Source organism: Diachasmimorpha longicaudata, chromosome 13, assembly GCF_034640455.1.
Source record: "Diachasmimorpha longicaudata isolate KC_UGA_2023 chromosome 13, iyDiaLong2, whole genome shotgun sequence".
Classification (NCBI taxonomy): Eukaryota; Metazoa; Arthropoda; class Insecta; order Hymenoptera; family Braconidae; genus Diachasmimorpha; species Diachasmimorpha longicaudata.
In genome coordinates this window covers 621407-765585 of record NC_087237.1, presented here as the reverse complement: position 1 = coordinate 765585, position 144179 = coordinate 621407, and the positions used below count along the sequence as shown (strand labels likewise).

The following is a 144179-nucleotide window of genomic DNA, read 5'->3' as shown; positions in this document are numbered from 1 at the left end:
CCTCAGAATCAACGATCAAATCATACAGTTTAATCCCTCAATTCATTGAAAATCCTCAGTTATCCCGCATGCTCATGGACTTATTCCGTTTGGACTATGAAAAAGCACAGACTGAATAAATAAATAATCCCTTCGTTTCACTCCATTTTTCTCTCAGCGCAGCAAATGTAAAGTGAAAAGTCTAATTTATGCTCGACGTTATCAATGCGAATCAATTATTTGTCATTTTCACCGAGAACATCACTCTAGTTACAAAGAAAATAATGAAAGATCGAACCAACGTTTTTCGAAGCGTTCATTTGCCATTGGACACGTGATTCTATGGAATTTTCTAGCGGAACAAAAACGTAACGTCGACATCTGATCGTTGGACGGATAGCCGAACAAAAATTTTGCGTGTACGCCCATTGAATGAATTCTGAATTGATGCTTCTCTTTGTGGTCGCCAACTCATGCATGGTGAATACTCCATGATGAAAAAATTGGGTTGGTGGAGGGGGGCGGGGGGTGGAGGAGGCTGAAATAAAACCAAAAATACGATGAAAAAGAATAGGACTAGCGGGAACAATGTATTAGTGAATACAAAAAGTGATTACATTTTTTTTTCGTTATTGAGTAGTCAGTGAAAAATATTCTATTCATACGCAATCTCGCAAATCGTTCCTCCACATTAAATTTTTGTCGGCTTTTCAAGCGGGTGCATTCATTTGTTTGCTTTCAATTGCATTACCATTGTCAGTTTCTTGAAGTTGATTTTTTATTTCACGCTCAAGGAAACAAGTGGGAAATTGCTTTCGTCATAACTGGTGAATATAACACTGTTAATGAATTAGATATTTTCATCGAAACGGAATTTTTGTCCTCGTGTTTTTTTAATTGCATTCAAACATTCGTTTCCGGTAATTCAGTTCTGTTTTGCTTGTTAAGGATTTGCAGATGAAACATTGGATGAGAGACTTGATGCTGTCAAATTTGAATGACATTCTATTCCCCGGAAATTCAGTCTTTAAGTTGCAGCAATGCGATAAAAAAGCGTTGAACGACCGGTAAATGTGTATAGTGAATGCAAAAAATAATTGCTTTTTTTTATTTTTGTGGAAATAGTGAAAAATATCCTATTCATAAACAAACTCACAAACCATTCTTCCGTCATAAATTCATAATAATTTTATGTCGATAATAATTTTATAATTTCGTTTCACCCAGAGTTTTATTCCATTTCCATAATTTCCATTCCGCCATAATTTCCTTTTGCAGAGAGAGGGGCATTAATTAATTAACTGAAGAAACAATCAAATTATGATACAATAGAAATGCACGATTCGGGTTAATAAATATTTAAAAAGCCACCAATTATTAAATTCTTTTTAAATCATATTATTATTTCATTCCAGTGACTTAAACCCCTTCAAGAAATTCCTTTGTTATCATTTTAAGATAACAATAAACCAAAATTTGTCATAACCTGTCTAAAAGTAATTTTTAGTTGAGCGTCATCACCGTAATCCATAAAAAATGCAATGATTTTTTATTCGTAAGACCTACTTGATAAAACCCTTTCAGTATCGCTCTTAATGCTACAATTTTCCCGAAAAATCCACGTTCCTTCATTTTTCCCCAAACAGAGGAAAACTCATGCCATAAATCACTAGTATCAGTTATTATTGCGAGCCCCGGGAAAATCGAAATGAAGATAGACACGCGTGGAGTTTGCCAGACGTACATGGAAGGAAAGGTGGTAAGGAGGGTTGGAAAAGCATTTACCGCACAATGGTAGTCGCAGAAGGAGAAGGGGTGGAGATGGGCCATTGTAATGCAGATTCCCCTTGCCTAATATAAAGTGATCATCAGGGGCATCGCCAGACAATTCCCGGACGCACGTTGGCACCTACTACATCTCTCGCACTTACCCCAGGAACCCCTATTCACATTTTAGAATGGTAATGGGGATAGGGTTTTCAGGGATCTGTCACAATCTACTTCTATATTCACATATGGGCATGTATCAGATCCCCAGTCATTTGGGTGAGAGAGGAGGGAGGGGATGATTCATTGCCACCGACGGATGTATTTAGCGATTCAATTCATGTGTTTTCGGAGATAAATAAAATATGAAGAAGTGAATAAGGGATGGGGGCTGTTCATTTGTGAGGTAATACGGTTGAAATATCCCGACTGGAGGGGTAGTGTTAGTGGGAATGGGGAGGTGTAACGAGGGTTGAGGTAATGGGGAGTGAGGCACTCAAATTTGCAAGGGAAATTAATAATGTGGTCCTCTTAGCCACTTTAAGATCACTCACTGCTAAGAGTCGATCCTTTGTACTGCGACAAGTTTCGAGTTTAACTTTTATCTCAGCTGTTCATTCCATCACAATCGACCCTCCGGAGATTTGAATTTTTTTTATTCATCTTAAAGCGTGGTATGGATATGAACTATGACGTTCTTTGGATAAACAATTGAGATTTCGTGGGAGATATTTTATTTTTATTTTTCTCAGTTTCTTTATGGTCCATAGCTTTCCCATATAAAAAACGATGGGTCACTGGTCAAACATGCCGGATTTCGTAGAGATAATCGATCATTTGGCAATCAATACTCGCTTACTGAAAAAGTGAAGTCAAAGATATGCCATTTAAGAGCGATTAATCGAAAATGGCGGATCCAATCGAAACGGCGATATTGAAGGCAATCGAGTGAATAGGCGACCCCTGGAACTAGTTAGTGAAGAAGATGAGGTATTCTCGAATTTCGAGACTTAAGAATCGATTTTACAAGAATATTTTACTGGAAAAATTGAATAGTCCAGAGCGGAATTTAAACATTATCGAAAACTACCCAAAATTTAAAAAATACTCCATCACATTTGAAATCGTAATATTTCCCTCAATTTAATTATCGTTTCTGCCATTAAAAAAAAGGTTACAAATCACAACTTAAGAGGATGTTTTATGGAAAATCAAAAATTTTCTTGTAGTCGAAAATTGAAATCTGGATTTTTGATCATCAGACGTAGAAAAATAGAAAATTTTTCCAATATTTCGTAAAATATGACCGACGGTTTGGGAAGCAATTTCTATTATTTGTTTATAACAAGCAAATGTTTTAAAAAATATCATAACACTTTCCGAAAATTAATTCAGATCTGAGGGTAGACCTACTCTAAACACAGGCAGATATATCCTGCCAAAAATTCAATGTGTCACATATATGGCGCACATACTTATTAACAGATTAAATGTCCCCCTGATACTTAGCATTTCGCTAATTCCTCACGCATGTGAAAAATCATTAAAGGAGAGCATAGGAACCGTCACCAAACACTTTTTCAACGAATCCGATAGTTGTAATTCTTGTTCCACTGGAATGGGGCAATTCCCTGCCCCAGCGACATCTTGACGTCAGATTTAATTTCGATAGGAGATCCAGCCCGAGTTGTTATCGTTCCACCCACATTTTCTTACTTGTCTACAACTTCTATCATTCGGGCGAAATACCAGCAGTATTTTGTCCGTACTTGGGGCTCAATATATCGCTGTAGTCTCTACCGGGTTCACCTCGACGGAACCAATTTTGTTTGTGGCCGTAATGGCACCGGCATAAACATCAAATGTGTATCAATGTATTTTTTTTCCGATGGAAGACGAGTTCCGGAATACTTTGTATGCGAGTGTTATCATCAATCTTCGGTAACTTGCTTCTGAGGGAGTCAATGCAAGTATACACATTTCTCGTAAAGATATGGTTTATGGCTTAATCAATTTTAATGTTGAATTTATCAAATATTCGATAATTTTGTTGAACATTCATCGCGTTGTCTCATTTATGAGTCATCTTGGAGGGAGATATTGAGAAAAGCTTCAGCTTGTTAAATATATTCTCCTATTTTACTTTTATATTTTGCTGTTATAGAATTATTGACGTTCAATTGAATTTTAAAATCAGAATTGCCAATGTCAAACTGCTCAGATTATGACCGAAAATCATCCGAATTTTCCTAATGTTCATACGTGGAGAGAAATTCTGTCAAGATTACCTTTTCGTTTGATAAACGTGGATTTTCAGAAATCTTTGGTTTATAAAAACTGAATTTTATTTTTCGTTTAAGACATATCGACCTCAAAATCAAAATCAATTGATACATTACTTTGATACGAAAATGAAATGTTATCTTTCGTTTCAGAAATATCATCCACATGAGAATAAATAGCGAACAGTAAAAATCATCATTAAGAGAATAATTTTCAAACACAAAATACCATTAGATAGTTATGTAGAAAAAATACGAAAAATACACGATACCAGAGGAAAAGGTGATTTTTATAAATTTACAATTCGCAATTTCAAAATCGTGTATCCGTAAAAATGTATTTATTTCCGTTGCAAAAAAGCGGAGAGGTAAATAATTGTTAATCGTAAATCAACTTTTTCCGTATATACGAGCTGTTTTATTGTCCATAATCCAGAAGTAGAATATGTTTTTTCATGATGAAGTATTACGGCTGTACAATGGTGACTATTTACATAAAAAACAGATCGGTATTTTGCGATGGAAAAATATTGTCCCGAAAAATATTAGGCATTTCATGCGATTTCTATGCCCCAATTTTATTAATAAAATTTTTTAATTATATCATAACTTTATTATGATTTAACAAACTGTTATTTCCTCAATAATTTTCACATTTTCAAGATTATCTTCATTTTAATTATCACAAAATTTAAATGACCAAATATACACATATTTTATGTAATATTATATTTATTATATCGTTAGAATAGCGCAAAGGCGATACACGAGAATAATACAAATCATCTTAAGTGAGATACCTATTCTCACTAGAATAACACTTTTCAACCGAAAAATACCATTGACTATTCAATTGTTTATACATAAAATTTCTCAAAAATATACGTTGCCGTACGGAAAGATAATTTCTTATAAATTTCTTTCAAACAATACGAAATTACGCTTGCGTATAATAGGGAAGGGTTTAATTGTTTGTATATTTCCCCAAAAAATTAATCTTTGTTACTTCATTAAGACGACGATAATGTTGTCACGACTGGAAAACTTCAAAACAAAGGATTCCATTCAACGAAAAAAGCCTCAATTCTCTGTGTGCCCCCCCCCCCCATTTCCACCCGTTATTGACTGCAATGGAGTGAGATATGATGAAAATTAATGGAAACGGCTGGATAGATTATCAGAATGAGTTTCTATACCAGAAAATCCCCGGTGTATTTTTCCGAGAAAACTTACCCCAGAAAATTGTTCATAAATTATTCTCCTGCATTGGAGAGATACCTGGCAGCAGTGCTCCACGGACTTGCATGAACTAGCCAACCAGATAGCTATGAAAAATTATATATTTATGTGGCTGCATGTCTATACCTTAAAAATTTAAACCTCCTTCACTTGAAGAATATGGGTTTATCTAACCTATATTTCGCTGCACGTTTGATCTATCTGTAAATTTACTACGAACTGGGAGTATTTTTACGCCGTTCTCTCGTCGCTTCTTCAGCCACGGCAAAAGCCTCGGGAGTTAGTGGGGGTAAAATGAGGCAACCCAAAATGGGGGAGGAAAAAGGTCTACTGATTTTACAAAGGGGATACAAAAGTTACGATGAAGATCGGCAAGGGAAGACGAGATGGGTGTTACGAGTGTGAAAAGGCACCCGATAGTCATCAGTATTCTGAGCTGTTGCCACTGGCGAGGTCACGTTAGAAAAGGAAATATAGAGGGTGGTGAGGGGTTGACTCTGAACCCACAAGATTTCTTGGAGATTCTGCATGGTCCTACAGGATGTCCTGGATACTGGCAAACTGACCCTACGTGATCGGGCTCCTCCATGTAGCACTATGACTTCCGTTTCCCTTGATCAAGGGGAATTCAGGGATGATTTTGGCGTCGCGATCGCCGGAAAAGCCGAGGGACAAATTTCCATTTCCAATTTGTTGGCTGTGACTGTCCACGCGTCGCGGTAATAAACGCCTTGGGGGAGGGGGGAGTTTGTGAGGAATTTTCTGTTTTCACTGCCGCGTTTGCTTTTAACCGTAAACAAAGTCATAAATCAGCGGTATTGTTAATCGTTCTTGATGGAAATTTTGTTGAGGTGCACTCTACGTGTCTCTAGTCTCTACACCATAGAAAAAAAACTGAGGGAAAATCCAAGAGAGAAAAGAGTAGAAGCTGATTTTTTTGAAAAATCAAAATATATAATATATAATATATAATATATAGGCCGCCCAAAAATCCGATAAAAAACTAGCCAACTTTTTTTAAAAAAGGAAATCTCTAAATCCCAGGTAGGAAATCACCAATGGCCGAGGCTTCACCCAATGTATTCCCTAGACTAGGTAAGCTTGGATCAGGCTCGGCATCCAAGCCTGGATCAATAGTGGATGAGCATTGGAATGTAACGTGGGGCCAGGCCTCGTAACGAGGGTTGGCCCAAGCTAACTTATTAAGGCTGGTCCAGGCCTTCGAACCAGCGCCCTTCCAGGCTCATAAATTACAAATGAACCAGATACCATGTGACAATCGAAAAGTTACTTTACCCTTATGTGACAATATGGGGTTAACAATGAGGCATAATACCATAGGACATTGCCACCCTTTGGTTTCACGCGTAAGTAAATTTCAGCTAGTTCGTCAGTCTGGGCCCAAGACTGGTCGAGACGCTATGAACCAAGGCTGGATGAACCAGACTTTTCCCAGGCTTGGCACAGGCTTGGTACCCCGGTTTGATATCAGAGGAGGATCCAAACCTGGGCTTTCTCTGGTGCGACTAAGATACCAAGCCTGGTAGAGTCTAGGATTACCAAAGCTTGGTCAGCCGGGCCTACCCCACGGTTGGCCCGGGCGTGAAGCTGGGCGATTCCTACCTAGGATATTTTCATTTATTGAATGCAGATAAAGATATCGGGATCAATCAATAGTTTAGTACTGTGATAACTCTGCATACGATTACAATTAAGGATGGAGTTTATTCTAAACCTTAAAGCCTCAACACTTTTTTAAGGTTTTGATCCAGTCTATCTATTTTATCATTAAAATTTTCTTGTAAAATCATATGGAGAATAATCCTGGTTCCCTTAATTTCTAATCTAAAATACTATACAAGAATTTCCTGTGAAGTCTCAAGCTGTGGAGCACTATATAAATTTCCCGTCTTACACCCCGTTGAAAAATTTAAGGTCGATTTTTTGGTGGCACATTTTTGTTAACAATTACCTATTCTAATTTCAATGAAAATTTTTGGTTTCAATAATCTACTAATTCGAATGAATATTCCATCAAAATTGAATACGCGGGTTAGTTCATGTGAATAAACACACAATTATATAAAAGTGGAATGTAAAATTTAAGGAAAATCTTATTCAGTGCTATTTCAAGTACTTCATTCATTCGCTATAAATGAAGTTTATGTAAGGTAAATAAAACATTTCCCTCGGTACGCAGATTACTTCTCCGATTTTATGGTCGAATTTAATTAACCTCAGGCATAATAACGTCGGTAAACCTAGTGTTACTCATTTAGAATTTTCCGCTACTCTAAACATTCGATCTTGAAATATTTTTTTGGTCCATTCACCAATAAAAAAATTGCAAGAATTATCGGTTGACGAGTGTCTCAATTACCGATACGATTACATAAGAATAAACTCTTTAGATCTCCAGAAACGCTTCATTTTTCTTTATTCTCTTGACATTTATCCGCAATCCCCTAGTAATTTGACTAATACAAATGTGTTGATTGCAATTATTAATTAATTTCAAACGAACCCTCTGTCAGCATCAAACAAAAAGCTCACTAATGTGAATGAAGCCACAATTCTATAAGAATCCAATTTAAAGTTCAATGAGAAATTTTAAAAAATTAATGAAAATTCCGAGTTCCTTAAATAATCTCTTTCATTCGAGCCAAGTGAAGCTTATTTAAGTCAAACAAACCATTACCCTGGCTTCTCCGATTCTATAGTTGAATTTAATTAACCTGAAGTTTAATAATTCCTGCAATCGTCCAATTGCACCCAATACCACCTGATTTTTCCTCCATTTCAATTACCCCTGATGTCGCAGTAAAAAATGAGATGAGGTTGCCTACAATCACTAGATTTTCGCTCGATTGAATTTCTCATTGCAACGTAAATTTAATCACCGATACAATCAGTCTGTTGCGTAGACGGCACTCGTTGACTCCGGGGACGTACAATCTCAAGGTGAAATCCGCTCTTTTTGCACGAGAGCGCAGTGGGAAATCAAACGGCGGGGGGTTCAATTTTCCGTGTAGACGAGCCTCACTGGAGACGTTTTAAAATTGACTGGATCCGTAGAAAATTCCACGTCGAGGGGGAGTGAAAAATGAGTTCATAGATCCGTTTATTACTTTTCAATCAAATCGAGGGGACGTGGGAGGTACCGGGAAGCCTGCTAGTCGCGTTTATGGGATCCCTTATTTATTTGATTCGGTTATCAGCCAGAGCCTTCGCCGATATCCCATGGGCTTTGCAAGATTGTCAGACATTTTGGTATTAGAACAAAAATTATTTTATGTAAGTTCCAAATTTTTGGTTCAAATTTCTCTTCAAACACTTCTGGAAAATCTACCAGTCATTCACATAGAAAAATATGGAATTAATGGTGTAATTAGTCTCCCCTGACACTTTCACACTTTCATTGAAATCAATAACGGGAGAATCTTCAAATCATTGTGCCCTGAGAAGTTCAGTAGAAAATTATATCGGAATATCTCTGCACTTTTGTAAACCCTAAGCTGTTTGGATGAATATTTATAAAGTTTTTAGATTTCCCTAAGGGGTTATTGCGGATATCGAGTTTTTTAAATTGTCTTATGGTAAACAATTTTCTTGAGCCGAAAAATATGTTTCCAGTTGAACATCCTGAACAGTTTAACAGAAAAAAATTTTTCTCCCAGTTTCGAAAATTTCCAATATTAATCAAAATTTAAATGCTAAACTATTTATTAAATTACAACTTTTGAAAAAAAATTCCCTCCGGTCCTGAAGTTTCCTTCGAAGATGCTCTTACGACATCGCTCCTCTGAATGTACTTAAAGGTATAAACACAATTTGAGCCTTCGAATTTTCAACAATCCGAGGAGGCAAACTATTTGAACTCGTTGGCTACGTTACTCCCGAGGTCCCCAGTAGCGGTCAGACTGTCTGACCAATAGTAACATTATGAGTTGCAGCCATTAGCAGTGCTCCACCAAAGGTCCACTCTCCCCTTTATCCGCAATACAGGGACGTCCTGGTTGATAGTTTTGCCGAAGTAACTTAGAGTCTCCACCGCAAGTGCCCTGACGTAACAACGACAAACCCCGTTGATCTCCACAGGAGGTGACACATATCCTGCTCACCCCAGCGGGGTGTCCGATTCACAGTTGGCTTTCAGCTGGCAATTCATGTACCCGGTAAAAATGTATTTATTTCCGTTGGAAAAGAAACTGAGAGATAAATAATTGTTAATCTCAGTAAATCTACTTTTTCCACACACGAAATGTTTTATTGTCCACAATCCAGGAGAACATTTTGTTTTTCATCGTAAACTATTGCGGCTGTACAATGTTGACTATTTTCATAAAAAGAATATCAGCATTCTGGAGATGGAAAAATATTAGCCATAAAATATTTGGCATTCCATTCAAATTTATGGAACATATATTTATTTATGTAATTTTTTAATTCTATCATTATATTATTATGAATTGAAAAACATGTGCCCAGTAATTTTCATTCCATCAATTTAATTTTCAAGGATACTTTCTCTTTTAATTGTTGCAAAATATGAAAATGGTATTACGTAATATTTTGATATTTTTAGTGTCTACTTTTCCCACATATACGGGCTGTTTTATTGTCCACAATCCAGGAGTAAAATTTTTTTTTCATGGTGATGTATGATAGCTGTAGAATGTTGACTATTTTCATAAAAAAATATCAGCGTTTTGCCATGGAAAAATATTGATCATAAAATAGTTGATATCTGATTGAATGTCAATGGAACATATATTTATTTATATCATTTTTCATTTCTATCATTATATTATTATCAATTGAAAAACTGTCATATCTTCATTGATTTTCATATGTTCATTTTCTCAAGGTTATTTGATCTTTCAATAGTTGCAAAACTTAAATGATTAAATATCCAAAGATTAATGCAGGAGTGAGTATCTACTTCATTTTAATTTTATCATTTAATCTCAAAATCATCCACTCCACCGAAAAAAAATGCTTTCAAAACGTTTGTTTTCCATTCCCTTCGTTTTAATCTGAATAGCAAACAATAATCCCCGCAAACGTCCAAAAATGTAAAACATAAATAAATGTTAACCCAACAAATGCACTATTTCCATCTCCACACACCGTTCCATTGTCCACAATCCAGGAGTGAAATAAATTTTTCTATTATGAAGTATTATTGCTGTACAATGCAGATTATTTCCATAGAAAAAGTTCACCGGTTTGTGGTGGAAAAAAAAAATATTCTTACTGCAAACACTGGCTTCTGCAGCAAATGCACACACTCCCTTCAACTTTTTCACGTATACCACTAGCGTTTCTTACAATTTCTCAGTCAAGTTCCTCTTACCAGCAGTTGTACTTGGGGAGTAGCAAAGCGCATATTCATGCGTTTCCACAAATTAAACAGCCACCGAGTTTTTATCATCTTTCCTCACAACCGAGTAAAGGACGGCGAGGGGGTGAAGAGGGTGAACAGAGGGTTACGGAGGAAGGAAATGTGGAATAAAAGAATCTGCCGTGAGTTCTCGAGTAGTCGAGCAAAACATAATTTCAGGTAAACTCAAAGTTTTTCCGAGGCACTTTTCGCACTGGCGATACAGTGGGCTGGAAAAAAAAGTTTTGAATTAGCCAGAGGAAATGAAAACTTGCACATACGGAGGGAATACACAACTGGAATGAATGGGTGGAGATGGAAAATGTACACTTGTGAGCTCACAATGAGACTTGGGGACGAGTGTACTTTAAACGTTAAGGAATATTTTTTTTTCATCTTGCCCATTAACGTTGAGTCTTTGTGAAAAAAAGGATTTTCTACTCTTTAGCTCAACGTCTCGTAACATTTTAATGGCGCATAGCGGCTTTTCATCCGCGATTGGAGGTAAAATGTCGAGGGCAACAGAATCAGAATTGGAGTAATGGTAAGAAGGTTTCATGATATTTTGGGGATTTTCGATCAATGAAGAGAAATTGAATATTTTTAATGAGAGAATTAATTCGTTGAAGGTGGATTTTAGTGGTTGAAATCAAAAAGGGATATTTAGTTTCAAGGTAACTCTACCCTCTGGGTACAAAAGATTATCGAATGTATCAAATTTTAAGAAAACTCGATTGTATTTGGAACCTAAATTTTCTCAGTGACTTTTCTAATCGATAAACGAATTTGAGTTCACTATCTTTTTTTATTATTATTTAAAGCATTGAACTGCATTGTCTTAACTTACATTTCTTTAAATATTGACAAATGATTTCTCTATACTTAAAGTCTGTTCCATTTGCAAATTTGGTGTCTATATAAGGAGGGGTGGAAGCAGACCTCCTCAGCCTGGTTACCAATTGGTTTCATTGGATTTGGAAATTTGGGCAGTACCACAGGATGTGGTCCAATCTTGAGGTCCTGCTCGGCATGAGCTGCCCAGATCATTTATGATTCCAACCCGGTGTAATGATGCTCCTAGATGGTAATGGGCTGCTCTAATACGATTGACACTGACAGTAGATTCTCTGGGTAAATTACATTGCTTGTAACAATGGTGTGGAGATTGTCTATAATGTACATGAGAGTAATTAGTACGTTTTTGCTAATGGTTGGTTGCTTGTACTAGATCCCTGTTTGGTGTACTAGAGGACTCCTCTGTTTTAAAATGATTTCGATAATCTGTGTAGGGAATAGACCATCTACCTTTATTTTCCTCAATCCCACAGTGTGAAGGGAGCCAAAGGAATTTTATTTTGGTTTCACTTTTTGTCAGATCCCAATATTTTTCCTTTATTTTGGTAATGAACGAGTTGGACGTTCCGTCCTTTACTGAATATGTCTCTTCCTGCCATTTACCTCCACCGGTTCGATAATTTTTTCAAAAAATTTGTCGAATAAAGCCAATTTTTTCAAAAAAAAGCTCTTGTCCTCTCATTCTAACACAAGCACTTTTTTCCTCCATCCAATATTCTGCTACCTTGGGTGTAAAATACAAGTGCGAGGGTACGGGGGTGACGACAGTAGGGGAAAGATTACGAAATGGTCAATCGATCGTGCATGGCCTCGGGTCTCGAATATACAGTGTTGTGTGGTCCAGGTCGATGTATACGGGAAAGGATGAGAATGCGGACAAGAACGGTCAGGGCATGGAGCGTTATCGGGCGTTCGTTACGATGGTTAACGTATCGTGGTCACGTGTACGTGAATGGCCTGACGAGGAGGGGTTTTCGGTTGGGATATCCGCTGGCCCGTTCATCCGTGATGTGATTCGTGGGTTACAATCCCCACATCGTTGATACGTAAGTCGAGCGAATGCAAGAGACTACAGTGACAAGTATTGTCACATCGATACACCCCTTTTTTTATCGTCTCCACTGTTCTGTTTCGAATTTTCCAATGGAGGAGATGAGGGCTCTCATTGCAACAAATGTTTTTGTCACGCACGACCGGGCTGACTCGATCTCGGATCATTCGGAGAGAGGCACTGAGAAGTCACTAACGGAGGAGTGGTTCTTGGTTGATGGAGTTGATGACTTCGGATGGCACTTCCTCAGGGATTTAAACATATGAATCTACGGTTTCTTCAGTTCCTAGGTGAGCCTTTCATAACTTTTCTAATTGCGAGATGAAACACCTTAAGTAGAGGATTGTGATTATTATGTGATGAATGGCCTTGGGTAACGATTCAATAGTAATTTTTCGCATTTGCGATTGTCCTGAATAATTTGATCTAAGAAACGGGGAAGTTGGAAAATTTTGAAGATTATTTAAGTTTTTATTTCACATGTAAGATATTATTTCTCCTCAGCACAAATAAATTCAACACATCATTTCACTGAGAGAAAAATATAATTTTGACAATTAAATATTCTTCTAACAAAGACTTAAAGGGCATTTTCCAATGGGTTTTTCCGGCATTTGTTTGTTCAAAATAAATACGATTGGCTAAATTATATTTTTCTCTATGTTCAACACAAAGAAATTTCAATATATACTATACACATACCAGACAGACATTTTATACAATCAATCAGCGCACCCGGTGCATAATCGGAAAGCTCCGGGTTCAAATCCTGGTCTGAATGATTAGCTCGTTCAGCATAACTATACTGTTGAAAACTGAACTTAGACTACACACAAAATGTCAGTTTTACTGAATATTCTTTTCCATGCAGTGTAGAACTTTAAAACAAATCAAAATGAAATCATAAATGTAGTTTACATTTCATTCTTCTCAGTCATTCGAGCAGTATTTACTTTTCATTTTACCTACGATAAAAGAACCCTTTCATAAAACGAATTGAATTACTTTTCAGAGAATTGTGATTCTCCCGAATGAAAATTATATTTTCCATTTAATCTGATGCGAAACAACGAATAAAAGAGAAAAAAAATTCTTCGGCATTTAGTCGATTAAATGTTGTATTTTTCTAATTATTTTTCAAAAAGTCAATTTATAATTTCACAAACAGAGAAATAAAATCATACGCTTTTTTCGTTTTATACTGCATTTCTCTCGATCAATCGAACTCTATTTCCCATTTTTCCTTTCGCCTCCCACAACAGATTTTCAGAAAATGGATTCAATAACGTTTTACCGAATTGAGTCATTCTCAAATGAAAAATACATTTTCCCTCCAATCTGTTGCGAAACACTGAACAAAAAAGGGAAATAAAAAAAATCATTCGCAAATAAATCTTGCGTTTTTCCAATTACTACCCTCACCATTACTACCCTTATGACCTGCAACCCCTGACTTCTTATCCTTCAAAGCCGGTTCAGACCTTTAGAGAAATAAAATAATTTTATTTTTCATGTTTTCCTTTACTCCTCTCAATCGAATGAACAGAACTTCAATTTTTTTCGCTTCACTTCCGCACCATTTTATAAAATGGATTGCGTAACATTTTAACAAATTGTTTAATTTCCTAATGAAAAGGGGAATCTTTCCATCTAATTTGTTGTTGCGCAACCCATAAAAAAATATAAAAAATTAAACAAACTTTTCCAGTTACTTATCCAAATCAATCTCGTGTTTTTCCAATTGCTCCGTCAAGTTTCCTCCATAGAATATAGCTCGCGAAACGATTGAAAGGAACGTTGAGAAGGGGTGGGTGAAAATCGAGAAGCGACATTGAAGTGGAAAGAAACTTTGACGATCTTTTCTCATGGATTCTCCGTGAAATATTGAATCGACCGTGAGAGACTTTTCCTTTTGCCTCTGTTTTTACAGACCTTCGCCGCACTCCACGCGATGGATTCCACCTCGATTTTCCCATTTTTTTTAACTCTATCCGTTGAACTGAGTTACAAAAAGTGTCCTGAGACAAAGGCCACACAAAAAAATTGATCTCAATGGCAACCAAGTCTGACACTTGTCAAGTTCTTTTTCATCGAATACAGCTTGACACTGTACATTCCAGCAAACGTCTCTCATTCTCATAAAATGTTTCCCTTTCTCCTCCAGTCTGAAGGATTAATGGAAATGTTAGATGGTCCATGAATGATGCAATCGGATAATTCTGAACTGCGACATCATAATTTTGTGGCTCGTAAACTCTCGTAATGACGCGCAATTTCGTTCCAAACGGAAGACCTTATTTATCACTGAATTTAGCCAGGGGGAGAAAAAGCGATCGCATTTCACTGATATATTTTTTGACCTACCAATATACCATCAATATTCGATTAATCCAGGAGAGATGGGTTTTGGTATGAACCAGACTTCAAAATACCTTTGAATTTCATGGATTATTATTTTTCCATCTAAAATTCAGTCAATAGATTCGCACAATTAGATTGTTTTATTTATTTACCACGAAAATCGACGGATGATTTTTTGAGAATTTAACTGGTAATTTTTCATGTTGAAATCTTGAAAAAAACCAATAGGTTGACGGTATATACGCATCCCCTATTTTTCGCACAATACCAATTTCGATATCTTCTCTAAATTTCCAGATATTCTTCAAAAACCGGTCAAAAATCCAAAATGACTTATTTCGATGTAACATTGCTACTAAAATTGACCCAACGATTTATTACACTTATATTACTTTATTCATTGTTTCCTCTAAGGGTTACGCGACCGTCCATTACACTTTTTCTCTTTTAATCTAGTAAAAAAAATTCAGCGATTTATTAACGCATTTTCTAGATCACATTGAATTGCTTTAGACAAGATTCATCAATCTGAGAATACCGTGAACTTAAATTTGAACGACAACAGATGAGCTTGACTTCGACGAAAACGTAAAACACTGACAAGATTTTTCCGTGTAAATTCCGCGTCTCTAACTCCAACCGCATTGAATTTCCCTACGATCCCAACTCCCCCTGCCCATTCCACTTCCATTCTCGCATAGAGTGAAAAACTCAAAAGTGAAAAGAAGAATCTGAGCTTTCAAGGAATTCCCACAGGGGATAAAACAAAGTGAGAGAATAAAATGTGGAAAGACGCGGGAAAATGCGAAGGGAAAAAAAATAGTAAAGGGAGTAACAATTGCATGAATACAAAAGTACAGCTGGCTCTGCGGCTGTGAATGCGTCTAGACGACTTCCACTTGACGCAATGAAAACATCATTGAGCTCTGCTGATGCAAGTCTGTCATGTCATAGAGAGAATCCACTTGGTGAAAATTTTTTCTATCTCTGGGATGTAAACTGCATTCCACTCAGTGCAATAACATTATCATGAACAGAATTATCGGCTGGATCGTTACTACTTGTTAATTAGTATCGGAGGTAATTTATGAGTGACAATATTTGAGTACTTTCGCCATTTTTTTCGATGGAGTTTAATTGCGAGAATTACTTTTTTGGAATTTTCGATGTATGGGAATGAAGGGATTTTTTTGTTCTCTACTTGTTTATGAATTTTATTATTAAACAAATTAGGTGATGGTATGAGCTCAGTGATCTATTAAAATCTATTGAAATACACTAGTTTTTTTTCTTTTTCACTCATTTGTGGATTTTATTATAATATAAATTAGTTGATGCCCGATAGTATGACCCCAGTGATCTCTTACCAATCCATACCAGTAGATTTTGCGCTAGCCAACGTATGACTAATTTCACAATACTAAAACCACACACAGAGAGAAAGACATATTCAGTAGAAGTTCCGTATCTTTTCCCTAATTCCGAAATGACATTTCGTGGAAGACAATTTTACGGAACTGTTACGGAATTTGTTTGCAGTGTTTCGTAATTTTTATTCAAGTTATGTGTGAAAAATTGCGAAACCGTCGCGTAAATTTTCTTAGTCACTTTTGTCCGACGAATCGAATCATCGAATTCATCCCACGATTTCTTTCTCCTTTGCAACGTACCAATTGATCTTTTTCTCAATCGATAAATTTTCTCTGGGGTAAATACTTTCTGATTTTTCGGGGGCTTTATAGCTCACGTTCTTTCCACACTCAAAAGCACACCCTCCACCTTCCCCCCGATCCTCAAGTGCACAGTTATTTGATGTTTCTCATTGGCAGGGCTATACATTTACACACACATATATAGGCCGGCGCCGCAATCCGCGTTGCCCCAGGCCAGGGCCATTAGACGACGACAATGCACACGCTTTTCTCTCCAATTCCCCCCCTCAGGCCCTCAACTACTTTTATACGTATTTCCGCCATTACCGTACATTCTCTGTCGCAATAAATTCTTTAGCAGTAGCATTAAAATTCTGTTGAAGCATCTCTGAATACCATAAACTCCTAGTTTTTCTTTTTTGAACACAAAATTGTGTATCGATGCAAATGTTTGTTTTTTCTTTCCTGGACAGGGGGGGGGTGAGCAAAAAAATGGTCACCTTTATTGTGGTATATCTTGGGTTGTCCCGGTGCCAAACACGGTTAGAACGAGGGAGTATCGGAAGTTGAGATTAGATTGGTGGTGAATTTCGTCCTCTTTCTTGTCGGTGTTTTTCGTTCTTATCTTGTGAGGGGGAGTAATTAGGTTTAACGATTATGGGAGGTTTAGGACATATTTTCGGCGATTGCGTGGCGGGGGAAGGGGTGTCATAAGTAATTCGGTAATTTCTACTTTATTTTCAACGGTCAGAGATAATTTTTTTTTATGAAGAATAAACCATTATGAAATAACTCGAAACACGTGTTTTTGTCATTTTGCTTTTATGTAGGAGATTAGAATTCTCAGGGCTGCATTGAAAGAGCGGATTAGTTATTACAAACAGATGGATTTGAATTGTAGGGCAGTTCCACCGTCAAATTCCATAGCATCAATTTAATTCTCTATTTTCCAATCAGCGTCAAGAATACTGCTCTCTTTCAACGCACCCCCTCCCTTCTGAAAATAACATTAAACAAATATCGGACCATCTTTATGTTCCTTATTACTTTCCCTTAGTCTCCGATCGCAATAACTTATTCTCCGCTAAAAACTCCCAACATTAAAACAATAAAATCGATTGTCCGAATTCAATAAAATCGTCGCCTGATTCCCTCTTTATAGTTTTATCATCAAAATTCTGAATTCTCCCTAAAAAAAAAGTTTCCATAAGTTAATATTTCCATCCAATTCTGGAACTCTATTAGACACTTCTCATACCTCTAACCGCCAAATAAATGATTTTTCTCCCATAAATTCTCTCGACTTTCCGCTGAATTTTTCTACCAACTAAATTCAACAACCGCCTCCCCCCCCCCCCCTCACCCCCCTTCGTGGACTCCGTTTACAGCAATAAACGTAGCATCCGTTTGTCTGGTAGAATGCCAGCATCAATGTCAAAGGGCAAAAGGTACAAAAGCGCAAAAAAAAAGGTCAGAGGAAAGAAAAAAAGAAATGTCAGAGTAGAGGGTACGGGGGGGGGTGAGGCTGTGGCTCTGAAAAATACGCGAAACACACGAGTACTTTGATCTTGTTATACGCCTATGCACGAGTATTACCTAACTGCATTCTTGTACACGCGAGCATAAGCGAAATAAAAAAAATGTGCACTTTCAGAGCTCTAGAAAAGTACATAGAAAATAGGTTGTATCACTCTACGCTTTGACACTGATACAGCCCTTTCCCTTCATCGGAATGGATGAGGGACACAGTCATATGAGGAAGATGTGAGGCGAAAAAATACGAATGATTGAATGAAAAAGAAATATATGAAAAGACGGTTGTGATCGTGTGGAGGCATATTCTTATCGTGATTTTGTTTTTTTGTTAAATATTCTCTTTGCTTTGAAAATGTACTAGTACATTTTCTTTTCACTCGTTTGATCGACTTGAAATTTAATTCCCAAAGTGATGTGAGTATCAAACTTATGATACAAATGTATTCATGGTATGCATACTGACTGCAAAACCATTTTCCAAAATTTATAAAAGGGGCAGAGCTCAAAGACAGCTCTCTGATATTCTATCCATCACGAATGGAATTTTCTATTGAAAAAAGCAAAGACTGTTGGCAGAGTACCCGGAACATGTGCATTTTTTCACTGAATAAAATTGTCCTAATCAATATTCGAATGTTTGTTCCGTTTTATGGGGTTTCTCATTCACTTTTTTCGATAAATTTTCAAAGTAAAAATAAGCAAAGTTTAAATTATGATAGTTCGAGCTCTGGATGGTAATCAATCACTCGGTGTCAATTCATGAAGATTTGTATTTTTTGAATAGTTCGCTAGTTCATGTGTAACTCATGGGATTAATTGGAAAATTTGGCAACTGAAAGTATTTAAACGCAGCGTATCCGGTCAGTAAAATACCGACCTGAGGATGGAGCTATTTGATTTTAATGCGATTTTATGCTTTTCCCTTTAAATTCAAAGCCTACGGTTGATGAACGTCGGCGTACCATAAAAATTTCCATTTTTTTGCGACCATACCCCATCTCCAATTCAAAGACCGCTGTCAGTACCAAATTTACAGAAAAAAAATATTCTCCAATCGCATAGTTATCTCCGGAATCCAGAATATTTTATCCGCAGTTCCGGGATAATATTCGAGGACAACCTCGCGATGGAATACGTTGAGTGCAAGAGATCTGGCACGTGCTCATGGCTCTCCGAGCTTCATCAACTTAGAATTATTAGTGGAATTACAAACTGCAATTAATACACCCAAAACCCAAAATATTATTGTAGAATTGAGAGTAGAATATTTTCAATTTTATATTATCCCGAGATCAAGAAGTCACATAATTATCTCGTAATATTCAAATCGTTAATTAAATATGTCGGTTCTTGAAATTTAACGCAAAAGGTTTTCATGGTATTGGGAAACAGTTTTCAAAATTTCCGACAGACCGCAATGTTCAAACTCTGTTACCTGTCATTTCAGCCATCACCACCAGAAGTTCTTATTAAAATGAAAAAAAAATGTATTTCCAGAATCGTATGAATACTCGCATTTCCTTTCATTAAACAAAATGTCGCTATTCAATTCTCTCCTATTTCTTCCGTTATCCTCAATTGTCGTTTCATTTTTTTTACCAACCAACTGCCACCGAATTGCAAAAAAATACATTAATTTTTATTGAATGTTTATCTCCCTCCACTGAAGGTGAAGTGTCGATGTACTGCGAGTCGAGGCAAAGAGTTAACAATTGAAAAGCAGACGTCTAAAAAAGTGAGATTGACGGGTTAGTCAACCGACGTATTTCTTTTCTTGGAAGCTCATCCCAACACGAGATCGCTTTTACTCTCTTCCAGACCGATAAAAAAAAATCATGGAGCCAAACCCTGGAACCGCTTCGCGCTGATATCACTGGTGGCTTTGCACTGACACCGAGGGAGAATGAAAATAATAATAGAAAAATCGGTCTTCGAGCCTAGTGTATACAGCCCTCGGTGCCACCCCCGGAGGAGGGATGATAGAGAAACGGAGACAGAGGGATAAAAATATCACAAGAGGCGTACCGAGACGGTTTTCCTATCCTACCCTACAACACGTACGTTCCCTATTCTCATATTTTTTTTCCTCCCACCCATTTTTACTCCTAGCTTCACCCTACCCTAGTGAAATGTGAGTTACATGATTTATGAAAAGGGAGCACTTCCGTGGATAAAAGCCGAGCTGGCGTGTTAACCCGCAGTTTTGCCTTGAAATATTTTCACTGAAAAAAACAAATTTTTTCCACATGAGAACCTTTTTCGTGAGGCTTCGCCACCCCCGCCCGCCCCTCACCCACCAAATTGCACTGACATTTGGTTTATTCAGAATGTTGAGTGAAGACTATTTACTCCCGGTTTTTTTTAAAGAATAGCTGAAACGTTGATTAACTTTATATATATTTGGGGTGAAATATGCAGAGAGGCACTCTCCTTGATTTTCATTCAACCCTGAGTAAAATCCACAACCCCCCCCACTCCTCGCACATTGTTGGAATTTCTTTTTTGCAAGCGTCGAGACGACCCAGAGCTCTTTGCTGCCCATAAATTTCTTAGTGGCTATAAATCAGCTGGGGATTGCAAAAATTCATATTCCTTGGGTGGAGGTAGGATATGTCGCTGGTTGGCAAGTGAATGTGTCGTGCAATCTCTCTCATCTGGAGGATCAGCCTGCATTCGTGAGTAGTTATTTTGCGGAGTGTCAATGTTTTTTTGATCAGGAGAGGATTTCAGGGGAACGGGAACACTGATGAAAATCGAAAGAGATGAAAAATGTGGAAAATCTAAGGAATAAACACACGACCGTTCCGTAATTCACGTGGGAAAGTCGAGATCCGATAGAAACTACGATGGGTCGAATTAAAAATAGGGAAAACACTGTGAAAATGCAGTAATTTTCGTTGGCTGTCAAGAGGAACTGATAATTCATGAACCGTTGACGAGAAATTTCAAGAAGAGTCAACTTCATTGTGACTTCTACAAAATTAATTTGTTGTAGTGGAGGGGGAGAAATTACCCTCGAAGTATTAAAAATATATTCAGTTGGTGACTACTAGCAAAACAAAAAATAACTCGTAAGAATTGAATTGACGAAAATCATTTTTAAGATCGATTTAAAGACTTTAAGCACTTGGAGGGTACACAAACAGTGAACTAGTTATTTTTTACTAATTATTTGTATCGGGACATGTATAATCGATCTTCAAAGCACGAGAAATCTGCCTCCATCAACCAACCAATTTCGATTGATTCGGTATCGCTTCTTAAAACTACAATGGGAACAAAATTCCCAAAAAACGCACCCGAAATTTCTTTCCAATATGGTTAACAGCACATTTAAACAAGGTCCCAAAGTTCCCATTAATTTCAAATCCCCGAAGTCATGAGTCTCTCACGCAGGAGATATTAACAATGCCTGGAGGCAAGAATTCATTAAAAATTACGTGCTTCTTCCATAATCTGCCAGTCAAAACAATATTCAGTAAAAATTATGGAACAATTACGCATTTTTTCACTAAACGTTCTGGACTTTTTGAAAATTTACTGAAAAAGTGGGTAACTATTCCCTAATGTTCACTGATTATTCTTTTGGCGGGTACTTGATGTTTAAATAACTTTTCTCTGTGACTTTTATTACTGTCCGAATCCCTGGAAATTAGCGAATTTGAAACAGTTTTTTTACCACATTTCAAAATTTCTGGATATAGCCTGCAATCTTATCCATTCTATCGAGCCGTCTGCATTTGTGAGTAGCTATTTAGCAACGTGTCAACATTTTTTTTTTTGGAAGGCACGAACTCGATGTGTTTGCAGAGTCTGGAGACCGTGAGGGGACCACTGACGAAAATGAAGGGAGATGAGAGTGCTACTGGGGATGGGGTGAATAAAGAATTCAAAAAGAGGAAGGCAAGCAACGCTGCACAACGATATCCTGCTTAGGCCAGCAGCACCAGCAGCAGCAGCAGCACCAACCTGTGTGTACACGTGGCAATGCAGCAAACCCATAATTCTTAGTCCCGTGACCGCTGACAAAGTCACGTGTGACCGCCACTCTAGCATTCAGATGTACAGCATGTGTCTGACCATTAATAACGTAGCTGACTCATAAAAAAATCCATAACCGCGATTTTGTAAACTTATAAACTTTCGTGAAAAGTGACTTTTTCAATTTCATTACTCGAGACCGTGATGAAGGTGACACTGCTCTCATACCGATTAAATAAAGGAGCATGAGGGAGAGTATTCATTATTCATGAACACTATTAATCATTCTCAGGACAAGTGTTCACGTGTTTTCCCACACAGTGAATTAAAATCATTTGGAGAAGACGAGACTGCAAAAAATTGTTGGAATTCAGGGGTTTGAACAGAGACTTGGAAATTAACGAGTATTTCTGTCTCATGTAGATTTTTGGGAATTTAAAAATTTGATGTTTTGACGGTAGAATAACTCAGGAATTTTCGGGGGGATTTTAAAGTATTAAAAAAATATTAAATTCACGAGCCTGGTAAATATTATTTTTCAGGAGAGTGGAACTGAATACGATTTAAGAAATAAGAAGTCATAAAATTTCAATTTGCATTCAAAATTCAGAAAATATCCAGAATTTTTAGCAATATTAAGGTACATTGTATATTTATTGACTCAAACACTCAGTGTTTTTTAATAGTGCCAGTGCAATAAATCCCCCTGGACTGGGGGCTTATATCTAGTGACTTTGAATAGATTTAACGATTAAATTTTAAGATTCAATCGTGAATTCTGAGGGCTCCAAACAGGAATTCTGAGGGCTCCTCATGATTCTATCACATGGGGGTTCAAATTTGTCGTATATTACTTTGGATTCCCTGAATATTTCATCAGTGGAACCGCATGCAATCATATATTTTTAATGGAATAATGACTTATTTTTAATCGAAGATGTCATTATCGACGCCCTATTGGGAACCCACTAGTAAAATGAAGATTTAAAATGTTGAACTGTCGAATTTTCAATGCCAAAATATTCTCAAATTTCATTGGAATTGTGGCACGATAAAAATTATGCACGAAAAATTCGAAATATAATTTTATAATGGTAAGCTTTCTGGTAAAATGACAAATGATAAAAAAATATCGAATACCATTGCCCTCATTTATACTGACTATTTCTCAGTGTACATATAGCAGTTCCTATTTCTTCATCACATACAAAATCAGTGTTAACATCTGACAAAAAAAAAACGTCGAACGTGAAGATGGGCATTAATTATTTACGGCGACAATTAATTATTTGCAGCACAAGTGTCCGTCTGGATCTTCAATTAGTAGAAAAGGAGAAGTTTTGTTAATGGACGGGAGAAACTTCTTTATTGGCAAATACTCTTTCTCTCATTTTCTTCGCAACTGCTGGCAGTTGTGAGGTATATGTGCAATAGAAGAAGAAACTATATGACAACCATTGGAAACTCCGATAGTGTACTGTCTCGTTAATTGCCTTCGTTGCGAATCTGACGCGTTTCCATTGAACCCCATTGATTATTTTCACTAATTGTCGAGTGAAAAGTTGGATGATGGCAACAAACTAATGTCGAAGTTCTCGATTGATACTGTAATTAGAATTTGTAACGCGAGTTTTATTGAGTGGGAATGCACAGTTGGTTCGGTTGGTTGACTGGCTGAGTTCGTGGATATCGAACGTATTACGACTATCATGATTCAGGTTACACCCGCTGGATTTGTCTCTAATCCTATTTCAAACCCATTGCGAGGTAATGTTGACTTACTGCTTCAATTCGGAGATGGGGAAAATAACAACTGGGTGTGGTAATGTACAGGATGATTTGAATTACTGGATGGGTTAGGGAGAGTTTTTCAATGTCCTATCTACGTTTATTGAAGGATATTTAAACAGATTTGATAATTTATTGTATCTTGGAGCCATAGTTGCTGGTTTTGTTGAACTATAAGTTATTGGTCTGATCGTTGCTGCATAAATCCGAGCTTCAGGATTTTTCAAAATATCAAAACCCTATTTTTATTTAATTTTAACAAAGCTTTAAATCATTAACTTGATTTTAAATTGAAACAAACTGATGCAGTTTGAATAAACATCACTAGTTTCAAATAACTCATTTTTCCTAGTGCACTCATGCACACATCATCAAATTTATTGAAATTCCCCCCACCAAATGTTCAAAACATTCCAACAACGCAGTTATATCATGTGTCAAGTTACGCAGGCTGACCAAGTAGTTCAGTGCATAACCATACGTTTGTCGAGCTTTAATGCTTCGGGTAACAATCATAAATCTTCTCTAAATGTGTGCGCCGTAGTCCCGAAACATAGTCTTATGAGAGGTATAGTAAAGGGGAGTTGGGCTTTTTGTGAAGCAAGCAAGCCGACTTGCGCTATGAACCCTGTAAAGTAGCTTTCTGTTAACCTACCCATGAATAATCATAAAAGTGAATCCTGTTAGTCATTATTTCAGGATATTACTTACACCTGGGATGGCACAATGTCCTCTATTACATTACATACTCACCTCATTTTGTACATCAAATTCCATGAAGGAAAATAAGAGGTAAAATTTTCACGGATTTCTATGAAATGCAATTACACCCGCTAGGGGTGGAGCGAAAATATTTTGAATGTTTTTAATAGACAGAATAATGTAATAAATAGATGTATGTCCGCCATTTCAGTTTATCGTAGATGATTCTGCCCGAGAGATGTAGCGATCTACGATGGAAATATTCTTTTTTTTTGCTGGTAGAACACTCAGAAAAAAATATTAACTCAGCTGAATAGATCAATATTTTTCTGCATTCAAATTTCTTTTTTTAGAAATTGTAATTTCCCTGGGGAAAATAATTTACGACGCAAAATTGATTAATTGGATTTCAAAACCTCATTCTTACTTAATATAAAGTTTGAAAATCAGAAAATGATATATGAATACATATTTTTTTGAGTAATTAGTCACGATTAAAATGTTGTGATTAATAATGATGGAATTGACTGTCAACCAGAAGATTTTTCCCGAAAGAGAGGTTCGCGGTATTTTTTTTTCTTAAACGACGATGACGGGCCCGGAGCGCCCACTATTGCTAAAATCCACGCATTATCGGTTATAATTATAAGGTGTCCATTTGACAATTAAGATGGGATCTTGAGACTGATATATGGCATATCCCTAACGGTCGAATCGAAAATCTCAATAACTGGGAAAAACAATCATTTTTGAAGTATGACATAACGAGAAAAATGAACCTAATCTGCAATAACTCGCCGTAAATTCAATGAAATCGCATTTACCATACACCATTTTGAAGAATCATTAATACACTTCGAAATGGTTTATAGATATATGGGGAAAGTTTACATAGGCCTTCGAAAAATCATACCAAAGTGACAGTTTCAAGCGATACCTTAAAATCAATTTTCCGGTTAAACCTCTCATAAGTCACTAAAAAATAATCAGATTTGCACACTCTCGCTGTAATTTGGAAGTTCATTTAATGAACTTTTCAATCGGTACACCAGGTCTGCGTTTCATAAAATAGGGAGATGCATTTGAGCTTAGAAACCGACGAAAAAACCCTGATTACGGATACAATTCGTTATCTAGTGGAACATTTAAAGCACCAAATTATTTATTTGCATCGAACGAATAAATACATTTTCAAAAGAACTAATTTTGTACTATTTAGTCAAGGAAACAGGAAAAATGCGGAAAACTAGCTGAAAGGGTCATTGGAAAAAAAGCGCAGTAACCACCCCCTTCACTGTACGTCACTCATTCGGGTCCCTAAGAGGGTATAATCCGTTCCGCACATGTGGGCAAACCTAAAGGACGTACAACACTCCAAAGGCAGGGATAATGTCGTCAGTCGGTGGAGGGAGAATCGTATCAATGGATGATGTTAACCTGATATAGAGGGGAGAGACAATGAATCAATTTCCACATAAATTATGGTAGAACTCGAAGCAGTTGGTATTTTGATTGAATATCGAGGCAGTCAGCCATTGTGACTTTTTCCATTACTGACTTTCGGATGATTTAGGGAATGGGCTTCACTCTGCTCAAGTATTTTGATGACGTTGGAAACTCGCGGTGAGGGGAACATCTACATGTACATTGTTCGCACAGAGAAAAATATTCCAGTAGAGTTTGCTCACCGATTACGGAGTTGTCTTGGAAATTTGACGTGACAGTATCGTAATTTTTCACAGGCGATTCAGTGAAAAATTACAAAATGGTCAGGAGAAATTTCGTGAGTTTCGCAAAAGTTAGTATAACCGACCTTCGCTCCGGAATTACAGAAAAAATCGTAAACCGTGGAAATATGGAATAATTAATTCCAATATTGAAAAATAGTATTATCGATAGCCTCGACATTTGTTCTTTTTCGAAAAAGACGAGACCGGGGGCGCGATGAAAAAAATTCCCATGAGATAGACTTTCAAGATATTGCTAGTCTCGATGTTTGTAAGTCCGAATGGAATTAGAAATCAGCTGGCGATAACTCATGATAGACTTTTGTAGAACCGTAGCGTAATTTTATGACAAATATTTCTTTATAAATCGAAGTCCATTTCCAAGAAATGGGGGAGAAATGACCCCCCAGAGGGCCAGAATTACACAGGCTAGAGGAGAACTACCGACCAGTATAATCCAGTCAGCCTGAAAACAGAGTAATATAAGATAACAACAAAATCGGACATTAAATGAGAAAAATCATATTGCGGGAATTGCATCAATGGAATTATCTTTGGTCAAACCGCACACGAGAATACAATTTCACCGATTGATTTAACCAGCTATCTGTCCACTTTTCCGACTATCGCACTTCGCCCCATCATCCCATTGTCCTGTACCCTCCCCAATGCCCCGTAAAATAAATATCAATTGAATCGATTAACCAGATAAGAAATATAATCCCTTATCCCAGCCCCCCCCCCCGCATATCATATTCGTAAATAAAACCATTTGAATGGATCGTCGAGACTAACCTCAATATTTAAGAAACTCCACGATCGAGGTTGATTGTTCATGAAGAAGAAGGCAACAAATTGTGGGGATTCTATCTCTACTCCTGCAATCAACACATTCATCTTGTGTTCGTGCTAACATTTCCACCCGGTCTTATCCGGAGGTGATCGATAGATTTTATTTTACCCCTATTTTCTGGATTCACTGACGTCAAGCTTGAATGAAGCCTTGACGAGGGGTTGGTGATCAGGTTTTCGCGTGAACAGTTGAGCTAATCGTATGAGGGAATTCTTATAAAATTAAATTCCGATAAGCAATTAAAGGCTACCCCTGATTCAATGGAAAAAGGGGAAACTGATTCATATAAGGATAACAACAGTTTTGATTTCAAAAATATGAGTCCTTTATACAAATGAGCATTAAATTCTAATCATGGATGCGAAATGATGAGAAGGTGCGAGTGCAAGTGCATTTTTCTTCCCCACATTACAAATTAGGATCACAGGATGAGGATAATATCCTAACTCCGTTTTTCTATACTATTTTAATTCCGTCAGAAAATTGATTTTCAGCGCCGAAGCGCTAATTGAGGGAAAATCATCGAAATGAAAATCGAAACAAATACCAAACCCTCCTTAAATAATTTAGTAATAATTCAGGTTTCTCCTGTATATCAAAACACCATTTATTTAATATAATGGCAAAATCCTTGCTCTTTTAATAATAATGCATATTCGTCAAAAACTAATCGAAAGTAAAAATAAATTTCATTTATTATTTGCTTTGTTAGTAAATTATTTTATTTTCTAATACATATGTTTGGAATAATTAAAACAGTTTTCAGAGTCAATTATGAAAACTTATGAAAATTATGAATATTAAAAAATTCCAGTGACCAAATTTTCTATTTTCATAAATCGAAAAAATAAACGTTTGTGATGTAATTACGTTGATGATTAAATTCAACGATGTTGAGCACCAATTCATTGCACAAAACTGATTTTGGTTGTCAATGTAGTGTAATCATAATCAACGGGGAAGGTGTCTCTTTAATTAGCGAAAAAAAATTGAAGAGTTGCAATGAAATTCGAAGCTACACTACACACGTCATTAACGATATTGCAATCAATTGTGGACAAATTATCGCGACATTTCGCTTCGAAATCAGTGAATAGACATTACCCCGGAATAATGATGCATTAAGTGACCCAGTTAATGATCACCAGTGATTTCGATACTAAATTACCGTAAATATTGATATTGACGGGAGTGAACTCTGGAAAAGGCAATTTCATTTCATCTGTTCAAATTTACTCATCAATTGATAGCATTACGATTGAAAGGCAAGTTTATGCTGAATTTCGAGTAGATCGCCTGAGTGAATTATTCAAGTTTGGAGGGATTTTATTGAATTGCGCGCGGAGAGCTGGGAATGCAGAAAATTACAGAGAACATTATGAATCGGTAGAAATTAGACCGAGCGAGAGAAAGTAATGTCTAAATGGCAATAAAAAATTGTGAAGTCGAAACAGTTATTCGGCTGACAGAGAGTTTCCCATAATTAAACTCATTGTTTTGTTTTAATGACAATAATATAATGGCGATAATTATTAATAAAGATATTATGAACAGTGTTCAATTGATTTATAATTCCATTAGGCCAAGGATTGTAGTCCCAACAGAATAATGAATATTATAAATGACAGAAATTTCAGTTACATAAATATAGAAATACATTGAAGCCAGTAGTATAAACAGGTATTGATCAGACAGGTAATTCTTAATCAAAGGAAAATAATCCCGTTGCTTTATCCTATTAAAAATTATGGCATTTAATTACAAATGTCCATTGGATTTTATGAGCACAAAATTAATAGTTTAATTAAGTGATAATCTTATTAAAAATACACTGAAAGAAGAATATGATTTTCATAACCATATTTATTATAGACAAACAAATGCCTGAAATTTCCATTGAAGCATCCACTTTAAATTCTTGTCAGAAGAATATTTAATTGGTAAAATTATATTCCTCTCTCGGTTTTCTTCTTTAACGGTACACTTTGTTAATTATTTCCCTGATTTTCTGGAAAAACAAAAATACAGAAACATCCAATATAATTCAAGTATTGATAATTTTCATAACGTTTAATGCACTTCCAACGTTTTCATGCAGGTTTTGCATTGCACGCAAAACTCATCATATAACGCAAAACGATAATAATAAATGCAAATTTATTTGGGTTCCATGAAGCCCCAATTCTGGCACTTGGGCTAAGGAAAATAATTTACTCCTCTAAAGTAAATACATTTTATTTATAAAAAAAATTGCTCTTATTGCGCAAACGTTCCGCACTAATTTTCTTTCCTGCATTTTCTTCGTTCCAGTTTCCACCCATTGCCGGAGACAACTTCGCGACAATTTCTCCCGTGTCCGACATCTGTCAGCCAAGTTGCTGAGTTAAAGAGGAAAGAGAACACTTGCTAATTCACCAAGCCACGATAAAATAAAAGTCTGTAATCTACGGACGAAAATGAGAGAACCACAATGTTAAAAAGCTCCTTACAAAAGCGCATATGACGTGAATTCACGAATCTCTTTAAAATCCTCGGGAATTTGTTGGGAGAAGGAGAAAAAAAGCGTAATTCACTTCCTAACAGTCTGAAAATTTAATTACGCAATTAAGAAAATAGGTCAGATGAGAGAAATTTGTTGGGCTCTCCAGGGCGATTCGTTTAAATCTCCTGATGACTGTAGTATATCAGAAACCACTCCCATGGTAACCATTATAGTTTCCACTTTGGAAAAGTTCAGGCATTGAAGACGCATTCCAAGTGCCTCAACAATTCTCCTGTTCTTCAGCAATTTCGCTCGACCACCTTCACTTCTCTCTCCCTCTCCCACCCCTCCTCACGGTTTCCACCCCTATGTCGAAACCCACTCCAACAATTGCCAGGAGTCATTATCCCCCGGGGAGCGGAGGGACTGTCCCCACTTATCAAGTCCATCAGAAAATCACTTCAGAAACTTTCAATGTCAACGATCCTTTTCTACTGAATTTTCAATTCAGGGGTACTTTGCGTCCGATTATTATATTTATTGTGCTTTCCAGCAGTGAGACTATTTAATTTCCCACGGTGAATGAAAGTTTCTGTAAATACGATGTCTGAAGGGGGTCGGAGTGTCGCAGAATAGATAAAAATCACATTAATGAAATTTTTGCGTTCAGCTGAGGAAACAAATGATGTTTAATGACTGGAATTTTACGAAAAGAAATTCAATGAAAATTAGAGGCACAATGAAAAAAATATATTTTGACAACCTAATCCGTGGGTGACGGGAAATTCAATAAATAATATGAATCGAATCGTTGTTCAAAAATTGTTCAGGAAATTTCGGAAGACCATTCACTGCTGGAAGACATCCTATTTTCTAAAAATGAATTATAAGTCCTGGTTCCTTCATTTCTATCACGAAACTCAGTAAGAATTAATATGTACTAAGGGAATTTGACTCACTATAAATTATTAATATCTACTGAGTGCCTCAAAGTAATCTCATAAAAAACCGCTATACTATATATTATTAATATATAGTGAGTGAATTTTATTCTACAAGGATAGAAGGGATGAGTTATTCCAAACGAATGGTTTTTGGAATTAGTTTAAGCTTCATTTCGTTTCACCAAACAAAATTTTATTCATACTCAACTCTACCATTCGTCAATAGCTAATGAATGCCATTAGGAATAAATAAATGATTCCATCAATCTAGATCAGATAAATTATATCCTCATAAAAACAACATTTCCTAAACTGCCGAGTCAAATTTACTACTCAACAACATAAAATGTCTCTGATCCCTAATAAAACTAATCATCGTATACTATTTTACCCGAAATCGCCCCATCTAAATAAGACAATTTCACCCAAAAATATCTCTCCGCACATTGTTGCCAATTGCACCCCACGAATCACAAAGTTGAAAAAAATTTCTCCTCTCCATCAAACCCTTCCCTTTTTTAATTCCCCCCACCTCATCGGAATAAATTACCCCCTCCCCCTGGCTCACGAGGCCAATGGCCATTACCCCGAATGCCATCGTAGGGTGCCACCAGGGCATTCCACAGAGATTCTTCCCAGAATTCCCACCCCTTCCCTCCCCCCCACAGCGTCTTGTGCTCCCGTGGACCACCCCCAGCTGTGTTGCTCCAGGATCTCGCCATTCTCCCCAACTTTGTTCAACCAGAAATTCCCCGAAGCGCTATCTTCATATTTGATGCCGTCTCGTCCACTCCGCTAATGCCCCTCGTTGAAAACTTACCCCGCCCGCCCCCCTGCAACCCCCGCGGGCCGCTGCCTTCTCTCACCCATCCTCAGCACGTCTCGGATAATGCTATCGCAAAGGGACTTTAGCTACTCGCCTACACTCCTTCCCCTGAAACCATATCCCTACACATGAAAGCTAGTCTATGTACTGAATAAGGAGCACAACACACGGACTAGTATTGGATATATGGTTTTTGTTTCGCGGTGAATATGTGGCCAGTGCTCGGCCAAGGATCTCTAGCGAGTAATTTTATATCGTGTTTGTTTCACCTACTCACGGGGTTATCCCACACTACCCTCGAATATTACATTACCATCTAGAATAAAATTGTTGGAGAAAACTTTTTTAATAAAATGAAACGTGAAAAAGAGGAACCACGGACAGAAGGATAAGCCAGAAAAAAATAAATCATTGGAAAAATTCGCAGTCAGGGGCACTTCTTCGGGGAGGAGGGGGATGATAAGGGAGAAATAATATCCAGCTGTAAGTAATCCTAATGATACAGGTGATGAGAATTTTTTAGTCTGTGTATATGTGCCTTATATTTATTTTTATTTTTTATCGAAATTCACAAGTTCCTGGTGAAGATTTGTAACTGAGGCCGGAGGGCCTTCCGCTTTATATTTTTCATTCAATTGCCTTAAACTACTGTCAGGGTTGCGCGGTGATGTGACTCCTAATTTGTTAAGTTTGTTAAATTTCGATAAAATAGAAGCTCCAGGGATAAAACTCAACCAAAAAAAAAAAAAATCCTGAATAAGTTACAATTTTGTAAAGAACAAATGAAACAAATATTGAAACTTCAATTTGACCTGGGGGTCAAAGGAATTTTCCAGCGGTTAGGATTGTGCGGTGATGTGCTCCCTAATCAGTAAAGTCGGTTCACTCAATGAAATTTGGATAAAACAAAAGTCCCAGGAACAAGCTTCAGCTGACAAAAAGGAGGAAAACAAAAAAACACTGGACAAATTCAGAGTCAGTTGTACTTTTGCAAAGAACAATGTGCGGAAGCAGAAGTGAAGGGGAAAAATGAAGAAATGTTGAGAGTTCAATTTGACGTGAGGGTCAAGGGAATTTTACTGCTTGAGAAAGCAGGTTTTTGTGGGCAGAGGGACAAACCGTTGGGATGAAACTAAGCGTAATGCTACGTCCGAGAGAGCGATGCACAAGGGAAGGGAATGACAGAGGAAAACTGGAGATGGAATGGATGGAGGGTTTCGGGGCGGGGGAGGGGGAGGATTGTGTGTGTGCGAGCAGTTGAAGCAGAATTCGATGGGGGGAGAAACTGTAGTGCGGGCACGAAAAGAGATGCTCTCTCCTACTCCCTTTGTGAAGCAGCCCTCGTGAAGTCTCTGTCTGCGGAAAGGCCGTCGAGAGAAAGGAAAGAGCTTCTGATGTACGTCTCGTCCAGTGCCATTCCTCGACACCCCCTCCCGGCCCCACTTTCCTTTTGCAATCCCCTTCGTACTTTGCAGTGAAACGGAAAGCTGGGGCATGACGGTGGAGGACCGAGGAGGGGAGGATAAAAAAAATGGGGAGAAACGTTTGAAACGAACGAAATGCGACACGCCACCCCGCACGAACTACTTAAGGGAATGGAATTTATCAACGCTCACGGCACGTCAAATGAGATCCAAATGCAAGACGATGGGTGGAGAGGAAGTCTGAATGAGGGCTGAGGTCTAGTAGTGACATTTTGCTCAGTTCATCCGGTGATCAGCCATTGGCACGATCACTTAATGCCCATTCAATGATATGGTAAATACGATCGTACTTATTTGAAGAGAATTTTGATAAGAATGGAGGGATTGATGAATTTGTAATCGTGGAATTCAAAGACGTTGGAAATTGGATGGACTAAGACTTTTTGACGGAATTCTTCTGTGAATTTTAGTGGAACTCTATTTTGAAAAGATTTTTTTTCTCTTTGGCTCAAAGAGTTTCCATGAATTCAAAATTTCGTGGAATTTACTTGTGAAATTCGAATTCTTCAGTTGAATTCTCCTGTTTTAGAAATCTTCATCGAATAATTGGAATTAACATTGAGATTTGATTTTTTTAATGAGTTGTGAATTTTTTGTCGCAAATACTTTAAGAGCCCAGTAAATCTTTCAATTGATAAAAATGTCCCATGTGTGGGCCGAAAATATCAACCAGTATTTTGAACACACATTTACATCCAAATATTAAAATGGACATCGATGAGAGCCCACGTTCGTAGCTTTTCATCAATCGAATCGATAGCTTAATGGACGATTAACTTTCCTGTAAATACAATCGCATCTCTTCAAATCCGGGAATTTCAGTAACAACATCTAGATTGCTAAATCGGAAACCGTTAAATTCAAACTTCGAGACTGGGGGGTGGGGAGGATTGAGGGAATATTCCCGAGGTTAACTAAACTTTTATCCCGAAACAATTCCGGAATCCATGAGTATTTCCCCCAGAGAGGAAGGCATCTAGTTACTCCCGTAAATGTTCAAAAATGAAGAGATCGAAATAACCGAGGATAGAAACATCCCGAACAAGGGGAAACAATGTACCCCTCCAACCACTTCCTCCAGTTACCGAAGATCCAAAAGAGCAAAACCTTATGCAAAACTTTGTGAACTACCTCAAGAGAAACCTAGCGGTTATGTTCTCCTTCAAAACTTGCTATATTCGAATTAGAATTTAAACTTCCTGGAGAGGTAGAAGAAAAATAATAGCAATTTATTTTCAACCAACTTCAATAAAAGAACATGAATTTTCCATTTTCCCATTTTTATCACAAAACTTGACTGAACAACTGTAAACAGTATTATCATCGTCCTCCTCTTCTCAAGCCCTCCCCTTTCCTCACTAATAATCAATCTTTACCATTGAGCGCGAATTATTTTTAAACTCATTATTTCCATCAATTGCGTTACACTCATAAATAAAATCAGTTGTTATTGCTTTTGAATTAAAACAGCTGCACTGAGACCAAAAATTAATATGTCTGTCATTTTTTGTAAGTACTAGACAAAGAGAAATATTCAATAAAAATTATGTATCTGTGCCATATTACGAATGTTTTCCATTAATTCGGGAGCGACGAGCGCTTGCATGAAATTTCGCAGAACCATCTCAGAATTTTCCTAGCCATTTCAAAGTTTTTCCAGAAATTGTCTGAGAAAAATTACGAAATTGTCGTGTAAAATTTCCAGGTCAATTCCCTAATCGGTGCACGACCATCGAATTTCACAGTGTATACTGAACATTTCTCTCCGTATAACGGAATAAAATATCTCTTGTGGAACGTCTTTAATCGAATTCTGCTCAATCCACTAATATTGAAACAATTTACCTCTAAAATGGCAAAAAAATGTTATCTCAAAACTTGAAATTCCAACTGATCTACTTCTCACACCTCAGTGATAACCTCATCCCGGAAATAACTCCGGCGGCGCGCGGAGAAATCTCAAAAGTACGTGATTGTCTGATACAGAGGAAGGGGAATCCCTTTCCTAAAAGGCGGGAAATTTGAAAACGTAATCTTCGAAGTAACGGTAATGGACAAGTGTATAATGCCCCCGAATGTGTTAAGGTACGTTGAAGTGGTGTGGGTGGCTAGGTTCAGCAATAAACGATACTATCATCCCCGTACACCCCTTCTTACACCCTTACCATCGTCCCAGCGAATACTCAACCTTTACCATCAAGCAACAGTCATTTTCAAGACCATTGTTTCCACCGGCCACGTACAAGTATTAAAAGTACAAAATGTCATTTACGAAACGTCAAGTTTCCGTTTTCACCCCGATGTTACCAAGACGACGAGCGGTAACGTGGAGATGGGGGTGGGCTGAATGTGCCATCACGGTTGAGCAGAAATGATCGTGCCGTGGCAAGCCCTCAAGGGCTTGGATAGCCGGAGTGCAGTTGGTGAACGAGTGAACCGGATAAATACAAATGGCGGTTGAGTGTGAGAGGGAGCTAGAGGAAGTTTGGTTTAAGGAACAACGATGAGTGGTACCTTGACACGGAAATGTAGGGCGAAATGTCACAGATTGTGGCGAATGAGCGTGACAAGTCTGTACCTGTCAGATTCACGATCGTTTTTGGTGGAGAGGGGTGGACGGGTGTCAATTTGCTAGTCGAGAACGTCAGCAACTAGCGGAACCGATTCGGAGAAACTGAGAGACGTGCTTATACACACGGTACGATGGTTATGGGCACATCGATCCATTACACCTTGGGGCTGTCACGGTTTCTTGGGACGTATCAGGAAAACTGGCGTTTGGGGTTTGGGGAGTTGAGGGAAGAGTGGATAATTTTGGTGATTTGGGAAAGGGATGGGGAAACTTGCGGTTGGGGGAGAGATAGTTGGGATGACTAGGGTACACAGAGAGAAATTTTTCATTAAGTTGAAAAGGTCGAGTGCTTTTTTACTCGTCTCACTCGTGGTACTTAAGTGGAAGATTTTTTGAATAAAAAAATTCATATATTTTATATAATTATGTAAAATATTAAATATACAAATATATTTTCGATAAGTATATAACTATCTAACATATATTATTACATATGAATAATTGCATAATCATGTCAAAGCGAAATACAGCGGTGAAAAATTGGATTTCACTTCTGCATTGGAGGAAATTACCTTGTCGTTTTCTAAAAGTGTGCGATGACTCATCGTCACTTCATATCCATCAAAAAATTGAATAAAAAATAATCAATGATGACCAAACTTAATTCTAGATTTTTTTAGAATTCTTGTGTAGCTGTGTAATCCATTTTTGTTGGGATATTTACCCTGCCAATATCATTAATTATTATAATATTATACATCATATTGTCAATTATGAATTTGTTCCTACATTAATATTTTACATCTGAACATTTATACGGCAAAAGCCGCCCAATATTTCTTGATCTTTGAAATAAATCCGTATCGATATTCTAATTAATTTAAAGATTCTATCGCATGAATAGTCGCCTTTAATTTCCATTCAATATTTAGATAAAACGTTGCTCATTAGCAATAACTTCGCTCCATCCCTGACGGCGAGATATTTCCCCAACTAACAACACATCTTTTTTTATACCTCTCGTCGGAATGCCCATAAATTAATTTAAATCCTCAATTAATTAAGTCTCACCCCTTAATTTTCATTACTTCAATTTTTTACGACTCATCATCCTTTTTGTTTGCCACATAAAACAAAAATTCAAGGACTATTAAATTAACGATCGGAATTTATGGATATGGCAGAAAGAATTGGGTAATCCGAGAGACGGGGCGGGGGGGCTGAAGAGGATGAGGAAGATCGGAAGGAGCTAAAAGTGCTCCCTTGAATTTTACTAATTGAGTTCGATGTAGGAACAATGGGGCTAGACACTGGGGCAGGGAAAGAGAATAAAAGGAAGAAAAAATGCAGAAGGACACGACTGTGTCTCATGGAAGGTTCGTGGTTAGCGCTAATACACCTTTATAAAATGAATTACCCGTGGTGAAGGCTTCCTGGAAGTTTTCGTGATCCGACACGGTAGACTGGGGGGTAAATTTGCTCGATATGCTGAAGCTCACCCTTCTCACCTTCCCTATATATTCGTGTTTTCTTTCGTTTTAGCCTATTTCTCCTGTTTCTCGGTGTTTTCCACCCTTACGAACCCCGTCGGAGTTGTATATACGGATACAGGGTGACTGGAGGATAGGGTGAGGGCCGCCGGAAATGAGGGGAATGAAGGCAGAAAGCCGAGACGTGAGGCGATATTGCCTTCAATGCAGGTAAAAATGTTTTGTCTGAATTTTATAATATATTATTATAATCTAAATTAAACCAAATTAATATTTTAATGAGTTAAATTTTGTTTGCGGCACTTCCACTAAAGTTTCGGAGATTTACCTGCTTTATTTTTCGCGTAAATACCCCCGCGACAATAATTGGAATTGGTAAAAGCAATTTCACTCGAAAGCAAAGACAGATCGACTGGACTTGTAAAAAATTTAGTTATAAAGTCCAGTGTTTCATAAAAAAAAGCAACGGGAGTTGTTAATTTTAGTTTAATGGTTTCATTTTTAATGAATTGAAAATAGAACATAAGTCACCGGGAAGTTTTCTCGGGAAATTTATGACAAAAGAAATTTTGACTAAAAATATGACATGAAAAATGTACGGAATCGACGAAATTCCAACTAATTAAACCACAAAAATTGCTGGAATCACATCATAGCGTGAAAGTGTGATTCCAATAATCCAAAAAGACGCAAAAAGTGTAAGTGAATATCAGAAGAAGAGAGTTATGACGATTCTCCGAAATTCTCCTTTCAATTCATTTAATTAATTATTCCGTCATTATCGTTATTATCGTCATTATCGTGGCATAAAAACTAATGAAAGTTCAAAACGAGAGGATTTTGTTATTTTGGCCTTCGTGGAAACGAATATGCGCACGAAAGCCGCGCTCCATTCCCGTAACTCTAAAAACAATCACCATAAAATACCACATTCACAGATTGCTTTGAATTCGGAATTCGGCGACTGTCGCCAAAAAATCCGGTAAAAAAAGTGAGAAATTGTTGCCCCCGCGGAAAAAGGAGACGACTGAGAAAGAGAAAAAGGTGGCGATGGTGGTTGATATACATATATCCACAAAAATCGTGGAAGCATTCCCATGAGACTCGCTGAGAATCTCTGGGAGGCGCAAGGCCGCGTGCTCGACGTTCCTCAGGTCTCCGATGAATACGCGGGATGTGAGACGTCATCGTTCTTCCCTCTCCGGGGATCTCAAAGTACTGACAAAATCTTTTCGACATTCGCTGAGAAGTTTTTTCCAAAAAGAAAAGGAAAAAGGCTGAGATGCGGGTGCGGATTGAGAGAAGTTTTCTGCGATTCTTGATAAAGGTAGGGGAGAAGGGAGCGATTCACTGCCGAGTGAAAGGGAATGGAGTGAGTTAAGGTGGAGGTACTGAGGAAAAGAAGGAAAATACCTCAGAGTCGGAAATTGGGTATGGGCCGACGTAACGCCCAGTTTACAGATGATATCGTGAAGAAGGGGAAAAGGTAGACGGTGAGTCAGCCGTGCATCGAGAGAAAGAGAAACGATACTCATCGAGAAATCCTCAGGCGTATCTCTTGTTACTTACGTAATTTTCAAACAGTCTAGCTCGTAACGAGCAATGCATTCTGTACACTTGAGATTCTACAGATCCTTAACGAGACGGCAATTGCAATTTGTTTTCCTTCATTCGATTTCATTAATTACTCTGGTGATTTTTATTTGATGAGAGGAGAATAGATTCGGTGATTATTGAATTATGCGAATATAAATGAAAGAATATTTCGACGATTGGAATATGTTAGATAATTAAAATTTCAATTGCGATTTAGACAATCAAGAGGTCAGGCTCACCCTCAAAATTGGGGAGAAATTTAATTCCTTCTACCCCAACCCTTTTGAACTTGATGTCCTGATCGTCTCTGGCCAGCGAATGTATTTTGATGAAACCGGGGAGATGAAAAGAGTTCGCGGGGACTTTTTCTTTTTTGCAATATGGAGGGGGGCCTTATACAGGGGAAGAAAAAAATACTTAAATCAAACATGTTATACTTTATTTAAGGAGACGGTAAATACTTATGTCAAAGAGAGTGAATTTCAAACGGTAAGATGGCTAATCGATTGATATCCACGCCATTTTTTATTTACTATGAATAGATCAAGTGACATGAAAATATTTATCATTGTGCACTCAACGACTTATAGATGATAAAAAAAAATTCGAATAAAATATCACTATGGAGGATTTTCAGTAATATCTCCATGCGCCATAATTCCGAAAATTCAGTAGACTTTGTAGTCTTTTTGTTTGTTTACTAGTGTAGGCTTTTTTGGGGAGGGGTGAATGTAATGAGCGGTTACAATTTCGCTGGTCATCATAAAGTTAAATCGAATAGAGACACCTTGCGGCCATTTTTAAAATATTGAGAACACATATCAAAGGTGAATGTTTCTACATGATCTAATCTATGCACAGAAGACAATAGACAACAGCCTCGTGATAAAATGTACTCAAATCCCGGATAAAGTACATTTGATTAATGTATAGGTATTTTCTCCGTATAGCAGCAAAGTGATAAATCCTTTGCAAATCAGAAACTATAAAACTTGGAGAGAGTAAATGTTGAACCCGGGCAGACGGTAGCACATCTCGATGAAAAAAAAATATATCAGTAAAAATGTTGTATAAATTCAGTAATTCAATGTGTCAGATTAGAACACAGAAATAGTTTACGACACTATAAGAGGGGCACTGGGACAACAGGAAGGCGGTAACGTCCCGAAGGGGCGAGATTGCAGTTTCGTCCTTGTCTTTCTCGCCGGCGAGCACGCAAGGGGTGGCAAAAGAGGGGGAGAAAAATATGAACCGAGGGTACATACAGGGTAAGAGCTCCTTCGACCCTGGTCTTTTCTCAATCCTCCACGCAACGTAACGCGGACAAATTACACAGGCAGCGATCTTCCCCACCCCTCTAAGGCTCTGTGCCTCTAGCTGGGTCACCCCTCGTTTCTTTCATAGCCTATAATACACTTTTACGTCGCGACCGGAGTAGGGGCGCGACCCCATTGCCATATAACCCAACGCCTGCTGCTCCTCTTCACCCTTTGGAAGAGCCAAGAGAAAGAAATTCCCTCCCCCTCTGCCGCCCCTCGACGGGGAACGTTGCTTGCCACGAAAATCAGTGAGTTGTGACTTTCAAGTCCCTATAAAAAAATATATTGCAGTATCATTCCGCTGGATTTTTTTTCAGTTTATGGAGAATCAATAGTTTTGTGGCAAGGAATAGAGCCATGATGATAATATAGTCCCAAATATTAAGAGTGAATAAAGATCTTTTTGGTTAAAACATAGTTTTGAAAAAAAAAATTAATTTTCAATTTCTAAAAAATTGTAATTTTTCAATTTTTATTGTTGGTAAGTAATTAGCTGATAGTTTCCTTAGATGCTTTTAGTTGTAAATTATTTGATTCATTTGAGGATGAACATAACATGTGTATATCCATGAGATGATTCGATTGGAATATTATTTTAATCAAATGTTGTTTCATTTAGAACATTCAATGTCCTATAAAAATGTGGGACAGTATTGTTTGCAGGTTTTTAGTAATAAATCAAAAATCATGAATCATTATGAATAACGTAGATAGAGTTTCGGTCAAAACTATGCAATTCCAATGTAATACTTGTCTGGCACTCATAACAATACACCCCATTCAAATTGAATATTCATCCTCTTCTCCACGAGTCATAAAGGATCATCAACATGCACCCAAAACAATAGCCCCCAAAATTCAATAGATTAATCTGCCCCAACTTCACCGGTGAAAACTTCAATTCTGTTATTACAGAAATGATAACAAATTCTAGGGAAGATTAGACGGATGACATAGTTGATCAAGTGCTCAACTAATATCCCAACCTCATGGGCAAATCAATAAATCATTACCATTAACAAATCAAACCAATTATTATCAACAAATTGCATCAAATTTATCTAAAAACTCTGCAATTTCACTGCAATGTTTGTCCAGCAACCATAGCACTGCACGAGTGATTAACAATCATCAACCTGTATCCACAACTAGATTAATCTACCCTCCATTCACCGCTCAAAACTTTAACTTCATAACCATATAAATGATAACAATCTCTAGTGAAAAATAAAGGGATGAGATAATTGATTGGGTGTTCAATTAATATCCCTACCTCATGGGCAAATGAATAAATCATTACCATTAACTTAAATGAATCATCATAAATTACGATTAACAAACACAAACGAATGATTATCAACAAAGTATATAAACTTTATCTGACAACTCTGCAATTTCACTGCAATGTTTGTCCAATAATCATAGCAATGCACGAGTAATAAACGATCATCAACCTACATTCAAAGCAATACCCTCCCCAAATGTAATGGATTAATGTACCCCAACTTCGCCCCTCGAAACTTCAATTCCGTAATTACAGAAATGATAACAAACTCAAATGCCCATTAATCGTGAGAACACGGAGTTGGTTGCTCCCAGTGAGATGGGGTACATAGTCGGTTAGGTGCTTAACAACATTGTTCAAACAAAATTTCAACGTACCCGCTGTTAAGAGCCCCCACTTCACTCCGTCCACGACTCTGCTGACTCTGAAAACAACTGTGAGTTTATATGGCGGCCTGAATTGCCAGCCATCCCCCTTTTACCACCCGCTGTACGACATAAAGGATGCAGATTGTTCAAGTAAAGATCCATCCCCTCCAGTCATGCAATTAGCATAAAACTTGTCTTTAATAATACTCAAAGGGTCTCATGAAAATAATGATCTACAAATATCTTATCACCTCAGCATTTCACGAAATGAGGGTTGTAAAAAAAATGCCGATGTAGATAACTTCAATTATCGTGAAATCCCCGTGATATATAGCCCACCCCCACGTCATGACCTCAAATTTTCCGGTTGTAATGTTATTACTTGGAGGAGATGGTGAGTGTGAGTGAATGAGAGAGACATTTAAAGGCCCTTATCTATCATTTCCCCTTCTACTACAGACCCGTCAAGTCATGTGTGTGGCTTCCAACCTCCGATAACTCGCAAGTCTCGCGGGAGGGGTGTTGAAAAAATCAGCCCCTCACGCCCTTGGAAATCCAATTGCACAGCGATATATATGCATATCCCCCGCGGGCCAATCTCAGGGCTCAGTCGTTAAGTAACGCAATGCATTAAGTCGACAATCCGAGAGACCTACGAATAGATTTTTTTTTTTATACTCCTCCCATTTTTCATTCTCGTTTCGACAACCCCAACTCCACCACATCGTTTTTTTGAATGGCTTTCAATTTGAATAATCTTATTGAATGAGATATGAATATTTTTCGGTTGACGGTGAATTTCAGGGATTTCATGAAGCCAAAATTCGCACGATGATGGACGTTTGTAGTTTATTTTGATTTATCTTATTAGCTGTCTTTAACTTGGATTACGACCGAAGGGGTTCAGTAAATTCGAACATTTGCTGCTTTATTGGAAATTCAAATTTAGCGGATAATGTCACGATTTTTTTGTTGTGCAACAACATGAGAATTAAGTTTCAGAAAATTGAAAAATATTCAGGGCCAAACTTATGAGCCCTACTGTGGCTACAGGAAAAGTTGATTGAAATTATTCAATTCGGCCAATGGAAGTGCGAATCATTTGTGCGAAACGGACCTCAAAGTGTCACATGACCCCAAATAGAATATCTTCTGGCTTGTGAACGCCAGAATGGAAACAAAAATTACGTATGTTCCATATTTTCCGCAACATTTTGATTTAACATTTCAAATTTGATCGAAATTTTCAACGAAAAATCACCAAACAATCCCGTAAATTTCACTAGTCACTTTCGCAATCGATCAGCGAAAGCAAGTTCCGTAATTTTTACTGAACATTCCTCTCCGTCTACTTCTAAAACAATTTTATTTCTCTCGGTAACAACCACTATATCTAATTAAAGTCTAAAAATCTTCTGAAAATTCATCCGCCACACGAGAGAAAAATTCTTTAAAAATGACGTGCCGATTCCGCAATCTGCCAGTCAAAACAGTATTCAGTCAAAATGACGGAACAGTTATGCATTCTTTCACTTTTTCAGGCACGTTTAGGACTTTCTACTGAAAGTTCACTGAAAAAATGCGCAACTGTTTCGTAATTTTTACCGAATATTATTTTCACTGGCAAATTACGGAACAGGCACGTTATTTTAAAAGAATTTTTCTCTTCGTGGAGTTGTTCCCCAAAGAGCCACTCGAGAAACCGACAACAGATTCACAAAATGCAAAATAGACCGAAGACAATGGAGAGGGGAAAGTTTCAAAAATAGGTCAGGGGGTTATTGTCACACGAGTCACGGTGCACCGTAAACCCCGGGAGATTTTGCGGAAACGTAGGGGTAAAGGAGGGACATCAAAATACGCTAAAGTTGCGCATATATATGAAGTCGAGTGGCATTGATCGTCGGGCTGTCTTGTTCTACTCCACAATTTGAAAAAGTACCGATGGAAGATTTTTGATGGAGCAATCATGACTGTGGTATAACGATCGTTCCAAGGGGTGGTATGGTGGTCACGGATGAAATTGATGATCTATTATTTAGGGTACGAATCCCCAAATGGACCATTGAGTTCGATCATTTTTGTTGCGGAGGAGATCCAACGCCGAGTGACAAGTTGAAGCTGTACTATTCCTCGTAGTTGAGGGGTGAGGGGTTGGCTGGTTCAGGTAGACGAGTTTGTGTTAGTCAAGGGATTTTATTCGAGTCTTCTTTTTAGGTAGTTCGAGGTGAAAGCGATCGACTCGACATAGTTTCGCATATGTGCACCTGAATCGCAAATTTATGCATCGAAACTTGACGAGATATTTCCGAGAATCTTTCCAATTTATCGGTGCACATTTTTATTTCATGTTATCACGTATACCAGGATTTTTATGATCCTCCATTCGTCACGAAGAGTTATTACTATCGTTGGAAAAATTTATTAATCATTTTTTTGGTTTATTCATTTTTGTTGAGGGAGGATATATGAGGGGTATTGTATTCATAATTTAATAGTGAAGTGGTGATACGGGAGGAGTCAACTCTACTTCAGGGTGAGCTTTTGATGAATATCTCGGGTATCTCAGAGAGATTTTTTATTGAGACCATTTTGGGAGATTTTTTTTCTTCTCGAATCTTCGCTCTCTCGCGTGTGTTGTTGAGATTTTTTATATTGACAAGGGAGGTCGATGGGGTGCCATGAAGGGATGAAAAAATAGTCTACTGTTGTGACAGTTATAGCTCCAAATTTTGTGAATAAAGTTGAAAAAAGTCTGGGTGCTATCTATCAAATACGAATAATGTCACGCTGTCATTTCAGTGGAATTCTTCATTAACCCCTCGTGTACGGGGTCGATGTGTTGTATCGATCCATTTGAATGGGAATATTTGCATTCAAAAGCCATCTGGAATAATTTAACTGAACAAACAAAATTACAGACCACAATACTGTCGCTTCAATTAGATATCGACTTCATAATTTTCTATGCATTAGAAATAATTCAGTTGTAGTGGTATTGAGCGCACACTGTATTTTGTAACAGAAGGGCCTCGTACTCCAGGGATTAAGAGGATACGGTACTGAGAGAAATTTCAATGGTAATTTCCTCTACAAGGGAATTGTCAAAGAAATTATATTTACAGGGACAATCAGCTTTGCCGATTAAACTAGAATTTGCCGTTCAATTTATAATGTCATATGTTGTCATCAACATTGTGAGGTAATTTTCGTATCGATGGAATAGTTGAGTCTGCAACTTTTATTGTTATCGGGACGATTTCTCAACTTCCTTGCAATTTTAATTACTATTGAATTTCCAAATGATAGTTTATTCCTCCCTACATTCATGAATAAATTTTTTACCGAAACTTCTGACACTTTGATCGCGAATATTGTGAAGGTTCGTCCATCGAATGACAGAAGGGAAACTTCAAGTCGAATTTTAATGGGGTAATATTGAATACCCGCTACATCCAATGTCAGCCATTTTAGAATTGTGGGAAGTTTAATAACAAAATTCAGTAGCGAAGTGGTAAAATGAGATGCGTCACTTCCGATTATTGACCAGTTTTTGATAAATATCTCGAAATCCAGGGGAGATGGAAAAAGATTCATCGGAACCTTTTTTGTGGAGTAAATTAAGGGCTCCAATAAATGTTATGATAAAAATTTCGCTACCTCTCTTAGATGCGGATATATCGCGCAAAAACTCGACTCAGAGATTGGTCAACTTATCTCGTTCTCCCGCTTCGCTGCTGGAATTCCGGAGCGAAATATGGATGAAGGAAGTTTTATGGAATGGTCACGGAATTTATCCTGAAAGTTCCGTCATTATTATCTAAATCGTCAGGGAAAAATTACGGTAAATCATGAAAATTACGATATTCCCCCTTCAGTCATCGATTATTCAAGGAAATTCTTACAATTGTCAATCCATTTTTACAAACCGGAAATTACGTTATCGACTCGGTCATTGTTTACGCAACGATTTTACTCCATAACATATTTTCAAAACAACAAATTCATTCGATTTAACCTACAGACGTGAGAAAAAAAGATGTGAATTACGATAAATTTAACCAATTTATTTGATCGCCAATTTTCCCAAGGATTTCAATAACCCTCAACTCCCATCTCACCCCAAAACTTGGCACTTCCCGACAAGATCGCTAGTATCCCCAATTTGATAATAAGAAATTTACAATTCAAGTGCGTGGATGAAACCCATTGTAACACCGAGACACGACACTCTGTGTAATCGAATGTACATCTGAATTGGTTATGAATCTTGAAACCGAGTAACCACATCCCCTTCAACTCCACCGAGGGGTTGTTCGTTGATGCCTTGAGAGTGTAATCTCATATCCGCAACGTGCGGATGTATCATTTGTCACTCGGCATCAAGTCAAAAAACAAGGAACATGAAAAAAAATGAGATGAATAAAGAAAAAAGTCAATTTGTATTCCAAAGTGAATGCTGAAGGAGGAAAAATAAACGAGTGTTGGGGATCAAGTTTGGACAGTCTTTCCCGGGATCGCGACAAATGGTGGAATATGAATTTCAGTCGGAAATGGAGACCATATCGAAACTTGCGGATACCAAATATTCCTTGTATCTGATATCCAAAAAAAAGCAGTGACTGAAGGGTGAGACGTGCGCACGAGTTTCACTATCTCATACCTCTAATCTGTAAGTCGAGGAGAAAATTGAAAAAGTTGAGAGGGCAACTGGTGAATGCTACATTAGGTTCAATACACTCCTATCGTTATTCTTTCAAAAGCTGGTCGACATTTTTCACTTAACCTGCTGAGCCAAAATCCACGGACATTTACGAGATATACCATTGGACAATTCCGACGGCTTGGCGTTCCATGTGACTTATCGAATGTGACAATCAAGTGGCAATAAATGTCGTGCGTCGAGTTCGAAATGTACTATTTTTACGAATTGCATGAGGTGAAGGTGAACAGGATAACGTGTGTTCTCATTTTATGGGGAAATAAAAAATGGGTTCGGAAATTGTGAAGGTTTTTCCCTGATTTCCAGATTTTTTGTTGGTTCATTGTTGGAAACTGATTCTACATTACCCCTGTAATAATTAGAAATTTTATTCAAAATTTCACGTACTCGAATTGAACAATAAGACCATCCGATCGAATTAAAACGAATTTTTCAATGAAAGTTTCGGACATTTGTTTGTTCATACGAAATACGATCGCGCCCGAAGGGCTCGTCTACCTATTGAATTAAAAAATTCACGTCATCCGGAAAGTTCCGCGTGTACTGACAAGATGAACACTAGACTTCAAGGGATAAATCCCCACAATTGGAATCCTTTATTTCGCAGATGGAGTTGGCCTCTGGGTTACGTACACCCAACGGACAAACGCAAATTATTCTGCCATGAGAAACACCTTGAAATGGAAGGAACTTCGTTCATATGCCATGCTGCATCGCTTATCACACCCGTCTTATGACACGAGGGTACCGTAATGGGTGAATTGTGTCACGGTGAATGATCTTGTAGATGGAGTGAAAAATAAGGCAGCTACGAAAGTAGAGGGAAAACACTCTCATGAGATCACATGCTATTTCGAGATACCGGGGATAAAGGAAATGGTGAGATGTACCAGAATGTCGATAACAAGCAGCTGAAGATGTTGAAGATGCTTATTCGGTAATTGGGTCACCATTACTTTCGCTCGTTTACCTTCTGCAGAAATACCCTGCTCCATGTATTGCAAGTATTTTGGTAATTAATTAACTATTCTCCTCTAGGAGAGGAGTCTACAATGGAGGAAATTTTGTTAGGGCTTCGGGGCCTTCCTCAGGGAAATTTTAGGGAAGAATGAGAAGTCCAGGACGAGGGTTAACTTTATCCCAACAATTAGCCTCCCAAGCTTAATTTTTCCAACAAAACTTGACCTAAAAACTAGTTGATTGTCATTTCGTGCCACGTTTCATCCTCTAGAGTTCTAATTTTCATCCAAAATTTCATTCCCCGTTGGAATATCATTATTCATCAGCTTTTACTAGTCGATCAGAAATCAATGAGTGTAAGTTCTATTGTGCTCTGGTTTACTTTCATCAACCTTCCCGATCGATTAAGCTTTACGGATAAATTATCGGTTAACTTCATATACATATAAGACTTTTTCCTAATTGGAAATTCAAATAGAACACGTGGATTGCGCATTCGGTCTCGTTACAGCTTAAACAAAATAGTATATTTTGATACAAGTCCGACGGGGTGGCAACGAGTGTGACACCGAGGGCTGTCAATCACACGAGTTAAAATACCCCGACCCACGTGTATCCGAACTATACTTTTTGTTAGTGATGTTACGTTCAGCGAGCGGTGGGCGGTGCCATTATTCGTTTACTAGTAAACGAAAAGTCTATTCGCTGACGAGTTTTGACTTTTTGTTTAGAAGTAAACGGAGAGTATATAGCAGCAGTGACAAACATATATATTCATTAACCAATAACGAATGAACCTTCACCGATATTCAATGTACCTTCACCAAAATTAATTTGTTAAGAGCAACTAATCCTTTCCATCAGTCAAGACACACCGAAAATCCCACTGATGATTCCAACGTTAATGTTCGTGTGGCAATCTAGAAAAGAGAACATCTGGCCAAGTGAATTTCTGGGGATCTCTGTCCAATAAGATTACGTTTAGTTGAACTTCTTCAGTACAATATAACGTAGAGGCGGTAAGGTTCGTGCATTTGCATTATTACATATTCATGAATTCAATGGAGAAGTTTCTAGGAGCCAGGGTTATTCTTCTTGGAGCATGTCAATCAGTCCAAGCTCACCGTCCCAAAAGGGCTTGTTTCTTTTTTTATCCTGCCAACTCTGGGAGTGATTCACCGAGAATATTAAAGATATTAATTCGGAGATTTTTTTCCACGGCAAAAGACTGGACGAAATTTCACTAGCCGCTGGTCATTTCGGGCAAAGTGGCTTTGCATAAGAATATTTCGGGTGGGAGGCTGGAGGAGGAAGAATTACGATAATTGGTGTTCATGGACTCTGATTAGCCAGATGTTATGGTCACCACCGAATACAATCGAAACCACGTTTCTGTCTGGATGTACATTGGTGCCTTAACAACTGGTACATATATAAGTAATAAATTTACAGGGGGATTCAGTGGTGTGGCAAGCACTGGGTTCTCCCTGTCACAACTCATAATCAACAGCATTAACCGGGCGACACGTAACAACAGGATATCAACGACCCAATGCATTCCAATAATACGACCCAGACTGGACTAACGAACACGCGCACGATAACGAGGTGCGGTCGAGTTACAACACGAGTGGAGTTTCGTCATAACGGTGTATCGTTGATAAAATTATTTCAATGGCTGAACATTATCAGCTGCTTTTTTTTAGACAAAAAATGAGGTTTCGCATACAACGCCAGTTGCTGATGCTATCTTCGGCGATTTTATTTTGGATTATTTTGGAAATAGGCGACATCGTGAATGCAGCTAAATGGGGTGGATTTGGGGATTTTGTGAGGGCCAGTCACATCGCGAAATCTGAGTAACTGTTAATGTTAGCAGGAGTGGCAGTGTGTTTTACCCGTTGGTCAAATTTTATTTGATATCGGTGAGTTAGGATTAACAATTTGGTGTTAGAAAGGAAACCAATGGGAATTTTGTAGAAGAGCGTGCTCTTAAAAGCATAAATTTCGAAAATCTCTCGCGCTAAATTCTTATTGGTTCAGTTGTCTGAGGAGATTAAATTGAATTCAGAACTCATTGAATTTGGAAATTTTTGAATACTGTTTTTTATGATTGTAGCGCGTTTGGTGTCGTCTTACTCTAAAAAGAACAAACATCGATACTTTCGATAGCTGGAACTGAGGAAAATAATTTGAATTTAGGACTCATTTAATTTTGAAATTTTCAATCATCATTTTCATAATTAATACCGCACGTTTAGTCTCGTGGAGAGAAATTTTGTACAACTCAAAAAAGCGCGTCCATAACGTGAGTATCAGTTTGATCCAAATCATAAGATATAAAACATCGCAGAACATCTTCAGACGGTTTCGATACTATTCATGTTCATGTACTGCTTGAATTGAAACATTTCTACACGGAGAACGACTTTAGTGGAATTGAGTTAGGCTGCTATCTAGATAAGTTTATACACAATACGATCTGGTTGTTGGACTGTCGGCGTAATACCGACGGTAGATGCCTTACCGAAAGGCGAGCAGAAGTAGATAAAAAAACTATTATCCATTCCAATGGAATTTCCATCCTCAACGAAAAACATTGTTTTTCATTTGCCCAAAAGATATCATTAATTATTTCCAAAATTTCCTATTAATTTTACTATTTTCATGGATTAAAAATATATAAAACAAGAACTATTGTGAATCGTTGCTGTGCCAATGGTTATTCTCGATTATACTTCATCTTCTAAATTAAAAATTGATAAAAATAAAAATATGCAGTAAAATTTCCACTCACACAATTTGAATAGAAAAAATGTGGCACAAGAAATCCAAGACTTTCAGTTTTTTCAACGACGAAGATAAATAATTAAATTATAATAATTAGTCACCAGAATCGGATCACAAGAATGATCATTGAAAACATCGAATAACAATAAAAAATAACTAATCAATTAATCAAATTTTCAATGAAGCCCCCCGGAAATAGGATTGAGATTTTTGCAATAAATTTTTTCCTCCCATTTCAAAGCTTTTGATAATTGTAATTTAATTAATATAATCGGATGTCACTAGTTTTTCCGGAGTGTTCACACCCCTTACAGTTTTCACCGTAGACTAGACAGCCCCGGAACAACTCCAGTTTACAGTTAGGAATTGTTCACGCTTCGGAATGAGACACCTGATATAAATTCAATACACGGTGCCAACTCAAGTATCCATAAGTCATTTCACAAAAGGCATTATTGCACTTGATGTTGGATGAGGAAATGAGGAAACATGATCTCAGAGAACTTTTGCTCTGCATTTCCATCATGTTCGTCTTACAGAGGATACCGAGGAACGTTGGTTAAAGACTCAAGTAGTTTAGGAGGATGTTACGTAGACTTAATGTCAATATTCTGTTTGCTCATGCTAGCAGTCTGCTTCGCCAGACGTAAATGCATAACTAAGAGTAAAATAGGATGATAGTACGAGGGATGAACTACATATATGTTCATGTACTCAGTTCTTTCATCGTCACTGTCAGCAAATTTTTCCTGAACTCTAGGTATAACCGCGCGCTTTGTGAGCATCTTTTATGGTACGTGGGAAGGGAAAATGGAGTGCGGAATTGTTTTTAGCCGAAAAATTGAAAATTTATGTTTAATGAAATGCTATAGCAAAAATAGCAAACAAGCGCATGCAAGGCTGCGCAAGGAGGTCCAGGTTTCGACTTTAGAAAAACTTTTTTTGTACGCTCGTTCAATAAATTAAATTGGAGAGACATTCGAAGAAAAAATAACTGATTAATTTGGACATCATTACGTTATTGAAGGACGCGGGATAATGATTATTGCTCGAAACATTCGCAATAAAATGATTTGAATGGAAATATTTTATTATCCCGAGGGAAAACATCTCCGAATTTTAGGTATAATGAAACGATTTGAACAATGGAACTGCGATAGTTATGAAGTACATGGGTCTTTCAAAATAAGAAGTTTCCAAATTTCCAAATTGATTATGCGTTAGAAAATATTTGACAGGTTTCAATTTTTCAAGTTAATTTTCAACTGTCATGGCGTGGTTATATTATAAAAATCAAATTTCATAATGACAATTATAGAGGGCTTGTTGTCTCTGGATCTTAAAGTGGAAAAAGGCCTCAAGTTTTCTTCTCTTTCTGTTTTTTTCAATAGAGGAAATTTTTTATAATCTATCCATTATATATTATAAACTTATTGTATAGGGGATGGGACCGAAATGTAAAGACTCGAGAGGGTATACATATGGACATTAAAATAAATTATAGAGGACTTGTTGAAAAATGCGGAAATAGGAATAGGGATCAATTTATTGTTCGTGGATATCTCGAAAAAAATGTGGATACCGCAATAAAGATAACGACATTGCATTCGTCAGGCGATTTACAATTTTTTTAAGGGGGGAGCCTGCTTTAGAGGCTTCAAAAAATCGATTTTTTTTTTGCGTAAATCACTTCCTAAACTATCCAAGAATATGTCTCCAAATTTCAGAACAAAATTCGGATTATTTCCGGTGATGCAGACGAAATAGTGAGCAAGCGTTGAGCAGGTATACGAGCATCACGAAAACTTTGACACGCGATTTCCCGGATTTCCATTTTTATGATTTTTTCAAATTGCTGGACAAGATAGGAAAAAAAGTAAACGTCCTATCGAAACGAATCAAAATGCGTTCAATTTGGAATTAAATTCTCTTCCAGGTGAACCTAACATATCTTAATAAAGTTAACATTAATCCGGTTTTTAAACGATTGAAAGTAATTTTTTTTTTCTAAAAATGCAGTTTGTTTCAATCTGCAAAAAATTGTTGAATTTTTCATTTTTTGTTGAATTTTCGTGGTTCACCTAGGAATTACACTATTGAAAATTAAAAATTTCTTTTGTTTTTTTGTTTCACATGAAAATTGCGACCTACATCTTGTCCGACACACAGAGATTGCACACTCGAGGCGCCTCCGTTAATTTCTTCAAACATGAAGAATATCTAATGTATAATAATAAAAAAATTTGAGAAGACTCTTCAAATATATAAGAATAAATCCTAAGAGTTTCATTTCAATCAGACATTTTTTTCCTTTCCAAAAAAAACCTTGAAAATATAGATTTTTTGAAGCCTCTAAAGCAGGCTCCCCCCCCTCAGGCTCCGGGAATATTCTAAAATCCATTTTTAAATTCTTCGCATTTTTCTTGGCTCCTGGGCCTCCTAGAGAAAAATGGCCTGAATTTGGGATCAGCCCATTTTTCGCGGATATCTTGGAAAATAATGCAGATAGGGAAATAAATCCAATGGCATTTATTGACAGAAACATATTTGATTGATATTTCTTCCTCTGTCATTCATTCACACTATCATGGCTGTAGTGGAAGAGGACCCAGAAAATTTAGTAAAGAGACGTACACGTAGAGAATATTATTCAATTTTTGAGAACAAACTCCGTTGAAAATTCGAAAATACAATATCAGTTAAGCGCCCACCATGAATTCTTTCGATCCCATGGTGTCGGGGGACGATATACTGTCTTTTGAGACAGAGAGAGTCCCATTTAGTTCTTTCTAGATAAAAAATATTTCTCTACATACAAATTCATTTTATTTTCCTTTAATTTTGATTTTCAACGAAATTTCTCATAGACTAATACATATTTTGTACAACTGAACGGGCTACAAATCTTTCCCGTGAGTCTCCGAATTTTCGTTCTATCATCAGCTTCCCATTTACAGAAAAGGAAGATCGACTAATGATCCATTATCTCATTGAAAACAATTGCATTCATCGAGCAAAGAGTCGTCGTATTTGGAAATCCTGTTTCGCAGCACTAAAGGTAGACTTGTCCGATAGAAGTTTTTCCCTTCTTTCTTCAGCTTGTAAGAATTTAATGTTAATAAATTTTTAATTCATCTCACTACAGGCAAATTTACATCCAAACAGGACGCTGAGTAGCTTACGTGCTCGATTCTATAAGAATCTCCGTAATAATTATAGAAAGTACCCTGACAATCCACAGGCATTGAGAAAGTTTGCGGAACTCGAAACGTAAAACCTAATAGTAAGTAATAGTAAAATTGATAAGGATAAAAAAGTTGCGAACAAATAAACCTCGCACCGATCACGTATTTTTCAGAGAAAAATATTTCTCAGAAAAGTTGAAAAATCTTTATTCTATTTATCAAGTAATATCTACTTTTAATTTGTTTACCAGCTGCAATTTTCTTCTGTGCATTGCAAAGAAAAACTTTCATTTCTCGCTAGAATACAAAAATACATATGTATATCTATGTACAATATAATATACATTTTTTTACTTCAATTATTTTCTTACATTTAAAACATTTAAACATATTTAAACATTTAAAAACATTTAAAAATATGTAATATGTAGCATGTATTATATTATATATAATATTATATATAATATAGTAATATACATTTAAGTATGCAATATTCACGCTTATATTTTTATAATTGATTAATTATTTTATTTTATGCAATTTTTCATAAAAATGAAATGGACCAATGTATGAAATTATTTCCTCATTTTTCTTGAATATCCTCATCCATTCTGTCTTCATGTATTTCTACGCTGAATAGATTGATCTGATTTTCAGATAAATCATTATTTATTCAATCATATATTTTAAATTTACCTCTACTATATATTTATATGACAATACATATCAGGTCAGTTTCTGATGTGAAATTATATTTCTGTTAACGAGAATTCTACGTCTAGTCTAGGGAAAGATGAGGAGACGTCTATCACAACACAACTGAGAGTCAATAGTAGAATGACTGATATGCCAATATCTGTTCGTAGTCGATGTAAACATCGTGGGGGTTTCCTACTTCTGCCAAATGAATTTGGGAGAAAATCGAGCATTCGAAAGTGTTTACACAATTTTATTTTCTTTCTTGATCAGTCGGGACGAAAAGATTTTAGAGTCAAATATATAGTATATTTAATGTATTTGACAATTGCTTGAACATTTCCAAAAACCATTCAATATATTTCATTGTTAATTTTAACATGCATCCAGCAAATTGCTTTATTTAAAACAGGTGTTTGATCTTTAGCAGTGCGGAAAATAAATCAAGTAAAGGGTCAACATGAATAGAAATTCCAATACATTGAGCCCTTTGGGGTTCAATTGTTTAAGTTTATCATGGTTCAACTCTAAATTATTCATCGTGAATGGAGCCCCATTTAAATTTTATTTGATGGGATTTGATTCCTGTGAGACATGTGAGATTGTAAAAATTATCGAGGTGAGTTTTCAGGTCATTGAAAATAATTGTAATTAATTGTAATTAATTTCTTGGGTTTGCACTGTACTAAATTACTAGAGTTGAACGTCAACTTTTTATTGCGCCGTATAAAAAAGCCATAAAATTATTGTCGCCCAATATCCATTTATTTCAGAAAAGTATTTATTTTTTCAATTCTTCATTTCTGAAATCAAGTCATTCCCTGACAATTCTGATAAGGTTTGAATTGCGTCAATGATATTGTTGTAAAACATAATCATGTTAACGTAACCTTGAGTGGATTCTTGCAATAATTATGAGCATTGAACAAGTCATGGAAACTCTTCCCTCAAGAAAATTAGGAAAAGTAAATAATTATTAATGTAGTTCATTCATGGTGACGTGCCCAAATACTCATCCTCTAGAGCAATATGATAATCATAATTGAACCCCAACTCAATCTCCCTTGGGAATAATTAGACCGAAGAAATATATTTTTGAAAATAAAAATACTTCTCTGAAGGGAATGGATATTTGGCAAAAATAATTTTCTACACTTGTATCGAAATATGTTACTATCTATTCCTCATTAACACACAATTACTGATTTAGGCTTACGGAGGGAAATTATCGCATCCCGACTTTCCAGATACCTTTGTGTTCCGCGATCCTGGTCGCCCAATTATCACAGATAAATACGATCTATACAATATCAAGTTTTTTTATGATAGCATTGTTGCTCTACAACGTCAGAATTTAATTAACTATAGGTGAGTAGTTCTTATCTTTCATTTTCTAATATTTCAAAACATTTCCATTTAAATAAATCTGTTAATACTGAATTTCAAAATAATGTAAGAAATTTTAAGAACTTTTGGTAGCATTAATATTTTATTTACTACTTCGGGGAAAATGAAAAGCTGTCTGTCTAAACGTTCTGAGGAAAGTAAAGTTCAGTAAAATAAAAAAAAACACGTCGATTTTCTCTATTTTTCTAGGATCCCCGGAAGTCAGTAGAATTGTTTTGTTTAGGAATTGAAAAAATCTTCGGGGCTCTGAGAAAGACGAGAAGATTTTATTTTTTTGTTTTTATCCTGTTACACAAAATTTTTCTTAGCCTATTCGGTCAAAACATTCCTACAACACGTTCATTAAATATTTATTTTTTACGTAACTAGGCTCCAGGTGTCCATGAAGTCACCAATTGCCAATTTTGTGAACCGTGAATCGGCACGTTCAGCAGTTGGAGAAAATAGGAGTGATCACGATCAGGACTCAATGGATTGCGAGTAATGTCAACCAAAGTAATTCATCAATATTCCCTTGAGCATTTTGTTAAATTAAATTTGTCTTTCCAGCTGTGAGTTATCCATAAACGAAACGCCCAGAGTTTTTCCGAAAGATGACCAAAGCTCTCAGCGGGAAACCATTAAAGAAAACAATAATAAATTTCCACAACCAATGAGCTGCAAGTAAGTCAAGGCAGAATGATATTTACATATGAACGAATTGATTAATTTTTTCCATGAAGAACTTTATCAATTTTTTAAAGGTTTTTGTTCACTTATTTTATTGAATTAAAGAATTTTAGAAGCAAAGTAAAATGAATCTGTAACCATTTGTAACTATTGAAACTCTCTGGATACTGTGCATGTAAAAAGTATACGACGTAGAAATTATCATAAGGAAATTTTTTTTTAGCTTCAGAACCCTTGACGGGCTATTTAGCTTAAAGAAAATTGACAATATATCAAAATTTGTTTTACATACACTCATTATCTTGGTTTTCACTTGAATATTGGACGTTTTCAAAAACTTTTTAATCGCGTTTAGATCTTTGGACTTAAGACCATTTGACCATATTGAAATAACATGAAGAGATGGCACATTACTTCCACATATTTCAGTTATTAAATCCTTTCTTTCTCTAGAATATGTCGAGCATTGCCATAATAAATTATTTAAATCCTTCACTAGGTGACAATGAACATATTCAAATAGAAAAATCGAAAGCTGACGACTATCTGATTAACTGTAAAATGGAATCCGCGCAAAAAATTAATAGAATTCTAACGACAATATCCTAGAATTTCCATAGACGTCGTATTGAAGTTCCAGGGACTTTAGATACTTGTGGATTCAAATTTCATTTCCAAATGGATTTTAGTTATTTATACCAAGCTATATTGCCCCCCCCCCCCCAGTTGAAATTTTCTCTAAATTATTATACCACGCGCCGTCTTCCACTTCTAGACCCCTTGTTCTCATAAATAAACAAACGGCGAATTTGATAATGGGCGAAGAATTGAGGATCTACCGCGATAATGAAGAAGCTGACAATTCCAGTAAGGAAAATCCAGCTCACGAATTCCCCCCCATTATCGAAACACAGGTGGAGCTGACACTCAATACCAATTCCTCCAACGCAACAATAACCAATGTTGATTCTCGGGAAGTCAGAAATTTAGAAAATGTTCATCCCGAGGATACAACTGAAGCGACAGGCACCGAAAGTGAGGCTCACATAAATGACCAAGATGGGGATGATTTAATTGCAATTATAACAGAAAATGGTGAAAGTTCTGAAGATACTGCCAAAGTGAGGCGTGCTATAAAACCGGAGGCAAATTTCGATGTAGAAGCAGCTGCGAATGATGACCTTGTACCATCGAGATTTCGACGTCGTCCCCATTCAGTGGGTGGGCAGAACGAGAAGTATGATTTTAAAAATTTCACCGTTACCGAAGATCAGGGTTCTAGGACTTATTCTCTGGTGCAAAAAAAAACCCGAAAAGAATCAAACAAACGAAAATTGCCTCCCAAAAAATTTTCCCAAACCAAAGCCTCTTCGACAAAATCCCTTAAACCGAAATTTCTCTCAGCATCATCTCAATAGGAAATTTTCAAAATAAAGAAAAGTGATATCGTCAATGAAGAACAATGAAACCACAAAATGAAATAATTAAAAAGAGAATATTTATTATCTAACACACAAAAAACAAGTTCGAATAAATATGGATTAGTAGTACAAACAAATCACTATTACAAATGGAACAATTCACGAGAAATACTAGTTTTTCCCGTGCAGTAAATGTATTCTTATTTCAACAAAGAAAACATAATAAAAGAGTCTCTCCCTCGTACTCACATACACCGGTTGTCCCATAGACTTGCTACCGACACCGATAATACCCTTTAGAATAGCCAAAAGCACAACAAATAACACATCGAAAGAAGGAGTTAAAGAAATTAGCTAACACCATCAAAATTCACAACGAAATAACGGGTAGGTTCGACAAAAAATATTTTTAACCGGGTGATTATGTCGGGGGATTATCGTACTAGGGGACTACAGCTGGGGAGCTTTTGCCCGGGAGAATAAGTCCGATCACTGAAGATGAGTACGAAAAAATTCATAATTTGTTCCTTGATAAGCCCATGGAAAATGAGCACTTTTCATTCTACAATGGGAAATTTCAACCACGGGAAAAAAGTACTGAGTACTTATCGTCCTTGGCGTACAATATCGTATTATCGTACATTGAGAGATAGCAATTTATGCCGCATCGAACATTAACTCAACGTCATTTACACAATTTTTTTGGGGATAGACGAATCAAAACGACTTTCACGGAAGAAGACCGTGAGAAAATCATGAGCTGGGTTATAGAAAAGGAAGTAATTCCGTCAAATACCGGAAAAAATATATGGCAGGAGTTCTTAGACGAAAAGGTAATATTTATTAATTGCAAAATTGTAATATTCAATTGAAATATTCAATATAATTACATACTTTTTCCGTAATTGCTGAGCGGCATCGAATTAATTATTAATTTTTATCTAAATTTTCTGTGACACGTTATCATACCCTCACGTAAATTGTCTTATGCACTTTTGTATTTTTTCCTGAATATTTTTGTCCGTGTGAAAGCGTCATTTTTAAGACACGTTTCGTCTACCCGAAACCTTCCTTTTCAAGAGAGAGTGGTGAACAATATAATTTGGTTTAGATTCTCCCTGATCTAACTTGTGGACCAGCAAGTCTAGCCCGGTATTACTCGAGTCATTTGAAGAATCATCCAAAAATTCAAAGATTCATGAAAGAAGCAAGGGCCGAAGGAAAAAAGCTAAAACGAATGACGTAAGGAATCTCAATTTTGTGTTAGATATACATGTTTGCATTATTTATTGATTGTTTTTTTCTCCATTATCTCAGGAGTCGATATACTGAAGAAGAAGATCGAATTCTCATTCAATATCTCGTCGATAATGATGTTATTCATCGGGCAACAGGGGAAAGCGTTTGGGAGGAATGTCTAGTTGAAAACAAGGTATATCAAAATGTCATCCTCTTTTAGTTTTCTTTCATAATCTCATCTGGGTAATATGGATCATCTTATTATTTTGTGCAACTAATTCAACCTGTTGAATTACACAAAAATACTTGGGCATGAATTTTTAACGATTCTACAATACATTACTCTATTTCATTCTATTTACGGTGAAAATATGGAAAGAAGAAAATATCAAAAATTATATTGTAAAGTTTCTACCAGAAACTGACTGGGTGGGTTCAGAATTGGTAAGTTGGAAACAATTTTAATTATATTGTTTGAAATCGTATTGAACATGTCGATAAAAAATGACAGTTACAATGAAAATAATAAAGCTTCAGCAAAAATCCAAAAACCCGGACTGAAAGACAAATCTGGTAAATTCTACGGACTATCTTTCGTTGAATGTATGTTCTTTCATATAAAAATAGAATCCCATTATTTCAACATTTTAAATCTTTATTTTAGCAGTGGATTCCGTAGTGTAGATAATGACATATCCGATTGAAAATGAGTCATTCTTTGAACATATTTTATTGCTTGCCATTACGTTAACGTCATCTACAATGATTTTTCAGATCGGCGGAGTGCGATACATTCAAATAACTAATTACATGCGATTAAAGATTCAGGCCATCGAAAGAAATATACGATAAATTTGAACCCGCATATGATCGAATCATGAGGTTTCTGTTTGAAGCCCGCCGAACCAACGATTGAAGTATACAATTTAATCAGGCGATCGATTAAAACTCCCCACATTTTTCGTATCGTCACACTGGTCAAAAAAAGAGTGAATCAAAAAAATATGTTTTTAGATAGCGACAAAGGAATATTTTTTAAAAAGAAATAAATGATTTTTAATTTTAATGATATTGGGGATATTTCAAGGCAATAAATTTCTGGAAATGACTAGCAATAGATCGAAGTCAATGAATTTGCATTGATTCAGGAAGATATTATTTCGGTACTATTGGAAGAAATGTTTCTTTGATTTTCATTCATATCATTGGCACTATTGGAAACCATCGAATGATTCAATAAAAAAAATAATCCGCCCGTTTTACTAAATTTTCTCGCAGTATCAGCAAATTACTCTTGACCAATTCTGCTCGTCTTCTTCATGTATCTGAATTTCAGGATTTATTACACCCACACAGGACAGCGGCGAAGTTATGTGCCTATTTCAACTACAAACTTCGTTTTAAATATACAAAATATACTAAGGACCCACGGACGTTGAAAAAGTTCGAGGCGTTAGAACGAAAGAAACGGTCAAGGATCAGGAATAGCAAAAATAATCTTTAGCCCTGAATGAATATTATCAGAGGGAAATCAGGCATTTCACTGTGAATACTATCCCACTAAGTACGTGAACAGTTTAATTAAAAAATTGACAACATGGCATCCGCCATTATATAATTCACTTTCTTCATCGATTTCCTCATATTTTGTCAATAATGAATTTTTGTGTTCTATGTAGACCATTGAGATATCATCATTCTTTGACCCCGAAAAAAGCTTGTAGATTTATTTATTGAGATTATGTGATAAACAAGACTTTTTTATTTAATTTATAATTGGGTAATGTTCCATAATCAATGTGTAATAAAGAATGTAAAAAATCATTTTTCAAGATTATAAATAGAATGTTCTAGTATTAACAGGAAAGTAATAATAATAATTTATTCGATTTATTACTAGTGGTTTTCGGTTTTGTATGTCCTCGAGTTATTTCTCTAAATAAATTATCAATCTAAATTTCGAATTATCCCACCAACTTCAGATGATGGAAATTTCAGTAATTTAAACTTATAGCACATAATTCACGATAATTTTCTCAGTCATTTAACTGGTTTCTACACAATTCAAGGCATATCTAGAACATTTTAGTTATTATTATTTTGATTTTTATTGCTGTGACAAACTGCTATATAAAGTTCTTTTTAATGTGTCATCCTTGAGTATTCCTTATCAATAATTTTAATGTTGTGATGACGTAGAGGTTGACGAGCTTTTATAATGCTAAACCTATGATTGCCACCAATAGTCTTAATCTTGAAGTCGATATGAAAGAGTTCGTTAGACACTGGTTGACATGCTGCCTTTTAGCTACTGTATGCTGCAGTCCGACTGTTCTGGTAAGAATACCATATTTTTCCCTATTACCGGTGCTTATTCCCTGTCTAAACTGAGAAACAAAATATATTTGCCAAATAACCATTTATTTTCGGAAAATTTTAAGTGTCTCAAAATTGTATTTCTTCGGTCTCATCACTCCCAAGGGGGATCGCGTTGGGGTTCAATTATGATAATCATATTATTCTAGAGGATCAGTATTTTGTATGTAACCTTGAATGAACGTTATTAATAATTATTTCGTTTTTCGAAATTTTCGATTTTTTTAAGGCGGAAATTTCAATGAATTATTTAATGCTCATCATTATTGCAGCAGTTCACTCATGGTTATTGTATTGAATTGGTTTAGAACTGTGTTCGATTTGAACACTCTGGAGTTGTAAGATCCAGGGTTTTGTCACCTACACAGAGCAGTATTTTCAATTCTGCTACATGCCGAAGTGTTGCTTGTGTAGCGGATTTGTGCTAAGGGGATGAATCATACTCATGATTTATCTCAAATATTGAATTTATTATAAACAAATATAATTAGTCTCGAGACCTCCGATAAGGTGACTATTCAGGCTGTTGGAATGATACTGAGGAGTAGAACAAATTATGAAGACAACTTGGGAAGAAGTGTGGGAAGGATGAAAAAAATGGAAAAGAAAAATCTCTAGAAATGCCATTTGATTGACGAGGTGCAAATAGAGAAAGGGGGAGGGTAAGGTCATTTGGACACGATTCCCCAAAAAACATCTGTCTGGAAGGGTCAAATGGAATTATAAAATGATTTAGCAACTGAGAAAGTAGTCGGATTATCTCTATGAAATCACTTAAAGATCCAGAGTTGCAGAAGGATGAGAGAAAGAATTTTGGATTTTATTGTTTGTCTAAAATAGTGACATTGGGCGTCATAAAGTTTTACTAAGTCAGGTTGAAAAAAAAACTATTTCAATGAATATTAAGGATTATTTTTCCCACCCAAATTTCAGCCAATAGAATTGCACCATTTGTTGATATTTTGTATAGCCTACCTCGAATATCAGCGATTATTTTTCCCATCCAAATCTTGGCCAATAGGATTGCACCATTCGACGTTATTTTGTATAGTCAACACGGTATTTCAGCGGATATTCTTGGAAATTTCACTGGAAATTTTGCATGTTGATATATATAAAAAAAAACAAATGTTGAAGTAACCCTCAATTGTATCTGACAGATTAAATGGCAATTCGTTGAAAATTATGTCTCATGGTGCAATTCTATCGGCCAAGATTTGGATGCAAAAAATAATCCCCCGAATACCACTCGAACTTCGAAATTATCTGATATTTCCCTCAAGGTTCCCTGCAAACAAATAAGCTCGTCAAGTTTTCCAGAAAAATCACTCGCGCTTCGCGCTCGTGATTTTTAAACTGGAAAACTTGACACGTTCATTTGTTTGCAACGAACCTATCGGGAAATATCCGATAATTTCGGAGCTCTTGTGGTATTACATGCGATTATTTTTCCCATCCAAATCTTGGCCAATAGGATTGCACCATTCGACGTTATTTTGTATAGCCAACACGGTATTTTATGCGATAATTTTTTGATAATTTTGATAAACAAACGACACCTAACCAAATAAACCTCTTTTCATGTCATGGCACAATTCTCTTGGCCGAAATTTGGATAGGAAAAATAATCCCCTGAATACCACTCGAGCTTCAAAATTATAGAATATTTCCCTCTAGGTTCCCTGCATACAAATGAAGTCGTCAAGTTTTTCAGGCTAAAAAATCACGAGTGCTTCGCACTCGTGATTTTTTAGCCTGAAAAACTTGACTCCTTCATTTGTTTGCAACGAATCTATCGGGAAATATTCGATAATTTTGAACCACTTGTGGTATTACATGTGAAAATTCTTACGCATAAATTGAATAATTTCATTTCCAAAAAGAATTATGATTTCACCTGATTTGATACGCACGTTCACTTTCAATCTTGGCCTAAATTGCTTATTTTGACGTTATTAGTGCAGTCTCATGGATTTTAGATTATTCTAGAAAAGAATTTAACTGTCATTAAAATATTTTCTCAGCAATAAAATCCGATTTTGCGAGTACTTTGACGTCCGTTTATAGAGTGCCTCAAGTTTTGGGACATAAAATAAAAAAATTTGTAGCAGACGAAAGATATTGAAAATTCCTTGGCCGGGATTTGTAAACATCTGCAGAATTTTGTAATCTAAACTAGAGACAAAAATTTATTAGGATGAACCGGCGACAACTACAATTACGGTGCCAAGCAACAAAATACGAGTTGCTGTTATCGGAGCAGGACCCTGTGGGCTCATAACTGCTAGATATCTCTCATCAAAATTGGACAAATTCGATTTAACCGTTTTTGAACGGACCAATGAAGTCGGAGGGTTGTGGGTGTACACAAATGTTACAGGTAACGATGCAAATGGAGTTCCGATGCACACTGCTGCTTATGATTACCTCAAGTGAGTAACTGTTCCAGAATAAATACAACATATGCGCAAAAAAATGCGCTAGAAATATCTAGAAAATTTTCTTCGAAGTAGAACTTGATACTAATCTAATAAAAAAAATTGATACCGGTTAATTTGTCAAGCACTGGTGACTTGACTCACCATGAATCGACAATTTTGTGGCTGAAATTTTTTTTTGGCAATTTTCAGGACAAATGTACCTAAGGAGGTTATGATGCTGGAGGATTTTCCGTTCCCACAGCTGAATGAACCTTCCTTTGTTTCTCACCGTGTGATTTACAGTTATTTACAAAACTTTACACGGCATTTTAAACTCTTCCCGCACATAAAGGTAGGAACAACATTGGGATAAATGTCGTCTTCCTATTAATTAAAATTGATGTTGCAATTTTGCCCTTTCGAGTACTTCGACTTCCGGATGGCAGCATTGTACTGAGAAAAAAAATTTTTTTTTGCCAACAAAATTTCCTGACTAAAGGAAAATACATTTGGCAAAAGAAGTTTCTTTTCCTCCGAATACAATTCCATCCACTCCTGGTCTAAAAAAAAAATCTAATTTTGCTTGGAAACGATGAAGAATGGTCTACAATGGTAAATACAAATTTTTTTTAAAATGTCTGTCCGCGGGCTTTCTTCACCAGCGATCTTTTTTTTAATTAAAAAAATATATATGTAGGTAAAAAAGTTCCGAAAAATTGGGAATTCTGTCAGATAGTAGGTAAGCGTTGAGCATAACTCTTGACCCAGATTCAACGCGGTCGGTCAAGTAGTTTTTGGGAAATCGATTTATTCATAATTTGTTTTTCAGAAATATCTCCACAAACTAAACAAGGTATTCGGTTTTTCCATCTCTCATCTTTTTCGACATGATTAGGTCTATGTGAATCAATCAGAAGTTTGGAAGTGAGGGCTAGAAAAAATTGCAATTATTGTCACTTTTCTTATTGAAAAAAATGTTTTTTGCCCGCTCTCCCGTGTGAAAATCAAGCTGTTCACGTAAAAATCAGACGAGATTTTCCTTTCATCGCTACAACGGATGGTAATCGAAATGAATTTAATTGAATCGTTAGTTTTGGAAATATTCAATTTTTAGTGCAAAATGATTATGGGGAATATCTGGAAATAGACTGGACCGAATGCGTTATTTGTATATAAAAAAATTCGTCTTGTTTAGCCATTTTGTTTTTTCTGAGAGCTAATTTTATTCATTACATACTGACGCCCACAGCTGAACACTCTAGTGACAGACGTTGAACCTGAGATATCACCCAGTGGGCAAACCACCTATAGGATTACTTCCAAGGATCTCATCAATGACGAAGAATCCATCGATAGCTTTGATGCTGTTGTTGTAAGCGTTGGACACGTTTCAGTGAATTATATACCGACCATTAGGGGTAGTGACACATTCGTTGGGACTGCTATTCACAGCCATGACTACAGAGTCCCGGAGAAATATTCTGGCAGGAGAGTTTGCATAATTGGTGCCCAAGCTTCGGGGCGTGACATTGCTTTGGAACTATCAGAACATGCAGCTAAGGTACTCATAAATACGCAGAGCTAAACATTCAATAAAAATTACGAGAATTAGAGTTCACGAAAATAATGAAACTTTTAGGAGAAAATGCCTAACAGTTACATTAAATTTTCTAGAACCCCACGTCGCTCTGAAATTAAGTCAAAGATAATATATCGAATATTCGTCTCTGTGTAAAATTCAACTAATCGACGCGTTATTCTCGAGTTTCAACTTTATTAAAGACTTGAGCTCTAAAAACTTCAAGTAAATAAGAAGAAAAAATGTTTTTGTTGTATCATTCCGTGCGGTAAAGCGAAAATTACGTCCACTGGCCCGCGTCATTCATCTTTTACACACGTTAAAGTGGAAAATTCTGTAGAAAACACGTGCGGAATAGATTTCCTGTCTTGTGTGATTACAAAATTTGCCTGCTACTCGTTATCCAATGTCCACGCACATTAAAACATCGTTACCGCACTTGTTAACGCAAAGTACTATCAGAGAAATTATTTTTTCAAAATTGCAGCTATCCGCTTACATTTTTTAATTTCTAAAAATTACTCGATGGGAGAAATACGGCATGGAAAAAATAAATAGTTCTCTAAATCCAATAGGTCTTTGCACAAATTATATTCATATATTTCATGTAGAATATATTAATATATTAACATATAATATAATAAAGATTGTGGATATATTAAAAAAATAGTTTTTGTGATGGAAGAAAGCGTCTACTACTAAATGTGATTTAAAGATTTGTTCAAGTTTTAAAATTTTGATATATCAACAGGTCTATTTGAGTGACAAAGGAGGTTACGGAAGGAAGAGGTGGCTATCCGGTATCGAAATGACACCACGAATCATCGATATTACTGGGAATAACTTGACCTTTTCGGATGACACAAGTGTCCAAGTCGATGACATTATCTACTGCACTGGTAATTATCAACAATAGCTACCTACTAGGCTCATACGCAGCTTCACATTCACGAGGTCGTCGTTTTACTAAAAATTCCATGAAATTATCCCTTCAGATGAAACGAAATTTCTGTATCTGTTTGAATTTTTAAAATTACAGTTTCACCCGCAATGTTTGTTACTTATTGATAAAATTACCTCGTTGATTCAAAAGTTCAATTATCCCCTCGATTACACAGTTTTGTAGAGCAAATTTAATAACTGTGAGAGACAACGCAGTTCTAACAGACAATTAAATTTATTTTCCCCACAACAGCACTAGGATTTTTCCCAGCCGGTTGATTGTGAATTATTTTACTTCTCATTTCAGAATTTTTCTATCAAATTTCTCTTGTGACTCTACAAACGCAGAAAAATTAATTTCTCCGCATTAAATTTCCAGGTTACCAGTTTGCCTATCCATTTCTATCGAAAAAAATCGAGCTTTCGACTGCCGATAAAAACGTAGAGCCACTCTACAAGTATTTAGTCCACATAACTAGCCCGAATTTGTTTTTCATGGGAGTACCAGACAGTTTGAATTTTCTACTTGCCGAATTACACGCCCAATACATTGTGGGCCTCCTGGAGGGACGATTGCAATTACCCTCATCGGAGGCAATGCGAGAGGATATGGAAGCTCAAAAGCGAAAGCTATTGGCTGCACTAATTCCAGTAAAAAATTAATACTATTTATACATCCCCCGTTATTTTGCTTTTTTTGCTAACTATTGACAATTCTGAACAAAAAAAATTAAGTCAATTGTGGTCTAGTCATTTGACACGATCTTGTGTCTTTTTACGGTTAAAAAAACTTATTCAACTATTGAAGTTAGTTAAAAAAAAAATCAGATTTAATATTCTTTTAATGCTAATTTTCCAAGATGTTTCAGTACTGTAAGGTATCCGGTCTTTTAATTTAGTACAAGAAAAAGTAACCCTGTGAAAAAATAATATTCTGTTCTCTGGTAATCTCGAAGAATTCTTAGGTCTGGATCTATTATAGGTTTCCAGATGCTTTATTTGGAAAAGTAATTTTCTTTTCAATTTTTCCGATGAATCAATTTATAGAAATTCATGGAAAACGATATGTTTACAGCGTTTTCTCGAACAGGGAATTATTTCATTGATGATTTGAGAGCATTTATTAGAGGATGCCATGTAAATTTTTATTTTTGTCATTGATTCATCCAGAGACGAGAGCACTTGAGATATTCGTCATGGACTGAGTTCGATCAGCTAGCAACGTTAGCCAATGCGTCTAAAATTCGGCCAGTAATAAGAAGCATCTTTCAGCACTGTCTACGGGCACAGCAGCAAAACGTCCGGCAGTATAAACAATATGGATACAAAATCATCGATAACGAAAACTTCGGAGCTCGGCTCTTTCCACCTGATAAAGCAATAAATGAGCCCTGGTTCAGCTAATATATTTTCCATCAATTCAACGATTGTATAAATTATTATTGAACTTTATGTTGAAAATTAAATATTTTTTGAGCTGCTATTACCTAATTAATGAAAAATATATTGCTATAGCAAATCTCCTTCATTGTTTTTTCTTTCAAGGCCATTTTCCTTGCACTTCCTGTGCCGCTGTTTACAGACGTGAAGAAAGTGAAAAATAATTTTTTTAATGAAACGCGTGGCACAATCTTGCTTAAAAATCAATTTTCTAACGTTTGATCAAATAAATTTTAGGAAATACAAAATATCTGATTTTTTTCACAGAAAAAGAATTAAGAAATAATTTCGCAAGGTTTTTTGACCTGTTAATTCACGCGCCCGTTTCATGCTCCAAAAAATCAACCCAAAATTAGCTCACCATCTCTGCAATTAAATGAAATCTCTAATATTCAAGAATTGTGAAGTGAAGAAGTAGATGTATCTAAAACAGAAAATATAGAACAAAACATTCAAAACCATTTCTTGTAGTTCTTTCGTCCAACAATCAGGAAAATATTTTAATAAGAGTTTGAAAAATCTTATTTTCAAAGCTCCGATCTGACTAAACTGTCTATAATTTTTTTTGTTATTGAAGATCTTAACCAACTATATTAATTATGAATATAAACAATAACTCCTCTCGCTAAAAATCGACCAATGATACAATTTTTCATATTTTAGCTTGAAAATTCACTCAACGTCTTTGAATTTCGTAAGTTTTCGTAAAATCATATCACTGATGTTGATAAATAAAATCAATTAAATATCGCAAAATAACGGCTATTCCATTCCCTCTAAATTGCAGAAGACATTTCGCCACATTTAGAAAAGAGACGATTAGAAATCCGTTTTATATGCGGAAAAATGAATTATTATCGAATGTACAGACGGTCTGATAAATACAATAGTACGACACAATAATTACAAATAATGAAAATAATCCAGAAAAATATCATCGAAGAATGCTGGATTTAGGGTGAAGCCATAGTTTCGTTCCTGAAATCGCATAAATAAACGAGTACCGGACTTCGAGGGATTATCGATGAATTAGATAATCCATACCATTATTTTGAAAATTCTAAGTGTATTGCCGAAAGAATTTCCTATAAATTTAAAATAGCTGTATTGCTGTTATTGTTTTTATTTTTATTGTGGCTCTGAGTTATTTGGGGACACAGATTTCCATTGACTCGACATTCGTCGAAGTTTATTACTGCCAGGTACGGATAGATATCACCAGTCGTTAGTGGTCAGTGTTAGGGAATAAGTTCGATAATTGTAGAGGGTTACCATGAAGACAGCCAAAATGTTTGCCATACTTATCATCATTTTCACTCTTGTATTTTGCAGCATATCTTTTATGGTGAGTGATGCTGAGATGAAAATATCAAATGAAATGTAATATAAATATAATTTTGCCCTTCATATTTAATAGGTCTTGTATTATCAAATGTCCGAAATGCTAATTCAAACAAACCGTTCATAATTTTTGGTAGAAGAATATTTGATTGATAGAATTATGTGTATTTTTTCAATCAATTGACAAGTCAACTTATGACAAAATTTCAACTCCATGTTGGTAAAATCTCAACTCCAGGTAATTGCTTGAGGAATTACGTGAAGTTGGCACTTTTAGTAAAAGAATTTCGTCGTTGCGTTCTTCGAATATGTAACGAGAACTTATTGATGATAAGTCCAATCAAGGTCTTTCCACCAAAATTCATTTTTATTTATAAATGTCCAAATATTTTTCAGTCTTAGTACAACTCATACTATTAATTAAACCATTTTAAATCATTCAATCGGTCAATTAAATTGCGTTAGAAAAATTTCGAAAAATACAAAAATATTCAGCGCCTGTTAACTTAATTTCATGCAAATCATTACGTTTATAATCTCGTATTCATGAATAATTGAAGTTGTTTCCACAATCGAAACTCTCTTTCGGGTATACAATGAATTTCTGATCAATTTCCAATTATAAATAAATTCGCAGTTTGATCACTTTAATTATTAACGAAAATTAATTGCGATGAATTCAAGATAATGCTAGCGCACATGCGACCCGATAGGACCAGGGTTGCAATTATCGGCGGAGGACTCTGTGGACTTATTGCAACAAAACATCTCGGCTCAAAGCCTCAAAAATTCGATCTGACGGTTTTTGAACGTAATCGTGAAGTGGGAGGAATGTGGGTCTACACTGAACTAACTGGTCTCGATAGCTATGGACTTCCAGTTCATAGTGGTCTTTACAAAAATCTCAAGTGAGTGCCTCAAATTTCTAGCGGAATTCGGAAAATCAACAGATTAGTGGATTTGTAAAACGGGAATAATTCGAATTTCCTGGAAATATTTCCACTTAGTTTGATTATTATTCTTATGTATTTTTAATTAGACGCTAATAAATTAATTCCTACGATTCTAATTCACTAAATTTCAAAAAATTTAATCAATGCAAAATTATTTTTTAAATTTAATGCACGTTTTAATTGTCAAAATTGGCTAGTAGTCGTGGAAACATAGTTTAAATAAATTCAATCGAAGTCGGAATTCGAAGATGAAGACGATGTTATTAATCAAAAAGGTTTACCAAATAGTTAAGAAAAATTTGGTGATTGTCTCAAATAACCGGGAATCCCTGAAGGCAAATCTTCCAACAGAATTATCACATATAATACCACAAGTGGTTCAAAATTATCGAATATTTCCCGATAGATTCGTTGCAAACAAATGAAGGAGTCAAGTTTTTCAGGCTAAAAAATCACGAGTGCGAAGCACGAGTGATTTTTCCTGAAAAACTTGACGACTTCATTTGTATGCAGGGAACCTAGAGGGAAATATTCTATAATTTTGAAGCTCGAGTGGTATTCAGGGGATTATTTTTCCTATCCAAATTTCGGCCAAGAGAATTGTGCCATGACATGAAAAGAGGTTTATTTGGTTAAGTGTCGTTTGTTTACCAAAATATTCAAAAAATAATCGCTGATATTCGAGGTAGGCTATACAAAATATCAACAAATGGTGCAATTCTATTGGCTGAAATTTGGGTGGGAAAAATAATCTATGAAATTCCCTTCCACGTAGAGTTAAACGCAAATCCCTTTGGCAAGTCAATTTTTCAAACCTCAAACTTCACCAAAATTTTTCAGTCTTGAAAATTTTAAATGACATTTGTAGGACAAATGTACCTAAGGAAATCATGACGATGCCGGATTTTCCATTTCCAAAAGTAACTGGACCTTCTTATGTCCATCACAGTGTGATTAAGAAATATTTACAAAACTATACACGTCATTTTGGGCTTTACCGTCATATAAAGGTAAGAAAAAATTCATGACGAAAATATTATTTCCATGGGCAAACCCGAACCTCTGTTATTATAAGCTATGCATATAATATATAATATATTATATTTTGTCTCAGATGTTATTTTAAGCTCAAAAATAAAAAATATTTTTTAAAAATACATTAACGCCCATAGTTGAACACTCTGGTAACATATGTTGAACCGAACACATCATGGCGTGGCAAAACAACCTACAGAGTTTCTCATAAGAACCTCCTCACCGATACCGTAGAGAGTAGTGACTTTGATGCGGTTATTATAAGCAATGGCCATTTGACAATTGGTAAAATTCCGGAAATTAATGGTAGCGATACATTTCCCGGAACTGCCATTCATAGCCATGATTACAGGCACCCAGAGTATTACTCTGGCAGAACAGTATGTATACTTGGCCTCGGGGAATCAGGATTTGATATCGCTTTTGACTTATCACCACATGTGACTAAAGTAAGTTGAATAACTGAATAAATAAAATTTAAACTAATAAAAAAATAGTTATAATATAATTTAAATAGTCTTGAATGTTAAGAAAATTCTACAAATCGACGGTCATTCAGTCGGAATTTATATTTACACCTGCGCAAAATGTTCTGCGAGAATCTGGCGAAATCCCAGTGGAAAAAAAAATTTAGTTTATAGAAAAGGTTTTTGTGCTTGAGTCTAATCCGAAAACCAAGAGAATTCGCAATTTATTGATTGTTTCTCAAAGGAATTTATCACGAGAAACATTCCCTAAATATAGAAAGATAAATATCTAATCATTGGCTGAAGGCCTTGGGCCCATTGCCAGAAAACAACTTGCAGTTATCATCCAATAGCTTTCGTTAAACCTATTAAATCATTCGACAGATCTACCTGAGCCACAATAAGGGTGATGTAACCCTTCAGATGCCCAAGAACATCGAGTTGCGAGCTGGCCTCATCAGCATTAATGGCAATACCCTGACCTTCGACGATGACACAACAGCAGAAGTCGATGACATTATCTACTGCACCGGTAATTATGAAAACATTAACATTCAGTCCAGCATATGACAAAAATTTGAATTTTCCAAACTCAATTCTCAGGATACAAATTCACCTATCCATTTCTATCGGACCGCATCGAACTTTCGACTGCTGATAACCACGTGGAGCCACTCTACAAACACTTAATCCACACTGAGATGCCGAATTTGTTCTTCATGGGACTTCCAGACACCTCTTTTAATATCCCGCTGGCCTATATCCAATCGCAATACATTATGGGACTCCTGGAAGGCCGACTCGAACTTCCCTCACCCATGGAAATGCGAACCAATATGCTCGAAGAAAAACTAAAGTTGCTGGACGATGGATTTCCAGTAAGTAATGGATCTTATATCAGGTACTGCGGAAAACTGGCTTTTGATAGAAGGAGTAATACGCTGTTTGAAAGAACAGTAACGTTTTAAGTTGCCGGTCCATTTCGCCATGACATGATTATTATATGTATATAATTAATATCATACTTATTTATAATTATATATATATAGATATATATGATAATTATATAGTTTATATGAAAATGACGGAAAATATTTTTGTTTTTCGTTCGTGTAAAAAAACGATTAACATTTTCTTTTCATTTTCAACTTTTAATGATAACTTCCAGTTAAGCCACAGGAGTCAAACAGACCCATAGACCTTTTCTAGTGTTATAAAAAAATTAATTAATATTGAATATACAGGCAAATATTATTATTTAAATTATTTTATCATGTATTATAATGTAAAACGGATTTTTTCTCTCTCTAATTCGAGTTTTCTCTAATTTTTGTTATGTGTATATATATGCATAGATTTTTGAAATATTTTATATTTTAGACGTTTGTAAGGAGCGGAAAGAATTCTTTCCAGTTTTCGTATAGCACATTTATCCAAATAATTTATGATATACTATAAAACACCTATTAATCGAAATATAAAGCGCTTCAATGATAGAAACAATTGAAGATGTTTAAATTTAATATTTAACATAATGCATATTAAAGCTTAAAATGACAGAATCATGACTTAGTTTTCTACTTTAAAATTCTTATGCAGAGGGGCCATCTATTGGTATTCTAGAAAATTGTAGGCATTTCGAGATTATTCGAGTTTTGTTTTAATTGAGCAATGATAGAAAGAGTTTATCTGACTTCGCGAGCTCTTTAAAAATCAAATTAATTCCAGGAGTATCGAAGAAATCCGACGCTAAACTAAATTTGCGTTTTATAAGGTGTCCAATCGAAATATAATATTTTGTTCTTCTTGTTGATTTCTCCTAGGTACGATACATCCTCAAATTTCTTAATGATGGATGGAAATACTACGATGGACTGGCAGCATTAGCAAAGGTGCCTGCATTCCCTGTAGTGCTCAAAAAAATCTTCAACCACATGATGCTGATGGTGGCTGTGAATCTTCAGACTTTCAAAAATTATCGATACGAAATCGTCAACCCGAAAAAATTCCGAGTTCAGTATATTTCTCCAGTCAAGTCAAGACAGTAAGCTTGGATTTATCCCATAATTTTAACAGTAGTTTAATTATCGAGTGAATTATTCAATTTTCATAACTATACTAATATTTGATCTTATATTCATTATCTATTAATTCATATAGTAATCCAAAATTCACATATCAATCTTAATTCAGCCTATATAGGTCTATATTAATTTTTTAACATTGATAACTAATGATTGTATGAAAAAATTTCTTCTGCCGATTGAGAGGCCTATGACACAACGCATCGTCATATTTTTTACCCGTAATTTCGACGATTTTTACGAGCTGAATGATTGAGCGACCTAATCTTTTATGAATTTTAATATTATTCAGACATAAATAAGATGGAAAAATCTAATAATAATATTAATTATAATGACTCTGAAATATACCACGCAGGTTGATTTAATTATCGCCCACTAAATGCGTTTTTCATTTATTTAAAATGTTTCAAATTATTTTCAATCAAACCAGTCTCTAAATGGGGAGGTAATTTCATATTCACCAATTGATACATTCAAAAAATTGAAAGCACTCGGACATCAACCAAAGTGGGCTATGACATAATTTGCATATTTATGGTGGTTTTGAAAAGTTGAGAATTTTTCATCAGTTTCTCTGGACAGGATTCATTGATTTCTCCACATACTCGACACTGAGCGTAAAATATCGCACATTCTATGGAGTAATTTTGTTGGGTGCATGTTCTTTCATACGAAAATAGAATTCCGTTGTTTCAACATTTTAAATTGTCATTTTGCCAGTCGGTTATTCATAGAGCGTAAATAATGTATCACAAATGACCGTAAATGATGGTGAATAATCATCAGTCTCTCAGTGTACCAAATTTAAACTCCTTTTAATTACTAAAATGGAATTTTTTCTATTTATCGATTTGGGCTTACGGTGGTCTTCTGTCAAAGCCTGGCACCCCCAACACACTAATTTTTTGCAAAGCACATCATGTAGATAGATCAGAAACATACAATTGCTGCGATATTGACTATTCAATCACGACACCATTATAGCCTTTCACCGCAAGAACTTGAACCACTACAAGTGAGAGATTAACGTCGACTGATTCTATCATATCTTCCAGTACTGATTCCTTCTTGCTTCCCTTAGATTACAAGCAATTATAAATGAAAAAAGCCTTATGAATAATAATGAACCAAAGTGTTCAGTTCAAAACAGAGAAGGAGCCCAGAAACCAACGGACTTCAAGTACTTTACCTTCGGATTAGATCATTACCACTTGTCAGAACTTTTATTCACCTATTCCTATATTTCCAAAATTCAAAATTCCGCAGATCAAGATTCCCGAAGTTTTTTGGAAGATGATAAGACCCCATTGGCGAAAAACGAGAGATTTTACAAAAATGAACCGCAGTATTTGATAAACAAGTCATTAAAAATCGAAAATAATATTTTATCCTTCGCAGTCCTTGACTTCCCCAATTTTACAATTTCAGATATAGAATATCCATTAACCAGCAGTCGACAAACGCCAAAGACAACTATAAATCAACAACATCACATCGCAAAGTAACGCATTCTGAACAGGAACAGGATTCCAAGAGAGAATTTTTTATGAACTCGTGTTCGTTAGCGACTGACTCGATAGACACGACGGAAAAGAATAAATCATTTACGAGAACACAAGCAAAAGTTTGTCCTCATGAGAGACATAGAACTGTCGGTCTGAACCAATTATCCCATAATTTCACAGAAGTGTTATTAAGGGATACAATGATCAAAACTGCAATTATTAATTAATTGAAATTCCTTGTAACGTCCCACAGTGGTTGGAATACTGATGTTGTCTGTTTAATTGGGATATTATAGAATATTTTTTCATTGTCTGGCAACTGCATATCTCTAAAAAAATTTTAATTTTCCGATAATAGTCTTGTTGCATTATTAAATCGTTATTCATAATAATTTTGATGATTTACGTCAAAGAGGATAGACTAAATCACTTTTGAGGACAGAGATCACGGCTCCCTTCCCCATAATTCACCCAAATAAACCTCTAGTCCATGATAAACCAGCTTTTGCCCATCGCATTAGGCTTATTATACCTTTATGTATAATTATTGTAATAACTTTACCGTGATACTTCTCGAATATATGCCGGCAATATATAAATATATTGTTCAAAACGCCAAATTCTTCGTTCAGATCCCAGTCGCGCGTAGAATGCCGGGAAACTCGAGAATTTTGGCGGGTGAAATTTTTCAGCGGCTGTCCGAGACCACACATCATCAGAATAAGCATTAATTCAAACTTAAAACGACTTCTGTGTACACCTGTTACCTCACTGGACTTTTATTTATAATTATTCTAGTTAATTTACCGTCCTAATTGATGAAAATGGGAGAAGCTAACGCCAAACCTTATTTACGATGCACAAGGCTAGTCGCCATGTTAATCACGTGATCACCTGTAGAGGCGGTCAAATAGTTCAAATGCGTCCGATTCGAAAAAATGAATTTTTGAATTAGCAGTTTATTTATTATAACTTTCTTTGAATTAGATTTAAAAATATTATCGTATGAGAGGTCTAAGTCTAGCCCAATTAGATTCCATTGCAAACAGAATTGATGCGTAGCCAATAAAAGAAACAATTATTTCCCTGAAATTTCAATTTTTTCATTCTTTGATTTTTTGTTGTCGGTAAATTGCTTTGGAAAAGTTCGCATTATTTCGGAATTTATTGTTAGGTAACTAAGAAATAGATGTATTTGAAAATTAATAACGCTCGTGCAATTTTTTTTATTCAACTTATTTGAATTTATTTCTATGCAATGAAATGCGATTTAATTAGCGTTAGTTTCGCAAATTTTGGGAATTGTCGATAGAATATTTCAACACGGTGACATTGATCGGAGTCAAGGGGGTACTGTTTTACCGACATTTCAAACCCCAAAAAACCTTATAAATTATCAATTACTCATAATGAATAATGATTGATATTACATACACAAATGGAATTGTTCGAGGCTTCAAAAATTATGAACATATCAACAAAGATTATGACGCTTATGGAGAGGCTTCAATAGCAAAATTTCGTGGCAGTTCTCCACGGTAATGCCCTACCGACTGGCACGTTCACCATCGTAGTTCATGTTCCACCGCCACAAATTTTGCGGTTCAAGGACGGACACATAGTTAGAAGGTAATTAACGAATTTTGAGATGAATCTAATCTCAATCATTTGGGAATAGTTTAGGAAAGTTTAGGAATACATTCGCATAGTTTAGGAACTAATAGTTTATTTATAATTAATGACTCTTTTATTGGCGTATAGTTAGCAGGTGGAGCAGATGATAAGTTCGAATCTTAATCGGATTTGCATAGATCGATGTAACATAATTTGGGAAGTCTAAAAAACATTAATTCAGAGTTTAGGAATTAACTGTTATTATTTAATTAATGGTTTTCTAATTGTGACTGGGGGGCAGGCTGCGCATGCGCATACGCCCTTGTGGCCGAGGGTATACAGGGTCCCCTTTAGCCTCCTGCTGGTGGTGCACCGGCATGTTTTGGGGGTAATTTCGAACCGAAAAGTCCTTGTCCACTTTTCGCTCGGACGCACCCCTATCGAGACATTGGGGTGAAAAGCACGGCCAATGGGGCGCGAGAGAGAGGGGGAAAGATATTTCTCTCTCACTCATTGGCAATTTCAAGAGAATCCTTGGGGGGGGGGGGTCTAATCATCACCCCCCCCCCCGAAACCCAGAAAACGACTATCTTATGTAAAAATCGCGAAAATGTATAAGTTTATTAATAAATTGAGGATTTTGGTTAAAATTTTAAATCCAATTATTAAATAAACTAATGGATTTACCGGATGCCACCATAAGACATTTGTTGTAGAAAATTTGATTCTCTGCAAAAAATGTCTTGTGACAAAAGGCCGTAAATCCATTTGTTTACTTGATAATCAAGAAAACACGTTTATTGCTCCGGATTCCGCGAAAATCGCGAGCCATCCCCTGGGAATTTCGACATCTATTTCGACAATTTTAAACATTAATTATCTAATCTAATCACCTCCCCCCCCTCCAAAGGATTGTTTTAAAATTGCCAATGAGTGAGAGAGAAATATCTTTCCCCCTCTCTCTCGCGCCCCATTGGCCGTGCTTTTCACCCCAATATCTCGATAGGGGTGCGTCCGAGCGAAAAGTGGAAAAGGACTTTTCGGTTCAAAATTACCCCCAAAACATGCCGGTGCACCACCAGCAGGAGGCTAAAGGGGACCCTGTATACCCTCGGCCACAAGGGCGTATGCGCATGCGCAGCCTGCCCCCCAGTCACAATTAGAAAACCATTAATTAAATAATAACAGTTAATTCCTAAACTCTGAATTAATGTTTTTTAGACTTCCCAAATTATGTTACATCGATCTATGCAAATCCGATTAAGATTCGAACTTATCATCTGCTCCACCTGCTAACTATACGCCAATAAAAGAGTCATTAATTATAAATAAACTATTAGTTCCTAAACTATGCGAATGTATTCCTAAACTTTCCTAAACTATTCCCAAATGATTGAGATTAGATTCATCTCAAAATTCGTTAATTACCTTCTAACTATGTGTCCGTGGTTCAAGGCGCTCCATAAGCGTCAGCAACCTCCCGTATTAATCTCTGATATCAAATTCAAATGGAAACCTGTTTTATCGACAAGGCGTGCACCCCCTCCAGTCGGAAGGAATCATGGCGGCGTGCACGGTGCTCCGAAGTATCTTCACCAAAAATTTATCCGATATACTCTTACTGAACTCACCTGCAGTGTGTCAAGTGCATCAAACGCGAGGGACTAAGTCCTGGAGGCTCATTGAAAAACCAAAACCAGGAATCAATGGCCAAGCATACCGTAGGTTCGTCCACTTCAAGGATGAGTACACTGTTGAACCTTTGCAGGTTACCAATCTCGCGGGGCGGGATCCCATCACTGGTAAATCCACTGTTTATTTACTATCAACAACAAATCCTTAAATTTATCAAAGGAGGGAGTTTATGTTGAGCAATAAATTACTATGATCATTGGCAATTTTTTATCAATACTCTTGTGGCCCTCTTTTGTGTCGTCAATTTGTCGTCAATTATCATTAAATTGCCGATCTCCTGTTAAATTTTAGATGTCACTGGCAAAAATTGTATTCTTAGTGTTGTTTGGTAAGAACAAAAATTTAAACTGTTTCCTTGTAATAGTTCTCCACAAATCTAGATTTACAGGTTATAATGGATTTCTGTCACTCCAAAATGATAACTTTTTAATTGAAAAATCGCTAATTATTCAGCAGACTGACCTCAGCTATTTGACTCTAATCTTTTTGGCTACCGAAAGTTATGCCAAGTTTAGCCAAAAACTCTTGGTTTCAATCTGATACATAATCATCAAACAATGTATCTAAGAAAACTCTCCATTCTATTCAAATTAAGTTTGAGATTACTTTTCTTAAAAATGAGGGAGGAAATTCTTGTAATAACATTTCTTATTCAACTAAATTCGCTTGCCAAAAAAGCTCATGATCAAAATCTATCTCCCCTGCATTTCCAGATATTCATCAAAAACCGGTCACCAGTGCAAAGTGACTTATCTCGTTTTACCGTTTCGCTACTGAAGTTTTTTCTGAAAATTGCAACTATTTTACCTTTACATACATCAATCACCGATTACATTTTCATTGAAATAAATAAAATATATTCAAACAGGTAGAGTCGTGGCGAAGGGCATAGGCGGAGGAATAAAGCATAAATACCACTGGATTCAGTGGAAGCGAGACGGCCCTACAGATATAGACACTCCCCCAAAAGAGGAAAAAGTTCTCGCGGTCTTCGAGGACGGCTGCAGGACAGCGCACGTAGCTCTAGTGGGTTATGGTTCTGAGTTAAAATACTACCTGGCTTCGGAGAATATGAAGCCAGGCCAGATAATAAGGACATCCCGTGCAATTCCTCCAATGGCAGTGCGAGCTGTTGAAGGGGATGCCTATCCTCTCGGAGCTCTACCAGTCGGGACCTCTGTTTACAATATCGAAAAGTACCCCGGGCAGGGGGGAGTTTTGATCAATGCTGCTGGCACAGCAGGCACCATCATCCGGAAAGATGGACCTGATCGTATCATTGTCCAGATGCCTAGCAAGAGACTCTTCAGTCTTCACCAGTCGTGTCTGGCTTGTGTGGGACGAGTATCCAATATTCTGCATGGAGAGACGCCGATTGGTAGCGCCCAGAAGAACAGAGAGCTGGGTAATCGACCCAGGAGTGGTCTCTGGCAGAGGAAGACTGGCCGTTTTGGTAGGAAAATTAAACCACCTCGTCCGATCAAGCATTACGACCCTGATGGCGAGGAAATCCATGTCCAGCCGTTAATACTCACCCATCCTGAATTCAACACTAACCTTGACTGCATCAGGAAACCCACGGTGCCGGTTAAAATTATCAAACAGGAGCTCAGACCCTGGTAATTTAAGACCAATGGGAGAAGGGAGAGATTACATTGTCAGGTTAATGTCAGTAAAGCATATTTAATTGAAATTCTTGAAGTTTTTATTTAGATATGGAAATTCAGTTCTAGGTACAACTCTGGTTTGTTAATTACAAGGGAGATGAAATACATGAAATATTTCTGGTATAATTTATGACATATTGGGGAGGGAAGGAAAGAGTTCCTGTGTAGTGATAAAAAAGTGTTTTTGCCAAATATTCATTTAGTTCAGAGAATGATTTATTTTTACAATAGCGCATTTCTTCGGTCAAGTTATTTCTAGGCAATTCAGGTGAGGTTTGGATTATGTTAATTACATTTGTCTAGAACATGATCACGTTAGGTATGATCTTCAGTAAAGTTCTCCAGTAATTTCGAGTGTTAAAGAATTCATGGAAGTTCTTTCCTCTAGAAAATCAGAAAGTTATAAAAATGAGAAATCATTAACGGATTCCATTTACGTTTCTCTACAATATATTCATCCTCAACAGCAATGCTATGGTCATAATTGAAGCCTGATTAGGCTCCTCTGAAAATGCCACAATCCACTGAATATAACTTTGAAAAAATAAATTAAATTATCAATCGTCAGCCTTCAAACTCATCGTCATCGAATTGTTAATAGAAAACTTGTTGAAAAAATGTCGTTCGAATGAATGGAATGAAACAGAAAGTAAAATATTTACTATCCGGGGAATTGATCGGCGAAATAGTCATTTGGGACAATTTAGAACTTATTTTTCTGGCTCTCACGAGAACATAAAAAAAAACAACATTTTAAACATAGATAGTTAATTATTGCAATACAATTTTCATCCTATTATTCATATCTTATAGAATTTTGATTAAAAAATGAAATCGCCCATATCACCTGAATCTATTGAACAGTTGATCTAAATCATTATTCGGAAATTCAAAAAATCCTAGAATATTCACGAAGAATCTCCGTCGCTTTTAAAAAAAAGTATCTGACCGTAATTTATTCCCACGATTCCCACAATTTTCATAAAATTCACCAGCGAATTCAGTGGCGAAATGATAAAACCAGATACATTGACTTGCCTCAGCCGAATTTTTGAGCCATGTCTCTAAATCTAAAAGAGCTACTGGAATTTTGATTTGTTGTAGTTATCCATTCAGTCCATCAAAAAGATTATAATAAAAATTTTCCTATCTGCCCTAGATTCCGAGATATTCTTAAAAAACTGGTCAACAGCCAAAAGCCACTTATCTTGTTTTACCACTTCTTTACTGAATTGTTGGGTTTTCCATCTCCTCAACTGATTGCTTCCAAGATTAACAGTTATCCACTCTAAATAAAATAAGGATAAAGGTTCAAGCGAATAACACAATTAATCTCCACGTATATCATTGATATTTTTATTCACTTAATATTATTGTCTGTGTTTCTACCCAAGCAATGTGGGTGTTTTGTAGCGAGTCTGCGGGTCAACCGCATAAGTACATATATCATTACACTTACAATTAATCAATCCACGTTGGAGCAAAAATAGAGACCCAAAGAGATTCACAATTGAGATTAAACCGTACTCACTTAAACTTAGTAGTATCCGCTTTTACACAACAACATTCACAAATGTGATGATTCACTAAAATGCTTAGTAATCTTGTTTACGCATCCGCACCACAAAATTTTCAAAAATAATTGGAATTATCGTGGGCGGATTGATGATTCAACAGTGAGGCAGTGCCTGTTTCAGTACATCTAAATGCATTTTTTTTAACAATAAGATATATTTATAGGCCTTTGTTGTAGATGAGGGTTTTTGCATTCGGATCACGAGACATAATTTTCTCCTTCTCCTCGGGCTCTAGGCGATCTATGGATATGGGCACTTGTTGGGCGAATAAAGCACAACACAGGGGAGTTGCGAATGTCAGACAAACACCACAAACGGCCAGTTGAATTGGCATTGCCGCCCATTTTGCATTTGCCAGGAGATTTCGACGTTCCAGGGATGTCATCAATATTGGGGATAAAACTGAAAAAAGACAATATTTGTTTTTAATTTGGGTTAAATAATTTCATGGAAATTTTTGGTCAACTGTGCGGATCATGTGAGGCTTATGACTTTGGCAAGAATTGTCCCGTCGCTGAACAAAAGCTATCCATGATTTTGATTTTTTGGTGGTTTCCACGCGTGCGATAGGAACTATTTATTTTGGGATGTTTTCAAAGCCACGCTGTAGCACCACGAAATGATAGAAAGAATTCATGATAATTCTATCTGACTATGAATACATTTAGAGTGTGATAACACGGGCGATGAAATCTTAACCGTTTTCAACGCAGAATTCGTTATGCTAAGTTTTTAACGATTGTATGAGAATATGAGAATGATCATTCGAGGGGGTGGCAGCACTTCTTATTAACAAAAAAAAATTGGGAGGAAGATAAGAACGGGGAGCAGTGACTTAAGCCTTTAAAACAATCACATCTTCTCTTGTTCTAAACGCGCGCCATCACAAGTTTTTAGTTCTGTAAATAACTTTGAAGATACGTCAAATTATAACGAAATACTGGAGGAGATCTACAAAAATGTTATCAGTTCATGGACGTATTTAAAGAATGATAACAGTGTAATTTAGGAAATTTCAATTTTTTTGTCTATAGCTTTCTTGAACTGCAAAAAAATTATTTCTAAGATAGAAAGAGCTGTGAACTGGTGCCTAAATGCTTCCCAGTAGTTTCATCACTATTTTAATTTAACAAACAAAAAAATAAGCTGACGATATATCAAAATTTATATTCATCAATTTCGTTTTTTGTTTTTTTTTTCAATGATTTTAATTTTTGTTTGACAAAAAATTAATTTCATAGGAATTGAAAAAATATTAATTTTTCTCTCAGCGCAGTAATTTAAGAAATAATTTCCATTGCAGAGAGAGAATTCGTTTCCATTAAGATTGCAAACATGAAAAATGATTTGATTATACTACTTACTCATACTGGGAGATGCCATTAGAATTCTGGAGACAGTAACAGAGGCTATTGCCTCCCTGGCCGCCTTAGGACTGTTGCCAACCTTCTCTCCCTTTTCATTATAAAGATCAATTCCATCCTTCAATTCTGTAATTCTCATTAATGGAATGTTAACACAATTGGCAGCTGCCACAGCGGCAAGGGGTACCAGACGACCGGCTAACGGTGGTCCCCGTGCAGCAAGACGATTCAACGTTAATGCTGTTGTTACAGCACCCGTGACGGCACCGATGTAGCTCTTCACGAGAGTCTCCGTTGGAATTGGACTCGAGCCACTACGATTTGTATAATTGACGATTGCATTGAATGACTGGTTACACCATTGCCAAAATACCACAGCTGGCGTTGACCTAAAGTTGAAAATTACCTTTTAGCGTTGAATTTTATTTTTAGATTTCCGGGAGAAATTGAAATATTTTATTGCGCATTGGAAGTTTATTTAAACCCGGGACAGACACAACTGTATTATTGCGCTGGGAAAACACAAAGCAGATTTAGCTCCGCAAGTCTGACGTTTTCAAGTAAAAAAAAAATAGAATCGAATTTGTTCCAAACAATAATTATCTATTTTTTATTTTGAGTTTGTGAAAATATAAATGCGTTTTCAGCGAAAAATAAGGGAAATGAGTCAGAGGAAAACGAAGTGTTTTTTAACTGTAAATACTTTGTTTACCGCTGATAATTAACGTCTTGTGTCAGCAGAAAATAAAACTCGGAGTTACGCTTAATTCGACCAAAATTAAACTTCACAATGAGTTGGAAATTTTTCTTTAAAGTTGCATTTTATTTTTAGGTTTCCGGGATGAATCGGCATTTTCGATTGCGCTTCAAATATTTACTGAGACCACATCTCGATTGTTGTTTTGAAAGAGTTGGAGGGGAAGATAAAGAGGAAAAAAATAGAAATGAAACAACTTCTATCCACTATTTATCTGATCTCTATTTTTATCGTGCGAAAACATGAATGTATTCTCAGCCAAAAAAGACAGAGATATATAGGTTTCAGAAATACGGGCAGTTCTTTAATGATAAACAATTCGGTTAAGCCTTAATAATTGCATTTCCTATATAAAGACTGGATTTTCCATCCATCGCCAATAAATACATTCGGAAAATATAAAAATTTTAATCTAAGAAATCTCCCATTTAGATTTTTGGGGCAAAATTTGAATAATTACAAAGTTTCCATTTCATTCACATATTAAGTAACATGAATGCTACAGCAACTTCTTTTTCAATCGTGAAAGAATTACTTCCCCCTGTAAAGAAAATGTTTTCACCAGCAAAAAGCAACGTCGCAGACGAATTTAAAGTGGAGCAACGAAAATTTCATATATTTCAAGACCACAACAGCGACCCCGGGGTCACGAATTGCGGTCGCAGTTTATCTCCACGAGCTCATTGATTCTTTTAAAGATTACTTTAGTTCTCTGAGGGCCGTTAACCACTCATCCTTGTAATAAAATGAAAAATACATACTTGTAAAACGTCATCATCGCCCCAGTGATAATCATATTCATGGGCACCTGTGCACTCATCCGCCCGATGATGAGCATTTTCTCGCCTGTGTCCGGATGGTATGCGCTGTCATAGAGGTACTTATTCCTCCACAAGTCATTCTCGGTGATTTTCAAGTGCTCCAGGGACTCCCCTTTCCTGCCAACAAATTTCGACAAGTTCGGTGATGTCTCGTATTCAATTGAGAAAGAAAAATTGATGCGAGGGGCTTCATAAATTGTATTGGATTGTGGGATCTCGTTACTTTTCTGTGAGAAAACTGGCCCTTATCAGCTTCGAAAATTATCCATTCCTTAGTACTTATTAGTCGTTATTTTTTTAATTGATAATCGAATTAAACAGGTAACATAGAGCCCTATCGCTATATTTTCTGCGATGTATTTTCTCTTTTTATTTCGATCAATTCTATGAACAGCAAACACCCGAATGGATGTAAGTCCCATTGTGAAACTGATAAATCAATTTGTTGATATTATCAGTACATCCATTTGAAATAAAATCAATCTCCCACCATCGACGCTGTCTCCACTCCAACTATGACATTTCCGGTCACTTTTTTTGTTAGTTATGAAAAAAAAATACACACACACTGAGAAAAAATAATTTTAGCATTGAGTAAATATTTTTTTCACGATAAAATCGATTTCATGTAACGTAATTTTGGTTTGATTTCATCCTTCCAAGTTTGGCAGAAAAAAATTTTTGGGACACAATCTAACGCCTTTGAATCAAACACCAAAATGGATTGTATGAAATCGATTTTCCCCCAAAAAATAAATGATAGAATTTTTTTTTCTTCGTGTAGTGATTCCGACCTTCGATGGTTTGGAAAAACTATACAAAAAAAGAATAACAATATCGGTCTTTGACTTTTCGGTCAATTCACTATTTAGTTTTTAAATAGCAGCTGATACAGCCCATTATCATTGGATAAACATCCCGAGAAAATCATTGTTTCCTTCGTGTTTGAGAAATAACGGATAAAGCGTAGCCACGACTTACTACTTGTCATTTCTAACTTGCATCAAGAAACCCATGACGCCAAAATTTAATAGCGAAGCTGGAAACCGGGTTAAGTGATTTTTGACTACTGGTCAGTTTTTTACAATTATCTCGGAACCTAACAGCGATGGAAAAACTTTCCTGACGACCTTTTTTGTGAAGTTATTTATACATGATAAATACATTCATATAAAAAATGTTGCTATCTCTCTTAGACTGTGAGATATTCATCAAAAAATTGACTAAAAGTCGACATAATGGATATTTTGATATCTTCTCGTTTTTCGAGTATTTTAAAAAATTTCAAAAAGCGATTCATAATATTTACGATTCACGAACGTTCATCACAGTGGAAGAATTTTTCTACTTTCTAAATACAGTTTTGCCAAACTTTGCCAAAAATTTAAAAAAAGGAGACGCGTGCCTGTGAAAATTCGTGACTCATTGAGTAACAAAAAAAAACATAGAAATTGTGTATTTGGTCATGTTCATCTGATCCATGGTTTCCCAGAGTTTCACAAAAGACATGAAAAATGAAAAGACATTGACATTGAATACGTAACAAAAAACAATCTAAACTTCAGACAATCAGTATTTTTTAAGAAATTTTGGACTTGTCCAAAAGACAAGAGACAATTCTCAAAGTTTACTGACTCAATTGATCTTTGGATCAAACTATTTTGATTTAATAAAAAAAAAACTATTGAACTAATTGATTACACTAGACTCCATTTGAAAAATCTCTTCAAGTGATGATTGCTATGACACGAGTAAAGATGACATTCTCAAAAAAATTCTGTTCTGAATGTGGAAAAATTTCATTTTATTCAACCACCACCGTTACTCAATCACGCTGTAGAATTTTGTAATATTGAGGTCGTTCACTTCGCTGTATCGATCGTTGGCTTGAACTTTCAATTTGATTGAATTGTATTTTAAATAGCGCAGAATAAATTCCTGAGGTCATTTAAGGCAGTCCACCCCTACCGGATTGAGTTAATAAGCGTTGCAAGAAAAAGAAAAACTAAAAATTCGGAATCTGTTTTATGTTTTAATCATGGAACTGGCGTATAGAGGTCATGAACCTGAGAATTATCTTATTCTCGCATTTCTAATTGCAACTTTTAACGCACAGATTTTCAATTAAATAGTTTGAAATTGCACGAAAATATTTTCTACTCTCCTGAAGGGGGGCGGCACTCCCACGTCTGAATAAATTTATCCCTTTGTATTTCCTTTTACAGTCAATTTATTTTCAAAAAAACTACATTATTGACTCCATCACTGCTTTGTGGATCGTAGAAAGCAGTTTCATAAATAAAAAATAATAATTGCGAGAGAAACCACTATGCTAAAAAGTCGTCTAAGCCCTGAACTTCTGTTTCCCCCAAATTCCGACATAATGCAAGTAGAATAGGTTCGCCTCCTCTCGGCCTCAAAATTATTTCGACTTTATAAAAGAAAGAATAGGAATCACGAGAGAAAACTCAATCTTAAAAAACTTTTTAACTCCAGCGACATATTCCAAGCGTAATAGACTCACCCCCTCTCGGCTTTAAATTTATTTCGACCTTACAAATTATACAATACTAACTGCGAGAGAAACCATAATTCTAAAAAAACGTCTAAGCCCAGGAGTTCCGTTTCCCCTTAAATTCCGACATATTGCAAGTAGAATAGGTTCACCTCCTCTCGGCCTCAAAGTTATATCGATTTTATAAAATAAACAATATTGATTACACTACAAAATACCCAAAACATGAACATTTTTTCATCAATCACCTGTATTGGGAGACGATATCATGGGCTCGATCGAGGTCCTTTTCGCTTGCGAAGACATTCAAAGGGTTCGTCAGATTGAGAAAATGTTTAGCCCTTCCGATATAAGTCCCCTGATCCCACCTGGGTTTCTCAATGTCAATTCTTCCATCCTTCGAAATCGACATCGCTGTCACTCTCCACTCCACTCAGTCCCCCTTTCTCCCTTCTTTCACCGTCCAGACGACTTGTCCACCACAAATTATCACCCCTGGCTCACCTATAAACGCTCGGCCCAGTGGGATCCGCAGCATATGCTCCGAAATGATCGTAAAACGATATGAAAAGATAAATAAAACGCTGCAGTCTGGTATTTAATTTCTGTCTGACACTTGCCCGTAAACACTACGCGCTCAGTGTCTTGCCTACAATCTCCCACCCAACGGTCTGACGTTACCGCAGTAGAGGAAAGTTGTAATGACACTCCAGTGAATGTATTAATGCCTCTCAGGCGAGTCAGCTACGTACACTGATGAATACATGTAAAGATGTTGACATCGATCTCTGGGGACCGCCTTTGGTGCGTGCGCAGGGTCACATCTCTCGGCTCTGCTTCGATTCCTGGTGGCGCCGGGGCGCTCAAATATTCCATGTAATTTCCGATGCTACCACGAGATGGGGTTGCTCCAGGATTTTGAATTGCCGAATGGGATCGACAGGAGGGAAACCTTTTCCTGAGGGTCACGTATTGTAAGAAATATATCATTCTATTTAATCACACGTCTCGATTTTTGTTTAGTATTTAACATTTTTTTCTAGTTAAGGATTATTGTAAATAATCAAAGTGGGACAATTTTGCGTTGGGTCGGAGATAAGTGAAGAACCGATGCTTGACGGGAAAGACGACGCTTTGGCACCCCTTAGTGACATTTTGGACCTAAAATAAGGACCTGTCAGAGGATTGGAGTCTTGACCTTCGAACTGGGCACTCCTTCAATCACCATCGAATGTCATCGATTATTTCCCGTTTTATTTTCTATTCAACGACTCGATCATTTAAAAGTGAGTCTAGCGTTTAGGTCGTCCAGGGAGAGGGGTCTGCCCTAAAGACGAGGCCCTTTTGTCTACGGGGTTGTCCACGTGTTGGGCTGTTTAGGCCATCAACAACTCGAATATTTTCCGTTATTCTCTGAGAGGTTTACAATGGGTCGATTGGTTCAGTTTGTGTCAAAAATATTTCCGACAGATAATTGATCCAAATAAAATTCTCTTGATAAACCTACTTTTTGCTATTACTCTAGACCCTGTCGAAGATTTAACATAAACATAAACATAACTCCCGGGCGAAACAAAACCGATGATTCTTCGTCGATAGGTGACTATATTCTTTTGATTTTTGTGAGCAATATTGACTTTGCTGGAGCGGTTTGTAAGGATTAGACCTTCCTCCCTTGTCCTATATTTATCCCAACCCCTCTTTATTTAATATTTGTTGGAAAATTAGAACACAGTTCTTCTATTCTCTTCAAAAATCACTCGACAAAGTTTATCATATGTTTCCAGAAAAGGGACTGATTTATGATCTGTTGTGCTCTGGACTTGAGAGCATTGGGGTCCATACCACAAGTGGTATTAAAAGGAGACTCTGTCCTCTGGAAATATAAAGGGTCTATTGTTTCTCTCCTAGTAAAGATTTTTATATTATAAGAAGTTAGTTAGTCTCTGGACAACGGTCCACCCGTAAAGACGTGTCTTCCTCGTGTGAATAAAGTATATTAAAAACTATTTCCACTGTGTCTAAAATAATTTAATCTTTTCACCCATAATCTAATAATATTTAATAAATCCTCATCGCTTATCAGTCATGACTTTACCTCAGTGACCCCGCATGGTAGTGTGGGAGCATCATTTGTTCGATACAATAACCGTAAGAATTCTTCCTGGTTTCGAAGGAAAAAGATGCGACAAAGGTCAAAGGAATAAATTCCTCGACGAAGTATTCTCCTTACGACCCTGATGATAATCTCTCAAATGCTTCATCCCACATAAGGTCAATGAAGCCGATTCCCAGTCGATGGCAACTCTGAAGTTGTAATACTTCTTCGCAACTGAAATCGAAGACATCAATTACAGATCCAAACCATCGAACTGGACTTCCAGGTTTTCACTGAACAACAAGGAAAATGTCATTTTTTTTCTTCGTCTAGCTGAGAAAATGTGCAAGTAATTATTCACACGTTCTAAATGAATTTTTCAAAGAGAATTCAAAGTATCCGTTACTCACGATATCATTAGGGATGTAAATACATGGGTTATGGCATTTTTCCATCAACATTGCGGCTTTCACTGTCACCACTTGTTATCCAACAATCGTTCAAGTGAATCTCAACAGTTAATATTATTCCCCAGAATTTAATCAGTGAATAATACGAATATTCATCACGAGTAATGAACCCACTGATATGCTAAATAGCTGACAGAAACCGCACGTGATGATTCTCATCTCTCTCCGCACTTATCCATTTAGCATTGACCATAAATGAGGCCCTGACTGACCCACTTCTGTCGCTACACGTTGGCGTGGGCCCGGTGAAGAGGAGAACGCAGGGGACGCGGAAAAATCCAAAAGAAGAGTCACAAGTGTTACGAAAATGAGGTGAATGCTTGCATACATTGAGATCACACATCGACGACTGAATTCAATGTTTTTTTTGTTCCACTCTTGTTTGTGCAAGTTCAAGGTCGCTGACGTGCAGTCATAAACAGTGATTTTTAATTGATTTCATTATTTCGTGGAATTCGGGGGTTAAATGATATTTCCTATGTATTAGAATTAATGATTGTTCCCACAATTTTAAAAATTTATTTAAACTACGCAGACGCGACCGCTAGATCGCACGAATTTTAACCGCCTTAACTTTACACTGAGAGAAAAATATTGTAGTTTTTGGGAAATATATCGTCTTGGATGCACTCTCTTTCGTGTTAACTTAGAATTTTATTGTTTTAACATTTTAACGTTTCATTTTCACAGTGGGTTTCCAACTGGAGGCATTTCCAATTACGACGTTTGAAAAATACCAATCAATCACGTTACCGACGTCCGTGTATTGATCGTGACTGTAATAAATCATTGAAATGATTTTCAAAAATCTCCACCCTACAACTCTGTCCTAATCGAACGCAGATAATTATCTGCGTTCGATTAAAATTAAATATTCCGTTGAAAAAGGGTTATTATTTCCTTAAAAATATTTTATTGTGGGCAATTCTATTGATATCAACCACCATAAGTTTTCAGACCATGGAAATTTGATGAAATATTCAGGGAATACGAGTCAATACACGATTTCATCGAAGCATGAGGTTTGGAGCCCTCAGAATCAACGAATTACATGTTTCGTTACATGAATAAATTAGTCTGTTAACAATATTGAACAAGAACGAGTGGATTTTTGTAAATCATTTAAAGTGTTACAATCTGTACGTAAGATTTACTCGCACTATCGATCTGATACTAAATTCGTATTTTACATTCCTTTAAATATTGACAAATCATTTCGATAGAACGAAAGTCTGTTCCGTTTGCAAATTTGTTTGCTGCATAAGGAGACCTCCTCAGTCTAGTTAACAATTTGTTTCTATGGATTTGAAAATTGGGCACTACCACAAAAAATAACTGTTCTGTTTTACTAAATTTTTCTCCCAGTGTAGTTTCTGTTGAATGTCAAAAGTATCACGAATACATTGCAATTGATCTCTCAATGCAAATATTCTTTTTATTTCACTCTTATTTATTCAGGTTCAAGGTTGCTGATACGCACTGAGAGGATGCAATTTCCTTTTTATCATTCCATGCCTGTGTACTCTTCCGCCGCACCTGCTGACACAATTTCTCGATGCACGGAGCGCATATTTTTTAAACTAATGTGATAAGCCCCGTAAGCATGGCGCAATTTGCACACTTAGAAAAATTGCGGCTCAGCAGCGGAAAAGTTATGGCGTCCCTAATCATTTTGCCGGTGCTACACAATAATTTTTCTAGTGCAGTCGATTGTACTCACGCACTGACTTTCAATGAATATCTTAGAATGTAAACTAGATATCAAAATAGTTATCACTGTTTTTGATAACTTCGTCTCTGGGACTACAAAAGCACCGCTCACCTACTTCAATCAGTCTTTTAGTGGTCTTTCTTCCTGTGTTACAAATGTGCTTATTATAATTTATTTATAATTGATTTTTTAGTAATAAAATTTGACTATTTATCATTTATTATTTAAAGATTTTTAGAATAATAAATAATGGAATCAACTTATGGTTTGATGGCACATCTCGGACATGATCTGTTAGATCCAAAAATAACTCGACGTTATTTCGCTTTATAAAACGTCTAAAAGAGGGTCATTAATCGACCTTCGTAGACCTCCATCAAAGATAGTTGCTTCATCGCTTTAGGAAAAAAATCTGATTAGGTAATTGTTAACACTAGATATATTTATTAATGGTTTTACTTTAGAGTAGGATTAAGAATCGTGGGATGAAGTTCTTCCAGTGCAGCTATAAGACTTTATTGTAGACGTAGAAATAGGCGCCATTTATGGGGAACCCCCGCCAATAGACATAGATGGTACCGGGATGCGAGTGTGTACAATAGGAGTACATAAACAATCATATTTTGTGGGTTTATGAGAGGCCCACAGATGTGACAGAGGAACATCGTTTCCAGCCAGCGAGGTCCAGAGACGCTTGGATCACGTGACGCTGCTAGGATCTACTCCAGAGTAGAAGGTAGTTAGAGTTCAGGGAGAGTCGTCAGAGTATTGACGAGGTGTGCAAGGTGTCACCCTAAGCGTTTTATAAGAGTAGCATATTGTGTAAACTAGAGTCAAGTTGTAGATTTGTAATAATGCCTGAAACGTAGTATTTAGAAGTGTTTAATAGTGTATAGTGACATCAATAAATATATATGTGTTAAACGTTTGTGTCTTTGCGACAAACTCCCTTCGACCCACATATCCCACATATATATGTCCATATATATTATATATACATGCTAATAGAAAATATTTATTGAGGAAAGAGCTTTAAAACAATTTTAAAACAAAATATTTGTCTTATCTAAGTGCTTGAGCCGAGTTTATCGGGGACGAAACGCTTAACAAAATTCTTGGCAAAATGAATTGCTACCATTAGAAAAGAAAAATTTATAGTCAAGTATATTTGCAATTTTTATTCAATTGCCATCGGTATTATTATCTCCCTTCATTCATTTTCTTTTTGGCCTAAAAAGAACTCCCGTTTTTCCTATACTAAATGGCAATTATTAATAGTATCAATAAGCATTAATAATAACATTAAAAGTAGACCTTAAAGTCTAAAAAAGTGCACAATCGATTGCCTTAATCTTGCACTGACGTACGATTAGTAAATCTGAACAATAATTATTCCCTTAATACATATGGTAATGCCACATACATTTTCTGGTGATCAGTAAATATTTTTCGCAAAAGAATTTTTTCGGTGGTCTAAACCCATAATAATACTCAATAATTTATTTAGGAGTATAAATTTTGTAAGTTTATAATGCCGGTCACGAATTTTTCTTGAGATTTTGTCCCGTTTGAGTGGATTTTCCCCAAGTCTTAAATAATCTAACGTTTTCATCATACCCTCTAACGCAACCTTTGACTCAAGATTTAATTGCGTTGAGAACATGAATCATTTGTGTGAGCATGTGATTAATTGTTCACATTTTTTATTCTGCAGATTCTCGAATAACCTCTCGTTTCGAAAATAAATGCGTAAGAATTAAGAAAAATAGAGGGGCGACGCATATAAAAAACTTCCGGTTATTTAAAGTGCATTGCGCGAGGTATTGAGGTATCGGGATCACGTGTGATGGAATCATCGATTAATATCCTCGTGTTAACAAACTGTGTCACGAGTGGAGAACTTGCGGAGACGACGCGGCACAAGAAAAATAAATAAACGAGAATTAATGTACAACTGGTTACAGAGAAGTGTTCGAGTATCATCCGGGCGACATCATGGGCACAACAGTTCTCCCGTTTTTCTCATAAACAGCTTCATAAAATTTTCATTCGAGAATGGAAGGAACATTTTCTTTCTCTTAGGTTTATCAACTCGATGAAGAGCAGTTTTTTTCCAAATAACAGCACCGTCTTGATGCTCATTATCGTCGATTCTCGAGTAATTTTCATTATCGCTGTTCTTATTTCAACGAATCACAGATTTTTTTCAGGTGATTTTTGTTCATGGGTGTGGGAATTTAGGATTTGAAATTAAAAACCCTTCATGTTAGCCCTTCATGTTTGTTGATCATAACATTATCTGGCTGACATTTTTCTCATAACAAATACCGTATTCTTGATATTAAGCTGCGGTGGGAGTGGAGGAGCTCTTCATGAACGATGATGATTAGGTGGTTATTCAAATTGCAAATTTGCTTTTGCCAGGTAGGATTTTTTTATTAGCACTGAAATGTTTTGCTGTAATCTGCTATTTTTTTGTTTTGAAATGCACACATTTACGAGATTTATTATGTAAAGTGTTGGGAGTTTTCTCGGATTCTAAGTATATCCGACCAAAAGGTTGATTTGAATCATGTGACATAAAAATGGGCTAATTCCATTCCTTGAAATGATGAATTTTAAGTTGATAACGTGATTTTTGTGCACGCCAAATGGCAGAGCACAATTGTAAAAAAAAGTGATAATAACTGTAACTGTGAGCATTTCTCTATTTATATGAATTCATAATGAAAATGCGAACATATCAAGTGTCGGTAAACGCTCAACCGTCAATTAGTCGGAAGTTTAACGACACCTTTACTTTGCCGGGAAAAGTGTACTCTAAATCACACGGGAAATTACTTACGTGTAGTACTCTGAGAGGAATTAATAAAATACTTTGTATTTGATATTCAAATTGCAAATGATAAGGTAAACGCTGTAACTCAGGATGATGTTTGAATAATTAAAAATAATCGAAAAAAAACATTGATTTGAACTGAATTTTCCATTTCTGTCAAATCGAATTTTACTCTTATTATGCAATTTTTCCACAGGAATAAATAGATGTCCAGTTTTTCGAGGAGACTATGGATCAACAATCGATGTTACATAATCAGTTTCGCCCTTTGTCTGGGAGATATTTCCAAAAAATTAATTATAAACGAATGACGAGTTCTCAAAAACGATATAACCGATCGAGCTTAATCTGGGTTAAGAATTAGTCTCAATTCTTACCTGCGATGTGACAAAATTTCCAATTTTCTCGAATTTTTTTACCGATCTATATTTTTTATTAATTAAAAAAAGATAAAAAAATGTTATATTTTTACAGTTCAAACCATTCTATATCGTTTCCAAGCAAAATCAGATTTTCTTTTGGGATGGGAGTGGACGATTGCAATGCTTCCATGTGAAACCAAAACCTAGAAATAAACTATATAATTCTTTACTTTTGTTATTTTATGATCTTGAAATTAAAACCGTTATTTTTCTTTCATTTGAAATGAATTATAAAGTAAACATACCAGTCAGGGTATTCCAACTATTGATTGTTTTTACTACACCGAAAATTATTATGTTTTTGAATTACAAAAAAATTCAAGGGTTTGCCCCCTCCCCAACTTCCAACTTCCTGCCATTCTTTTCTTCGGCCCTTTCTACCCTCTCGAAAATGGGCACTCGTGAGAAAAAATAATATATGTTATTTGGTTATTTACGCAACATAATATCTATTAATGTAACATCGCCTGATTTTTGATTGCGAAAGAACAGTTTCGCAAGTAAAATATTCCCTCGAAGGGGATGACAATTTTCAGAAAGGAAAAGGTTGTGAATATTTCTCTTTTCAGTTGAATTAATTTTTTTTTAATGTCAGTGAAATAAACACGTCTAACAATTTTATGCCGGACAGTAAAAAAAAATCCGCATAAACTCCTATTTACAATGAGAATGTTAACTCGTGAAAGCGACCCTGGATGACATAAGAATCATCTGTTTACCGTACAAGTCTATCAAGAAAAAAACTCGCTCGCCAATGATCCCATAAAAATGGTATTATTACGCCTAGTTCTCGAATTTCCAGAAATACTACAATGAAGTTTATCGCTTCATTTATGCTCCTATCATCGTAGGATAATCATTTCGAGGCTCTGAAGCGTCATCGTTTGTTACACGAGACCTCGCTGATTTTACGATATTTTCGCTAAAGGTTGCAGTGTCCTCTTTACACTTAAACCATAGACACATAACCGATTGCAGTGGAATGAGGATTGGTGGTTGATTCTATTGACCCGGATATTGGACACAGGAAAAATGCGAAATTCAATTCGTAATTCAACACACGCAGCAACATTCAATTCCAGAGGAGACAGTCCTCAAGCTAATGACGGAGGAGATAAAAAATCTTTGATGTCTGGGGTTACCGTACCCATCAGATATACTTTTCATGGAATTTGAGGTATAAATCTAAGGACATTCCGTTCTATGATTGATTCACGCAAGTGTTTCAGGGGTTTATTACATGATTGATATGATAGTTAATTTCAATGATTGGATTATTCGATAAGGTTTTTCCAACTTTCCTAAAAATTCTAAGTTCCAAATTTCTAAATTTGCAAGGTATGTATAACAAAAATATATTGGATGTGTAAATTTCGTTTTGTTAATATAAATTGAGTCAGCTAAATGTATTTTTTAATATATTTTGAAGGTAATTTATATGAAGACGAGAAGGGTTCCAAAATAATGGCTAAATAAAATAAAAAATAGAAAAGCGAATGCTACTGTGACATATGGGTATTTATGTGATCAGGGAATTTTCTTCGAATGTAAAAACTATCTAGGAATCAGAAAATTTATAAACATTCTCAAATAAATCCATCCGCATCCATCTAATTTTTCTTAACCACTGCGCTTACAACTTTAAACGTTAATTTGTTTATAATTCTCGGAAAAGTTGGTTCCATATAAACGGTCATAACTCCTAAAAATCTCAGAATTTTCCTGTCACTGCGAAAAACTTCAATATTAATAAACAATGTTTGAACATTCACAAACGACTAAATCTGTGTTGAATCGATGTCCGCACCAAGCAAGAAAAACCCTAAAAATTGCAGATCTTTTACGTAATCATCGAGCGACGTTGCTTTTCGGAAAAAATTACGGAAAATTCCCTAAAAAATTATCCTAGCGACCAGCAATTTGTACCAAATTTTTGGAACAATTGTTATGAAATTTTCCGACCATTTCTTACGGTACCTTCACTACTTTCCTCCAATACCAAAAATCGCCTCCTGATTACTTAAAACTTCCCTAATTTATCAAATATATTTTTTGCCGCTCGTTAACACTTGCGTTTGACACTTCAGTATTTCCTCAAAGTTATTGAACTTTCAGAAAAACATAAAATTGAACTTTTACTACCTGTTAACGCGAATAAATGAAAATAACGACATAGATGAACGGATAGTATACATAGTAGATCCAACAAGTCTCTGCAGTTGAATGCTGCAGTGCAGCAGGCATTCTTGTTCGTGTTGGCTGCAGGACACGATCTGAGCAACGTGGACCGTTACCCCCACCGACCTATATGCCGATGGTATATATGGACAGGATATCTTCTAACAACGACTAGTGAGCTTGTGAATTTTCCGTCATCCGCATTCATCTCATCTGCATTTCCTCAACAAATTACATCAAAATCTCCACCTGTGGGACTAATTACCAGCAATTACTGTTAATCAGGCTCTTAGAATTTTGTTTCGTGCATGTGATTAGCACGAAGGGATTGATATCTCAATCAGTTTCACGCGATGGATTCGCCAGTGACAGCTGTGGATTAGAGCATCATGACACTGTCATAATCTTCATTTTGAAATCATTGAACTTGACAGTTGGCATCGTTTTATTGAAATATGGAACGCCAAAGGAGGAAGAATACTCGTGATGTTAGAAGTGATGATGTGACGCAGAATATTTTGAAGATCGTGATTTTTTTCATTCTGTGGACAAGACCAACGAATGGAAAATTCACGAATGACACAACGCCGAGGGACTTCGTCGACCGTTGCAGGCGCGATTGTGTCATCAAGCGAGATTTTGTGGTTTGCGGCAAATACCGAGTGGTCAGGTGGCTTCACGAAGTCGTTCGTGAAAAGGTAATTGACGAGGGATTTTTTATAAATTTTAGACAGTGAGAAACGTTCATTTCCCTTTTCAATGATTACTTTTGCTGCCAAATGGAATTTTCTCATTTTGGGCGGAAATTATGTAGAATGGTCTGAAATATCAAAATACGAAGTTTGAGGACCATGTGTGTGTGTAGTCAACTTGACCCACTCTTTTAAAAAATTAAAAGAATAAACGACTAAAGTCATTTCGAGGAAGGTCGAATTTGGTAAAATCACAGGTATTACTGAGCACTAAGTCTGTGCCAAAATTCAGCTCAATTGGTCCAGCCGTTTTTCAGAAATTCGCGAACTCCAAAACTAGCGAACTGATTTCAATTTTTCACCTCCCAAAATATTAGTCTCGATGTGCCTTATCTCAATCGATTAAAATATATTGCCCTTTCTCACTAAGTAATCAAGATATTTCAATTTTTTCGTCCAAAAAAAATTTGCTACCAGAGTGACGTTGCAAAAAATTCAATCATCAATTTGAACGTTGGCGTATAATTATCTCTTGGCAATGAAATGCCTAGTCTTGAAGAACGGCTGAATCAGATCATTAGTTCATGAGATAATCCACTTCAACTTGAAATCAATTTGATTGTTTTTTGTTGGCTTCGACAGGAGTTTAGTTACGGACCGTTCAAGGTGATAAGGATACCGGCGGTCACGAGAGATTCTGTGCTGCCGGATCTGCCCAGACCCAGGGATTTGAAATTTGGGATTGGGGAGACCCTAAGCTTTGTGAAGAACGTGGGGGAAGATCTCATCACGAGGAGGGCCATTCTTTACACTTATCAACCACCACCGGAGAACTCCAGGACTTTTGCGGATGGACTCCTTATTGTGGATGAGGACGAGGTCCCTAGTCTCCAAAGAGGCCAATCAGGTATTGTTGATGGTTCTCGGACGATAATTACGTTTAATGAGATCCCTATGAATGAAATTGATATAAAAAGTTCTACCAAATTTGTAAACTGCAATTGATTTTAAAGGGTTTCCGAATTGCTAGGAAAAAATATTTTTACTGAAATTTTAAGGAATTTAGTCTTTAAAAATTATAAATTCATGACGAAATTCTGGGAGAACAGTTACTTTTAGTGTACGTAGTCCAGGATATTAATTAAAAAATTCAGAAGTGGGAGGATACTGTTGTGAAATTCGCAACGGAAAAATTTGCCAGAATCTTCTGGAATATCTGGGGCTTTCCAAGAGTTTGATAGGTTCGTTTGAACATTTAAAGGAACTCGGAGATTGGACTCTTGACTAATTTGATAATTTAACGATTTTTCAAAACTCTGGATGAAATTATTTCATTAATAGTTTTATTTTAGTTGAAATTGATTATTAGGTCGATGTTTTTTTTTAGTTATCGTCCAAAGTTTTCAACCGTTCAACCTGGTGTGTCATTTCGAAATTTTTCAATTTTTCAATAACGAACAGTACATCACTAGAATTTTCAATCACAATGCAGTAGAATGTCCCACTCAATTCGATAGTTTTTTTAAAACAATAATATCTGAATAACTCCAGCTATAAAATTAATATAATGATTAACTCTAAAATTAGACGATGAGAATTTACTTAAAAAAATTTTAAACAGGTTCCAGTACATGAAATGTTTTTGAAAAGCCTTCGTTTCGTTATCAATTTAAAAATAAACAATAACTCATGATCGTGATATAATTACCTCTTATTTTTCCCCAAACAATTAATTAATTAATTAATTGCGTAATAGCCAATGAAGCATTTACCTCAGAAAAACTCTTTTCATTCGCAAGTTGACACCTCTCCACACTAGTTACAATCACCGCTTGAATAACAAACAACGACCTACATTACTGAATTCCCTTTTTTACCTATTCACACACGTTCAGCTACTGATTTTTTTTTTCTTCGTAAAATTTGTCTGCACGTATATATTCTCCGGTTTTTAAACTCTCCGGCTGTGAATGTAGGAACCACACAGCCTTTCTCCCATGGAATCTAGGAAAAAAAAATCTAAACCCGAGGTTTCGCGTTGTCCGTGTAACACGTGATGATAGTTTTCCAGTTGAGGGTCAAGTGCAATTCAAAACAGGCAATTACACCGCATTTGGTATTAATAATTCTGCTTCAGAGAGCTTCAGACTCTTCAAGAAGAAGAAGGCGATAATTCTTCCAATTTTAATTCTCCTGAATCTGATGAAATTGAAGCTGATGCTGATTCCAATAATCTTCGGTGTTCACATGATAAAGAAATTGATAGTCATTGGGGGACTCTTCGTTCCGGGATTTTTGTCCAGATTGAAGATCTGCAAAATCGCTCCTCCACCGTCTTATCAAGCTTGGGCGAATGCTGTGGCCGAACCACCAGTGGACTATCCAACAGGTAATTAATCTCACTAGTTGTTACAGAGAGATAGGGCTAATTTAGATTGGATTTTCAAGGTTTCGGACATGATGAGCCTGGTTGGTCTCACAGGAATGACCTGACACCTGGATATGGCTATCATGGCTATCCAGCAGCACCAATTTACGGTCCTGCCTACTACAGACAACGGTGATAAAGATGAGGCATAAGTCTGATTTAGTTATCAATCTTCATCGATTATATGCAGAGGAGTTTTTCACGTGAATCATACACGGAATGAAGCAGAAAATTGATGGAAATAATACGATTATGATTTATTTTTTGTGAGGAGGCGATGCAATTCGACAGGAAAATGTAGGAGAGAAACTGAGGAACATTGTTGAAGAAAAAATGTTGCAGTCTTGAAGGAATAATTACTTAGGATATCAGCCCATTTTCGGTGATTTCAGCATTTTCTTCTCTGGAGCTTGATGCGAAATATCTTGATGACAGATTTTTTTATCGTGAATGGAATAAGGTTTCAATCGTTGAATTGGTTGAAATCTGTTTCTATTCTAATTCAACTAGGACCCAAAAAATATTATCGTGTGGTGAGATTAGAAGGTCATAAAATAGGATGTGAATGGGGACTTTTGATGTATCAAAATATTAGACTCTTGAGTCACTTTCACAGCGTCAGGTTGAACCTTTGGAATGTCTCGAGTCAATACTTTCAGAAGTCGACTCACAATTTTTGGGTACATCTGGACTGCGGTCTTTGATCATTTTTTGCCAAATATCTTCTAATCCAGAGAACTTTTTTAAAAATCTTAATCAGCTTAAAAGAGTTATGGCAGAAACGAGATATTCATTAAAAACTGATCAACAGCCGAAACCGATTCAAATAGTTTTACCCTTTCGCGACTGAGTTACAGACCTTCAAAAGTCTCGGTGAATTTCTTTTTTGGGTCCCATAGATTCAATATCTGAAGGATGCGCACAAAGCTTTTGCGTCAGAACAGAATCTCTTTCTTTCTATCCCCCCAATAGTCCAAATTCCATCCTGACCTCAAATGATCCCACGCTAGGTTCGATCGACTTGAAGAATTCCAACAAATCCATTTATTTATGAACCTCATCGATGCACCGATACCTTCAGAATACTCAACAAATACAACCAAACAAGACCCAATTTCAAATTGTTGAATCACCCACTGTACCGATTATTGAATGAAAATCCGAAAACTAAAACGAAAGTCATAGTTAACATACCAGAATACCATATATGGCGACGTCATTTGACCTAGCTGGCATCTCACATCGACATCCGCCTGAACAAGGCCCCATCGAATTCCAGCCCCTCCGCTCCACAGGTTGTTTTCTCTCAGTGGCCACCTCCAAATCATTGAACCCTTGACGAGAAAAGGGTTCAACCAAGGACAACGATCGACCCAATTTTCCTGGACGATGTCGTCCCCAAGGTCGTTTGCATGGCGAGGACAGGTGAGAGTCCAATGGCCCCGTGCGACTGACCCACTGACAGATTTGGACGTGCGCCACACAATTTCGCCCGCACCTCCCCCCTTTACCCCCGCCATTCACATGTGACAAACAAAGAAAAATAAGTGGAAAATTGTTCCCGTGCCGCACATAGTATATTTTTTCTTGCGAATCATTCAGAAATGTTTTCCATTCGGTCTTTTGCAGAGCTCCTAAGATCCGGATAATTCATTGTTTATTTTATTTTATTTTATTAAACTGAATGAGATTTGTTCTTAAATAATGTCGTTTTCATTTTCATTGAATGTTGTAGCTGATATCATTGTTAATTAGGTAATATTTTGATTAAATTGATTGAAGAAAAATACAGAATAACCTTTTTTTTTAATAGATCGATCGTTCATTATTCTCTTCTGCTATAAAAGTAATTCTCTTTTTTACTGTACCATTATGACTGAGAACTGAATGTCTAAATTTCGGAGGAAGTAGTTTCGAATCGCTTTTAGCTTATGATTGACATCCACATGAATTTTAAATTTATTCAGGCGTTTTTTAGGGTCTGAACAATGTTTAGCCAAAACAAAAATATAAATTTTAGACGTCTGTTTTTCTGTTTCTACTTAGCTCTTCGAAAAAATGTTAATAAAAAATGTGCAAACGTCTGCATATATGCGAACGTCATTTAAATATTACATTTGATGAAATAATTGAAAAATTTTGCAGGAAATTAAGGAACAATTCGAAATTGTCAACAATAAAAATAAAAATCAATCAATACCCCTATTACAATCGCCTCTTAACAACGATCACAAAAATAGGGATTATAAGCTACGATTGAATAAATAAATTCTTATAAATGTTTTAATAAATTAACGTTACGACTGTCGTTATCGTTAGCATCTCCCCTTATTTTCACATCATTACCTTCGCTCATCAAAAATAAAACACCTAACAAATGGTATTTGGGGACTTTTTGGGTCCCAACAGACCAACATACCCCAACAAATTCAAGACATTTACGACAATTTGATAGATTACAATGCGTCCAATCAGAAGGAAAAACACCTCCAATTCATGAAAGGGTTGCGGGGAGGTCCAATCTCATGCATCACCGATCTAAATCGCACCAGTTCCTACCGTTATTCCTAACAAGAGCCTTGACCATCATTTCGTTGCAATTCTTCCGCTAATCACATTCCCAAATCCCTCAAATCACATGGTGAACGCCAATAAACTAGTCAAATCGAAATAATGATACAACTTCCTGAACTTGGTATCGAACGAGCCGACCGTTACGGGACAGTATGTTACAAAAAAAATGTTGAATGGTAAAAGAAAAAAAATAAGTCGCATTAACGTAACGGGTATCAGGTCTATATGACTATATCGCGATGGGTGCGATCGCCTGCGACAAGTCTGCGTCACGCGTCCATTGCTCCTCCGATCGTGTGTGTGCGGTTTTTTTTTGATGGAAAAACCTCATTCATCGGTAAAAAAAAGTCGCTGATTGTTACCGATCCCCAGGTTGTTGGCTCGCTCAGCGAGGGGGCTGACGTAATTAATGATAAATAAATAATTAATTAACTATAAATCATTGCTGGCCGATCGATTGCACTGGACGTTCCGTCTTTCGCGTACGATTCGAAGCCGATCGAGGAATAAAACCGGGCGAATCATCTCGCGGACAGTTAAATTCGGTGGATGATTTTGAATAAAAAAAATGAGAATTGTAAAGCGAGAATGTTCGGTGGTGTGTAAAAGGAATGGTGGAGAGAGGTGGCAATAATAATGATGTAGCTGGCCCTGAGCGAGGGAAAAGGAAGGAAGGCTTTGAGGAAGGTACATCGAATGAACGTGGCGCAGAGGACGTTCAGACGGATGGCCGGGTAACCCAGATCGGTTTGCTTCGGCCGATTCCTCGAGGAACGCTAGCCAGTACCGTGTCGTCCGTCGAACGTGCGTCAAAACCTCTCCCATGGTTTAAAGAGTCCCATTAAAGCGGTTTTTCAAATAATTAACCAGCGATTGTCAGTAGTGCAATTGTCCCAGTCAGAGGCCCCCAAAAACGGGGACTTTTATCGGCGGAGATTAGGGTGGATTTGTGAGAGGAATATCAGTGCGTTTGTAAGTATTGGAAATGGCATATTTTTGATAACGAAACTGTGGTATAATTAGTTTGAAATAGTTTATTCATTGATTGCTTGGAGGAATAAGATTAAATTTTTGGGTCGTATTATATCAATCAGTAATTCAACAGTAAGTAAAACAGTCTCCTTATTCAGTCAGTGTGTCCTTGGGGATGCGGTGAATGACCGGAGTATTTCTCATTTTAAATATTTAATTACGTGAATGTTAATTGAAGGATTTTGCTGGTTGCTCATTTTATTGATGCAGTTATCGATTTTATTTTGAAGCCATGAATTGTCCCGGGAGGATGGAGATGATTTTCTAATGACACTGGGGATTGATATTGGAGTTTACATTCTCAACTGTTTATTAAAAATTAATTTCAAGTTGGATAGAATAAATCTTTGTGGGGTTTCTTTTATTCTCGTGTCTCCACTTCACATAAAAAAACTCGTAAATGTTCTGTTTTTTTGGGTCCAAACGGAGTTGCATGAGTGGGATCTTTGTTAATGTGAGTCATCAGATCCAGGGTCTAGGTCCATGTTGTATCCCTTTTGTCATTTTAGTTCCTCTAAGGCACCGAACCGGAGCGGATGATCATTTAAATCACTTATTTACAAGTTTGAATTACTTAAAATTACCCCATTTCCAATAAATCATTAACCCGATTTTTTAGGGCAAAAAATTCGATAAGTTCTTGTAGAACACATTCTTCGTAAATGAAAGGAACAATGTCAAGGGGTTTTGCTGGTGTCGGGTAAATACCGGCTCTGACGGCGGTTAGAAGTCGTTGGGTCAGTGGGAAAAGACCGAAATTCCCGGTTTTCGTTAATGACGAATTCAAAAATGAGAGCCTGCGATGTTTGGTCATATCGTTATTTAATTTTTTATTCAAACATTCCTGCCGTTAAGTGGACAATAGGAAAGGTGCAACATTCACTCGGCAAAAAGTCTTTTTATTCCCATTTTTATATCTCCCCATGTACAATTCTTTCTTCATGTAAAGTGGTAGCTGGAGCATGTAGATAATTTCTAAATGAGACAGTAGTAATTATTAATGGAAACATTACCCAGATTTTATAACAGAAAAAATTGGTGCGTTTCTCGTTAAATCATTTATCCGAACCGAGAGGAATAATTTCAAGCTCTGCTGTTGGTAATTGTTAGCCGAAATTCTCGATTTTCGGTGATTAGGATTTTTAAAAAACGATACGATAGTTAATGACGTCATTATTTAATTATTTTTTTGGATTCTGGGGTTTAATTGCAATAGTCATTATAAAACATTGACTCCAGGAAAAGTCTGTTCATTCACAATTTTACATGGTTTGTGATTCTCTGGAGCAATGGGGTTGCTGGGGTATGTAGATCATTCCTAAAAGGGATAGTTGTAATTGTTGATAGAATTGTTGACCAAATCATGTTCCATAACCAACGGTACGTGCATCGTAAACAATTATTCGTGAATAAAAGAAATAATTTCAATGAGTTTCGTTCCGGCTCAGTAATTATTGGCTTTGATGGCAGTGGGAAATCCCTGGCCCATATAAACATCAGATTAAAGGCCTTAGGAAGAGTCGAGTGGGGGGCCACTTCACTAGACAACTCTTAAATTTAGATATTCCAGCTCAATTTTTAGAAAACAATTTTTAGAAAACTCGATCACATTTAGAATCGTAATTTTTTCGTAAATTAAATTATCGTTTCTGATTAAAAAAAAAAACAGAACTTAATCCTCTGTCTTATGGGAAAATCAACATTTCCGCTGTAGTTGAAGATTAGAATCCGAATTTTTGGTCATTAGAGGTGAAAGAATCGAGGAATTGTGTGATACCTCGTAAAAGGTAATCCACCGCTTGGGAAACGAGTTCTATTTGTTGGTTAGAAAGAAATGTTTATAATTCTGAAAATGTTTGAGTTATTTGAACTTTACTCATGTGATTAGTTGGAATATTTGACAACTGAAAATATTCAAAGGCAATGTATCCGGTCGGTCAAATACCGACATGAGGGTAGATTGCTTCAATGGGATTCCCAGCATAAACTCGATTAATTGTAGGCATAATATTTTCCAATTTGTATTGTTACATGTTTTTTAGAATTCTTCGCAAAATGAAAGCTGACCAGTGTACATCATCTCCAAATAAGACCGTAATAATAAGTAAGAAAATATATCGAGAATAATCCTGGTTCCCTTCTTACTAGTTACGCGCCATAAATTTCCCTGGCGAATCTCCTTCACTCATTCCACCTGAGGATGGAAAATATCGACTTTCTTCTACTCATGAGCGAGTAAAGTTTGAACTTCCCGTGCAGGAATGTCGAAATGTAAATTTACATTTGATTTCTCCCTCATGACTACCACATACTAGCCCCATCCGCCCCCTTGAATTTGCAATTAAGTATTCATTTCAAAATCGTAGAGTGTAAGTTTTTTTCTAGTTTTCTAAATTGGATCTTCAGAAAGTTGGACAATTTTAGTTGCCACTGCAATCCACCTCCTTGAGTTTACAATTGAATATTGAAAAAAAAATCCAAAAGAATTTGAATTAGAAGGAAAACAATTCCACTTGATAAACCTGATGAAAATGTTCTAGGTAACGCAAAGCAATTCTCAGTATGACCACAACGAATTGCTGAACATTGAATTGTTCTCACATGACGGAGTAATTGGTGGATTCCAACGAAAGCGAAGAACATTAGCCACGATGATGGTAACGGAAAGGCTGAGTCTGCACACCAGCTATTGTCTACTTCTCATTACACTTGTGTGCCCCCCTGTCCTGGCCGGAGTCAAGGCCATCACAGAGGAGCGGCCATTGTTCAATGAAACTGAGAGCAATGATGTGCCACTGAACAACGAAGTAATCACCAGTTACGAAGGTGATCATCATTCGACGCCTCATCCCCACTCGATGGAGAACAAACCATCGAAATTCGACATGGACATCTCGGAGACGATCTACATGGACTCGAAAAAGATCTCCGAGATGGAGACACAGGTGGACAGTTCTGTGAAGCGAAGGATCAAGTGCCAAAATTCGATATCGATGGATTGTTTGGAGCGAAAATTATCGTCTCTCATAGATAATATTTCTCAGAGGAGTACGTTGAATGTCACCGAGGCGATTCAAGTGGTGAAAACCGATGCGACGACGCCTGTCTATCCGGACGAAGGACTGCTGGAGAAGGTCCACAGGTTCGCCAAGAGTCACGTGATGAGGATCAATCTGGATAAGGAGTTGATGCCAACTCAGGAGTCCAGAATGTTCTTTGGAGGCAAGTGTTTGCGCTTTGGATTTTCCTAATGCTATGGATGCGGTTTATTTGGGTGATAAATTAGGGCCCAAGTTCATTAAAGCCTATGGAGTAATGCACAGAACTATTGTTATGAGATATTCCACTAATTTAGGTAGTGCTATACAGTTGGAAAACGGTAAATTTGAATACAATGATAAAGTCTCTGGACACGGGACGAAGTCATTGGAATTAATCTAATCTCCCCAAATAACTGGTTTTTCCTCAAGTTGAAGATGTTTTCACTTTTCCATGACACAATTCAAAGCTTTGAATTACAAAAGTCATTTTATGAGGCAAATATATCATGTTTTTGGTTGAAGATGTCCGTCAGATTTTACTTTACCGGCAGATGATGACAGTACTAATTTCTAATCTAGTATCAAACTGCTTCACTAAAGAGCATTCGTCTTGTGTGATATACTGAGAGAAATAGATTCTACGGAATATATTTTCCCATTCTTTTAACACTTTAAATCTTGACTGAAACTAGTGGATTCCCTGAAGAACGTAGATAATGACGTTCGTTTGAAAATCAATGATTATGTCATTTAAAAAAGAAGGCCATACATTCAAATAACTATTAAATGTGATAAAATATTCAGGAAATCCAAAGATAAATAGATTTAAACCCCCATGTGATCGGATCATGAGAGTTCTATTTGGAATCCTCATAATCAACGATTAAGTCGTACAGTTTAATTACTTAGTCCTTTAAAAGTCCAGATATTTTCTAACGTCAAGGACTTATGCCATTGGTACTATTGAAAACCGCTGAGTATTTTGTTTTTATTATTTAAAGTACTTAACTCTAATTTGAATTATTTACACTGTCGTTTGTTGCATTTCTGTTCCACGTTAAACCATAATTCATTTTGACGTATCTTATAATTTTAACTTTACATGCTTTTTATATATCAATCTCATTATTTTAAAGCGTTTTTACTCTGCAATATTATTCTTTTAAATTACACTCTTTAAAGTACAGACTGAGTGTTTGAGTAAAAAAATCCTCCTTTCGTTTTATCACATTTCTCTCTCAGTGTACGAATCATAATTATCTCGAATGTTAATGGTATCTTAACAGTTCAACAAATGCCTCTCTTGATGCACTGGTTCTGTCGGTCAGTCTATCATAATCTAAGAAGACAGCAATGAATCTCGAATTAACAATAATTTTTCCAAAGCATGAACCATTTATTCTCTCCGTAAAGCTCTTCCTAGACAGGTCGTTCCCTTCTGCCGAGATCATCAGTTTGCAACAAGGAAAAACGCCTGGAATTAATCAGCCGATTTCTGCATATGCTACGCTTGGGCTAACCATCTGCTTTAATGCTCGCCTGGTACCCTTTTGCTTACAGCTACAGCTAATGGACAGAATCCCTTTTTAACCGGCTTCGGACTTGGTTTTTTAGCATTTGGACTGAAGAAGCTCATGATACCGTTATTCATCGGTGCACAAATAATCAAAACAATGCTGGTTGCCCTGTTCCTTCCAAGTATCATTGGAAGTATCGGTAAAATTGTTGGAAAAGGTGAGTATTAAACAACCGGTTCATTGTCCTGAGGAAAGTTATTATTGTAATTAACGCTTAGCAGGCCTTACTTCATTTGCTCAAGGCTCAGGTGGTGCAGCACAACCCGAGGAGAATTTTGAGTTCAAGGATAATTCAGACCTTTATCGGGATGATTATATGATGAAACAGCCACTTGGAACTTTACCGGCTTCTGCCATGTACGATGAGGGAATGCTCATGCAGCCGTCTCCCAAGCCGGATTCCAGGCTGTCCTATGTCGACTCTAGGTATGCCGGGGCAAATGGATTCAATGATCGCTATTATACGAGACATGTAGCCACTAATGGACTGTCCAAGACTCAGGATTTCAAGGTAATTATTCATTTGGGTTTATGAAACGAGGGAGAGATTTTTCGGGGATGAGTTATGACATTCTCCGAGGGGAAAAATCATTTTTTGACACACCTCCACGGAAAGTTCGTACTTTGCGGCCTGAGGAGTGGAGGGAAAATGAATATTTTCCACCCTCGGATCGACCATTACTTCCAAGGACAGGGTTTTGACTTTCTACTTTAGGGCGGAAACTATTCACTTTCCTCGTGCTTTCTAGGCAGCAAAATAATCAGAACTTTCCTTCGCAGACGGATTGAAAATTAGAATGTGCACCTCGGGTGGGAAAACATGACTTTCTGCCGTTGGTGGACACAATACTGGTAAATTCATGACACAATACATTACGTGGGATCATTTTAGATCATAGAAATCGTAGCAAAATATGCCTGACAAAATTGCCGGAGAAAAATGTCTTGGAAAGGGGTGAGAAAAATGAAATTATTTCACTTTTTCGTTATTTCGAATCAGATAATTATCTGAGTGCAATATAGCCGTTCTGTTTTGCAAATAATTGGTTGATTGATAGCTCCGTTATCAATTTTATGCTGTCGTATTTCATGCACACGAGGAACTACGTATTCTATTTCAGTAGCGAAGTGGTAAAACGAGATTATTCATTTAACAGTACTGACCAGCTTTGATGGATTTTTCGATAGCTAAAAAATACAGGACAATTATCGTCTAAACATTTTTTGTGGAGCTAATTAAAAGCTACAACAAATGTCATAACTAAAATTCTGCTGAGATTTGAAGATATCGATCAAAATATGGACTGAGAGGTAAATCAACTTACCTCGTTTTTCGACGTTGCTAATGATTTGCACAAGAAGAGGAGCTCTCGTTAATGTATTTTATAAATAATATCTTATTTTTTTCGTTTGATGGGTTTTTTTCACTTAACTGTTTTGTAATTTTATTGAATAAGATTTGGATTGATAATGGAATAAAGATTGCGATGTTTCTATTTTCTAATTTCGATTTTGGTCTTTTTACGGGGATTTCGCCAGGGAGATTTCTATTCGGGAGAATAACTCCTGGAATCTGTCGCAACTTTGTTATGATATTAGATTTCTACTAGGACGGTATTTGATGTTTGAATTAGCAATTCTTACCAATTTTTTAAATTAGTTCAATATTCTGTAACATAACGAAGAAGAGCCGGTAAATTTCGGTTCAAGTTGAATTTCATTTGGTTGAACAATTTGGAAATTTTTGTCTTGTAATATCGAAGAAAGATTTTAATCCATCGGATCATACTATAATCTAGCAAATGGAAACTGTATAGTGGAAAAATAAATGCGAAAAATATGTGGCACCGCGTTCCGAGCTTCAGGAAAGCATGAGATGGAATAGTGAATGCGGAGGGTTGAAACGTTCCACTCGTTCAACTCTCCATATCTCCATCCCCGCTGTTACAAAACATTTTATAATTAAATAGGTGGTTATAGTAATCATCACGCGCCTACGTCCTTCAACAAAATTATAATCGAACGGAAAAATTGTTGCGTGGAAAATATTGAGATTGTTATTAGATATCGTCAAGTTGGGAGAATTTTATATTTCTTTCCCAGAACAATTACATATAACCGGGTAACAAAATTCATTGAGACTTCAGCAATGCAATAACGTCATAAAACTATCGAAGAAATGTACTAGAAACATTCAGTACCGTAGGATAATTTCTCCTGTCGTCTTAATTTTCTACTAATGACCGCCGACCTTATGACCTTTTTCACCAGCAAGACGTGTTCCAAAAATCAAGAATAATTCTCTTCAACAGACATCTCGATCTGACCGAATTTGTAAAATCATCGCATGACCCGTTATTCTTCTCCCCAGGTTTTTCACGAGATACCAACGAGTTCGCTGCTGTTGACGAACTACGACCCATTCTATTCACCACTGCTATCTCGATTGGATGCGGTATTTTCGCGTCTCGGCCATACAAACGAGTTATGCCGTGAGTATGCAGTTTGTGCGATGTACAGGAGTCCAGCAAGATACGCACCATATTCCAATTTGGTGTCTGCACAATTATCAAGAGAGTTGAATGAGCTGAGAAGGCCAAGCAGTGACAATCCCGATGTCCTGCGTTTCTTCAGGTACATGAAGGCTGCCAAGGACGGACAGGATGGCATAATGTGCGAGAAGGCTTACTCAGGATGTGATGTAGCTAGGGATGATCCTAGTCTCAGGCAGAATCAGGCGATGCTCGCTACTTATCAGGATATCGACAAGCTCGTGCATGCAAGAAATCTGTAGCTGTAGACTGCTTGTGTGAAGCTTTAGACTTTTTCAATTACGCAGGATTTATAGTGAAATGTGAAAGGAGATGAGGGAATGGTGAACTTTACAGACTGAGGTGACAGTAGATGCAGAGATCATTGGTCGAAAGATTCCGCACAAAATTTGATATGAGTGATAACTTACACTGAGAGAAAAATGTCATAGATTTTAAGGATTTATGGATTTTTGGTCGATGCACGTTCTTTCGTATGAAAATAGAATTCCATTGTTTCAACATTTTAAATCTTCATTTTACCAAGGAGTTCCGTGTAGATATGACGTATTCGTTTGAAAATGAACGATTTTTTCATTGAAAATATCTTATGGCATACGATTCCGTTGATGTGGGCTGCAATAGGTTCTCAGATCGATGGAATGTGATACATTCAAATAACTGTTTAAATGTCATGAAATATTCAACGAATTGTAAGGAATGTACGATAGATTTGAATCCGCATATAATCGAATCATGAGCGCAGAAAGAAATTTTTAGTAGTTTATAAAATACTACCACAGTTAAAAATGCCATGGGACATTGCACTACAAGACCATAGGCCTAGGACGTCATACGTCATTTATTCGAAAGTTACATATGTGATATAGTCAAATTCAAAAGTGCTACAGTTAAAATTTGGGAAAATGCGATTATTATTTTTTCACGATTCAACATAGTACTTTTCATTTCAGTTCCCAGTACAAACACAGACAGAGGCCAGTATAATGTTCATGAAGACAAATACTGTCACCAATATTACTATGTAGTATAACAAAATCACCATTGAATACATTTATTTTCGAGCAGAGTAATTTCTTTAAATCAGCTATGCAAAATTAAGGAAATAGTATTTTGTACAAGGTAAAGAATTTAATTTGGATATGGTAATATGTAGAAAAACGAATTGAGTATTTCAAAACTTTATTTATGTTTTGGTACTTATTTGGGTTATGCAGAGAAAATTAAAAAAAAATATTTTATAGGAAGTAAATGCAATGCTAACATAGAAGTTTTTTCTTTAAATTTCTTTCCGTGAGATTTCTGTTTTGAGCCCTCAGAATCAACGATTGAGGTGTTTAATCGCGCAATCCATTAAAAGTCCCCGGTTATTTCACATCATTAGGGAGTTATTCCGTTGATGCTATTGAAAAACAATGAGGGTTTGAATAAAAATAATTATCCGTTAGTTCTACTACATTTTTCTCTCAGTGTATAAGTGAGATAGAGCGATTTCGACGAAATTATATGTTGAATGTCTCTGTATAATATACCAGATGTATATATCTTGTAGATATGTACGGTGGTATATATGTGCAGACATTGCATTTGTGGCGGAAAGTATGTCACGCATAAGCAGACATAAGTGACATTTTTTTCTGTATATATTTTTTTTTGTGGGGGAAGCTGATGACAATTGGTAATCTCTTCCGACGATTTCTGATCGAATTCCGGGTGTTTTTTTCCCCAATTTTTGTTTCTGAAGGAAGAACGCACAGTGGAATATAAGAAAATTTAGTTTGGGGTCAGTAACTTCTTAAGGTTGTTGTCACGATACAGTCGCTGTAAAATGTTTATGCGCTGTGAAACAAAGATAGATTGAAGCACAATTTTTGGACAGTATAATCTCACTTGTTCGATTGCGTTGTGAATGGACAGGTAAAACATAACTATGTATTGTTCGTTGCAAATATTTTTAATCATAAAAATGTATGACCTTAATGGAATTATTACTTAAAAAGAAAACGGTCCATCGATTTCAATTTTTTTCGCTGTATTTAATGATATGATTTGTCAGTTAAATGATTTTTCACTATCTGAAACAGGCGCTGATCATTTTACAGCTTCTTTTGTTAACTATTAACCACAAAAATGCAAAAAAACCATCGAGAAAATATTTTAGAAGACAACAACCTTAACTCCATGAGCAATTGAAGGATTTCTGATGGTTAAAGTATCAATCAATTTTTCTCCTTACAGAGCGACAATATTGATCAGCATTCGTTTAGAATTTCAAATCAATCGGTTTCGTTTGTCTTTGCACAAATATGATTTTCTTCTTCATGTGAGAATATAAAACGAAATTTTTAAATCATCAATCTTTTTGGTCAGCGGTCCATCACAGTCACGACTCCGATAAAGAAAAACAACAATTATTATTTTATGGAAAGAAACGAGTAAAATCTCACGTTTGAAAAATCAGTAAGGAATATACATTAAATCCAAACAGAAAAGCTCACCAGAAAAAATACACAACTCTACCGCTGTAGAAAAAAAATCCCTGAATTGTTCAAGGAGAAACAACCTCTGAGAAAATTTACACAATAAGTTCTCCAAAATTATTCAATGGGGGACAAAAATCCGGTCACCTTTCCCTTCATCCCAGGTGACATTGTCGTGTCGACAGAATCGAAAGTCGATCATGAGATTATTCATAAGCTGTGGACAATTGTCAAAGAGAATCATGAGTGATGATAATTGTATGGTGAGATTGGTACGCGAGGAAGATGAAAGTTGATTTAACAATCTACTAGTTGCGGTTTTCCTTGGGTACCAAATTAATCCGACACTAATGGATCCTCTTGCATTGTGCTGCGTGTGTTACGAATTTAATTGTTAACGACGCGTCGCACACTATACGTACACATGGAGCAAACTTACTTTCTTTAAGACTAGATAATTTATTTAATTTATTGATCTATTTAATTAAATTAAAACGAATGAAACTCAGTGCTTTGGTCTTTTCATTTTTCCTTTAGGAAATCACTAGAAGACCCACCAGTCGACGGCCGAAGCCGCCATTTTTTTATTATTATTTTAAAGTGATGTAACCCGTGTAATGGGTTATAAATACTGTCATTACCGTTACACTAACTAGGTTTACAAATTCCCCTTATGACCTAATTCTATTTCAATTCATAAAGTACAGCTTTTCAAATAGGTATAAATAAATTTGGGAGTTCGATTTACTTAGATTGTCAACTCCTGTCTTTGGTCTACATATTTAGGACAACACCATAGGACATAATTAAATGTTCAAATCCCAGCGGATGCGAATTTTTCAGAACTTGAGGCTCAGACAAACGGGGGACTGTCGGTAGGGCATTCGCCTGTGCTGATAAGGGTTTTTCCACTGGTTTCCCATGTGAACTCGTATCTTCGATAGGAGTGTGAAGACGGAGCAGTGTAGAATCTATAGCCGCATGGACAGGGATTGGTAAAGTTAATGAGCCGAAAAAAAGGCAGAAAGGGTCTTAAAAAAATTACTGGAACGATTTTTCTAGGACCTATCGCACTCTCGCTGAGAGCATTCAGCACAGACTGAGGCGAATGTGACTCCCATTTGTTGTTTCACAACGCCAGTGATTCATATCAAGTGAAAGAGGGTTTTTGCCTTCTGCGAAATGCTGCGAGAAAATTATACAAGAGCTTCTGACACAGTTCACTGTCACCGCAATGCCACTGACAGTGGATATCCTGGTCATTACTCTTGCCCACCGCCCCCTGGACCATCCCCCTGACCTTAAGAGTAACGGAGTTCCGGTACCATATCCTGAGAATCACTTTCACTCTCAATTTTTTTTTCCACTTTATTATTTTTCATTTCTCATTTCACCGCGCGCATCTTACGTAGTTGGCTTTCGCAACTCGCCCACTGATCTTTCTCCTGTATTAGCAGAACGAGGGTATAAAATGTTTGGTGGTGAAACCCTGGACTGTCAAACGCCCTTTTAATTTCAAGTCTATCAGACGTTTTGGAAATTTAGTTGGGATAGAATAAAACACAATTAGACTTTCAAGGTAAGTGATGTCCGAAAAAATTACGATCGTGTGCTGATAAAAATATATTATTCTCGTTCTAATTATCTAGTTATCTAACTCCCGAGCTGGCTTATCGGTCGAACGTTATTTAAATCGATTCAATTAGTGAGGATCAGTGGAATTTTTTTGATCTCCGGAATAATATTAGGATGTTGTTTATTGAAGAGTCAGGTTTACTGCAGGTCATACAAAAGGGTCAGATGTATTCAGGAAAAATTCTTGGTCTGACATATTTATGATAACAAAAATGACAAGAAAGTTTCTAATTTTTTTGTGTGAATTCTATAAGTTTTTATTTCAACGAATATATTAAATAAATTGAGTTAGTTTTCGCCCAGCTGAAATTGAGAGAAGCGATTCCTAATAATTTTTGTAAATATTTTACGAAAATTTGAAAACAAGGATATTTTTAGTTTTTAAATAAAGTTTATTAGAGTGTTTTTCTATTTTAAGCGTTTGGAGGACAAACAATCACTAAAGTGAAAAGATAATTTTTTGCACTAGCTCGCTCTTGTTATATACATTTAATTGAACATTCAAGTAGGAAAATTATGTTTATCTAAAATATATGATTTCTGATATTTCAGAAGAAAATCTCTCTGTCGAAAAACCACTATGAATTAAAAAAGAAGAAATATGTTTTCTCGGAAAGAATGATTTATTTTTATCTGTAAATTATCTTGAAACTTATACACAAACGGAAAGAACTAGCTATTATTAATAGACAGGTTCGTTTAATTGCAGGAGTTATTTGGCCGCACAGAATGTTCCATTCGAATTTCTTGTTACATGAATATTCATATCAAATTCCCTCTTGTTGATGAGGATTTTCTCAGCTTAATCAAAGCCTGACAGTTTTTTGTTTATAAGCCTCCGTGACGTTATGACACTTCAATTAATTTCCAATTTTAATGAGACCACATCCATTTAGTGTCACGTCTGGATTGTTTAAATTCTTTTTTATAATAATATTTTCACATTCCTTATTTATCAATCACTCTTATATTTCATTTATTACTGAAAAAATTTACTGTTGTGCATTTTGTTCTTATGAGGTTTAAACGACATCTGGTGACATTGAAAATTCTCAAATATATTGTATGCTACGCGGTTTATTTGAAACCATGGAGAACTCTCACAGAATCAAAATTACAATACGAATATTACGATTCACGACTATTGATAATGAAGAAGTTAGCTTTCGTTTCTGCCAAGTTATTAATTCCCTCTTCAGATATATTTTTACTTTTCTGGACATGTTTTTTGACCTCAGCTTGAATTCCTTCGTTGATTCCTATATTCATTCAACTTGAGTCACATATCTTCCTTCGAATCTCAATTCAATCTTAAAAAAGTCTTGTTCTTCCAGACTGAAGGATCCAGGTTTGAATGAAACTTGATTTCATTGGCGAATCCAAGACTCGTTCAACCTCAAATATCAATGTTCCCAGCAGTCCACTAAAATACTTTAAGGCGTTATCAATGATAATTAATTATTGAGGACGCATCAGGCAATTCGAAAGGTTGGTCGAGTATTGTCAATGAAGCTTCGAGCGAGCTTGGAACTTCAGCCTGAAGATTTACTGAGTTTTTGAACTTCATCCAAGCTTGGATCAATTTTAAGGATCTAGCATCGATCCATTTTGATCAATCCTCAATCAAACTCGAACCAATCTTCGTTCCGTCATCCACTTGAACTTGAGTTACTACAGAATATTTCTCTCCGTGAGGTGCCCTTTGCGATGATTGGGGGGGACTCGGTTTCGGCTTCGGCATGGTTCGGGGGGACTCGTGCGACCACCGTGAAGGCAGTCTATTAGTATTAGGACATACGATATTAACAAGTCTAGTGTCATCAAGTCCATCTGGTTTTTCAAACTCGATTGCATGAACCTCACCACATACTGACTCTAACGCACACAAATATCCGTAAACTTGCTCACACTTTAGGCCTATGCCCTTAATTGCGACCGCTGGTTTTCTTCCAAACTTTTGAGAGGGAATGCACTTAAGAAATAAACTTTTGAAGGTGACTAATGCCTGAACATCCTTAAAATAGTTATGACTACAGCTGAAGGTTTTGGGAGTGTATCGACATGAGGTTCGTCTACTGAGTTTTGATCTATGATAATAGCCCGGAAGAATCAACCAATGGCGTGTTGTTCTCGCCGATCGCCAATCTATTATAAAGTCGTCTCTGTTTATGCAACAGATTTGAAGCCGTAATTTGACCTTTGTGAACAACTCGATCTGTTAGTTCATGAATATTGGATTGATTGTTCAGCTGCACGCATACCCCATCAAAGTGCCCATCCTTCTTTGGCGATGAACAGTTAACGCTAATTTTATTCCATGGTCTACTCCGAACTCCCCCAATACTGCCAACTTTGGGGAGATGTTTGTAACAAAGAGCGACCCGTTTACCTCTCAGCTCCCAACATCCTCGCAGTTTGATTTGGATGATATTATTGAATCGAATATCCAGTATTTCTATGATTTGGAGATCATCGAAGCTATCGCGCTCCAAAACCGTCAACTTATTGTGCTCCAATTTCAGTTGTTTGAGTATTAAATTGGAAAAAGCCATGGGATCAATGTGATGTATCTCGTTATAAGACAAATGCAATATCCCGCGGTCAACACATCCATCCAAAGTATTCTTAGTAATCTCTCGAATATGGTTGAAACGAAAATCCAATATCTCCTGAATTCGAAGATCATTGAAGACCCCATAGTCTAAAGCAGTCAATTGATTGCGCGTTAAATCGAGTTTTTGGAGTTTTAAATTGGAAAAAGCGCCGGGATCAATGTGCCGTATCCTATTGCGCGCCAAATTCAGGGATCGAAGTTGACTACATCCTTCGAAAGCGTCTTTTGGTACAGTTTGAAAACCGTTTCTAGCCAGATCCAGAACTTCCAGAGAGCCAAGATGATGGAAAAGTCCGTTTGATATATTCCCCAAATCGTTGAATTTTAAGTCAAGGTGCTGGAGATTCAAGTTGGCGAAGGTTTCAGGTTCAATTTTACTGATGTTGTTGTGACCAAGAATAAGCTTTTTCAATGCATAAAGATTCCTAAAAGTATTCTTTCGTAACACAGTAATCCTATTATACTCCAAATCCAAGAGGGTTAGGTTCTCAAGACCTTCGAATATATCAGACGGTAACTCCGGCAATAGTGTTTCCGTCATTGATAGACTCTTCAAATCATGAAATTTTCCGAAGGATTTCGATTCCATGGTACTTATCTTATCAGCAATATGAAGGTATTGTAGTCCCTCATTGATTCCAGAAAAGGTATCGGGTGTTATTCTCGTAATATTTTGATGATTCCAGTGCAATATATCCAGGTCTTGGAAAGCTGAGAAAAATTGCGATGTTGGTCCTATCATTTCCACCCCCTGCAAGCGCAACATATGAATTTCCAAATTTTTGAACGGGTTAGATATCGCTGAAATCTTAACACACTCCAGTATCAGGGCGTTTGTCGATAACCCACCAAACGATTCTGCAGTCATATCAATCTCCTTGGGAATCCAGCCAAGTTCTTTATTTGGTTTAAGAAAAGCCACTTTGGAAAGTCTCATCTTCGGGAACGCACTTTCAGTTATTAAGGAAAATTCATCCACATTCAAGGACAGCTCGTGAACGGAATAGTCCATCCAATCAACCTTTATCAGCGCGTTACAGTGGAAGCACACTTTGAATCCATGCTCGACCCGGCAATACGTATGATTTGTTTTAAATGAAGATGTTAATACAATAACAGAAATCCAAACGATTAATAACTCCTTCATATTTTTCGGTTAAGAGAATAGATCTTTTGAATGAATTGTTGGAACTGAGTAATTTATGTTGATGATAAGTTGTGTGTACGCGACTGTCTATGCTCTGCTCAGTCCCACCGTTGACTGAATGACAATTTGGTGATTGCTTCGCTGTCACGTACGCACACTCCCGCTTATGCCAGAGCCTACACCTCATATATCCCCTTAAAATAAATATTGATATATTAATTGGCAACGTGGCGCGAATAAATATCCTACGTTGATTGTAGACTCGTTAACATACAAAAGAGATCAACGTTAAGTACACTTAGTTCGATTTTAATAGTTCACCATTGGCAAACGATCATTTTTAATGTGTTTTTAAATTTTTGTTAAGTGTATTAAGAGAATGGAGTAGAGAAAAATTGAAAAACTGCAGTTCAACGACTTTAGTTGAAAAAGTCGCAAGAAGTAAAATCAAAATGTAACAGAATTTCTCAAAAGATGATGTGGAATTTCCTTACGAATTTGCTGACGTCTTCTATTGACATTGCTTATAGGTGCGTTAAAACGATCATTCAATAATGAATGATGAGCACAATTGAGTCATTATGTTCCTAACAATTGAGGTATGGGAATATCATTAAGATATGCCACAAAATGATAAGACGAAAAATAAATTCGAACTTCTATTCTGAGACAGCACATGGTGATCATGGAAATGACCATGGTAATTAGTAACACATAGTTAAATCGGTATACACAAGTGAAACCCGAATTCCGCGGCACGAAAAATAGTGTTCACGTGATGGAGAATAGGGCACCCTAGCTATTGTCGCCGTTTGATAATAGGACGATCGCGTAGATGGGGGAAAGTGATCTATAATGACAATAAGAGAAATTTTCGACCGATGAATTAATAATTCCATTTCCAAGAGAAATAGAATTTGAGAAAAAAACATTCTTCTTTAACGTGTAGTCGGGAATCGAACCCGAGTCTCCCATTTTTGCGTCGGGTACACGGACAGAAATATTAACTCTTACGGAGGGTTTCGTAATTTTTATTTTATTTAATTTTTATTTCGTAATTTTTACTGAACTTTTTTCTTCGTGCAGTCTTACCGACTATAAGCTACGTGGAACCACTGAAATTCACTCTAAAATTCATCTTAAATGCTCCTTAATCTCTTTTTGGCATGAAAGATTCCTAAGAAAATTATAAAAAAATTCCGCTTTAATTCAGTCGGGAGTGGAACCCAAACCTCCCACCTTCGCGTCGGGTAGTTTTACCGACTGAGCCACCGGGAACCACAAACATTCACTTTGGAATTCAGCTAAAGTACCGCCTAGCCTTCATTAATCATTAAAGATTCTTGAGAGAATTAGATTTTGAAAAAATTTCCCCTCTAAATCAGCCGGGGACCAAGGGATTCCCGGAAAAATGAAAATTTATCGTTCAAATTAAATTAAATACTACTGTTATTCCGATAAATGGAAAGAATTTCAATTCTAGTGAAATTCTATTTATTTCAACCATATCTACCTCAGAACGTAGATAACTGCTGTTTATTGCAAAATCCCTTCCGTTTGAAAAGTTTAAACCCAAGGATAGTCCATCCAAATTAGATCCTCTAGATAAAATTAATTTATTCTATCAGTTCATCGATGGCAATAAAGCAATATTCATTAATCCCTCAATAAATGGTACCGAAAACTCTCATTACATTTAAACAAGCCACTGCATTATCGATTTATCTCACAATTGAAACAGTTTCTTTGGACATGAACTCATTCAAGTTAATTCCTTCTTTAAAAAATTCTTCTTGGAACTAAAAAAATTGAAATAAAGAGTTCCACCGGGTTCCAAAGCGGTATTTCTTTCAATGCGCATTTTAAATGAAGTCAACAACCGGAAAGAATCTTCTTTGAAGCCATAATTTACATCTAACACAATAATTAGCCAGTCAACAACCAACTGACCAATAACACCGGAAAATCCATCTGATCCGCGAATAAATCATTCGACTGATCCTAAACAAAAGTATTAACCGATCATGATCAACGCATTTGGAATTCAAACCGCCGAAGAAGACGCACCGTGCATTCCCATTGGCCCTGGAGGATAACGGCATTACGGTACACCATTGCGTGTCTGACTATACACAACTCCACCGGTAGTTGGTCTCAGGTGCGCGTGGGCGCCGATTCGAGTCGAATGAGTGAACAGTTCCGGCGTCAATCGATCAGGAATTTTCGTGAATTGCGGGACCTTTTTGAATGAAAAAATCATTATCATCGAGAGATGAAGTACTTGACGAGACACTTGCGTTACTGATCCCGATACAATTATGGTGGACGTCATTTGAAACAGTTGGACGTGAGTACAATCGTTACTTCTAGGAATAGATAAGAATCGAATTACTGTCAGCGACATTCGGTGGTATTTAATATTCCGGGGATTTCAAGCGTTGAGATAATCGAAACAGGAACAAATTTGAATAATTTAGCTCATCAGGTAAAAGCAACGACTTTCACCTTGACATTACCACAGTGGACGTTCAACTCTTTGATAACGATAATCGAAAATTGTGTCACTTGAGCATTGCGCGAGGTAATGAGCCAATCGATCGGGGATCATCGGTTTAATTGACGGAAATAATTAACAGCTTCACGTTGCTTCCAGGCGATATTTTTCGGAGAGAAATTAATGAAGGGTGAAAAATGTTATTAATTTAGGCTATTAAATCTGTTAAGAAAATTACCACGACGGAGCAATTCGATAGCTAATTGGCCATGCGACCATCAGGATGGAACTGGATGTGTGTCCTCGCTCTATCGGTAATATCACCGGTTATAGCAGTCACCTTCGAGGACGGAATATCCGAGAATCATGGTAAGTTCCTCTCCTCGTCTTAAACATCTTTCAATGTCAAGTTTACCAGTTATTGGCGGTGGGGGGAAGTCTCTACCTTGCCGACGGTATCGACTTTCAAGACTCACTCTATTTCGTGGAATCATGGGAATGAATCACGATGACTTCAATAGAATGATCCGAGCGCAGTCAAAATCATTCTGTTTATTATGGAGTGTTTACTCCTCTTCCCCAGAGAAAAAACTTGTGAATGTATGTGAGCAAAGTAATAGTGCCATCTATAATATTCAACCTCATGACATCAGAAGGACGCGCTCTTCTACCCTTATCCCTTGATTGGTTTCCCCTTGAATTTCCTAATTTTTTATCTCAAATTCCAGACATATTTTTCTAATATTGAGTATCCGTAATATCAGTAACTAATAAAACATTTGGTGATCATTCAATCCCCAACCATCCCTCACCATAAACTGAGAAAAAAGTTTTTTTTGCCAAACATATTTATTCCCCCCCACTAAGTCTGCATAAATATTTCCATAAGACGTTCTAATCCCCTAATTGTTAATAAATATTCTTGGCTCAAAAATTTTCTTTTCTTAGTGAATCTTCGCTCATTATTCTCATTTTTAAACGTCCTATTACTTTTGATCAACCAACATAATATTATTCCATTTCACCCGTCCATCTGTTTCGCCTCCACAAACCCCGTTACTCTAATTTTCACTGCATTAAGTTCCCCAGATTAATTCCCATCAATGTCAGACATTCCAGAAAAATCTGTAAATTTCCAAGATGCAACGCCCCAACAAAAAGGCCTACAACAAAACAAGACACGTCAAGGAAAGGATCTCTTTGACTGGATAGGTCTCGGAACAGGTCAGCACGTGGATCCCTACCTGGCTAGGATCAATCAGGCCTGTCTGAATGGCGACCTCGCTGAATGTTTCAAATCACGAGCGATCGGTTCCTTCGCCGATTTCTTCGATCAGCCGGAATACCTCTTCACCGATCAGGTGAAATTCGTGAGGATGGGGCGGGATGTGGTCCAGGAGGTCGCCCGTCAGCCGTACGAGTACTCCAGCTCCCCAAGGTAGGTATTTAAACATCATAAAATTCACCTCGAACAATCAGCCACGGTTTATGGTTTTATGATGCGTTTGTAATAATCTCGTTGCTGTGCCTCAGGTCGGATGAGTCTGATTGGGATCAGCTGGTCAAGTTTGCTGCTCGAAAAGCGGAGAAATTCGTTAAAACTGTTGCTATCGAGGTGAACATACCATCCTGGGTTACTGGAGAAAATGAGGTTTATGCTCCCAGATTTTTGGATGAAATTGCTGATGAGATCGATACTCTTGAGAATAAGAAGGACACTCTCTTCTGTGAGTATTACTTTTTGCAATGATAGCATAATTCACTTGCCAAGTCCTTTATACCAAAGTCCATGATTCCTCCCCCTGAATCGCACTCAGGGTCACGATAACAAAAAATAATGGTCAACTGTTCATGAAAATTAATTTTGTCTTTACCAGTATATCGATGACATTATCAAATTAATTCCTGTTAATGAAATTTTTTCAGCTCGCAAGCGTCTGAAGAAGCTGTTCATTCCCATGCTGATAATCCTGAAACTATTCAAGCTGAAGCTCCTTCTGTTCCTGCCCCTGATTCTGGGTCTGGCATCGTTCAAAAAATTCCTGGGCTTCATGGCTATTGTCATCCCGGGGCTCATTGGGTTCTTCAAGTTTTGTAAACCGATATTGAGCAACTACCAACCACCCGTTTACACTCAGAGTGGTCTCGGCTTTTCCCATTACAAGGGGACAAACAATCATGGATATCCAGTGGAGCACTCGAATTATCAGGACAATCCTGGTTACCACAATAGTTACCAAAGTGAAGGTGCCTCCTACGGGCAGGATCTCGCTTATCAGGGATGGAAGCATTATCAAGAGTAGCTTTTCAGGTGATCATGTCGAGTATTGTTCCATTTGTAGATTTTTTCGTGCTGTATCACTTGTTTATTCACGATTTTTATACCTCATTATCATGAATTATTTAAAGCTATATTATTTTTCATGCAAATATTTAAGCCAGTGTTGTACATAATCTTAATTAAGCAGTATTTTAGTTTATGTTTTGTGTTTGTATACCTATTGAATAATTTATGAAATCTCTGTGTTCAGGGGTTCGGGAATGAACTATAATATTATTAAAACAACAAAATTTTAATGATTAGAAATCAATGAAGGTGAAAGCTTTTCGTAATTTGTAATCTCGTTAAATTTTTGATTGAAGGAGATGAATTTATTACAATAAAGCAGGAAATTAAGACTTGAAATTTAATGAAAAACCATTTTTTATGGTATCTCTATTGCATATATGAGAAACATGATTTATCATCAATTAATGATGAATCTTCGTGTAATTTTAAATTAATTAAGTAAAGACGACAACGATGTGGGAAGACCACTCATTTCACTTACAATTTTACTTTCGATTGGTTGTGTGTTAATGTATCAAGATTTCGTCTCATTAGTTTATTAGTTATCTGGGTAACACCTGTGAAAGAAGGTTTTCTTTGAAAATTTAACAATTTTATTAAGAAGGAGGGGGGAATTTAATTTTTTGGAACAATCTATACATTCGATTATCTTTTCCTAATTACTATGGGATATGGTACAATGATCTTTCGCCAGAAGTTCAATAGAATAATCGTCGGGTACAAATAAATCGCTTGTTGTTAAATTTTCGCTGTACTTTTGGCTGTAAAATTTCCGAAGTTGACATCAGCATTCTTCTGGTTACTGTCTTCATAAATAAAACCTGACCATTTCAATGAATCTCTTAATGTAAGGAGAGAAAAACTCGAAAAATTACGGAAGCTTCACGCAATCGTGGGAAAAGGAGTGGAGGTACCGTAAAAATTCCTGACGTCTAGAGCAATTATTCTAAAACTTTCAGTATTTTTTTCCGAACAGCAAAGTCGTTCCAGGATGACATAAAAGTTCAGTACATTTTCGACTATTTTCCGCTCCGTGTGTAAACATTTTTTAAATAATGCGGATTACCCATAGATTTTTCCGAATGATTGTTATGCAATTAGATAATCCAAAATGTACCGTTTAAGTGGTTCCGAAAGAAAATTAAAAGCTCCGTAACTTCTGGAAAAGTAGCAAACAGTAACAAAAAATTGATCAATAAGTGAACTTATCATTTCCTTCGTCCATTTAAATACTTTCGATACTCCCCAGTCATCCATTCCTTTAGAGGACAAAAAGATCATTCATTGAAGGCAGAAATCCAGTTACCTTACAAGAAAAACAAACTGTTTATTACAAGTACTACAGCATTCACCAAAGCCCACATATCATGTTCATATCGAGGTAATATTTTTCATTGCAATTAAAATGAAGTGCAACAGAGGTGTGTCGAGATGCTGGAGCTGGAAGGTATGCGGGAATAGGGTCACGGTCGTCGACTGGGTATTTTTTCCAGTGTCATTTACAAGTGCGGAAAAGGTGGCTGCAAAAATGGAAATTCAATGAGTTTTCCGGTGTCTATTAGTGTTTACTGCATACCGAACTAACTCTTTCGTCACTTCATTTGATTTTTAGGAGAGTAAAGAACCAAAGAAAATAAAAGACAAAAAACTACAGGACTAGATGAAAAAAATTTAGATAAAGACAATATTTTGGTTATTTTGAAGGTTATTATGCGTCCAAATTAGATCATTCGTTTTGCCAAAAGAAGACTACAGATGTTTTCGTATTTGTTGAATCCCATTTTAAATTTAATTAAATTTAATTTTATAAAAGAGTCGTTTAGTAGAAAAATCTTTTTGTTTAAGACCTTTAAAATTTCTGCGGTTCCGCAAAGTCAAGGGAGACCGTTACCCTTATTTTAAATCATGATAGCATTGAAAATTTTTTAGTTCTATCCTTCGCTGTTGAATACGAATTGAAAACATAGGGGAAATGTAATACATATGTAATAAAAATAAGACCAGTGATTTAGATAATTTCTGTATTCAGTCATTCTACATTAACCACAGGTTGTTAAAGAAGAAGAAGGATTGTGGAGAATTATTGCTTGCATATATCTTTATATAATTTGAAAAATAAGGAGGTTTCAAAATGCAGAAAACGTGCCTGACCCTTATCTCTCATTCAGAATGAATTATTATCTCCATTTGTCTAATTTAATGGAGACATTAACGTTTGCTAGAGGGACGGTACCAATGAATAGACAAATTACCGATTCACTGTTTTCAAAGTAACTATTAAATTCCATTTAATTTGAATTTAATTCATTATTATTTTAATCGATAATCTGACGACCGATTGACTGCTCTGCTCTAACGAAAAACATTATTTGATCTGAAAATATGAAGTTAAAAAATAGAACAAAAATAGAAAAGCGGAAAACTACGAAAACACGTGATTGAATGCACATACGTCACATCACTTTATATCAAACAGAAAAATCAGTGGTGACTCTTCCACCAAAAAGTTTTCTTGGGAATTTCGCGTAAATAAGAATTTCAATTTTCCACTCAAGATAAATCCTTTTTTTATATAATGCAGTCATGTAAAGGTACCCAAGTAGCTTGGGAGGGGGAGGGGCCAAGTTCCTATCGCATTATGGCGAGTCGATTAAATGCAGGGCTAGGCCCCTCTTCCAACCACGCGGGCGCAGTGAACAGGGACCCTAAGCTCTCCCTCCGTTGTAGCGTGCGAAGTGAACGGGGGGGCTAAGCCCCCCTCTTTATGTGGCGAGCGAAATGAGTGAAGATATCTAAATTTCAAGTAATTAATTGAAATGGAGATATTTTAGCAGCCAGTTATGTCGGCAGTGGCGAAATAACAGATGAAGGGTCTAATAACTTCTCCACCAATCAACTGTCACCATTTCTGATCTACCAAAATTGTAATTACATAATTGTTTATTGTGAGAAAAATATTCTTTCAAGAACAATGTAATTTGCTGAACGTGCCTCACTTTTCCCTTTCTCCAGTCGATCCACAATTTGATTTTCTTATCCGTTACTGTTGCCCATAACCGCTCTCCATCCGAGTAAACAGGTAGATTCATCATGAGAACAAATAAAAATTTCTCGATAGTGTGACGAGATTTCCACGGCTCTACTTCAAGATTTTCACGTCCTCTCGGAATCTCGTGCTATTTTCACTCACGATTAAGATCAACGCGTCGCGTTATATGTCCGAAGGTGTGCCATGATCCCAAGGAGCCGGAAGGTATGCGACAAACAGGGTCACGGCCGACTGGTGGACACTTGGTTGCTCCTAGTTTTATATTTACAACGGTGTGGCTATGATTTTTGCATCACGTACGCTTTCTTCTAATATGAGTCAATTTTCTATTGAAATAAACAATAGAAATTCAGTTTTTCACCGACTAAACTGTCCGTTGAATTTCACTCGTTGATTTAAAAAAAATGACCGACCAACGTAATTGAATGAATTGTTACGTTTTTTTTGTTGAGTGAATTTCAACAAAAAATTCTTATCAATACCCTAAACTTTGTAATTAATGATAGGTGGCGTCCTGAACTTTATTAAGCAGCACTATAAAATTTGACAGTTTATCATTTTTTATTTGAGGGTAAGTAAAAAATTAATAGAAATCTTTTCAAAATTCCTATCTAGGTCAGTTTATCTTATTGAGCCTTCCTTCATTTTTTATAGAAATTTTCTATAGTAATTTTTCTTCGGCTCAGAGTTTGCGCCGAGACTGTAAGGCAGCACAGTAATTTTTATCGGTATTAAACTATAAAAATTCTCAGATTTTTCTCTCCGTGTAGTATATTGCGCAGCGAGGGCGGAAAGTCCCCTTTTCCGTTCCGAAGTGTACATGCTATTTTTCAACGCGTCGCCAAAGGAAAGTTTATATTTTTCTGCCCGAAGAACGGGAGGAAATTCAATACTTTCCGCCCTAGGGCCGAAACTATTGACTTTTCGCCGGACGGGATGGGTTTACTACCCCGGGGTACAAAGTGTACTTTCCTCCCGCTGATGACGGAGCAAGGGACTAGCTTTCCGTGCAAGTGTTCTGAAAAGTTATTTTCCAGCCCGGTGGTTGAAAAGGGACATTTCTTGTTGACAAAATCGAGTGTCAGAGCACCTCCAGCAGGGACTCCTTAAGCTTCGTCGAAGGATTACCCTTGTGCTGCTTACGTTAATACAAACATTGCTGTTTGCGAGGAAAAGTTAGGCTCGGTTAGACATATAATCCTGGATAAGGCCGATATTGCAAAAATATATTCGGATAATAGTGAACAGTGATATACACTGAGTGTTATCAGTGGAGGTTCGGTTGAACGTTGGGCCGATCCCACTGGCAGTCATCGGCAACTTTCTACTTTTGAGCGAAAAGTATTCACTTTCCTTCCACTCACCAGAAAGCAGAATACAAACTTTTCTTTGTCGGTGTGGGTTAAAAAATAGGGGGTACATGATTTTTCGATTTTGAACAACGCACGATTTGCAATTTAATAGTAGAAGGTACTATTTTATCATAAGACTGAGAATAGTACATTCCGCTACGATGGCGGTAGGGGCTTTTGGACTCGTTGGAGGTTTGTCGGGCGAGCCGAAGGTTAGAGTGCCAAAAAATACTTTTTACACGAGTGTCGAACATTATTTTTGGCAGAATGTGTGGCAAGTGAGATTTCGTACCCATGGAGCGTGCGTAAAGTGTCACTTTACGCACAGTTTTGACACAAGGTGTGACTAGCAAGGTCTCGGATTTGTGGAGCGCGCAAGGGGTGTCGAAAGCAGTTTCTTCACGTATGCAAGGGTTGCAGATCTCTTCAATGGCAAAACTGTGGTTGCACTCATCCGAAAAGTTATGTTCCTCCCAGTGTTGAGCACATCAAAACAGCCATTTTGTAATCCCTGCCGAGGCGAAGGCCTTGCCGTAAACTTCAAGGTCGTGCGGTAAAATACTTTTCAAGAACGTAAATTGAAACTTCAGTGAGAAAACAAAAAATTCATATACAAAATTTGCCACAATTCAGGACAAATTACACTCCACTCATGACTTATAGTACGCGCATGTTCCTAAGAAGGTAGAGTAATTGTGTGAATGAAGATACAATTAGAAAGTACAATATTTCCATAAATGAAATGAATTATTACCCCGGTGGGGAGAGCGCAATAACCGAGGCGATGAAAAAATTCCCAAGAGCATGTTTAACTGGAGCGATTGATAACACTCCACCAGTGGCTGCACCGTCTCACCAACTTCATCACAATTCGCCAATTAGTCGATCCCCGCTTATCTTCATTAATTCATCCATTATCCGTGGACTATGATTTCCACCATCAATGCGCTACTAATGTCGCCCATAAAGATCTCCCACGCATTCCCCTTTTCGCGTGAGATGTCGAGCGCACGATAAAAATAATGAACACATTTTTATGAATTTATTTTTCATTCCGAGGAGGTCAATTTTCAATCGAAGAATATTATTCTATGACATATTGGTATAAATACGCTGGTGTGGTGCCTCTTTCACTAGTCTCTCCGCGGGAGAAAAAAATAACGATTAAGGTATAAGGATATGTACGCGCACCAAAACCGGTCGAATAAGTTCTCACTCGCAATCCTGAGAATCGGACGGAACTGCGAACCCGTTGACCAAGTGGCCTCGTTACAACGAGAAGACCGGAAGCGGTGAGCCACCATTACCATCAGCCTCCGCCATTTTTTTTTTCCTAGTAAATTCAATGTTTTTCGAGCTAATGTACGACATCGCGCGAGGCAAATTGGATTAACTTGTTGAGGAAGTAAAAAATTGAATTGTTTAAAGATTTCAATATTACACTCGATGTACCGGATGCATCGACTCGAGCGGTAGGGGAGGGGCTGCGGGGGTGGGAGACGGCAGTTCGAGAATTGAATCCAATCGACGGGCAGGAAAAACTGCGGTCTGGGACTCTTGGTTTTCGAACCATTCGTCTGATCGATCCTGGTTTCGCTGGAAATTCTTGGAATCTATAGCTGAGTATTAGAGCGGGTAAAGAGACTTGTCAATCACTATATTATATACTGGGCTGATTTTATAATTCAAATTGCTCGGAGTTGGAATATGATTGTTAATTGATTGCTATTGAATCTTTCATAGATCAGTAAAGAATAGAAGCGGTTCAAGAATTGGAAATTATTTTTTGAAAATGAGATTGGTAGAACGATTTATCTATTCCCCAGGAAATTTGTCAACTATTAACGTATAGTAGAGTTGTATATGATTAAATGGCTATTCGTTAATAGTTACTATAACAGCATTAATAACTTTAATAATCTTAACGTTAAGAGTAGTAATAAATAGTTAATGAATAGCTATGAATAGCCGTTCGTTAGTAGTTAAGAAACAGTTTATGAACAGCCCCCCTGAACGGTGAAAGTAATGTAAAATAAGATTTACCAAATATACATTCGTTAACTATTAACGAATGATAGTAACAAACAACCAAAATCCATTCGTTTGTAATTATTAATTCATGATTACTATACGATACAGTAACCATTCCTATAGATCATGGTAAAACTCTCGATGGTGATGGACTTTATGGTAAAGTTTACTATGGGGTACAGTAAAGAAATTCATAGTTGGTTGGTGAAATTGACCATCGGTGCATGAAGAATATTACTATGCTGCATAGTAATAAAGACTTTATGATCTAGCAAACGAGTAATATACTTTTAAGAATGAGAAAAGTAGTAGAACAACTGGCTCCAATAAATATGTAACCACTATGATTTGTTTAATAGTTGCCATTATATCGAGTATGACAAAGGGCCACATGATAATTCCTCATGATGGCAACAGCGAATAGTAATCTTTACTATTGTCGCATAGTAGTAGTTATCACGCCATTCCCTTTCAATTGTTAATTTCTGTTCAATTATTAACTACTGAAAAACTGATGAAAATTTAAACATTTCACAAAAAATGTCGAGCCTGATATGAATCCTCGAGAATGGGCCACGTACTTTCATTACTCCAGTACTCATTACTCTGAAGTGATCTAGATCCAACGGAAATTGAACTGCTTCAGCTACAGAATCCGTTACGAAGAATTGTCTGTTTGCGTCCGTGGTTTGAATAAAATTTCGGGGATTCCGGTTGTTCACATTTTCGTGCCATTGTAAAATAGAGTTTCTATTGATGTTCCGATCACGTCTGAACAAATGTAGTGACACGTGCGACGATGACGAAATCCCCTGAATTTGTTATAACGGTGAACACGCGAAGAATTGGACCAACGAAACCGATCCGATTACCTTCTTTTCCTGGAAAATTGGCATTTCCCTCAATCTTCGTAAGCGACGTACCAATTACAGTCAATTAAATTTCATATGTGAATGGTAAAAGAATCAAAATGAAATACCGACATTCAGCGAGAACTCGGAGAAGGTAAAATCCTCAGAGTCTCACGTAAACCTGACCTTCCGGACATCGCGCTGCGCTCTGGAAAGTTGGATTGCTCCGGATTTTGTATTTATATCGTTTTGCTTGTTGCTTATTTCCTTTTCTTTACTATGGAAAACGGTGAGAGTACTACTGCTACAGCTAACTACTCGGGCCGTCTCCTTCCCCGAGGTTATTCTAGTCGTAAACAATGGGGTGAAATTTGCTGTCACGGTCGATTGGAACGTGCGTCTCAGTCGGTCTGACCAAAGCCGCCTAATCCCCTTAAGATCGCCGAGTTGTTTCACTATTTTTTCGGTGATGGCGAAGGGGTTTTTCTACTTGTTGACTCGGTCTCTCATCCGAAGCGAGGATCGCAACGGCTGACCATTTTCGCTAGTAGAAAAACGCCACCGTAATAGCCCGAGAAAAAGAATTCTCTTGCTTTTCCGTAATTCCGGCGCGATATGTCGCGGAAGAAAATTTTACGGAGCTTTTAGGGAAGTTTTTTGGAGCGTTGCCTTACTTTTATGAAAATTTTCTGGGCGATATGGTCAGGTAAATTTTCTCAGTCACTTTTGTCATTAGCAAAGGAACTTAAGTTACGCCATTTTTGCTGAGTATTTTTCTACGTAGATAAAAAGAGTATCAGATGGATAAGGAAGTAGTCATTGGGGTGCGGGTACACGGAAAAAATTTTTAGGTAATTTTAGGTAAAAATGACCTCCAAAGGGTCAAACGAGGAACGAACGTTAGTTTTATTACAAAAATTAGCCTCCAAAGTCTAATTTGTCCAAGAAAACTTGACCTAAAAAGGAGTTGATTGTCATTTCGTCCTCTAGAGGTCTAATTTTTATCCAAAATTTCTCTCCGTGTCTACGACAAAATTATATAATATACTACCCAGTGGCCTGGCGTAGTGAATTATATTATATTATATTATTTATGGCCTGTGCGGTGTGAAAAAACAGTCATTACAAGGAATTTCAATTGGAATTGATAAATCATTCGATCAGTGTGAAGGGGTTTCAGGCATCCGTACTAACGTTCAACAAAACATTTTCTCTATGTAGTAGTAGTATCTATAGTTCCATACAAGTACGATGGGGTGGTAATAAGCGTGACGTAGACTGGCCGAGGCGAAACTGAAGGCCGGCAATTCATTCTCGTTATATATGTGCACATATATCATTTTCGCATATATGTATACTGTTTCCTGCTGCCACCCCATCAAGTCATTCTCGAGAAGACGACAGAGGAGATCAGATAGATATTCCCGAGGAAGAAATTCCTCGGGGATTTGTGCCTAAAAATTTCTTGAAAAAAAAATGTAAAATAGCTATCGTAACATTAACGACGTATCAATAACCCATTACAAGGGCCACACCACTTTAAACAAAAAACCCCACGACGACTCAAATATTTTACAGGTTAATCATCGCCATAAAAAAACAAAACCAACAAAACTCAAAGGAGATCACCTCGTTAACGAATTATTCACAAGCCCCGCATAATCTCCCCGGCCCGTACCATCCCATCTAACAGCCGCATTTAATGCGCCGCGATTAATGACGACCATCTCATATAAGGTTGTGTACATGAAATAAAGAGAGAAGAAATTATAAACCGGGATGTTTGGCGTGCGCGTGCTCTACATACGTGACACGGTTCTCCTGTTGTGTTCTCTTCTCACACCATGGGGCTGTTTCACGCGGAATAGTCACGTATGAATTATAGATTCTCTCAAACGCATCGTATAAATTTTTTCTTTATTTTCATTAAAGAAATGCATCACAAGGATGTGCCTCACGGTTGACTCGTTTCCGATGCAGCGACGGGGGATGGGAGCGATGAGGAGTGGGAGAGGGGAGGGGGGAGGGATCAATTGGTGAAGAAAAATATTTTCCGCGGCGGAAAAGCACAGCAACCAGTTTAAAAAAAAAAAAAAGAGGAAACACCTCGAGCTCCCTTCCCACCTTAATATCTCCCTCCCTTTTTAGTTAAGTAAATGCTGCTAAATACAAACTCTCTCACTCAAACCTCTTTTCAAGGCACATCCCAACGATGGAGAATCGCCTTATGATGGCTTATTCCAATCCCCAGTCTGTCTCACTTAGTTTGCCCGCGTTTGGGTGGTGTCCTCTTCCACACACTGTGCAACGTACCATGGGACGAGAGCAACAAACAGGGAGGTGGCTACACAGACTTGTAATCTACTAAGCGAGGATCTACGTATATAAAGTGGCCGGGGCAAGACGCAGGTTCAGAAGCCTTGTACCGCTCGTACCAACAACCACCGGGAATAAGGGCACGTGGTTTAAATTTTTTTTTTGGTGTGCACTTTCGGGGAAATTCAGCGGTGGACTGAGGGGGATTACGGATTCGTGATATTTAGAGGTGAGGTTGTTATCGTTTTTTCGGGGGAGTGATTGGGGAATTGACCAAGTAGATTTTGGTATGATCGGTATTTTATTGCGATAATTTGTTCGATGGGGTTAGAATTAATTTGGAGAGTTTGTTGGGTTTAGATGGAAATGGGAATTAATTGTGTTAAATGTGAATTCTGGGGATCATCTATCGGGTCGCTGTCGATTCGAGGGGAAAAATGTTAATTTTTTCATTTTCATTTTCAAGTTTTACGTCGGTTGCTGTTTCAATGTTGATTTGAATTTGGAATATTCAATTGAATGTATATGTTCGGGGGCATGGGATATGGAATCATGAATTACTTTTGAATAATTGAATACTTCGAGCAACAATTTTTTGGAATTTTTAATTCCTTAAAAATTTAGGTCGATGCAATGTCCAATTTCCGGAATGAATTTCCAAATTTTAGATGCCATTAACTATCAGTGGATTCAACAAGAAGGAATCATTCATTCTGTTTATCCCATCCACCGGAAAAAGCGTATAATCGATCTCATTAAAGATTTGATTAAAGTCTTTAAATTGAATTGAAATTAATTGATAATTCAAGTGCAACTTGTGCTCAATACTTACAAACAAAAATTACGAATTTCTCTGCAAGCACACGTTGAGTTCCCAATTTATTCCTCAAAATTGATGTTGATGAATTAATAAAATTTATTTGATTAATTCATGAAAACGTAGGTCAAAACGACGACCGTTCGATTAATTTTTCCTGTAGTTTTGCAAACAATTTTGATACTTTTTCATTCGTAAATTGGAAAAATAATAAATACTGTCCGTTCTATCTAAAATTCTTCACATAGATTCAATTCTTAGGGGATGCTAATAATAATGAATTGATTAACATGAATTTTCTAGATTAAAACCATGAAGATAATTCTGGTGGCATTGGTCCTGTGCACCGTGAGCGCCTCCCTCGGCAGTCCCCTCGAGAAAATCGAGAAAATTGGACTCGTTGAGCAGCAAACTGTCACCCTGACTGATCGAGCTAAACATGAGGAGGAACTTATGCGAAAGCTCAACAACAAGTGCTCACAAAATGACATAAGCAGCTGCGTGATGCTCAAACTAGTCACCTACATGAACAAACTCATGAAGAAGGTGTCCATCGAGTTAACGGATGACATCGAGATCAAGAAGACGAGTCAAGCGACTGAAGAAGTCATAACCTATGAGTCTGGTAGGAGTAGTGATGAGGATTCTGAGTTCCTGGATTTGGTGTCCAGTAAAGTCTTCGCTTTTCTCAAGTCCAGGAGCATAAAGTGGAGAATCCTTCCCGAGGATGACGTCGTTGTATCGGCGTCAGAGGATGAGACTGGCTCCCTCAATCTTGGCCTTTCCATCGAGAGATCGGACAATCCCATTTCCGAAGGTAAAAACATTTTTTTGGAGTCAAATTTGAATTGTTCCATAGTTTTTATTTTGTAGATTTTTTAGCTAATCACGTGTTTCATAGTCGGCGATCTTCCGAGTGGACTTGGAAGGTTAACTTAACGATTTTAGAGTTGTTGAAGTTCTAATTTTTCTTCTAAATTTGAAATTATTGAAAATGGTCCGAATTATTGGAAGAATGAAAACTGTAAATAACTCTTTTGAGAAAATTTTTTCAAAGTGAAAATCATTGCACAGTGGAAATTCAAGAAGAATTAGTCAAATACTAAACAGGTCTCTCTCTCAAATTTTGAGTTATCAAGACAATTTAGTTTTAAGGAATTCTCAAAAAATGAGAAATTAATTTTCTTCGAGAATTTTCCCCAATAGAAATTATCGAAGGCGTTAAAATTATTGGGCAGTTGAATGAGAAGAAGACTCATAGACATTGCAACTTATCCCACATTTCAACTTCTAGCTTATTTAAATAAAAATAAAAATTTCCAGCGGCCCCTAAATTTTTGATCACCACCTGTCCCGAGGTGCTCCCAAATCCTTAAAAAATACGGTTGAAGACCCATTCACTGAATCGAATCAATCTCGCCATCTGTTCGGCCACCAGAGCAAAAAAATCCCCTCGAACCCCCAAATGTTCAATGTACCATCGCATCGAAGTCCACTTAGATCAATCAGACCATAAACTCCGAATTAATTGACCCAAATTAACGAGACCATTACATCTTTCAGGACGAGGTAAGAAGAACAACATGGGACCACTCCTTGCGGCGGCAGTCCTCAAGATCGGTCTCATAGGGGCCTTAGCCTTCAAGGGTCTAGCCCTGCTAGTCGGCAAAGCTCTTCTCCTCTCCAAGATAGCGCTCCTCCTCGCCAGCATAATCGGCCTGAAGAAGCTCTTCTCCCACCAGAAGCACGTGACCTACGAGGTAGTGGCTCATCCCCATCACTCCTCCAGTCACACATACAGCTCTGATCATGGTCACGGTGGTGACAGCTACTCCAGCGGTTGGGCCAGGACCTTCCACAGTCAGACATTACCATCAGACCAACAGCGCACCCCTCAAGAGCTCGCCTACTCAGCTCACGTACCATCAGCCTGAATCCCCAATGTACCATCCCCAGCACCACCAGCCGAGAACTCTCGATCTTCCCCCGATCCTCGACCAATATTAATTAAACCAGTGCCGAAGGATCTTCCATCGAAGCTCCAGTGATATCTCGCAATCCTGGCTCCACCATCATCACCATCATCATTTCGTCATGTTCCTTACTGTTGTATCCAGACCCCTGGTATTCTCGACCACCTGACAAACATGGACACAAGACGACGAAACGTCAACGATCGTTAACAGTGACGAAACGGGTACAATTTCATTACTATTCCATAAATATTTAATGCACTTGACCTGATGGATGACGGACTAGATACCGGACAGCACTAAAAGCGGTATTAGAATTATGGATGCGTACACAAGGAGGTGCGGATCCGGATTCAATGAACACTTTGCCATCGCCTACTTTCTCACTTTTTTATTTCCTTTTTTTTTCATTTATCGTTTCCCTCGAGTTTCTACTCTTCTGGTCTCTTCTCTCCTCTCATTCCGCTGTTCGTCCTTCTTTCATCGACCTTTACCGATATTCACGGGACTGATGATCATTAAGACGATCAATCGTAGACTGATATACCGGACTAGCCGAATTCTCATACCGATCATCAACGGATATTACCACGAGACAGAGTTGTTATTTATTTTAATATACATTATCATCAACATCATCATATGACTGGAAATGACAGAACGAGTTACCAGGGACATTAATTATTTATCATTAGGTCATTTAGTTAAGTCTCGTCGCGCAACTTCCTTTTCTCCTCACCCCCTTCATTGTTGGTTATTATTTAACGATTATCATTAATTTATTGATGTTTCTTTATCATCGTTTAGAAGTCTCTAATTAATATCTTTTGTTAGGCGGATGAAATCTGTATAATAACTGTTATCACGTACTTCTGTGTGAAATAAATGTATTTATTATCGTTTTTTTAATGTCGAGTTTTTATTTATTCATCCGATTCCCTTCAATATCAAAATATTCATCAAAATATTGCGATATCAAATTTGATATTTGACTTTTACATTTCACATTCCCCATCGTAACACATGCGCTGATGTTCACTGATCAACTTCAAATTGTGTACATCAAACTTAATTAATTAGTCGCTAAAATCCAGGATTATCCACCCGTTTGACCGATATATTTTCCAAAATTAACTCATGAAACTTAATAAATAAACTCAGATGAGTCAACACTATTAATTTGAAATAACCGCCGCGCGTTATGACTCATCAAACGCTAATTATTATCATTATAATTACCGTTATGCCGCACCTGAATTCTGGCAATTAGATATGAGCGTTTGACCTCGTCTTCTGGTCAGTTAAATTCAAAGCGGTCGTACAATTATTTATCACAATATTGATTAATACCAGTCCCGATGATTCATTAAAACAAATCGAAATTATTCGGCCTCAATATGTGATGCGCATCAGCTTTCACCCAGATACCGAACGAGGGAGCCGCTGGTGTCGAACACTTATCGATTGTTCATCACAATCGATTATTTTTATCCTCATGTCTTGTTCAGGGACACGTGGACATCGTCTCCCGGTTCCTCACGGATTATTTTAATTCTCTCAACGGTTTATTTTGTGCTTTGTTCATACAGTAATTTTTTTGCGTAATTTTAACGCGTCGTAATTTATTAATACGAATTTTCATTGCATCAACTTCATTTCGGGTGATGTAAAAAATAATTGGGATGATAGTCTAGGGGCGGGAAGGGGCAGTTATTCAGGAATATGCCCTTCGGGAAGCCCTGTCGGTGGTTCCGTGGGTGGTCCACACCGGTATCACCGGAAATAAACCGCCAGCATCCCAATTCGACTCTAGTTATACCCGTCCCATTGGTCTCACCAACGTCACAATCCATGAGGAGGGTTAAAATGCAACAGCATTCAGCCGGGAAGTGGAACAGAAGAGAAAGGCCTTTACGGAGATGTACTAGATTCAGTAACTCGATCTTCCTTCTCACCTCCCTCTCTCTTTCACCATTTCATCGACAATTTTCCCTGGGAATTAATAACCGGCATTCACACGGAGAGAAATATTCACTTGTTATACGACGAGAGCTTTAGAATTATTGGGCATTTGCTGATACGTTCGTTGGAGATAAATTGAGAACTTGATGAGTTTATTTGTTTGCGTGGAAGCTTAAGAGGAATGCCAGTCAAATTTTGAAGCTCGTGGGGTACTTGAGGGATTTTTTTTCCGACCCAAATGTCGACCAATAGAATTCCTCGATGATATGAAACTCACAGGTGAGGAATAAGAATTTTAACGCTTCAATCTGGGAGTTTTGGTGCGTTAATTTAATTGGGTTTAGTTTTGGTTTTTAGGGAGAGCAACTACCAGAGGGAATTATCAAAAATTTATCAGTATATTATCATGTAGAGCGTATCTCATGACGTTCAATGGTACAATTATATTTGTCGATATTTGCGTCGGAAAAATCATCAATAAAAATTATATATCTTTTCTATAATTCGGAAGCGAGTGCTGTCATAGGAAACTTAACGGAATTGTCACAAAATTTTTAGTGAAAGTTTCGTAAGTTTTATTTTGAATTTTCATGATTTTCACCGTCAAAAATGGCAGTCAGTCCCATCCCCTAAAATTGGATAGTAAACTCTTCATGATTTTTTGCTTCCAACAGTCTTCTATCGATTTTCTCATATTAGCCCCGATATTAAAATTAACTCTCTCTCTCTCCCGGAATTGAATTTCGATCCGTCCATTCCTTTTATTTCCTCGACCCAACCACGTCAATTTGACAGTCCAATAGATTTCCCTCTGAATTGTTCCCACCACTTATCCACCGGACCCTCCAGCACCCTATATTCCTATTCCCCTCAATTCTATCGAAATTCCAAGCAAAATTAACCCCCCCAAAAATCGATCGAGTTCAATGGAATTATCCAGAACGAAAACTTCCCGAAAACCGTTTCATGCAAATGTAGTCTCATTTTTCCCGCCATGGAGAAGAGAAAACCTTCACATCGCGAAAAAATATGTTTTATTCCCTCGGCACACCCAAATAATCCTGTTTGCGCAGTAAATACGTTAGGATAATGATCCGATCCACTATTTCACCATAAAACTTGTACTCAATAATCGAATGACTCCGTAACCAGTACAGATCCCCAGTCAGAGTGTAACGCTCTAGAACCCTCCAATGGTGAATAAAAATGTAAAAATAAACATAATGTTGACCGTAGTAGAACGGTTTTGCCATTCTATCCCGTAAACGAAAAAGCGGCGATTGGCTTTGTTGGAACCGAGAGGTAAACAGATCCATGTCGCTTTTTGTTACCCGTTAATATCGATCTCTTGGTGTTTTCAGGATATAAAATGACTCCTGGAAAATGTATAAATTGCAAGGAACTGGTGAGAATGACGGTTAGTCATACTTCGATCGTTGATCATCTGTGAATACATCCTGACAGTCAACAATAATGCGCTCTATCTCGTGGTGTTGTTGTGTCTTAATTTTTGTGGCTATTGGACAGGGCTATCGTCAGGATGATAAGGAATACGTTAGGGATCCGTGGAGGGGAATACCCATGATATGCTCCGTGGAGGATCCAAAGAATATATCGATATCTTGTCACGGTGTGAGAATTGTCAAACGTGTTATACAACAGCTGTTGGAGAGTGCTGTTCATGCGCCGCGCATTCAAATCACCGAGGGCGTCAGCATTGTCGCCGACGACGACGGCTCGAGGAGGGGGAGGACCATGAAGAACTCCATTTTGGGACTGCTGCAGGGCCGGGAACTCAGGGTGAAACTACCCAGCTTGCTGCCTGCCAATTTTGATGAAGTTGTCAAGGGTAGTTTGCCCAGTGCGAGACGCGGTGGTGGGGGCGGCGGCCTTGGGGGCGGGGGCAAGAGGGGTGGAAATAATTTTCTCCTTCTCGCTTTGATGATGGGTGAGTTCTCTGTTTTTTTTTGTCTTTTTCGAAAATTCTTTTTAGGTTATTTGGAATAGGGTACGTGGTAGTAACGCCTCCGGTGTCCATTGTCTTGAAGAAAAAATTATGTTACGTTTTTTGGTAGGTTTTTTGGCGTATAGCTGAGTTATGAGTATATTATATGTTGTATATTATATATTATAGAGTAAGTACCCATTCACTTCTCTCTCGAATTTTTCATCAGTATTTTTTTCATAAGGAAGTTGCAAAAAATCAATACGATGTTTTTTTTTAACGGTGTCTCGCAATTGTGGTCTTTGGGAGTGAATCTGTGCAAAATGCCAATACTCATGTGCTTTTTTCAACTTTTGCTAAGGTAATTCGATCAACAAAAGCGATGATTAAAGGTGGTTAAATCTATAGTGTGGTCTTTACTAAACTGTAAATAATATTTAGATATGCCAATTACCCATGAAATTTAATATTATTCTTGGGAATTGAATAAAATCAAACAAAAATTTTCCTATGTACGGAAAAAAATGAACTTTGACAAAATTAACACAAAATTTTCAACTGACAGTTCATTTAATTACGCTTCAAATTATTAATTGAACGTCCAGAATAATAACGTTCCCAGTAAATTTCTAAATTCCAGGCATGAAAAATTTAGAAAAAACATAAGAAGGAATCGATTTGAGATATACGTAAATAAATTCTTAAAATAACGATGCTCATGATCGTGAAGATTAGACGCTGATTGAATATTCCGGAAATATCCCGATGGCATCGATTTTGACGTTTGTTCAATTTTTTATAAACATCTCATAATTGAAAAGAGATTGGAAAATCCCTGCAAAGAAATCTTGTTGTTATAGTTAGTTAAGAGTTACAAACAATGTTATCATCGAATTTTTATTGCCTCCCGCATTCTGAGACAGAAAAAATTGACGAAAGTTCAGGCCTCGTACGGCTTCGTACGGTTAACCTCTTCGCTACAATCTATTTTAGAATATCAAAATGCAAGAAAATTTTCATGTACCCGAAAATATTCGCAGGTTATACCACTCGAAATCTAAAATTATGGCATATTTCCTTCGAGGTTCCTTGCAAATAAATGAAGGAGTTAAGTTTAACAACTTAAACTTCACGAGCACGGCCAGTGAGTGATTTTCATGAAAAACTTGATGAGTTCGTTTGTAGTCCGCGAACCTTTCCCAAAATACCCGATAATTTTGAGCCTCGAGTACTATCCGGACGAGTATTTTTCAATCTAAATTACGATCAATAGAATATTACCATGAAACAAAATTAATCCACTAGTATTCTATTTGTCAATTCAGTGAAATTCTCAAAAAATGACCAGAACCGTCGACTACTGCGATTCTATCGGCTGAAATTTGGCTTGGAAAAATAATCATATGAATTTACCCAGATGGTTCATTGGTGCCTTTTCAGGAAAAATGCTGGGCGCCATGGGTTTCGGTGCCCTCGGTCTTCTTGCCGGAAAAGCGCTGATGGTGTCTTCCCTTGCCCTGATGCTATCGCTGATCGTGGCAGCCAAGAAATTCTCGAGTTCCGGGAGCTCCGACGGTGGTCACCATGTGGTATACGCTCAGGAAGTCAGCAGTGGTCATGGACATCACTCGAAGAGAAGTTTAGATGATCCAGAGCTATCACCGTACAGAGGCTATCATCCATCAGCAACAGCTAAATCAATTTAACGAAAATAATAAATTAATTAGTTACCCTGGAAGCACAACGGACACGTGTGACCCTCGTGACCCACCAGTGACCGTCAACCATTGTCTCTCAGTATTTAAATAGTTAATTCAATTGATATTTATACTCTATTTATTTATTCATTTATTTATTTATTTATTTATTGTTTAGTTCGTCTAATCATGGTACGAAATAAACAGCCTTCAACAGATGATGAACCAATGCCTGAGTTAATTGACGGTTTCTTTTTTTTTTTAAATAATTGAGATCAACGAAATCGGAGTCATGTCCGGTGTAGCATCGCATAACATCGATGCTAACGCGAGTCTTTTTGATTTTGTATCAGTGGTACGTAGAAAAGAGAGGAAGAGCTGATGCAGGGTGAAGAAGGAGAGATATCGACCAATGAGGAAAGTGGGTCACTGACCTGTTGCCTCGCATCTGCTACACACTCTCCACGGATATACTGAAACCAGGAGTAAGTGGTACACGCGATAAATTTACAGGAAATCAATTCAACGACCTTGACACGCAATTTATCTTTTTTTTCAATCCATGGTTTTCAGTTATTTATCTTAATCTGGACTACGAACATGAAAAATATTGTCATCCTCAGGACTGATCATCACAAGGGAGGAATTTATTTGGTTTGAAGAACAATTATTGTGAGGAAGGAGGGAACAGGTTTTGACAAAATATGTGATTAATTTTTTTTGTTCTGGTAACTTGTTTGAATTTGAAGTAGGAAAATGAAAGATATTTTCATCTTCACAAGTGAGGAATTTATTTGATTTGATTTGGTGAAGAGATAACGTCTTTTGGGAGCAAAAAACTATTTTGAGTAAGAAGGGAATGAGTTTTGTGAAAATATGTAACTCATTCCTTTTTTGCTTTAGCAATTTTCTTAATTTGAAATATGAAAATAAAAAATATGTCCCTGATTGATATTTGATGATTAGAAGTGATGCATTCATCCTATTAAATTTGATGACGTCATGATGTTTTTTATGTGAAGAACAATTAGTTTGATCAGGAAGAAAATGAGTTTTTATCAAAGCACGCAATCAATTGTTTCCCGTATCTTTCACTGAATTTTATTAATTAGGCATATGAGAATTTCTCATATTCTCAATACGAGAATCAGTGTTCTCAATAAATTATCAGATCTCCCTTATCAGCAATTATCAAATCTTAATAGATCTGATGATTGCTTGTCATGCATTTACAATTTTCGTTAAGATGGAGGGAAATCATTATTTATAGAACAATTAAAAGTTAAAATTTATTTGATTTAGCTTATACCCAGGTGATTGAAGCATGATTTTTATTTTTTCCTCATTTACGCGCTTCATCTCTTTCCATATTTTCTAGTGATTTCTCGTAAACTCAAAACTAAAAGGAAAATCCCGCTCCCACACTTGATAATTACTCCCCATGAATTGATAATTTTGCTTTCATGTTGTGAGAATATTTTCTATATCAAGAAAAAATTATTCAAACAAATTAAACAATTCTTATTAACAACTAAGCGATGTTCTGATAACGAAACAAGTCCGCTTTTTACATGAATGCATTCAACATTTTAAAACTAGTTCTTTTAATTCTGAAATATGACAATGAAAAATATTTCTCCTTCATCTAACGAATAATTACGAGCCATTAAAACTGTAATTCCCTAATTCAAATGATCCCCACATGATTGAACGACAGTTGTGATGAAGAAAGTAACGAGCTTTCCCAAACAATTTTAGAAAATAATAATGTTATTTTGAGCCGAAGCGTATCAATGAAATTTCTCTGGTAAACTGCATCCGGAATCGATGGAGTCAGTCATGTGGTGAGTGGTAGCGATGAAAAAACAGCTGGGGCCCCCTTTTTCTCCTATCGAGGAACCAACATCGTCTTGAGACCTTTCCTTTTACCACCTTCTTCACACCAATGGAGTTACTACAGGTACCCTGACAGAGACCGAGACCCACTGACACAAATTCCATTCGCTTCCTTTTTTACGTTTCGAATATCATAAAACGAGGAGACGCGGAGTGAGCGACGCACAGACGAGAATGGCGCTCCAATGCAACCACAGCATTGGAATATTCAACTGTGGTTTCAGCATTGTTGCATTCAATGCCCACTTGGTAATGAATGAATTACGAGAATTATATTCGCATTTTATTTCGTTCCAAAATTACTCATAATTTTTAAGATATTTTTCAAATTTATTTCATCCTCACTTGTGTTACAATCGTTTCATCGATTTTAGTTAATTATTATATTTGTTTAAAGTTATGTAGCGTATAATGGGTGATTTACGCTGTCATTAATGTTCCACTGGATTAAGAGAAACAAATTTACTAAAACGAAATAATTTTTAGAGGGAGAGAAAAATTTCTGAGAAATTACCGCGCCGAACATTAGAATCGAGATGCAAAATGCTAGAATACTGAACCGTATTTCGTTCACACATAAAAATTCCGATCAATACCATAAATTTTGTAATATATTTTGTAATTAATGGTATGTGGCTTCGTAAAATTTACGAAGCAGCACTATAAAATTTGAAGATCTATCATTTTTATTTGGGTTTGAATGATAAATTTATAGAAATTCTTCAAATATTTATATATAGATCAGTTTATTTTATTGTGCCTTCCTTCAGTTTTACTGTACCGCACCACAATTTTTGGTCAACTTATCGTGATTTGTTAACGATGAGCGCGCAAAATCTCCCATTCTTGCCGACGTTGGACTCCGTCACGGGACCTATTACATCAGCCATTTAGTGTCCATCTCCTCGTCACCCATTAGGCTTTGAATTTTTACGACGTCGACATAGAAGTTTTCCCAAGTCGATAAAGAAATTTTACTAGACTATAAAGTCATTTTTCACAGATCTGCAGTGTGCGTCGAGATTGCAAGACACCACAGTAATTGTTATCGGATTCGCAATACAAAAATTCACAGTTTTTTGTCTCTATTTAGAGTTGAATGTGAACAACTGAACATTAATAATTAATGAATGGTGAATGTGAGGTCCAACAAAAGCTTTATTATCCCCAAATTCATTAACTATTAACG

General features: G+C 36.7%; 11 protein-coding genes and 1 long non-coding RNA gene across 19 annotated transcripts; 9 read left to right on the top strand and 3 right to left on the bottom strand.

Moving 5' to 3' along the window:
* The first annotated feature begins 54103 nt into the window (after positions 1–54103).
* On the top strand, positions 54104–60436 carry LOC135168304 (uncharacterized). 2 transcript variants are annotated; one of them, XM_064132338.1, is made up of 9 exons: positions 54104–54495; positions 55087–55244; positions 55653–55763; positions 55833–55946; positions 56728–57189; positions 58086–58206; positions 58485–58615; positions 58691–58805; positions 59387–59847. In XM_064132338.1, the coding sequence occupies exons 1-9, from the start codon at positions 54337–54339 to the stop codon at positions 59462–59464; spliced, it is 1449 nt and encodes a 482-aa protein (XP_063988408.1). In that variant the 5' UTR covers positions 54104–54336; the 3' UTR covers positions 59465–59847. The 2 variants fall into 2 exon arrangements, with proteins under 2 accessions (XP_063988408.1, XP_063988406.1); XM_064132336.1 differs by lacking the exon at positions 59387–59847 and adding an exon at positions 59949–60436 and having other exon boundaries at positions 54106–54495.
* A 355-nt stretch (positions 60437–60791) lies between these two features.
* LOC135168305 (uncharacterized) lies at positions 60792–67453 on the top strand. Its single transcript, XM_064132339.1, has 7 exons — positions 60792–60949; positions 63185–63420; positions 63619–63760; positions 64658–64969; positions 65739–65886; positions 66309–66580; positions 67100–67453. Exons 1-7 carry the CDS (start codon positions 60842–60844, stop codon positions 67331–67333), a joined length of 1452 nt encoding a protein of 483 aa, XP_063988409.1. The 5' UTR covers positions 60792–60841; the 3' UTR covers positions 67334–67453.
* A 1100-nt stretch (positions 67454–68553) lies between these two features.
* On the top strand, positions 68554–73632 carry LOC135168352 (senecionine N-oxygenase-like). The gene is made up of 7 exons (XM_064132421.1): positions 68554–68714; positions 69395–69618; positions 70532–70673; positions 70836–71147; positions 71550–71697; positions 71769–72043; positions 72989–73632. Exons 1-7 carry the CDS (start codon positions 68643–68645, stop codon positions 73211–73213), a joined length of 1398 nt encoding a protein of 465 aa, XP_063988491.1. The 5' UTR covers positions 68554–68642; the 3' UTR covers positions 73214–73632.
* Positions 73633–77910: 4278 nt separating this feature from the next.
* On the top strand, positions 77911–79759 carry LOC135168964 (large ribosomal subunit protein uL2m). Its single transcript, XM_064133619.1, has 2 exons — positions 77911–78173; positions 78935–79759. The coding sequence occupies exons 1-2, from the start codon at positions 77933–77935 to the stop codon at positions 79687–79689; spliced, it is 996 nt and encodes a 331-aa protein (XP_063989689.1). The 5' UTR covers positions 77911–77932; the 3' UTR covers positions 79690–79759.
* Positions 79760–81067: 1308 nt separating this feature from the next.
* On the bottom strand, positions 81068–87452 carry LOC135168966 (sideroflexin-1). Its single transcript, XM_064133620.1, has 4 exons — positions 87016–87452; positions 84193–84369; positions 82675–83063; positions 81068–81712 (listed from the first exon to the last, which is right to left on the bottom strand). The coding sequence occupies exons 1-4, from the start codon at positions 87177–87179 to the stop codon at positions 81468–81470; spliced, it is 975 nt and encodes a 324-aa protein (XP_063989690.1). The 5' UTR covers positions 87180–87452; the 3' UTR covers positions 81068–81467.
* Positions 87453–87656: 204 nt separating this feature from the next.
* On the bottom strand, positions 87657–89355 carry LOC135168967 (uncharacterized). Its single transcript, XR_010300125.1, has 3 exons — positions 89276–89355; positions 88866–89099; positions 87657–87725 (listed from the first exon to the last, which is right to left on the bottom strand). It is a non-coding gene; the product is annotated as an uncharacterized LOC135168967 (long non-coding RNA).
* Positions 89356–96574: 7219 nt separating this feature from the next.
* On the top strand, positions 96575–101910 carry LOC135168370 (uncharacterized). Of its 2 annotated transcripts, none has more exons than XM_064132465.1 (4): positions 96575–97183; positions 97820–98084; positions 99315–99566; positions 99612–101910. In XM_064132465.1, the coding sequence occupies exons 1-4, from the start codon at positions 96941–96943 to the stop codon at positions 99668–99670; spliced, it is 819 nt and encodes a 272-aa protein (XP_063988535.1). In that variant the 5' UTR covers positions 96575–96940; the 3' UTR covers positions 99671–101910. The 2 variants fall into 2 exon arrangements, with proteins under 2 accessions (XP_063988535.1, XP_063988534.1); XM_064132464.1 differs by having other exon boundaries at positions 96580–97183; positions 99626–101910.
* Positions 101911–102801: 891 nt separating this feature from the next.
* Positions 102802–113360, top strand: LOC135168408 (uncharacterized). 5 transcript variants are annotated; one of them, XM_064132542.1, is made up of 5 exons: positions 102802–103151; positions 105752–106433; positions 107867–107986; positions 108072–108340; positions 110201–113360. In XM_064132542.1, the coding sequence occupies exons 2-5, from the start codon at positions 105863–105865 to the stop codon at positions 110621–110623; spliced, it is 1383 nt and encodes a 460-aa protein (XP_063988612.1). In that variant the 5' UTR covers positions 102802–103151; positions 105752–105862; the 3' UTR covers positions 110624–113360. The 5 variants fall into 5 exon arrangements, with proteins under 5 accessions (XP_063988612.1, XP_063988611.1, XP_063988610.1 ...); XM_064132541.1 differs by having other exon boundaries at positions 108051–108340; XM_064132540.1 differs by having other exon boundaries at positions 108048–108340.
* A 977-nt stretch (positions 113361–114337) lies between these two features.
* On the top strand, positions 114338–124317 carry LOC135168376 (uncharacterized). Of its 2 annotated transcripts, none has more exons than XM_064132472.1 (5): positions 114338–114440; positions 120982–121120; positions 121862–122189; positions 122285–122478; positions 122678–124317. In XM_064132472.1, exons 2-5 carry the CDS (start codon positions 121021–121023, stop codon positions 123052–123054), a joined length of 999 nt encoding a protein of 332 aa, XP_063988542.1. In that variant the 5' UTR covers positions 114338–114440; positions 120982–121020; the 3' UTR covers positions 123055–124317. The 2 variants fall into 2 exon arrangements, with proteins under 2 accessions (XP_063988542.1, XP_063988543.1); XM_064132473.1 differs by lacking the exon at positions 114338–114440 and adding an exon at positions 118485–120604.
* Positions 114845–118355, bottom strand: LOC135168375 (insulin-like growth factor-binding protein complex acid labile subunit). The gene is made up of 2 exons (XM_064132471.1): positions 117960–118355; positions 114845–117861 (listed from the first exon to the last, which is right to left on the bottom strand). The coding sequence occupies exon 2, from the start codon at positions 117850–117852 to the stop codon at positions 116584–116586; it is 1269 nt and encodes a 422-aa protein (XP_063988541.1). The 5' UTR covers positions 117853–117861; positions 117960–118355; the 3' UTR covers positions 114845–116583.
* An 8452-nt stretch (positions 124318–132769) lies between the features above and the next one.
* Positions 132770–136399, top strand: LOC135168498 (uncharacterized). Its single transcript, XM_064132749.1, has 3 exons — positions 132770–132929; positions 133821–134334; positions 135081–136399. The coding sequence occupies exons 2-3, from the start codon at positions 133830–133832 to the stop codon at positions 135449–135451; spliced, it is 876 nt and encodes a 291-aa protein (XP_063988819.1). The 5' UTR covers positions 132770–132929; positions 133821–133829; the 3' UTR covers positions 135452–136399.
* Positions 136400–138665: 2266 nt separating this feature from the next.
* Positions 138666–141319, top strand: LOC135168963 (uncharacterized). The gene is made up of 3 exons (XM_064133618.1): positions 138666–138754; positions 138814–139400; positions 140838–141319. Exons 2-3 carry the CDS (start codon positions 138926–138928, stop codon positions 141101–141103), a joined length of 741 nt encoding a protein of 246 aa, XP_063989688.1. The 5' UTR covers positions 138666–138754; positions 138814–138925; the 3' UTR covers positions 141104–141319.
* The last annotated feature ends 2860 nt before the right edge of the window (positions 141320–144179 follow it).

Bases quoted from the DNA above. Each gene is read 5' to 3' on its own strand.
- LOC135168498 (XM_064132749.1), top strand. From the start codon at position 133,830: ATGAAGATAATTCTGGTGGCATTGGTCCTGTGCACCGTGAGCGCCTCC. The intron at 134,335-135,080 runs GTAAAAACATTT...TACATCTTTCAG, and splicing joins GGACAATCCCATTTCCGAAG to GACGAGGTAAGAAGAACAAC.
- LOC135168370 (XM_064132464.1), top strand. From the start codon at position 96,941: ATGGAACGCCAAAGGAGGAAGAATACTCGTGATGTTAGAAGTGATGAT. The intron at 97,184-97,819 runs GTAATTGACGAG...TGGCTTCGACAG, and splicing joins ACGAAGTCGTTCGTGAAAAG to GAGTTTAGTTACGGACCGTT. The intron at 98,085-99,314 runs GTATTGTTGATG...ATTCTGCTTCAG, and splicing joins TCTCCAAAGAGGCCAATCAG to AGAGCTTCAGACTCTTCAAG.
- LOC135168352 (XM_064132421.1), top strand. From the start codon at position 68,643: ATGAAGACAGCCAAAATGTTTGCCATACTTATCATCATTTTCACTCTT. The intron at 68,715-69,394 runs GTGAGTGATGCT...GATGAATTCAAG, and splicing joins TTTGCAGCATATCTTTTATG to ATAATGCTAGCGCACATGCG. The intron at 71,148-71,549 runs GTAAGTTGAATA...ATCATTCGACAG, and splicing joins TATCACCACATGTGACTAAA to ATCTACCTGAGCCACAATAA.
- LOC135168304 (XM_064132336.1), top strand. From the start codon at position 54,337: ATGAATAGAAATTCCAATACATTGAGCCCTTTGGGGTTCAATTGTTTA. The intron at 55,764-55,832 runs GTAATGTCAACC...TTGTCTTTCCAG, and splicing joins CAGGACTCAATGGATTGCGA to CTGTGAGTTATCCATAAACG. The intron at 55,947-56,727 runs GTAAGTCAAGGC...TTCCACTTCTAG, and splicing joins CCACAACCAATGAGCTGCAA to ACCCCTTGTTCTCATAAATA.
- LOC135168305 (XM_064132339.1), top strand. From the start codon at position 60,842: ATGATTGCCACCAATAGTCTTAATCTTGAAGTCGATATGAAAGAGTTC. The intron at 63,421-63,618 runs GTGAGTAACTGT...GGCAATTTTCAG, and splicing joins GCTGCTTATGATTACCTCAA to GACAAATGTACCTAAGGAGG. The intron at 64,970-65,738 runs GTACTCATAAAT...ATATATCAACAG, and splicing joins TATCAGAACATGCAGCTAAG to GTCTATTTGAGTGACAAAGG.
- LOC135168964 (XM_064133619.1), top strand. From the start codon at position 77,933: ATGGCGGCGTGCACGGTGCTCCGAAGTATCTTCACCAAAAATTTATCC. The intron at 78,174-78,934 runs GTAAATCCACTG...ATATTCAAACAG, and splicing joins GGGGCGGGATCCCATCACTG to GTAGAGTCGTGGCGAAGGGC.
- LOC135168376 (XM_064132472.1), top strand. From the start codon at position 121,021: ATGCGACCATCAGGATGGAACTGGATGTGTGTCCTCGCTCTATCGGTA. The intron at 122,190-122,284 runs GTAGGTATTTAA...GCTGTGCCTCAG, and splicing joins GAGTACTCCAGCTCCCCAAG to GTCGGATGAGTCTGATTGGG. The intron at 122,479-122,677 runs GTGAGTATTACT...AAATTTTTTCAG, and splicing joins TAAGAAGGACACTCTCTTCT to CTCGCAAGCGTCTGAAGAAG.
- LOC135168966 (XM_064133620.1), bottom strand. From the start codon at position 87,179: ATGTCGATTTCGAAGGATGGAAGAATTGACATTGAGAAACCCAGGTGG. The intron at 83,064-84,192 runs GTATGTATTTTT...TTTCAACTTTAG, and splicing joins GCGATGATGACGTTTTACAA to GTCAACGCCAGCTGTGGTAT. The intron at 81,713-82,674 runs GTAAGTAGTATA...GTCTTTTTTCAG, and splicing joins AATGGCATCTCCCAGTATGA to TTTTATCCCCAATATTGATG.
- LOC135168408 (XM_064132538.1), top strand. From the start codon at position 105,863: ATGATGGTAACGGAAAGGCTGAGTCTGCACACCAGCTATTGTCTACTT. The intron at 107,987-108,050 runs GTGAGTATTAAA...AACGCTTAGCAG, and splicing joins CGGTAAAATTGTTGGAAAAG to GCCTTACTTCATTTGCTCAA. The intron at 108,341-110,200 runs GTAATTATTCAT...TCTTCTCCCCAG, and splicing joins CCAAGACTCAGGATTTCAAG to GTTTTTCACGAGATACCAAC.
- LOC135168375 (XM_064132471.1), bottom strand. From the start codon at position 117,852: ATGATAGGACCAACATCGCAATTTTTCTCAGCTTTCCAAGACCTGGAT.
- LOC135168963 (XM_064133618.1), top strand. From the start codon at position 138,926: ATGCGCTCTATCTCGTGGTGTTGTTGTGTCTTAATTTTTGTGGCTATT. The intron at 139,401-140,837 runs GTGAGTTCTCTG...GTGCCTTTTCAG, and splicing joins CCTTCTCGCTTTGATGATGG to GAAAAATGCTGGGCGCCATG.